This window comes from Acinonyx jubatus, chromosome C2 (genome assembly GCF_027475565.1).
Source record: "Acinonyx jubatus isolate Ajub_Pintada_27869175 chromosome C2, VMU_Ajub_asm_v1.0, whole genome shotgun sequence".
Taxonomy (NCBI): domain Eukaryota; kingdom Metazoa; phylum Chordata; class Mammalia; order Carnivora; family Felidae; genus Acinonyx; species Acinonyx jubatus.
The window spans coordinates 81491775-81635100 of NC_069384.1; the positions used below are offsets into that span (position 1 = coordinate 81491775).

A 143326-nucleotide genomic window follows, 5' to 3' on the forward strand; every position below is an offset into this window, starting at 1 on the left:
CCCCTGGCCCATCTGGCTTCAAGGCTTGGACCTATCGCCCCCTGCCATTGGGTCTCCCTTCCTGGGGCTCCTGTTGGGGCAACTCTGGATCCTGAAGGGACCAAGGCTCTCCTCTGACTTGCAGAGCCCTTCCAGCCAGCCCTGCTTTCCACCCACAGTTCCCAGCCCAGGAGAGGAGCCTCGCTGACAGGCCCCGGCCTCCCCTGGTCCCCTCGGAGCATCAGGCTGGAGCCTTCCCCCCTTAACACCCTCTCTGTCCCTTTAGGTGGTTTCCTGGCTCCCTTCATTAGGTGTGTACATGTTTGTTGACCTTCTCTCAGGTTCTCCTGTACCCATATGTCTGTCTGTCTGTGTATGTCTCTCCTGACACCTGCCTTCCTCTCTCTGCCTCTTCCTGTCCTCTCTGCCTGCCTCCCTTTTGTCTCTTCTATTCATCTCTCTGACTTTCTCTTCCTTTCTATGATTTTGTTTCTGACTTTGAGCATCTGTAAACCTTTTTCTGTGTCTTTCAGTCTGTCTTTGAGTCTGTCTCTCTTTTGGTGACTGTGTCTCTATCTCCTCTTTTTCTCTCTGTCCCTCTCTCTTTCTCCATGTGTCTGTCTCATTCACAGTCCCTGCCTAGGCCTCTAAGCCTCTGTCTCTGCCTCTCTCCCTCTGAGCCTCTCACTCTCCTGGACTCTCAGCAGACCAATGTCAGAGCCAGAGCCTGCCCAGCGCCCCCCACCTCTGGCATCTCTGCTGGGGTCAGTCTTCACTAGTAGCTGCCAGGTGAGAGTGCCCTTGTGTCCCCTTGCCCAGCCCTATGAGCTGGAGTCTCAGCGGACTGCAGCCCATCTTCACTCAGCACCTGCTGAGGGATCCTTTCCCCCCACTCTTCCAAACTTGAACTCAGCACCCCTGCCTCTCCCCTCCAAAGACCCCAAGCCCTGGCTGTGAGCCCAGCACTGCTCTGAATTCGTGGGGGCTCTCTGGCAGGAGCTCCACACCACCCCCCCACACCCCTTGGGAGTTCACAGGCCAGATGAGGTGATCCCACACTCATGCACAGGAAGCCGTGTGGACCATGCAGGGCATAAGAATCTGAGGCCTGGTGTGGGCCACAGACTGGAAAATCCCGAAGGAAAGAGTCTGTGTCAGAGAGGTGAGACTCGTGCTGGCCAGGACTGAGTCAAGTGGAGAGAACGTTCAGATGAGAGGCCTGAACTGGCAAAAGCACGGAGGTGGGAATAACTGAGGGACCCTTGAGGGGCAATAGTGCTGTAAGCATCTAAGAGCAGAGAGAAGATTGAAAACCTGGCAGGTGGAGGGACGCAGAGCTTTCACAATGATATTCACCCCAGGTAAAGAAGAGAGAAAAAGCATTGTAGGGAATGTGGCCAGGCAGGCAGAGAGGCACGGAAGGGCCTGCTGTGTTCAGGGAGCCACTGGCTCTGTGCAGTGGGGAGTGGAGCTGTAAGGGACAAAGAACCGAACGAGGAGGCTGGCATGCCACCCAAGGGGTCTCCCCTCTACCTGCTGGCTACTGGGGAAGGGTTTGGAGCAGGAGAATGACATTGTCAGGTTTTTTTTTAATTTCACCTTTTTTAAAAAATTTATTTTTGAGAGAGACAGACAGAGAAGGGGAGGGGCAGAGAGAGAGGGAGCGAGAGAATCCCAAGCAAGCTCCGTGCTGTCACAAACTGTGAGCCAAAATGAAGTCAGATGCTTAACTGACCGAGCCACTCAGGTGCCCTGTGGTTTTTACTTTTTAACACATCACTGACAGCCGTTTGGAGGATGAACTGGCAGGGAGGGAAAACAAGGGTGGGAGGCCAGCTAGGAGCTACTGCAGTGGTCCTGGCAAAAGCTAAAGAAGGGCCTACCGGGGCTCTGCTCATGGGAATGGGGACAAGAGAATGCTTGGAGGGCACCGGCTGAGGTAGAATTTTGACCCCCAGCCAGAAAGGAGAAGGCAGGGAGGAAGCTAGGGATCTTCCAAGTTTCCAGCAAAGGGGACACAGGGGAGGAGGAGGTATTTAGAGGAAAATACCAAGCACTTTGGGTTTGACATATCTATGGGACTTCCTGGGGGTAGAGCTCTCTCCCCCAGGGCCCCTCTTCAACTCCTGGCAGGTGTGGAGGCCTAGAGAGGGCCCAAGTGGCACAGAGAAGGCCAGGAGCTGGCAATCCCTAGGGCTGAGCAGAAGCTGGGCATGGGTCTGATCTATTTACGGCTGGTTCCAGCTCCTAAGCAAGAAAGGGGTAAGGAAACATTGCCTGGTGACCTCTCTTGACTATTGCTTCCTCAGTGTCTTCTCACCCACGCCCCCTACACACACACACACACACACACACACACACACACACACACGCACACACAATTGGGTCAGCAACACACCAAATGTTTCAGGCCAACCAACAAATATTTTCAAATGCAAATTCCCTTCCCTGGTCCCCACACAACTGCTCTCTGAGCAGCTGGAGGTGTGAGGGGGGAGGGGGGGTGGTGGTGGGGAACAGCAAAAATAAATCCCATTTTCTGCTCCTTTTCAGTGCCGGGCTACAATCCCCTACTAGCTTCCCTCCCTCTCCGAAGATGGGGGATTCGATTGGTCTCAGGTTTGGCTCTGTCTCACGGGGAGGGTGATGGGCAGGGCAGGGACTGAGCTGGGGGGTGGGGGGGTGGAAGTGTTCAGTGACAGGGCTAAGAATAACAGCCTCCATCAGGCCCGGCACCCTCTTCCACTTGCCATGGCTCAGGTTGTTCCGTGTGTGCAGGAGACAGACAGACAGATACGGGGTGTCTGCACAGGGCCGTGTGTGTTTGTGCATGAGACAAGGACCAAAGCTGGGGGTGGGGGGCGGGGGTAGAGCTGACAGGCAAATGGCTCGGACGTGACCAGGAAAGGCTGGAGACAGAGCAGCCCTGTGTGACAGCAAGCCAGCCGAGAGAGGGAGAGAGGGAAAGCACCAGCCAGCATGCTCTGTGTGTGTGTGTTTATGTCAGAGGCTGGAGTGGGTGAGGGGAGCATGCTGTGGTGAGAGAGGCTGTGGTGCGGGGGAGAGAAGACCGGACAGGCAGGGGAAAGCTGGGTCCCAGTGTGCGTTTGAGTGGCCACGGTGGGGGAGTGGCAGGGGAGGGCCTGGCAGTTAAGCCTCTCTCTGCCTGGAACCATGAAGAAGCCACCCACACGGGGCAGTTGAGGTGCTGCCTTCTCCTCTCCGAAGGGCAAATGAAGAGGGAACGTGTGGTGTGTGCTCGCTCATGGGTGTGTCTGAGGGTATGGAGTCTGTATTTCGCGAGGGTGTGTCTTGTACGAGTGTCAGGGTCTGTGTACCTGTATCTCTGCACGACTGTGCGTTAGAATGGGTCTCTGTGTATAGAAATTTGTGTACATGTCCGTTTGTGTGTGTGTGGTCTTTAGAAGTCTTGTGTATGAATGTGTATGTCTGCGCGTGAGCACGTATGTGTATGCACACAAGAGTGTGTGTGTGTGTAGGTATGAGCCGCAGAGGGGTAGGGGTGGGGTCAAGAGCCTGCTGCACTTCCTGCCCTGCCCAGGATGGGGCAGGAAGAACGAGTGCCAGTGTCTGCTGACCACGATGAGTCCACCCGGCCACCTCCACTGTTAGCTGGCAGGGCAGCGATGCCTCAGTTTACCCGAAGCCCGTGTCGGGGGAGGGGCATACATTGGAATTTCTGCATGGGAATCACGAATGCCGTGGGAGGTTCTCAAAACAGACTTACGGTGCCTTCTTTGTCGAGTGGTGCGTCGTGTAGAGTGTGGTGCCCCAGCCTCTCGTCAAAGCAGCCGCCTGGGAGGATGGCCTCTTCCCAGGACTTTCAAGGTCTGGGCCCCCCCGCCTTGCCTTCAGCGGCCAGGAGGGTCCACCTAGCCCAGGTATCCATCCATCTGTAACATCACCTAGACGGGTTCTTTAATTCACGACTTTATGAAGCCAACTAAATGGTTCATTGAGAATGACTAAACTCAACCTTGGAAAGAAAATCATAAACATTTTACTACCTGGCTAAGCCAAGCATGATTACATGTGGAAACTATGGACGCTACTCAGTGGGATTTTGATATTAATTTCCAATTTCCTCTTCACTGAGGAACTGTTGAAAAGCCCGTCTCTGTGCTATCCAGGCGAGAATCCCCATTCCGCACACCGTCCGCGCACACTCCGCTGCTCCCCGCCCTGTCACGCCGTCCCCCTGCCGCGCCACGCTGGCTCTTCTGGAGGTCTGCCTTGACCCGCAGCCTGCAAGGGTGTGCTCGCTCTGGGTTAATTTGAGTGCAAGCTTCATCGGCTATATTAAGGAAAGCTGCTTCAGCTGGCCATTCTCTCTGAAAACAGCGGTAGCCTCTGTCACAAGGGGTCCCTCCCTCTGTGGGCTCCCTGCTGAGCCACTGCTCTCTGTCCTGTTCCTAGGCACGGGATGCCTGCCCACTCGGGCCTGTCCTTTCTGCTCTGCGCACAGGTGCCAGCGTTGCATGGAACAAGTAGCTTCAAGTGGGAAATCACTCTGGGGTGGGGGTGGGGGTGGGGGGGCCAGAACACGGTTTGGAGACAGGCACGCACACCTCAATTTATCTCTCAGCCCTGCCGCTGTGTGACTCTGGGCAAGTTAGTTATCCTGTCTGTGAAAAAGGTATAGTCATACCCTTCTTGAAGATATGAAAAATGAAATAACATATTCATATATAAAGGCCATGCACCTAGAAGGCATTCAGTAAGTGATACTTATCACCATTCTACCAACAGAGGGGATTTGGAGAACATCCACTGTTCACCCAGCTTTGGCTGTACCTCAGATCCCCTGGACAGCTGTTTGAAGTGCAGATCCCTGGGCCCAGGGCCTCTGCCTCGGTAGGTCAGGCCTCAGGCCCTCCATGTGCTCTGGCTTCAGGATGCCAGACAGTTTAAGGAAAAGGCTGGGCTCTGCCCACCTCCCTCCCCCTTGCTTGCATTTCAGAGGCCCTAATGTGCGCCAGCTCCTGGGGACCCCATCGCAGGTGAGGGCCCTATTGAGTTTGACATCGTCCTCACCCGAGAGCACCCTGGCGGCCGCTTTGGTTTTGATTACAGGCGGCCTGGCACCGGGTAGCCGTGGCCTGTTCACCTGAACTGCCGGCACAAGGCACAGATGCTAATTACACGGGTAAGTACTTACAGATTTCCCAGGAACAACAAAGATAATTTGTTTGCTGCATGGCTTGTTAGGAGGGAAGCCGGGCTCTGGTGGCTGGGTGGCTTGTAGATTAGGCCCATGGCCTTTCACCTCCTCCTGCCCTTGCCTGCTGGTTCTCCCAGCTGTGCTGATTAGAAGCAGGAGAAATTAAGATCTCTCCCTCACCCCCCCCCCCCCCGCCCCGCCACAGGCTGGAGGAGGTGGGGGGAGGAAAGAGAGATCTGGCTGCGAGGTTGGCCAGGCTGAGGACATCTAGCAGGAGTCCCGCCTGCCCAGCCTGGAGCACGTGGAGACAGTGCAGACAATGAGCCGGAAGCAGGGCTTTTTCTCTGGGTCTCCCTGCGGACACACACAACATTGCTGCCATTGCTGGTGTGCGATGCCAGCAGGCAGGCCGGGTGGGGGGCAGAGGAGGGATGACAAGGGGTCATGCACAAGGGCTGTGGGAGCTGGGGCAGCTGGAAGAGCTGGACAGGGAACTTCCTGGGGCTCCCACAAATGGTGGCAAGAGGGTGGCTGCCACGGGGAGGGGCACCCCTTGCCCTGGCCTTGACTGTTACGGAGTGGGCGGTACTGGCACTCTATCCAGCTGAGAACAGGGTCGTGCCAGATCTCTGGGTCCGAACGGCATTGTGCACGAGGAATTTCGCCATGGAAATTAGCCAGAGCCCATCTGCCTAAGAGCAGTGCGAGAGGCCCCATGAGAAGCCAGGCATGGGGCGGGAAGTCCTCTCTCTCCTTGCTTCCTTCTGCCTGAGGGAACAAGAAGGATGGGATAATTACTATAATTATTATTAATGTTGGTATCCCTTATGCGTTTATGTGTCTTTATGGTTTTACACACTAATAGTCACTATTTATCAATGGCCTACTATGTGCCAGACAATGAAATGGGTGCTCTGCATATGTGATTAGGCCTATAATATAGAAGCCATTAGCTCCATATTACAGATGAGGAAATTGTTGCTGAGTGAGGTTAAGTACCTTGATCAAGGTCACACAGAAAGACACAGAACAAGGATTTGCACCCAGGGCCCCAAGTCTTCCCCTGGCCTTAGGTGACAAGCATCCCTTGATGGGCTCCTCCCCTTTGGGACACTGGGGTGTGTCAGGACCAGAATGCAGGTCTCTGCCTCCCTAGCACATGGCTTTCTCGGAGAGGCTGGTAAGTGGAACAGACTGGGGACGGAGAATGAGTTATGTGTCCCCTGTCAGGTATGATGATGAGCAGACTTACAGGGGAGTCCACCCTTATTCCGGGAAGGTGGAAACCGCATCAGAAAAACCTTGCTATGTTCCAGTGAGAAGAGCCCACATCCTGGGCCTCACACCCCTCATTTCTCTTAAGCTGCAGGTGACTTTGCAGATAGATGGAAACTCTGTATGGGGGCTGGGAACCTGGTCTCCCCCCAGTACAGAGGCCAGTCTGGGGTGGGCATCGGTATGGGACCTGAGCAGCCAGCAAGCTGTTGGGCGGGGGGGATGAGATCAATAAAACGACCATGCCAACCCTTTGATCACCTGCTCTCCATGGCCCCGGACTTGCTCTCACACTGCATCTATTTATATCTTTTCATTCTGGTTTCACTAAGCATCATGCCTCTATATCCCCTTGAAAAAATGTTAAAAAGCTGCTACTTTGGGAGAATTTGTTCAAAGCAAGTAAATTCTGCCCATGGCCACCCCCTTCTACCTCTCCACTTCTATCCCCGGGCCTAAGACTTCAACCCCTTAGCTGTTGAGAAAGAAACCTCTCCTGACATCATTAGTGTGTCCAAAACAGCCGTTTGCACATATTTGTGTTCCTTCCAATTAAGGTGATTCATTAAACCTCTGGCAGAGCTCATTTTTATTCCTTGATAAGAAATTTCAAATAAATACCTTCAGTCATGGAAAGAATCCTTTGACAGAGCTCATGTCCTAATTTTGGCTGATGGAATGTAGTCCTCAAATCATCAGCTGGGGATGTGCAGGAGAGACCTGGGGGCAGTTCTGCAGACTTTGTGCAAGGGACGTGGGCAGGCCAACTTGACTCTGGTCACTTGGTGGGAAGCAGGGGAGCTCACGCTCTAGCCTGGGGGGCCTGGGGACAGCACCCAGCTCCCAAGGTTTCAGCAGGCCCCGCAGGCCCTGCAGCCCAGAAGCGGAGGCTCCTTTCCCTCGCCTGTTGTGGAGTAGGGTAAGCACCAGCCTCAGCGAACACTGAGTTGCTACCCGGATACAAACCAGCGCTGTATTTTCTGTTCTGAGTGACTGGGGAGGAGTGCCATCATTCCAGGCACCAGGCCTCCACAGAGGAGGCCACGTGGCTACAGAAACACACCTTGACGGAGACTCGGCATGCTGAGTCTATCCTCAACTCTGCAACATGATGATTTGGGCTCCTCAATGCTCCTCTCTGAGCCTTGGTTGTCTTCAAATGGAAGACATTTCTCAGGCACCTACCATGTTACCAGATTTGCACTTCTAAATCTTACCAGCAACCCCAGTTGGCCCCATTTTACAGATGAAGAGATTGCTGCTCAGAGAGACTGACTTGACCAAGGCCATATGACTATAAGGGAAAGATCCAGAATGAATCCAGGACTCTTGGCTCAGGATTTTCTTGAGACCTCAAAGGGCACCAGTAATCAGCATTGCCTGAGCACAAGGTCCTGGCCTGGTGGCTCTCCTGAAAAAACAAACAGGGCTCAGGCCTCCAAGTCTGAGGCCCACTGGGAGCACCCAGAGCTAGAAGGGGAATACCACCCAGACTGTGGGTGGGCAGGCAGTAAATGTTCCGGGCTGCAAAAATCCACCACTACAATTCCAAGAGACACCATTGAACTCTAGTGGAACAGGACTAGAATCTGAATGCCAGGTGCCGAGGAGATAGGACACGGTGGTAGAGTCCTAGATCTATTAGGAAGCATTTGACTACAAGCAACAGAAAATCTAACAATGGTTTAGTCAAATAAGGGGTTGTTTCTCCCAGAAAACAGGAAATTCGAGGTAGGTGGTTGATGGTATTAATTAGCCACTTAAATAGTACTATCAAGGATCCAATTTCTTTCTGTCTTGCCTTTCTGCCACCCTCACTATGTTGGCTTTTTGTCCTCATGCTTGTCTACCCTTATGATATTAATGTGGCTGCTGTAGCTCCACACATTACATCTGCATTCAAGGAAAGAAGGAAGGAGAGATGGTACCAATGGCGTTTCCTCCCATAATCAGGAAATCAGAAACCTTTAGCTTCCCAGTTGAAAGATTTGATAAGCAGGTTGAAATGAAGAAGAAAGGAAGGAAGGAAGGCAGGGAGGGAGGGAGGAAGGAAAGTAAGAAGCAAGGAAGGAGAAAGGAAGGGAGAGACCTGGGGGAAGAAAAGAAGGAAGAAAGGAAGGAAGGAATTCTTCTCAAAGCCTCCCCTTACATCTTTTTGGACAGAATGGAGCCATGTTGTCACTTTTAGCTGAAAAAGAAGCTGGGAAGCAGATTATCTGGCTTTTACCTTCTATGGTGAGAGAAGAGCAAGTAAGAAGGAGATTGAGAAAAGCTATTGGGTTTACCACCAACAGAATCTGCCATACAATTCTCCGTCTTGGCCATGTCATGGCATTCAAAGGATAAATCACACAAGTCTGTCCCAGTCCATGCACCTTTACACATGCTGTTTCCTGGAATTGGGACCCCCCATCCCATTTCTATACCTCTCATATTTGCCTAACAAAGCCCTCAGTGTATTCTGGAACTATACTTTTAGAAGCAATTTGGCAACATGTTTCAAGGGCCATAAAAGTGTTCATAAATTTTGACCCAGTATTTCCACTTCTGAGAATTTATTTGTTCCAAGGAAATAACCCAAGGGGTGGGGGGAACTACATGCTCCAGGCTGTTCTTTGCAACTTTAGAAGTAAGAAACAACCTAAAGATCCACCAATAGGGGAATGGGTAGTTAAATCATATAGTACACTCATGGCATATTGCACAGCCATTAAAAGTGATCGTTATAAATTTCACTTAGTAATATAAAAAAGGACTATGATATAATGTTACGTTAAAAAACAAAACATATAGGAGCGCCCCCCCCCCCCCACTCAGTTGGAAAAGCATGTGACTCTTGATCTTAGGGTCATGAGTTCAAGCCCCACGTTTGGTGTAGAGATTACTTAAAAAATAGATTTTTAAAAAACCTTAAAAAAATACATATAATCAAATACATTATTCAAACTGCATACTTGTCTTAAACAGCCCAGGCTGCCATAACAAAATATCATAGACTGGTTGGCTTGAACAATTGAAATTTATTTCTCACAGTTCTGGAGACTAGAAGTCCAAGAGGTCAAGTTGCTGGCAGGGTCCAGGCAGGGTGAAAGCTCTCTTTGGGTTTCAGATGGCTGTCTCCTCACTGTGTTCTCACAAGGCCTTTCCTAGGTGTGTGCAGAGAGAGACACACAGAGAGAGAGAGAGAGAGAGAGAGAGAGTTCTGGTGTCTCTTCTCCTCCTTATAAGGGCACTAATCCCACCATGTGGCAACACTCTCATGACCTCATCTTATCTCCCAAAGGCTCCATCTCCAAGTAGCACAACATTTGGGGGTTGGGCTTCAACATAAGAATTTTGGTAGCATACAATTCAGTCCATAGCAATACTTACACTTATGTCTGCCTTGTGGACAAAGACTTGAAGGGAATTCACAAAAGTCATTGATTTAGGGTGATGGGATTATGGGTAGTGTTTTTTTCTCTCTGTCATTCAAAATTTCTGTAATGGTCTTATGTAGGTTTTTTTTAAAGTTTATTAATTTTTGAGAGAGAGCACACGCACAAGTGGGGGAGGTGCAGAGAGGGAGAGAGAGAATCCCAAATAGGCTCTGCACTGTCAGCACGGAGCCCAATGTGAGGCTCGAACTCACAAACTGTGAGATCACGACCTGAGCTGGACGCTTAACCAACTGAGACACCCAGACGCCCATGGTGTTATGTAGTTTTTAATATAATGCATGTATTGTGGGGTAGGATAAAAAATGATCCATCTTTTTTGATGTGGCCTCAGCTCACATGCTGCCTTCTCTCGAAAGCCTTCCTGGCTTTTCCCCAAAACACCTTTGCTGAAATTATTTTACTGGACCATGTGCTCTTCTGGAGCAAGGGCCATGAGTAATTCCCCTTTGTTCCTGACTACGATAGACCAAATGGCATAGGCTGAGAATTCAGACAAGGAGCCCAGTGTTAGGAGTTGGAGAAGGGTGGGTGATGTGTGCAGTCAGGAACCAGGCATGGGATTTGAGCAAGAGGAACACCAGCAGGTTCAATCTTGAACTCAAGGGACACAAACTGCTGGGCACTGAATAAATCCAGTCTTTCTAGTAATTTTAGGAGTAGTAGGAGTAGTAATACATATATACATACTCATTGTAAAAAAAAATTAAAATGTTTCAGATAAAGCCCACCTTGCTCTTACACAATCCTACCTCCTTCCCCAAGGATTGTCAGTTTGGTATGCACCCTTCCAGAATATTCTTACTTATGCACATAGTTTCAAAGCAAGTGCCTGTGTTTACATAAATGGAGCCAGATTGTTCTGTGACTTGCTTCTCTCTCATTATGAGACCTTTTCACTTCAGGATGCAGAGGTCTGCTTCATCTGTTTGAACATCAGAAAACCATCACTAACGTGGATATTTAGAAATGTATCTAGCTCTTTCTCTATTAATGAGCATTTGGGCTGTTTCTGATTGTTCACATTTCTGCCACTGCCATCCTGGCCCCTGTGACCGGGCGGGTGTCTTCATGCTCCTGGAGCATCTCTCCAGGCAGAGGTGTGGGATCGCTGTGGTGAAGAGTCTGGACACTGTGCATTTTCACAGGCGCTGCCAGACCACGCTCTATAAACACCCTGACAACTTCCATTCTTACCAACAGCGGAAGAGGTGTTTGTTGCCCTTAAATTGTTGCCAATGGTAGCTATTGAGAATCTTTTTAAAATTGTGCAGATCTGATGGGTGAAAAATGTTAACTCAGTATTGGTTGACTTGCATGTCTTTGATGACTAGAGTGGCTGAGCCTTTTAGACACTTAATTGGCCATCTGCAGTTCCTCCGAGGGGAGCTGTCTGTTACCGACCATCGCTCATTTTTTCTAGGGTGGTTTATCTCTTACTTTATTTGTGGGAATTCATTACATATCCTAAATATGAATCCTTCCATTTTTTCTGTCTTGCAGATGCCTCCTTCCAGTGTGTCACTTGTCTTTTAACAGTATTTATGGTGTCTTTTGTCATTCAGCAGTTTCAGATTGGGACATAATGTTAGCAGTCTTTTCCTTTATGGTTTCTGTGTTTTATGTCTTGCTAAAGAAAGCCTTTCCTACCCCAAGGTTATAAGCAAATTCTCCTATATTTTCTTTTAATAGTTTTATAGCTTTGTTTTTTCACTCTGAGCTCTCTAATCCATCTGGAATTTATTTAGTGAGTAGTATAAAGCAGGAAGCAACTTTCTGCTTTTTCACAAGGATAGCCAATTGTCTCCACAGAATTTATTGAAGAGCGCATCATTTCCCTGCCATTTTTATTTTTTTTAATGTTTATTTCTTTATTTTGAGGGAGAGAGAGAGAGAAAGTGAGCATGAGCAGGGGAGGGGTAGAGAGGGAGAGAGAGAATCCTAAGCAGACTCCGGCTGTCAGCGTGGAGCCCAACATAGGACTCAATCCCACCAACCGTGAGATCATGACCTGAGCTGAAGTCAAGAGGTGGGCACTCACTGACTGAGCCACTCCCTACTGATTTTCAATGCCACTTTACCACACCGGATTCCTCTTTATACAAGAGCCCTTCCTACACTCTGTTCTGTGACCTTGATCCTCATGTCTTGCCCCATGTCAGCACACCACCATTTTAATTCACACAACTTGGTGGTGTTTTATTATCTATAGGGCATGTCGCCTTGTTGTCCTTCTTTTTCAAGTATTTCTTGGCTATTCCAACTGTTATTCTTCTTCCACATTAGTTTTAGAATTGGCTTGTTAAATTTCACACACACACTCACAGGGACAAATCCTGTTGTGATTTTGATTGGCATTATGTTGCATTTATAGAATTATTTGGGCAGAAGTGATATCTTGGGCAGAACAGTATCACATGTTCTCACTCACGGGCTCTGTCTACTTACGGCTGCTTTTCTGTCTCAGGCCTGATTCTGAGCCAACTCCACTGCTTCCTAGCTCTGTGATCTTGGGGGTGCTCAGCCTCTGAGTCCTGGATAAGGCAGGAGTACTACCTCCTGTCCCAGAGCTGATGGAGGACTGACTGAGAGAAAGTGTGTGAAAATACTGGATCTTGAGCATTTTATTTAAGTTGACCAACCCAGGACAGTGAGTTCTTTGGGTGGATGTGTGTGTGTGTGTTTGTTTGTTTGTTTGTTTGTTTGAAGTGGGCTTTACACCCAGCATGGAGCCCGATGCGGGGCCTGAACTCACAACTCTGAGATCAAGAGGAGAGCTGAGAGCTGAGATCAAGAGTCGGAAGCTTCACTGACTGAGCCACCCAGGTCCCCCAACAGGGAGTTCTTTGAGCAGTCCTAAGAGGAAGAGGAGAACACAATGGTTTCATTTCATTAGATTCAGGGGGTTTACAGGGTGGAAGGTCGGCATGGAGAGACAGTCAAAGAATGAACATGTTGAGCAAGCACTGTGTGAGGTACTTTACATATATTACCTCATTTGTCCTCAAAACAAGCTGGTGAGGTAGGTACTATCATCTTCTTTTTATAGCTGAGAAAACGAAGACTCAGACAGTGACCTGTCTGGACTGAGTCAAGGCTCTACTAAGCTGCAACCTCTGTCCTGTCCTGTCCTTCCTGGCCTTAAAGCCAGTGCTGCTAGAGGGTCTGCTGAAATCTAATGAGCATGGGATAGACTTAGCCCCAAGACACACACGTGAGCATTCAGCACTTAGCACCGTGCCTAGCACATATTAGGAGCTTGTTGAATTAGATTGGGGCAAAGTCCAAATGTTATAATGTGAATGCGACGGATAGTACAGTAACTGCTAGACAGAAGAAGAAAAGGATCTGTGGACTGGGGAAATCAGGGAAGGCTTCCAGGTAGAGGTGAGATTGGAACTTGGCCCTGAGATATATAGAGGATACAGACAAACATAAAACAAAACAAAAACAAAAAACAAAAAAAAAACCCAGAGCATTCCAGAATCAGAGCTAGTGTGGCCAATCAGAGCTAATCGAAACCGACTGGCTGGATAGGCAGTGTGAACAGAGAAAGGCATTTGTCGATGACTAAAGGCTTGGTTAGGCTGGGTGGTGTCTCCAGGCTGGAGCAAAGCTGGGAGGCCAGAGGTCATGGACTTGGTATCTTCTAGATGCATCTAGTTCCCCACAGTGTCCTAAGGTGAAGCTTCACTCTCCACAGGCAGCCCTCACGACCTGTTGCCATGGCACCAAAACACACAGACCAGTGTGGGAAGCCAGCTGGGAGGGGCAGGAAGGGGCTGCTTTCCCCATGCACAACGCCTGCCCCACACTGCATGCTGACCCCATCTCTTCACTCTGACTTTGACCCCCTACTCCATGCATCACTGGGTATACATTTGGGCATCTGGGAATGAGCTGTGTTTCCTTAGGGGGGTGCCTCCGCCTCTCTGAACTCAGGATATATAGTTTCCAGGTAGGCACAAATTCTCCTGATCACAGCATGGTCCATTTTGCTGTCACTCAAAACTGCCTCACGGCATAGCCACCATTAACACCTTCACACACTCTGAGAGGAAAAGAGAAATAACCCAGTACATGCCAGGTGCTTTATATACACACTGCCAGGTTGAGTTTAAGGGTTTAAAAAACCAAAGCACATCAGTTCAGGTCCTCTAAGAAGCCAGACCCTGAGGTGGGATTAGATATACATGAGCTTTATTTGTGGAAACATCTGTAAAAAGAAAAAGAGAATCGAGCCAGAGAGGCACAGAGCTGTCAAACCATGACATGGGTCCGACCTCTGTGAGGGACAGAGGGAAGGAAGGACTGTCAGATGAGCAAAGTCTCAGATTACATCATGATTCTAAGGAGGATTCGGCCAAGCCAAGAGAAGTCCCTGAGCTAAAGCCGCCCCCAGAGCAGGCCTGCATCTCTCAGGAATGGGCCTGTCTTAGTGCCCCTGCTGTGCTCAGTGCTCAGTGAAGGGGGAGCAGCCCATGAGAAGTGTGGCCACAGCACCAATGCACAGCACCCGGGCTCCTTGGTCAACTAAACTCCCTGCAGCTGAAGATCCGAGTGGCGCATTTTCATGACTGCCACCCAAAGCAATGTGGCACTACCACTTTCTAGATTCTGACATGACTTAAGCCCAAGAGAGGCTAGACGTCAAGGCAGAAAGAGGAGCTTGGGCAGACCTCACTGTAAGGCTCCTGCACTTACTAGCTGCATGATCACAATCAGGTTTTTCACTCATCTGACTCAACTTTTCTACAAAATAGGGTAACAACAACCTTTTTCGTGGGTTGCTAAGAAGATAATCGAGGGCCTAAAACCCTCTCTTCCCCAGCTCCACTGGAGGAAAACTAGATGCAACTGACTGAATGAGAACCTAGGTCAGAGGCCCAGAGAGGGAAGCTCCTTCCTTTTTCTGAAGGGAGGGTCAAGAGGTCAAAAGACTGAGAAACAAGGATAGAAAGGAAAGCCTCCCTGAGGCCCAGTCAAAGTAGACAGAGAGGTGGTATGGTCATTTGCCAGGAAAAGTACAAATTCTCCTGCACCGTCTGGATACTAAGTGCTTCCTAATCTCATAAAAATGTACAGGTTCTGCAATTATCTCAAAATAATAAGTTTATTCACAAGATGTATCAGTTAAGAATGTGTTCAGCTGCAAATATCAGAAAAGCCAACTAATTCTGTCTCCCCCCCCCCCCCAAATAAATTGTGTCTTAAGCAAGCAGGTCATTTAATTACCTCACATAACAACAGGTTGGAAGGTAGGGGGGCGGTCTGTGGTTTGTTTAGTTCCTCCATAATGCCATGATGCGGGATCCATGTCTCTGTGCTTCTCTTGACCTTTGTCTCATGGTTACAAGATGGGTGTCACAGCTCCAAATATCACACCCTCATAAAATAGTGTCCCAAACAGGAGGAGAAGGAAAGGTGTACAAGGGGCCATTTCTTCTTCTCTCGTTTCTTCTTTTCAAGTAGACAAACTTTTCCAGAAGCCCCCTAAAGACTAGTCCTTTGTGTCTCATTGGTCAGAAGTAGACCACTCCTCAACCAGTCACTGGCAGAGGTATCTCTGGGCACATGTCTCCTTGAACAAGACCAAGGTCTGTTAGCAAAGACTGCAGGGTTATTCCCTCTTGAGGAGGCAACAAGAGCATCTTCCACAGGAAGAATTTCTAGAAACAGAATGAATCTTTCTATCCTTCTGAGCATAGCTGAGGGGTTGCACAATTATATAAACACATATAGTGTAATGGGAACAACGATAAATAATGTACATGACACAGGAGTCAGGCTAAGAAAGGAATCCATTCAATCAATGCAGGGCGGGGGTTCAGGGGTGACTAGAATAGTGGACACAGTCCATTACAGTGGAGCTGACAGACTCTTTGTCCTGAGGGTAGGAACAGGTCAGAGAAACCCTCACAGAATCTACGTCTGAACAGAGCACTGCCAAATGAGTAGGAGTTCCTAGGCAAACTGAGTTGGAGATGAGCAGACGCAACCCATGAAAAGCTATGTGCGTGCAGGTGAACAAATGGTTCAGTATTCCTAAAGGTTAAAGTTGAAGAACGGGCAATGTGTAAGATGAGGCCAGATCACGCAGGGTCCGGGAATGTGGATCATGAGGAATAGTCATTCAGTAGCCACCAAATAGCTTTAAGCAGGAGATTGACTGAAAGAAACATCCTCTTGTAAATGATTAGGACATGACAACATGAAGGGATCTCAAAAACATTTTGCTAAGCAAAGAATGCAAACCATATAATTTCATTTACATGAAGTCTATAGAAGAGTCAACATTCACGTCTGATGAAAGCAATCAGTGGAGTGATGGGCCACAGGACAGGGGCTGACTGAGAAGGATCACAAGGAACTTGAAGGGATGATAGAATTTTTCTGTATCTTTATCGTAGTGGTTACACAGATGTAATGTATTCATTAAAATTTGTCAAACTGTATGCTTAAAATATGTGCATTTTATTGTATGTAAATTATACCTCAACGTTAAAAAAAAAGTATTGGTGGGGTGCCTGGGCGGCTCAGTCGGTTAAGTGTCTGACTGTTTCGGCTCAGGTCATGATCCCACTGCTAGTGAGTTCAAGCCCCGCATCAGGCTCTATGCTGACAGTGAGGACCCTGCTTGGATCCTCTGTCTCCCCTTCTCTCTGCCCTTCCCCTGCACATGTGCCTGCGCACGCTCTCTCTCCCTCTCAAAAATAAATAAACACCTTAATTAATTGATTGATCGATTAAAAGTATTGGTGAAAAGTATCCCGGTGGGTGGATTCTAGGAGGATCTGGGGGTGGGGAGCCCCTGTGAAGGCTGTGGGCACAGTCTAGGAGGAAGACCCTAGGGCCTGCACTGAGGCAGGGAGTGGGAGCGGAGGAGGGGCAGGGCTGAGGGGAGGGACGAGGCTGTTCGAGGCACTGGATTTGAGAGGGGCACAGGAGGGAACGAGAAGACTTCCCTTCTTGTTATTCTGGCTTCTCGCTAGGAAGAAGAGCATTAGTCACTGAGACAGACTCCAAGGGAGTAAGGAGGAGTGAGCCCAGATGTGGAAACACTTGAGCTAGTGATAGGGATGTCTTCGGGACATGGCTATGTGTGGATTTAAATTTCAGGGAAGAGGATGGGCCGGAGACAGTTTGGTTCTCAAACGTATGGAACGTGGTCATCCGAAAGGACCAAACTGCATGCGAAGAGGTGGGAAGAGGCAGGAGGGAGAGAGCCCTGGGGAGTTCCAACATCTAAGTACACTAGTCAGAAGAAAAGGTTCTAGTTCAGAAAACTGTGAAGGACAAGTAAAACACAAGAAAAGGGCTGAGGTAGCAGATATCATCACAGGGCCAGAGGGAGGAAGGTCAAGGAGGAGAGAGTGGTCAGTTGTATTAAATGCCTCAGAAATGTCCAATAGGCTCAGAGAGATGTATGGATAAATCTGAGACCCACACACATGGGTATAAGAGGCAGTGTTCAGACTCCCATTTCCTGACTCTTGAACCAGGGCTTCCTATAGCCTTTGAATCACTGGGCTCCAAAGGAACAAGGAAAATGCAGGAAAATTAGGGCACCTGGCTGGCTCAGTCAGTGGAGCGTGGGACTCTTGAGCTCAGGGTTATGGACTTGAGTCCCACGTTGGGTGTGGAGATTATTAAAAATAAAATGAAAGAAAGAAAGAAAGAAAGAAAGAAAGAAAGAAAGAAAGAAAGAAAGAAAGAAAGAAAGAAAGAAAGAGAAAGAAAGGAAGGAAGGAAGAAAGAAAGGGGGAGGGAGGAAGAAAGAAAAGAAAAGGAAATGCAAGAGAATCTACAAAGGCGCCTCCTCATTTTTTTTTCAGTCAGCACCGCCCATGGAGCCTCCATGTCTAAATTGTGGCTCCCTAGAGCAGTGGAGTACCATGTAGCAGTTTTAAATAAGAAGGGGGACCCGTATGTACTTCTGAAAGACGCCCACATGGCTGACTACATGTTTTGTTAAAGGAAATTATGCATCTGGGAGGATGAACATCAACATGTCACCAAGGTTAATTCCGAATGGTGGGATCACATTTGATTTTTGAAACTGCTTTTAAATGTTTGCCAATCTGTATTTTCCACTTTTTTTTAACATAAAAAAATTTAATCTAGAGTGTAGAGGGTGTTTAGCTGGATCCTGGGGGAGAAGAGAACAGCCCCGTCTCGGCAGTGGGATGTTCAAAAAGGGGTTCATGGGTTCCCACTGTCATAGCCACTATGAAAGGCAAGGGATGAGGTCCCAAGCTCCTCTCAGGGATGCAGGGACACTGGTCAGCCAGGCTGAGTGCAGAAAGTCATCACTGGGGAGGCAAGTCTGAAGACCACAGCAGAGGCCTCGGAGCGCTGGGCCCCCTGCAAGATCCACCCAGACAGTGGGACCTGGGAAGACTACGGGCCCTCACAGAGTACAAAGGCTCCGCCTGCCCCACATGGCCAATCCCAGACATCGCTCTCTGCCTCTGCATATCCTGTTCCACCTGGAATGCCCTTCTGTATCCCCGTTCTTGGCAAACATCTTGCTAACTCCAAAGACCCCGCTCTAGTATGGCGCACAGCATACCGTGCACACACCAGGGTCTTCATGCCTCACAACTGCCACTTCTATGTAGTTGCCCTGATTTCAGGTCTGTGTACCATACTAGCCGGTGTGCCCCCCGGGTCGTCCTCACCCCGACTCTCAGGAAGACCCATCTACCCTGTGAACCCGCAGCTGTCAGGGCCCCAGACAAAAATAGAAATTCTAGAGGGAATGAGGGAGTCTGAGAATGAACAAATGGGTCCTTGCACAGGGAAAACCCTCCACATTAACCAAACACTCCTGGTAAGCGTCCACACCCAAACTCGGGCACCAGCCACCCGATCCAGGTGCTAGTCCCCTCCCCCTGTGGTTACCCCAGTATGTGTCCTGGGGAGCAGGTGCCAACTAGGTATGACACACACACCAAAGCTGCTGGAGAATGGAAGGGCATAGGAGAAAGGTGACCACTGCCTGAGAGAAAGGGAGGAAAAACAGGAACTCAGGCAAGATGCAGAAATTGGCCCTTTCTAAAAGCTTTCCACACCAAGCTTTGGGAGCCAAGATGAAAAGCACAAATACTGAGTTTAAGAACCAAAGGCACTCTCTAAGGAGAATTGGACATTTCCACATAAGGCAACAAAATTAGGAGAAGAGAATGAAACTCTCCTGATGCATAAACCAGCTAAAGGAGGCCCGGAGATTACTTGCTAGTTATGCAGCAAGCTTCCCAGAGGGCTAAAATGAAAATGGCCGTGCCAAAGAAAGTGGAAATCAGGCCAGGTTATGAAGGAGGGGCACATACAAAAAAAAATAACAAAAGCCTGCGCAGATAAAATCAGAAGAGTCGTTCAGAGAAAGAAATGAGATACAACTTGCACAAGGCGGCAAAAGAATGAGAAAAACATTTTCTAACTATAACAGGCCAACGAAAGGGGATAAGGAGATTGCTGGCTCCTTTTGAGTGGGGAGAGAAAGCCTACAAGCAATGACACTAAAAAAGCAGAGGCTTTTATTTTTTTTCTTAGCCTAAAAAGGTCAGCTGTGATCTGAAAACCGAAAGAGGCACCGCATGGGATCATGAGAAGGCAGGAAGCCAAGAGGGAAAGAACTTGTGTATTCACATCCACAGGCCCTGATGACTTACATGCTTAGGTACTTAAGGAATTGGCCCAAGGTGGAGTCAGCTCACTAGCTCTCGCTCTGAGGGGATTTATGGAGAACTGGTGAGGAGCCTGGAGACCGAGGGAAACCCAGGCAGCCTGTCCTTGCCTCTTTTTAAACGTGGGGGAAAGCAGATGTCTCTGGAAGTGCGTGGCCCATCAGCCGAGCTGCTATAATAGAAAACTACTGGGACACGTCGTCAAAAAATCAATCTGCAAACACTAGGTCATAAGGAATTAGGTAATAACCAGCACTGCTTTCCAAAGAACACATTCTGTCAGAGTAATCCAATTTCCTTCCAGGACAGAGTGATGGGCCTGGTAAATCAGGAACGGCAAGAGACACATCATCGTCCTTAACTTAAAGAACACGGCATTTAATTTCATCTTCTATGAGAAACCTCAAAAGAAAACCTGGGGAAATGGGGTCAACAGTTGGGCTTTCTGGGTTTGGACAAATGACAAGAGGTTGAAGGGTTAACCCAAATAGCAGTTCTTTATATTCTATGTAGTGTAGACGGATTAAAATGGGCAGAGGTAGGGGTGGGTGGTAGCAGGCGTTGAAGTACTAGGGGAGGTGAGGGGTGGCGATCAGGGGCGGTGATCATGGTGGAGTTGGTCCCGGTGTTCCCGGAAGTGGTGAGGTGACGGTGGAGGAGTTGAAGGTGATGATGCTGGTGGAGGTGGAAATATGGTCATGGTAGGGGTGGTCGTGGTAATGGATGTAGTGATTGGCCATGGAGATGGAGGTCATGGTTGAAACAGAGATGGAAATGCTAATAGCAGTGGGGGTGGAGGTGGTTGTTATAATGGAGATATTGATAGTGGAGGGGATAGAGGTGACGGTGGTTGTGGTGTTGACAGAGGTGACAGTGGTGGTGGTCATGGAAATAGCAAACAAACCTAGACCAGACGTAGTAAATCTGAGTTTCACAGCCATGCTGTTTTTAGCCTTTAATTGACACCCACAATAGGCTGTTCTTTCCACATCTTTGCTGAAAGAAGCTGGCACAAGACCCTAGGCCATTCTGGGTTCAGCCCCACTCTGACCACCTCACTATTACCCCATTAGTCCTGGGGCAACGAGCCCCCTCTGCCCAGATAGGATGGGTGACCACAGACCCTAAGAGGCCGGTGTGAGGGGAGGATTTCCTCCAGCCCAAAGAGGTGGGCACAGCCTGAGATTCCTGCCCCCTCCCCCTGCAAGGAGAGGAAAGACTTCTAAGGCCAAGTGGAGGCAGGCTGCCCGTGCCCAAGAGCCCCCCCTGCCCAGGAAACTGTGCAAGCTAGGGTCTGGGCGGGACTTTTGCGGGTTCTGACTTTCACACCTTTTTTGAATCTGAGTTCGATTACTGTAGGCCAACGACTAGGGGTTGGGAACAGTGGGCTAAAGACCTCCCTCCACTTTGGTTTCTGCCAGGATGTGGCTGTTCTGTTGACTGGAAATAAAATTTAAAAAACCTCAGGTCTGTGGGGCAGTGTGCCTCTGGAGTCCCGGGGGCTGCAAGAGAGGTGGGTTGCTGGAGTCGGCATAGGCTTCGTGGCGTGTATGGTGCGAGAGGGGGTTGCCAGCAGGGGCTGGACTCCCTGAAAACATTCTCGAGACTGCAAACTTGGCTCCAGATTGAAAAAAAAAATTCTTGCCTACCTCCTTGCTGTCTGTAGGACCCTAACTGGCTGTGTGACCTTGGGAAGGCCCTTGAGCCAATTTGGGATTCATGATGTTCTCTTATATATAAGAGAACTAGCAAGTTGGATGAGATAATCCTTATATTTTCAACTATAGGTCTAGTACCTTAAATGTACTTCACACCTCAGCTCTGTCCCCAAGCCCACCCTGCCCAACCCTCTCAAGGCCCAGCTCAAAGCCACTGCCACTTTTCTTTTTTTAAAGTAAGCTCTCTACTCAAGGTGGGGCTTGAACTCACGACCCCAAGATCAAGAGGCACAGACTCTACTGACCGAACTAGCCAGGTGCCCCTCCAAGTCACTTCTGTCACAAAGCCCACCTGTACCCAGCAGGCACAAGTGACCAACCTCTTCCTCTGTTACACCTTGTAGGTTTTTCCTACCCTCTGTCTTGAACTGTCAGACAGGAGGGTGCCAGGCTCAGTGCCTTCACCAGCTTGTCTGGACCTCATAGGCTTAAACCTCCTTCATCTCCTGTCCCTCTCAGCACCAGCACGCGTCTGGCACACAGGATACTGCAAGCATAAAGGGCAAGTGAATTTTCCACCTGAAGAAACTGAGACCCCAAGTGACCACATGACTGAGACTAGAACCCAGATCTGTCCCCAGCACATTGGCAGACATGACGCCATAGTAAAGAGCTAACGCCACAGTGGTCCTTGCACGGAGTCTCCCAAACTTGCGAATGAACAGACCTCTTAAAAGGGAAGGTAATTCTCACAGATCCCATCTGCAAGCTCCCAGCAGCTCCCAGCAGCTCCCAGCAGCTCCCAGCAGCTCCCAGGCCCATGCTGGTGCACACCAACTGAAGGAACTGAAATCCTAGTCCATGAAAATGTTTAACTTCAGAGCCCTGTCCTTATAATTGCTAAAATATTTTAATACCAGTGGAATCCAAATTTTAAAAGTATTCAGAGAACTTATTCTGAGGATAGATACCCTAGTTTGTGACACACTGTCCTAGCTAACAAACTAATTCCCAGAAAGGTGTGAATGACATATACCCTCTTCACTGTTGCTAGGTCCCAGGGTACTTTGCATTTTACATGTACCTTTGGATCATGTGGCCCAGTAAGGTGAAAAGGCAGTCTTTGGGTCACCCAGAATGGTAGGAGGCTCTCGGAACCCTTTAAAAGCTCTGTCTAGGACAGCAGTTTATGCTAATATGCAGGTTGGTCATGTATATGCAGTGGGGGTGTAGAAGGAGAAAGGGGAAGGGGAGAGTTTCCAGGTTCTGGCTATAGGAAAAGTATGGCATGCTCAGATTCCCCTTCCAAACTGCCACTCCGTGTCCCAGTCAGCCCTGCTGATGAGGGAGTGCCTTTCCCAGCACTGCATGTGGGTCCCTGCCCACACGTACCCCACAACCACACACACACACACACACACACACACACACACATTCTCCCTCCAAGCTGCACTCACATGTGCTCTCACCTCTACAGAGATGAGGCAAAGCCTCTAATCCCCAGAGAGGACCAGGAATCTGTCTAGGAGATGTGCTTTGTTCTGAGACTTACCATGTAACCTTGGGCAAGTACCCTCTCTGACCCTCCATTTCTCCATCTATGATGAGAGATTCAGATTGGATGGTTTCAGCGATCCTTCCAGCCCTGGATGTTCTGTGGTCGTGTGATTTCTCCTCTCCTTACATTGTGAAAGGCCCTGGGGTGATGTGGAAGGGGCAGGAGCTTTTGATTCATATGGATCTGTGTGTAAATTCTAGCTCAAATTCTTTTTAGCTGCGTGATCTTAACCAATGTATTCAGCTTCTCTGAACTTCACCTTCTCATCTTTAAATTAAGGGTAACACTTACTATTACATAGGCTACTTGTAAGCATCAGAGACAAAAACAGTATGCCTGGTCTGCTCTCAATTAATGGTGGTTATTATTATATTAGCTAATGAAAGCCATAAAAAAATCATATGTGGTGGTTGGAAGCATGGACTCTGAAGCCCTGTGGCCTGAGTTCCAATCCCACCTAGCCACTTTAAAAAAAAAAAAAATTTTTTTAATGTTTATTTTTGACAGAGAGAGAGACAGAGTATGAATAGGGGAGGGGCTGAAAGAGAGGGAGACACAGAATCCGAAGGAGGCTCCAAGCTCTGAGCTGTCAGCACAGAGCCCGACGCGGGGCTCAAACTCACAGGCCGTGAGATCATGACCTGAGCTAAAGTTGGAAGTTTAACTGACTGAGCCACCCAAGTGCCCCCCACGTAGCCTCTTTTAGGCTGTGTGACCTTGGATAAGCAACTAAACTCTATGTTTCCATGTCCTCATCTGTACAGTGGGGATCATAATTATACCTATCTCATAGCATTGTTGCAAGTATAAAATTATTTGATAAACTGAAACAGAGCAACGTCTCATACAATAAGCACTCAAAAAAAAAATTATCAGCTATGGTATTATGAACAGGCTGGGGACAGAAGTCCATATGGATCTGGGGAGGGTACCGCCAGCACTTTATATCTACTCCCCCTCCCACCTTTGTTGAGTCTGGAGTCCCATTCTTTTCCCATCATTCACCTCCCCAGCCTGAGGCTCTCCCAGCTTTCATTTCACACCCACAACCCAGTAACCCTCATCTTCCCTGTGCCCTCCCTGGAACCTGCCCTCCTCTGCCCCACGTGGCCTGTTAGCCTTCACCAGTGGGTATCTATCTGGCTGCTGGCCATGAGACCCTAGATACCCAGACCTCGCCCAGAGCTCTGGGGTCCTGATCGACCCGGAGCATAGGAATGTGCACAGAGAAAGCAATTCCGCTGCTTCCCTTACCTAGATCCTGAGAGCATTCATTCACTGGCATTAAGTTCTTCCTCAGGGCTGCCCTAAATTTGCTACTCATTCTTGAGCTCTTCTTCAGGTCTTCACAAATGATGCTTTCTTCTGCTAATGGGCCTGTGGCTGAGCTGTATAGAGTCAGGAAAATAGAAATGAAAACAAAAGTGAAAAACTCTTTTTGTCCCACTAGATTGGCAAATCTGTATATATTCTATGATACCCAGTGGCAGGAATGTGAAAGAATGAGCACCCTCATATTTTGATGGAGGGAGTATGAATTGATATAGCATCTTTGGAGGGAAGTTTAGTACTAACTGTAAGAATTTAAAACAAGCATATTCTTGGGGCACCTGGGTGGCTCAGTCAGTTATGCGTCCTACTTCGGCTCAGGTCATGATCTTGCAGTTTGTGAGTTTGAGCCCCGTGTCGGGCTGTGTGCTGACAGCTCAGAGCCTGGAGCCTCCTTCGGATTCTGTGTCTCCGTCTCTCTCTGCCCCTCCCCCACTTGTGCTCTATCAAAAATATATAAAATGTAAAAAAAAATTAAATTAAAATGAGCATATTCTTGACCCAATGATGCCACTTCTAGGAACTTATCCTATAGAGCTGGCCAAATGCAGGATTAAAGGAGAACAGCATTACAATGTGTGGATCCAGGAAGAGAACATAATTGGGGCTAGTTTTGCAATCTACTAATGGTACTTATGTCGATAACTGTTCCCAAATCACCGGTCTCTGAATAATAAAGCTATAGAAATACTTCTGTTTGCACAAAGATATTCTTATGAGGATAGATGTGCACTATAGAACTGTTGTGGCTGCAAAACTTTGGAGTCAATATAAATGTCCAGAGGGAGGAGACTAGATAAATAATAAGTGGAATATCTATATAAAGGAATACTATACAACTTTTAAAAATTATATAGACATATATATGTGTGTGTATATATATATATATATATATATATATATATATGCATGGAAATATTAGGAGAAAAAATAACACGTTGCAGGACAACATATATGGTTTGATCTCATTTAGGGAAAGAAAAAAAACAAAAACAAAAATCCCCACCCTTTCCCCCTCCTCCCAGCTGGGTGGAGGCTTCCTGCTAAGTTCAGGCTGGCTCAGGACAGGCTGCCCTGGGTCAAAAGCCCAGCCTCTTCCTTCCAGCCAAATGGGTCAGTGCCCCAGGATGGCCACACCTGGGGAAGGAAGCACTGCTGAGGCCCCAGGGTCAGGTCTCTTGCCCCATGGAGCACAATGGAAGCAGCCTCCATTCTAAAGCAGACAGACCTGGGTTCAAATCATGTTCATCAATTACCAGCTGAGTGACCTTAGGCAAGTTTCCTCACCACTCTGAGCCTACATCTCCCCATTTATAAACTGGGATGCTAACACCTGCTGCACTCTGTAATGGGAATTAAATGAGGCAATGTATAGCCGGGTGCAAGACCATCTCAGTAAATGCTGGCCCTCTCCCATCCGCACAAAAGCTTCTTTTACACTGCTTTCAAATTCCTGCAACCCAGCCTCAGCTGTGACCCTGCTCATCAGCACTTCCGTCACCCCCACCCTACTCCTGATCCGGTCTCCATGATGGACTCTTCCCAGGTCCACTTACTCCTCACTCAGTGACAACACTGAGGCCTCCTCCAACAATGAGTTGAATAAGACCAATGAAGACTTCCCTCAGGGTTGAAATATCCTCTCCTACCCTCCCCCAAATGTGTCTCCCGTTCTTCCGACATGTGCCCTAGCTCTCAACCCTCACCGGCATTCAGGACATGACCCTATCAGTCATCTCCCCTTTCACACGGCCATCCCTCCCTGCCACCCCAACCTTATGATTAAGCTCAGGTGGGTGCCACCATAAAACACCCATTTCTCTACCCTGCTCCCCACCCCATCTCCCTGTCTTCTTTAACCACAGTGTCACCTCCTTCTGCCCTCCTGCCATCTATTCGGGGACATTTGTTCAGCCTCCCTCCCCTGGCCCGCCTCATTTTCACCTCTGGGCAACGGTGGAGACAGCCATAGACCCCTGGAAATGTGCTCCTGGCTTTTGCGACTCCGACGCTCTGCACCGGCCAGGATTCTTCTTTCTGCCACACACCTCACCCCTCCTGCAACCCATCTCCCCGCTATCCTCCGGGAGCAACCTGACCGCCAGATTTCCTCTCTTCGCTGAATGATTGAGCTAGGGGAAAAAAAAACGTGACCCGAGTTGCCGGTTTTTCAGAGAAAACTGACGTCCCCAAGTAACTTCCCCCAAAGCCACACAGCGGGTGATCAGTAGAACCGGGTAGTCTTTAATCGTGGAATCAAGTGCTTCCGGAAGTTTCTGGCTCTCCGGAACTTCTTCCCTTCAATTCTACACACTTTCTCGGCCCTAGAAAAGTTCAGCCAGGTGCATATTAGCATAAAAACGTCCCTAATTAGTCTCCATTTCCGCCCGGGTGGGTCAACCCAGCCGCCAGGATCCCAGCCTCTGGCCCGGCACCCCTTCCCAACCTCCCCGGTGCCCAGGAATCTCCGAGCACCTGCCCGGAGAGTGGGCGGGCAGCGAGCGCTGAGGCCCGGCCCCTGCAGCACACTGGGCTGGCCTGGCCCGGCCCGGGACGCCCACCTCCAGCCCCTCGCCCCCCGCTGCCAGGAGCACGCGGCGCGCACCGCCTGAGCGTGGGAGGGGTTGGATTGACCTTGGCAAGAAGCAGCGAAGCCCTCAAAGGCCCCGGCCCCTCGCGGCCGCTCCGGCGCCGGGGCTCCAGTTTCTGCTGCCACCATCTCTGTTTCTCGTCCAGCCAGGGCCCGGGGGAGGGGTGCTGGGAGGAGCCCGGCCCGACCCCCGGCAGCAGCGCTCGGCTGCCGGAGACGAGATCTGATGAGAATGTCTTCCTGCAAATTAAGCCTTCTCGGGACTCTCCATCCGGTGCCGGCAGCAAGCCCGGCGCGCGGGGAGCCAGGCTTGGGGGGCGGCGGAGGGGCCAGCGCGGGCGCAGCAGCGGCCAGGGCTCAGCACCCCACCTTCTGCCCCCTCCCGCCTGCACTCGGGGTCCGAGCGTGGAGCCCACCTACCACAGCTCCCTGAAAGAGGGCAGCTGTGCCTCTCTCCTCTGCCCCGCTCGGGCCACCGAAGGTGTTCAAGCACCCTGTCTCCTACCCTTTACCCGAGGAGAGAAACCCTCCTGGGTTCCGGTCCTGGCTCCAACCCCAAGCTAGCCGTGGTACTCGGACAGTTGTTTCTCCCTTTCCCCAGGCGTAAATCAGGGGCAAGAGCACCCTTTGCCTTCCGCTCTGGTGAGGATTCATGATCCCGCATGCGAAGGACCCGCCACAGTGCCCAGTACAGAGTGAGCCTAGGGTCCTATCGGCTTCGAGCCCTGGAGCTCTGGAGGACTTCCTCCCACCTCCATTGTTTGCACGTTAGCTATCTGCGTTTTTCTGTGCAAGGGAAGCTAAGTAGAAGAGTCTGCAAGGAGTGTGAGAATTTCAGGTGTATTTGGAAAAATAAGAGGTAGAATTTCGGAACACACTGCCATCCTAGAAAAATACTAGACTCCGAGATTTTCTCCAGGAAAACAAAAAGCGATAATGAAAGATCTTCACCTTTCTTTGGCTGTGAACCTATGGACGATAAATCTCATTGTTGTTTAATAACTTACTTTTATCCCCCATTTTACAGAGAGGGAACTGATTCCTCAGGATTACACAAGTGTTTAAACAACGGAGTTCCCAGTTGAACACAGCTCCTCTCATTCCAAGTCCTGTGCTCTTTGCTATTCCATGTCTTTGGACATGACTATTTTGTACTATTTATAGTTTCCGTACTTATCACTTTTTTCCTTAGTATTGGCGAATTAAAAAAAAAAAAGACTCCAACCTGTTTTAACTGTGCTAAAAGGAAGACAAAAAGCAAAGTGGGTGTCTATACTTGCATCTGGGTTCAAAATACGTGACAGGGTGTTGGGGTGGGGTCCGGTGAGCAGAGTGGCAGGGAAGTGGAGATCCCAGGAGCCAGCGTGGCAGGGCATCTAGAGAAGCCGCTGGGGATCCCCTCTGGCTCTAGGAAGAGTTGGTGCCTCAAACCCAGCTCTCCCACTCTTCCCACACTGGGGATCCAGGTCAGTCGCAAGTGCCCAGCCCCAGGCCAGCACAGCCCTGCAGTGGGAAGGATGCTTGGCCCAGAGGTGGCTCAGCACTCCCCTGCTCCCCCTTGGGGATATCTGCCCGGCAGCCAGGGCGGGATGCACCTCTGGGAGGACAGACAGAGAGGCATTCAGGGGTTTAGACGGGGAGAGACAAAGGTGGGGAGGAAGCAATGGAATGAGAGGGAGAGACAGGAACCCAGAGGAGGAACAAGGAAGCTATTCAGAGTTAAGAGAGGGGAGGCCGCCGGGGAGAGAAAAGATGGAGAAAGAGGGGAGAAAAGAGAGACAACAAGCAAAGGGGTGGTGGGCAGAGGGGGAGAGTGAAGGAGTAACAAAGATGGGCAGAAAGGAGACAAAAGAGAGGAGAGAAAAGGAGAAGCAGAGGAGACAGGGAGAGGCGACAAAAAGAGGAGAGGAGAAAGGAAGGAGGCAGGAGGGGAGGGAAGGAGAGGGAGAGGAGACGCTGGCGGGCGGGGGACGGTGAGGCCGCGGGAAGCGCTGGGAGAAGGAGAAGGAGACAGTGAGCTCGACGCGTAGGGCTGCGGGGCCAGTGGGTGGGACCGAGTGCTAAGCCTTTTCTTTCTCTTTTTGGGGTGGGCGGCGGATCTCCGCCGTGATAACCCAGCCAAGCCCCCTGCCCCGCGCCCCAGCGAGGGGCCGCAGCTGTATAAATACCGGGGGTGGGGGAGCGAGGCTGCTGCCCAGGGGTCAGCGACACCGGAGAAGGCTTTGCTGTCATTAGCTAATTGAGCCCCAGATGTTAAGAAAAGGTTACGTCCTCCTCCGGAGAGTTTTTCTTTCTAAACACTTTACACAGACTCCCCGGCCAAAATGGCCGGGAGGGCCGGCCACCCCTACCCCGGCCTCCCCTGGCCCCGCCCCCCAGGGCCCCCGGCCCCCACCCCGACCCCCCCATCCGGCTCCCCGAAGCCGCCAGCCGCGGCTGCTGCCCCTGTAATCCAAGTGGCCTGCCCGGAGGCGCGGCGGGGACCACCGGCGGTGGAGCCAGCCCCCAGCCCGGGCCGCGCCGACTGGGAGGTCAGCCCGGAGGGAGGGCGGCTGGGAGCGGGGGACCCCGGGGAGTGGGGCTCTCAGGCTCTTAATCCCCCTGAAGGTTGCAGATCAAAGACGCTGGTACCGAGGCAAAGGCGGTGCGGGTGGGGGCGGGGGCTGGCTGGGGCCGCAGCCTTCCCCCTGCTCTGCGGGCTGGGGCTCCCTGGCCCAGGACCCCAGGCTGCCAGCTCAGCGGAGGGGGGAGGCTCCGGCTGCCGGTTGAGGACCGCAGGCCTGAGGGAAAGTTGCCCAAGCGCCCCCACAAGGCCTTCATGGAACTTGCCCCTCCCCTGGGGCTGAGGAAGGGTGTTTGTCCAGACCACTCCCAGGGAACAAAACTGTAGAATGCCAGGCACTTGATACATATTATTTCATTTACCCTTCACAAAAATCCAATGGGGTTTTTTAATTGTTGTTATTATTATTAGTTCATAAGTGAGGAAACGGGCTTCTAAAAGGTTAAAGACGCTTGCCCAAGGACACACATGGCTAAAAGTGGCAGAACTAGAACCCCACAGGGCTCAAGGCCTTGCCTTGCTTTTTCCCCTCACTACTCTCCTCCAAACCCCCTACCCTTCCCTCTCCGCTCCCATCCCCTTCCTCTAGCCTCCCAGGCTTCTTCAGCCCCCGAGAAGGGATCCACCCACCTGTGGCCCTGGCAAGCGGGGTGGGGTGGGGGAGCAGCATAGTGCCAAGGGCGTGGCCAGTGTGGCAACAGCTACAGGCTAAATGTGCGGGATGGGGCTGGGCAAGCATGTGCCTGGGTTGAATCTGAGCTGAAGGAATGTTCATGTTGCCCCTGTCCCAGAGGTGGGGCTCCCTGCTCAGAATAGAACCCAGCAAGTCAGAGCTGGAAGGGGCCTTCAAGATGATCTGATCCAACCCTCTTGTTTGATAGATGAAGCTGAGCCCCAGAATAGTGATGCATCCTCGTCAAGGTCACACAGCGAGTTGGCGGCAGAACGGGAATGAGAGCGCAGGCCTTCACTGAGTGCCTGCTTGGTGCCCCACACCCGACTAGCTCTGCACACTTGATCTTGTTTAACCCCGCAACAACACTGCAAGGTGGAGATTATCATGTCTGTTCTCGAGATGAGGAAACTGAGGCTCGTGTCCTAGGTCTCCCAGTGAGAAAGTGGTAGAACTAGCTTTGAACTCAGAACTTCCTCACGATTTCCCTTCCCATGCCCCCCAGACTATCAAGGTTAAGAGTGGAGACTGAGGAATGGGGCGAGACACGTGCTCAACAGCTCTAGAGACACAATAGGAAGGGAACATAGGCTGGGAAACGTCTCATCCTCAGCTTTAGTCTAGACCAGCTCTCCATGACCTTCATAAAGTGGCCCAAATATTGAGGTCCTCCCCAAATTCCATTCTGAGAGGGTAAGTCTGGGGGTGGGGAGGTGGAAACAAGGTGGTTAGTGGCCCTTCACAGTTGTGAGGGTCTGGAGATTCAGGAGAGGTCTTAATCCACAGGCTTCTTTCTGATTTCCTACCTAAGGTTCAGCTGAGAAGATGAACAGGCCCTAAGGCTTAGCTGCCCCACCCCAGAGCCACACCTGGCTTCCGGGGGCAGCGCTACCCCAGCTCCACAGTCAGACTCCAAAAGCTTCATCCTCATACCTCTTCCCCTTCCTAGCCTCCTTCTATGATCCTGACTTACCATTTCTTAGCTTTCTACTGGCTCCATTTCACTCATTTATCCATAAATGCATTCAACAAAAATTTATCAAGTACCTACTATGTGTCACCATTGTGCCGGCCCTGGGGATACACCAGAAAGCAGACTGCTCTTTAGAAGCTTGCAGTCCAGCAGGAAGACAGAATTAACTACACAGATGTGTAAATAAATTTGTAATTACAAATCGGTGTTGTAAAGGAAAGTACTGGGTGCTTTGAGAAGTTATAACAATAACATGCCTGAATGTACGGATGAGATGATTATTAAGACAATAATTACCCCAACAGGGGGGCTGAGGCAACTCCTCATTTGTAATCATGCCCACAATTCTACAGTGGGTCTCCAGTCCTCCCCCAATGGTGACCACCCAGTCTGTCCCAGAGGGTCCAGCTGATGATGTGGGTGGGAGTGGGATGATTAGATGATGGCCCCAGTGTCAACAGTCCCCTCTGCTAGCCAGCTCAGGATTGGGGAGGGCCCAGTCCAGAGCTGGTGAGGAAGCTGGGAGAGAGGCAGGTAATGGCCAAGGCTTGAGTCTGGGAGCACTGGGAGAGGAGGGGGCAGTGTGCCTACTGATGAGTGTGTGAGCCTCCAGCATCATTCCAGGGAAAAATTCCTCCTGCTCTGCCTTTTGACTGGGTCCTCCCGTACACACACTTAAACAGATGCACTCTCCCTGACTCTTTAGGGAAGGGCTGGACCAGCCCACAAAAAGCATAGTAGAGCTGGACAGGTCCTGCCTTGATATCAAACAGCGTTGGGCTCAAATCCCACTTCAGCCAGTTTCTGACTGTGTGACCTCAGGCAAGGCTCTTGGTATCCCTCAGCCTTCGTCCCCTTTGAGGTAACATGAGCCTCTGCCACGGAGGGCTGTGAGGATTTGATAAACTCATGTGCGGAAAGCACTGAATACAGTACCCAGCCCATGGTTCACCATTAATGAGGGACGGCTGTCACTCTGATTATATAACCCGATAATTAATATATAATGGTAATAAAAGAAACCTCACTCATGCCCTCTGGGCTCCCACCTGGTTTCTGAGCCTCTCTGGGAGGTCACTCTCAGTTGGCCTCCCGTGAGAAGGAGTTTTACAAGTCTGTGAAAATTGTCCCAGCAACCCAAGAACCTCTTGAGGTCCAGGCAAGGCACACAGTAGGTATTCAGCATTGACTGGGGTAGGTGGGGAGAGGTGGAGAGGGAAAAGCCTGGGAAACCCCCATGTGTGCCACCGGGGGTGGGCACAGCACCTCTCTGAGCACAAGGCCGGCCATCCCACCACAGTGGGGAGCTCGACATGCTATGCTGTCCTGGCTCTACACTCTTCAGAGGCTGCAGGGACAAGCTGGAGAGGTCTGACTTAGTTGAGCCTTCCCAGCCAGACAGGGAAAGTCATAGCCACAGCCAGCACGCTGGCTCAGCCTCTGCAGGGCACAGAGTGCACCTGGAACCCATTAGGCCTGGCCAGGCCCTTGTTCCCTCTTGGCATAAATAGAGTGAAGAATTTGTTTTGACTACTTCAAATTGTGCAGATTTTAGGGCCTGAGAATTGGAAGTCCCCAATGCCCTGATGGACAAACAGACCAAGAGACAGAGGGCTGAGGCAGCAGGAAGAGAGTCCAGTCCCGTTCCTGTTCCTTGTTACCATCTCTGCTTAGCTGGGCCTCTGATAATGGTAATCACAGCCATGCTCCATGGAGTGCGAGCTGCTTCCTCAAGTGTCCTATCTTCTCAGCAACCATGCAAGATAGAAATTAGAATCCCTGACTTCTAGGTGAGGAGGGCTATTGACTTGCCCCAGGTCACTGAACTAGTAAGTGGCCGCTCTAGATTCTACACCAGGTTTGTCTGACGTCAAGGCCAGTGGAAATCTTTCCAGGGACCACCACGAAGACTACAGTGGGGGATGGGGTAGAGCCCGGGGTCACTGTCAGAGACACAAGGCTCACAGAGCTGAAGTCGCTCAGATCCTCACCCCAGCCAGAGGACAGGAGTCTTAACCTCTGCACTGGGCTCCCTCTCCCAAGTTACCAGCTCTTGACCTCAACTGCCCCAGGGAGTTGTGCCCCCCAGGTCAGGGTTGGGTTGACCTTGGCAGGAGGGAGAGTCTGTGGGCCCTGGGATGCTGCCAAGACCTCGTGAAATGAAAGGGAACCTTGTCCTGCCCCACACAGGGCCCATTCTCTGAGCACTCTTGAGCCCGCCTGGCCTCCATGGACCAAGACCTGATCCCTCTGTGCCAGCTATTCATAGACTCACAGAAGAGCATCCGTCGCCAGGGGCAGGGCCCTTAGAAGTCCCCGAGCCCAGCCCATAAAGTTTACAGTTATGGAAACTGAGGCCCAGGGAAGGGAGGGACTCCGTCAAGGCCACACAGTGAGTTAGTGGCAGAACAAAGACTCAAGCCCCATCTCTGGCTTCCAAGGGCTGAGCCTTTTCTCCAGGATCCTGGACCTCACTCCAAATAGGTAGCCCTGCTTTACTTCCCTCCCTTATAGAGACGTCCACAGCTGTGCTCCCTGACCCCCTCTTCGCTCCCCCAGAAGGACTGGCAATAAATACTTGTTGGATTCTCCATTTGTAACTGTTCAATCTCAATACCCAAGCTAAAAGGGCTGCCTTGTGAGGTAATGAGTGCCCCATCCCTGGGATGGTCAAACAGAGGGTGGATGACCACCTGCCATGGAGGTTGCAGAGTGAGGAACTTGTTGTCTGAGAAATGGTCTCCCTAGACAGCCCGAGCTGACCTGGCTGGTCTCCTCATAGTCGCAGGGTGACCCAAGTGAAGATGAGGCCTTGTAAGAGCAAGAGACCCAGAGGGGCTGGCATCTAGTGGAGGTGACAGATTTGTAAAGGTACTGTCTTTTTTTTTTTTTTTAATGTTTATTCATTTTTGAGAGGGGTGGGTACAGAGAGGGGACAGAGGATCCAAAGCAGGCTCTGCTGACAGCAGAAAGCCCAATGTGGGGCTCAAACTCATGAACCATGAGATCAGATGAGCCAAGTCAGATGTTCAACCGATTGAGCCACCCAGGCGGCCCTGTAAAGGTACTATCTTTACAAGGATACCCATCACCATTCCCTGTCCTCCAACTTCTCATACTTCCTTGACCATGGGGGGGGCCCCGTGGTCAGCAGTGTGGTCCCCACAAGAGCCACCCAGCAAAGTACAGGTCCTCTTGGCCCTCTGATTCCACTGTCCCCTGCATCTTGGGACACAGTCCCTTGAGGCCACATCAGGGTATGAGATTCTAGAGGAAAGCAAGGCCTCCTGGGAAAAGGGAACCCCAGCTAGAGATTTTCAAGGGGGACCAGACCAACCCCCTCCCAACTCCAAGCTGTGCCCTTGACATGGCCCAGCCTAGTGGGTCTGTTCAGACTCAAGAATAGAGACCTGGAGTAGTAGCCTGTACTTGCTTGCACACTCCCTAACCAAACACATCTACACTCTAGAGATTTCCTGAGACCTAGAAAAGGAGGTGAGTCTGGGAGTGGGGAGAAGATGGGTTGGTCAAAGATATTTTCCTGGAAAATAATAATAGAATGTAGCTGCAAAGAAAACATTTTCTAGGAAACAAACACTGTTGCCTTTCAACATTCCCTCAGAAGAACAGAAGATACCTCAAAAGTCAGCCCCTTTTGTTGGCTGAAATATCTCGATGTATCATAATGGGGATCTGGTTGAAACGGGGTGAGGCCCAGGTCCAGCAGGGACCCAAGGGCAGCACAAAGGGGTGCTGAGGGGCTCTTGCGGTAGCCACAGGAATCTGGATGGGACAGACTGGGAGGCAGGAATGGGACGCTGTGAGGTGGTACCTAGAGGGGAAGGCTGAGGAAAGACCATCCTGGACCCCTGCAGGTAGAGGCCCGTGGATGGCAGGACTAGGCGGTTAGGGCAGGGTGGCCGATCTTCAAGTGCACATGGCTGGCCACATTGTACTGGCTGTATCCTCCTTCTGTATCCCAGCCCTTCAGTGATGGCCCACAAGGCACAGGCCCAGAGTTCATGTGTCCCCAGCGGGGCAGCAGCCAAGCGGGGCAACAGCTCAAACACCAGCCATGGCAGGAGGGATGAGGGGGAGCAGAACCACTGACATTTCAAGAGTCTAGGCAAATACTGAGGGGGTGGGTTGGCAAGGGCTTCTATGTTTGGGAGCTGGGGACACCTGATCATTATTAATACTTGAGTAATAAAGGAAAGAGGTGATCCTTTGGAAGACTGGGAGACTTGCAAACACCCAAGAGGCAGACACAAAATCAACAGCCTTTGACTGAGAATCTGCCCCGCCAGACCCTTTACACTACATTGTCTTCTTCATGCTCACCACAGCTCTGCCAGGGAGGTATTATTATGCCCATTTGACAGATGCAGAAACTGAGGATCTGAGAGGTTATGTGCCCCACACAAGGCCAAAGTTATTCAAGGGCAGAGGCTGGACTCTTGGCTATTGTCCTGGCCGCTCATGAGCAACAGGCTTTCCTCTGCCAAGCACTGAGAAGGGCTGTAGCAGCGGTGCCAGGGGACTGAACCAACCCCACACCCTCATACGCTTGAGGTAACTGAGGCCTAGAGAAGTGAAACAACGTGTCTGAAGTCATACAGCTCCTCAGGAGTTGAACCAGGCCAGAATTCAGGGCAATAAAAGTGTTCTAAATTGCTGACCAGAAGGGCATTCCTTCCCCCTCCCCATGCCGCCCCCATCAATCTGTCACAGCCACCCTGGTTCAGCTCCTGTAGTTGTGAAGTTGTTTTCTTAGACTCCTCCCCTGCCACACACACACCTGTTGTTTTGGGGGGCTTGAGGCAGGGCTGTCTGAGCAGGATGCTGCCCCTCATTTCAGCCTTCCCTCCCCCGCAACCCATCGGATGGTCTGTGCCCCCCTCCCCTGCTGCAGCCCCCAAGGGACCCTCGGTCTCTGGTTTTTGTCAGGCCTGAGAGCGGGTGGGATTGATTTATGAGAGGAGCCCCTACCCCCACCTCACCCTGAGCCCTTGGTCCTCCTCCCCCTTCTCCTCCTCTTCCTCTTCCAACTCCTCCTCCCCTGCCTGACTGCCTGCTCAGTTTTCCACAGAGTCAGGATTTCCCTGGGGCCGGGGGCTCCAAGCCAAGAACAACACAAGACCGGTTCCCCCACCTCCCCTGCCCCTCCTATCCCCCTCCAGCTCACTCACCCGCCACAGTGGCCCCTCAGTCGAGAGGAGGGATTGAGAGTAGAGGTCCAGCCCCAGTCTGATCCCAAAGGAGGGGCCAGAAGCTGACGTCCCTCCCATCGTGAGCCACAATTGCCCCCCCTTCCCTTCCTGAGAAGTGCCTTTCTTCTACGGCCCCCGTTGGCGCTTGCACAGAGACTTTGCAAATCCACACTGGGATGTGAGGAGGACAGAATTCTGAGAGCTCAATGAGGTGGGGTGGGGGTGTCTGGAGTGGCGAACAAGACTTGTAACCCACACTCTAAGGGGACAGGTTGGTGAAGACCTGTCCGTATGGGGATCCATACGGAGGGCAAAGCAGAGAGGACTCTGGGATCCTCTCTTGGCTCTGGGAGGTGGAAGGACAGAGAGGCCTCTGAGACCCCCACACTGGAGGTGGGTGGGAATAAGTTCTCCCATTGGTTAGTGGGCTCAGGGAGAAGTGGGGGGGGGGGGGTCCGAAACAGTCTCTCCTTCCCTCTCCATGGAAAGGAACTTGAGTCACAAAGGAAGAGATGGGAACAGAAGGAAGGACAAAGGCAGACTCTTGCATGATGGCAGTAGTGTTGAAGAAGCAGTAAGCCAGACAGACCCCTGGGCTGGGATCAGAGCAGGGAAGGATCAGGGCAGAAAGAGGATGGGGAGGTGCGGGGGTCACTGCTTATTTCCTAGTCCTACTTCCGGCTGGCTCTGAGACTTGATTTTGGCTCTTGAGGAGGTGTAGAGATATGGAGGTATGGGGGTGGGGTGGCTGAGAAACCCTGTTTCCTCCCTAGAAAAAGGCCCAGACACCCAGACCATGGCAGGCAGACACAGAGCTTCTCCCTAGAAAAGAGTTCCAAGACTCACTGCCTTTGGCTAGTGCGAAGAGCCTACTGTCCTGTGCTTTGCAACTCCCTCTCTCAGCCCCAGGCACCTCCCCCTCCCCCCATCAGACTAGGCCTGCATCCCTCGACAGGCTGCATGAACCCGGGTGACCCCTCCAAGGTTGCCCCTTTCACACAGCAGCTCCTTTGATGAGTCTCTGAAGGCTTCGGTTTTCCTCTGCTGCTGCAAGCCCCTGCCTGGCCCCAGAGTGAACCCCCCCAACCCCCCCTCCCCCCCCACCCTCCCCTCATTTCTGACCCATGCCTATCCCTAGCTCTGCCTGGGAAGGAGAGGCATTCCCCAGACTGCCCAGGGCACCCCCTCCCTCCCCACCAGAACATCTCCCTAGTTAGAACAGGGAATGAGAATCCACGTTTTAAGTCACACCTCAAAGGCTCAGCGATGGACTCCTTCCCACCTAGCCCTCTTGCTGAGTTCATCCTTGCATCTCAGGCTTAGCACAACACAGGGGACTCAAAAAGGAAACAGAAAATTTTGAATGAGTACTTGGTAAGATGGGGAGTCACAGAGACTTCTCTGCCTCAGAGGTAGGGCAGGAACAGGGGAAGGATGTAGGAGGATCACAGCTGGGCAGTCCTAGAGAGTGTCGTCGAGGGGTGGACACCTTCCCTCCAGGACAGGCAGATGGGTGGCTGGGGCACCTGACTTCTCCCTCCTATACCACTGCAGGCAGTCCAGGGGAAGACAGGGGGACAGCTGCCCCCTCTACCCATCACAGCTCCGACCTGGTCTCTAGGGAATACACAGGGGGAGTCCTGTCCAGCCCCTCCCCCTCAGCCTGGGCCCAACCTCCTCCACTCCCCAAGCAACCCCCCTCCCCCCAGGCCAAATCTGGCCAATTTGTTCTAAGACTGGGTTCTGGTTTCATAGCCTCATTTGAATGATTTCCAACCAGAATTCCTGCCTCCTTTGCAAAGCTCTGCCCTCCCATCCCCCAGCCTCCCTGCCGCCTGGGCTGCTGCCTCGGCCAAGGCTGGTATGGAAGGAGAAGTGATGACCTGACCACCCCCACCCAATCTGAAATGACACAAGCCATCCCCCCTTCCCCTCTGGGCACTCCTGGCCTCCACACAGCTTGCAACCCCAAAAAGGAGGCTGCCGGCTCAGCTCTGTCTCAGGCCTGAGAATGTGGGAGCTCAGGCTCTGTTGGCAGTCTCCTCTGGGGCCTCAGTCACCCTACCTGTGCCAGGAGCAGATGATGTTCTAGATCTGAGCCCAGAGCCCAGCCCTCCCCACAATAGCCTTTAGTTGCCAAATTAGAGTGAATGCCATACTACTAGCCCTCCCTGCCTGCCCCTGAACACATTCTCTAGCCCCCAGGAATAGGAAACTCTCTGTTTCAGATACCAGAGAAAGGGTGTCAAGGGGAAGCTTCCCCTTAACAGCCGGACTTGTGTGTGTGTGGGGGGGGGGGAATAAATTACAGGCAGCCCCCAGGGTGCTCTTTCATTCTTACCAACAGAGAGATCAGGCAGAGATTCTGTTCCCTGACCTCTTTCTAGTGACTGTATTCTGACCCAGAGTCAGAGCTCCTTGGGGTAGGGGGTCTCTCTTCCTCCAGGCCCTATGCCAAGAAGGTAAGCCGAAGGAAGTTTCTCCCTTTGTTTACAAAAGAGGGGTATGAGGCCCAGAGATATTTAGCAAATTAAGATCACACAGCAGGACTTGAGCCACAGGCTGATGTGTCCACCACCCCACACTGCCAAGTCTGGCTCAGACTGGAGGGCACTCGTCAGCCCTCCTCCCTCCGAGGGGGCAGCTGAGCAACCATCTGCAAACCCCTCCCCTGGGAGGTGATCCTGGAGACGGGTCCAACAATCTGTTCTGCAGTTCAGGTGTGTCATTTCCTGAGCCCTCAGGTGGGGGCTGGGGTTGGGTATGGCCCTGCTGGCACCTGTTCAGCACCTTCATTTCACACATGCAGAACCGGGCTTCCGGTACAGGGCTGCAAGTGCAGCCAGGAGCCCTGGGGCTGAGTTAAACAGAACAGCACCCCAGTCCTCCCCATGCCACGACAGCCTCTTGCCTCCTCTTCTAGACCCTTGTGGGCTCCCTCTCTTCAAGGCCCCCCTCTCAGGTACCACTCTTATCAAGTCTCAGACAGCCTGGGTTCAGATACAGGCTCTAACTTTTACTAGGCATGGGACCTCAGGTAAGTTCTTTCCCTGAGCCTGTTTCCTTATCTGTAAAATAGGGGAATACTGTCTTCCTTACAACGTCAAAGGTTGCTATGAAGAAAACTACATAAAGTCTAGGGGCGCCTGGGCGGTTCAGTAGGTTAAGCATCTGACTTTGGCTCAGGTCATGATCTCGCGATTCGTGAGCCTGAGCCCTGTGTCGGGCTCTGTGCTGTCAGCACAGAGCCCACTTCAGATCCTCTGTCGCTTCTTTTCTGCCCCTCCTCTTCCCACACATGCTCTCTCCCTCAAAATGAAGCATTTAAAAATTGTTTAGAAAATACAGATTAAAAAGTTTATATATATATATATATGTATACACATATATATATATATATATAATTAAAAAGTCTAATACAAGACATAGTCATCCCCTTCTCCTCCCTTCACATATCCTGTGTTTAAGCCTAGTACAAGCCCAGTTTAGGAGGAAAAAGTGTCCCCAGCAGAGTCAAAAGTCCAGCTATTCAATATCATAGATATCTCTGAAATCCAAGGCAAGATTCCCAGCCTCTGTTCTTTCATCTGAAAGCATAAACATGGTGTACATAAAAATGAGACAAGAGAGGTGAAATAAAACAGTGGGAAGGGAAGGGTACAAACCCCAGTTTCTGGCTTCCTTGAATGCCCATGACCCACACTGAGGTCTGATTGTGAGAGAAGGCCCATTCCTGGGTCAGGAAGAACCCTCTCCCCATTTTCCTCCCAGGGCCATTCTAGGGTCTCCATGACTCATCCTCCACAACAAGCAGCTCTTTTTTTGTTAAGCACCAAGCTGGGTGCCCTGCCTGCTGGCGCCTGGCCCAGAAAAAGGAGTCAGGAGCTCTGGGGATGGTCTGGCCTCCTCAGGGGTTCCAAGGCTAGCTCTCACTCCTACCTGCACCCTGATGCTACTTCTTTCTGCTCAAGCCTTGGAAATTTCCAAGGACCTGAACTTGTGGGGACAGGAAACAGGACACGGCTTCTCAAGGTGATTCCCATGAGGCTTTGTTGGTACCTGGAGGCCATGGGGACCCTAGACCTGTGATGTAATCATCCTCCCAAACCCATACTCTCCTAAACAGACACGGAGCAGAGGCTCCTGAGTTTATCTTCCCCCAGAAAAAAAATAAATAAATAAATCTACATACGTTATTACCTCTTAAAAGCACTTTGTTAATGGCCTACTATGTGCCTTACACTCTTTGCATCGTCTTGTTTTATTCTCTCAGTAGCCATGTGAGGTGGAGGTTAATTAGTTCATTTTACAGATAAGGAAACTCAGAAAGGCTAAGTGAGTTGTCTAAGGTCATATAGTTCCCATGTAATAGAGCTGAGGGCTTACAGTTGGATGTCTTCAGAGGTGGATACTGTCTTCAAGCTCAGAAAGGCTTTATTTCCTCCATTCTACCTGAATGCCCCTTCAAAAAATCCCTTCTCTGCCTGAGAATAGATATGGCTGTCCCACCAGCCCCACAGAGCATACCTTCCCACTGACGCTGTGCCCCTAACACTTCCTGTGATGCCTGTTAATTTCCCACTCTGATCACTACTTCCAACCCTGGCATCTGATTGGGTCCTGGGCCTCTAGGGTTAGGCCTGTTAAAGACACAACAGGGGACCGAAGGAGGAGCCCTCACAACCACCACTTGCCTTTTTCCTGCCTGGTTGTTTGAAAGGGGCTTTCCCTGGACATCAAGGCAGAAGAACAGAAAGAGAAACTGAATGGCTGAAATCCATTCCACAATGTCTCTGTACTTGGGGGTGATGGTGGGTAGATGAGGACCAAGCTTTTGTGCCTTGTTAGGGGTGGGGGGTGGGGTAGGACAGGACAGATTCTATATACTACTGTGGAAGAAATGGCCAGGAGAAGGCATAGATATATCTAAAAGAAGGTGTAGGGGCCATAATTTGTGAATTTTCTTACTCTCTTTTATAGCCCTAAATATAGGAATTCCTTCCTTTATCCATCGAACCACCTAAACATCCACTCATCCATCCAACCATCCATTCATCTAATCATCTAATTGTCTATCCATTCATTCACCTTACCATTCATCTGTCTTTCCATTCACCCATTCATTTATCTACTCATCCACCCATTCACCCATTCATCCAGCTGTCTATCTTTTCATCTATGCTTGTGTATCCATTAGTCTTTCCATCTCTCCCGTTTTTCCTTCCTTCCTTCCTTCCTTCCTTCCTTCCTTCCTTCCTTCCTTCCTTCCTTCCTTCCTTCTTGTATTTTGAGAGAGAGAGAGCCTGGGGAGGGGCTGAGATGAAATCGAGAGTTGGATACTTAACCAACTGAGCCATCCAGGCACTCCATCCATCCATCCATCCATCCACCCATCCATCCATGCATTTTCTCATCCATACACCTGCTTGCCTATCCTTTAATCCAGCCATCCATCCATCCATCCACATATCCATTCATTTATTCATTCACCTACCCATCATTCATTCATCCAACTATTCTTCTTTCGTACATATATTCACCTATCTATCCATCATTCCATCTATCCTTCCATTTACTTTTTCATCTACACATTCATGCACCCATCCATTCATCCACTTATCCACATATACACACATGAGTACATGTTTATTTTATTCCACCCATCAATACATTCATCTATTAACCCATTTTTACAGAATTAAATTAAATAATTTAATAAAGTTCTCAGCACAGTGCCTGGCACAGTAAGCATTCGATTATGGTAATCACAGTAGATTTTAAGTTTTATTTAAGAAGCAGAATAGTATGAGAATAAAAAGTATCAGCTCAGGAACAAAACTACCTGGATTCAAATCTTGGCTCTGTCACTTACTAGTACTATGACCTTGGACAAGTTACTTAATTTCTCTTAACCAAGCTTTCCCATCTGTAACACAGAAATGTTAAGAGTACATTTCAATTGAGAGTTAGAAATGTAGAGTTGTCCTGGAGATGAATTACTAAATGTAATACACTTAGAATGGTGCCCCACACATACTACTAAGCTCTCAACACATCACTATTACTATCCATTCATCCCTCAGGCATTATTGAGCCCTTATCTTGTGCCAGACCTGGGCCCATCTTCCTGTGAGACATGCATCATCAAGAAGGAGCATACATCAAGGCAGAGAAGACAAACAGGAACACACTTACAATGTACTATGATAAGGGCTCTCAGAAAGGCATGAAGGATGCTTGCAGGAGCAGTGAGCGGGGCATTCCCTACACACCCACCTCGGCCTCTTCTCTTTACTCTACAACTCTCGAAGGCAATCTTACCTGTTCTCTAAACTTGATCACTGGCCTCCATGCTCAGACCTCACTCCTGAGCTCCAGATCCATATATGCAATGCCTGCCTTACTGGGCATCTCTCCTTGAAAGCTCCAAACTTAATCCACTGTTCTCCTTCAACTATACTGTTCTTCCTGTACTTCCTGAATCTATAAATGGTCCCAAAGTACACCCAAATACCCAGTCCTCAAAATCACCCAGGCTCAGACTTCTATTGTCTCTCCCCTCCCACATCTTGCCAGTCACTAAACATGTTGCTTCTTACCTCTGCAAGATCCCTTACACCTGCCTCCTCGTCACCTCTATAACACCTCCTCCTCACCCCATCTCCATCTAGGACCTTATTACCCTTCACCTACACTGTGGCCTCCTTCCCTGCCTTCCTGCTGTCATCTCTGTGTCCGCCAGTGCATCCTACACCTGTCTCACTCCACTTCCCAAGACACCGTTCTCATGTCACTCAAAATCCATCAGTGACACTTGGAATATTTCTGTCAACCTATTACCTGTCTTTCTCCTCCACTGGATTGTAGGCTTCTTGAGGGCAGCTCACTTACCTCTACTGCCTGAAGCTCAGTGTCTGGCAAAGAGGAAATCTCAACAGGTGTCGTTGAGAGGATGCATTATTTTAGTAAACTAGGAGGTGAGAATGGAAGAAGCTGCAACTGGGGGACCTAAGTAGTATAGAAAAGTCTGTACCAGGTGCTGTCAGAGAATTTTGTTAAAAATTAGCAAAACAAGTGCTCGCTTTGGCAGCACACCTACTAAAACTTAGCAAAACAAGAAAAGGATTGGTCAGAGAGGTCATGGTGGCAATGTCTGTGAGTGAGAATAGTCCAAGTTGGGTACACCCCAGAAGGCCCCCAGGTGGGGAGAAAAAGGGATTTGGGGACCAGAGATTTCAAAACTGGGCAGACAGGAGGAAGTGGTGAGAGACTGGAATATCAGACTTCCAGTCTTGGAGATGGCTCGATGATAATAAGGATCAATGTGTAGCTCAGTGTGTTGTTGAAGGCCAATTGGAAATGAAGAAGATCACTGGAGGGGGCGCCTGGCTGGCTCAGTCAGTAGAGCATGCACTCTCAGGGTAGTGAGTTCAAGCCCCACGTTGGGCATGGAGCCTACTTTAAAAGAAGAGGAAGAAGGAGAATAAGACCACCCAGACCGCCGCCACCACCACCACCACTGGAGGTGAGAGGTCAAGCTAGAGCTGAGAAGAATCTGGTCAGCCAGGCACCCCAAGTCCAAGGAAGAAGGCTGACTGTGAACATGAGGCTCAAAAAAAATGAGGGAGGTGAGGATGAGAAGAAGGTAGTGTAGGGAAGATTTCAATAGTGGAGGTGGTTTCAAAAGTAAGCAGAGAGGACGTTGGAAGCACAGTGCTTGGGAGTGGTGCTGGAGTGGCAGTGCGGGTGGGAGTCGCAGGGTATGTGGGAGGCCGTGGTGTCTGGGGAAAGTCAGCTTCTGTACCCCCACATTCCTGGAGACACACCCTTGCCTGGTCCTCCAGGCCAGTACCTCTCTCACCTGCCCCAAGTTCAGTGCCCAGAGGAGGGAAAGGGGTTCAGGGACAATTGTTTCCTGCCTCTCCTTCTCCCTGTCAGGGCAGGATAAAGTGGGGTAGGGGGTCTTCCCCAGCCCCCAGTAGTCAGGGTCGGGGCAGCCACCTCTAGGCTGATGTCACAGCAGGCCTTCAGCCAGAGCCTGAGTCTGTTTTCATTCCTGCCCCATGAGAAGGGAATAATTAATGAGAAACAGAGAGGGGCAGGGAGGGGAAGTAGAGGGACAGAGCTCTTGCCTGTCAGACCTGTGCCCCCACCCCCAAGCTGGAACCCTATGCATTCCTGGACTGTGCTCCTACTGATGCCTTCAGTGCCTGGGACCCAGCTCTCCTCTCTCCTCTTCCCTCTCTGAAAAAGGAAAGCTTAGGTAGCCATTGCCCATGTGTGCAGAGCCCTCTCCTTGTGGGGAGAGTGTCAATTTGAAGTGACCCAGGAAGGGCCTGGGTGTGCCATAGAGGTGCAGCACTTCTAGGTTCCCCTGGGCCCTCTTCCAAGGTATCCTGCTAGAGTGGGAAGAACCCAGAATAGTGGATAGGTTAGATCCAATTCAGATCTTGGCTTTGCCGTTGACTGGCTCTGGGACCTCAGGCAACCCATGTAATCTTTCTGAGCTCTTCTGTAGAAATGGGGATAGAACACATCACAGGTACTCAGAAATGCCTGTGGACAAATGTGCCTTGAGGCAGGGAAGAGGTAGAGCAGAGGGCTACAGAAGTGGTGACAGATAGGGTGCCAAAGGGACACTGCGGAGCCGTAGAACTGCTGGGACCAGGTGCCCATGACCGGCCCTCTGGGCTATGAGAAGTAAATGGCCGAGCTGGGGATGAATTATGAGGAAGGGAAGGCTTAGTCAATGGCATATGTCTATGACCCTGTTCCTTCCTCATCCTCTGAGTTAGAATGGTCTCCGTGCCCCTAGACTGCCCTGCTCGTACAAGCCCCAAGACTTTTGCACAGACTGTTTCCTTCTCCCTTCCTGCTAACTGCTAATAGCCTCTAAGGCTTAATTTAGGTCCCCTTTTCAAGCACCCTTCTTTGACAGAATTCCCAGCCTGAGTCCCTTCCTTACAGTTCCTGGTGCTTATCTAGCTGCAGCACTTACTGTACCACATTCCGTCAGCTGATTTATCTATCAGTGATCCCCTCTGAGCTGTGTGCACCTCCAAGGAATAGGAGCTATAGCTGGTTCACCTCTGTATCCCCAACTCCATACACTGGGACTGGCATACAGAAGGGTCCAACTGAATAAATGAATGAGTGAGGGAGGGAGTGAATGAAGATATGCTCAGGTTCAGATACCAAAAGTTTAAAAGGACTTGGAGGGCAATGGGGGCCCCAGCTCCCTCTCCTGGGCACCAGATAACTGGTTAAAGGACCCTCAGCCTTGCCCAAGACTAGCTCAGGTCTCTAGAGCTGTGATTTGGTCCCACATCCATTAACATTTGCCTTGACTTGTAATTTTATACATTTCTTGGTATGACTATGTGAGTAACATCCATGTTCCTATTAGACTGAGTTCTTTTAAGCAGTGGCTATCTCTATTTTTGCTCATCACAAATTCCTAGTGCCCAGCAAAGCACCTGGCACATAGACATCCAGTAAACTTCACCTGAAGAATGAGTGAATATTGGGGAGGAGCCCCCCCCCAAGCCAGATCCCAGATCAGTGTGCTAAGGGGATAGATGCAGAAACCACATTCCCTCCACAACTTGCTGGATTCTCTACCTCTTAATGGACTTTTGCACCCTTGTTGCCTTCAAACCACCCAAGCCCCAACAGTCCTATCCCAGGAAGTGGGCCAGGGCCTGGGCTAGGCCTGCAGGAAAATGTCTAGCACCCTGTGCATGGAAAGGGGATGGTGGATTTCCCCCAAGTGCCTTGGTTTATTCAGCTCCTGCTATGCGTCAAGCACTATTCAGCATTTTCCTATCTTTTCCTATAAGTTATTTACACTTCATACTAATAAAAATATTAGCTGCAATTTTTGAGTACTTCCTATGATCTTGGCACATACTTTACATTCATTAACCGACTTAATGTTTGTAACAGTCTCATGAAGTAGGAATGATTACTACACCTTTTTACAGATGAGAGCATTGAGGCACAGAGAAGTCAACCTGCCCAAGGTCACAGACTAAGAAGCTGGGCCTTGACCCCAGGTCTGCCTAGACTCTAAATCTGCAGCCCTTCCCACTGCACTACCCCAGTCCCCCCAGATTTCCAGTTTCTAATCCAGGGTCTGGCCATTCAGGCTTAGATCTAAGGGCTGCTGTCCAGGTCCTTCTCCCTGGAGCCACCCCTGTTGGAGGGAGACACTGCTTGGAGCAGTTTACTTTCCCTACCTGTCCATACTCTGAGTTTAGGTCATTTGGGGCTGCAACTGCCCCTCTGGGGCAGATGGGATAAGAGAGGTGTGCCAGAGTGCCTCTCCCCCAGCCTCAATACTCCCTCCTTCCACTGGCTTCCCTTTTTAAGCACTAACTTGGGAGATCTAATTTTCTGCCCCCAGGAGTGTGTAATTAACTAAGACTGGACAGAATAAGACTGCACTACCTCTCATTCCTTTTCTGTCCCCAGAAAAGACAGACCCCTCCTGAATACCCTCATTCTTTCTCTCCCCTAACCACGCCCCACCCCTCCCTGCTTCACTGCTCAGAGGTCTTGAGGACTCAACCCAACCCCCAGGGAGATACAGGTTAGCTGGCTTAGGCCTCTCAGGTAGGAATGCACCAGAGCAGGGCCTTCAAGGAGGGGTCGGCTTTAGTGCTTTGTGGTCTTTGCATCCCTTCCCCCACCTCTTCTCAGTCACGGAAGCTCTAGCCGCGTGTAGGTTGGGTAGTTGGGACAGAGGGTCTTATAACTGAGGACGTGTGAACCTGAATAAAGGAGGTGACTTAGACACATGGTGTGAGTATGGCTTGGGTAAGTGTAGGGTGTCCCTGTCTGCTGTTTCAGTGGTTAAGGAGAGAGGTGGGCATGCAAGGGAGTACAAATCTGAACACACATGGAGGGAGGTATGTGCGGTGAGCTGCATAGGGCACATCCAACAGAATGCCTTACGTACCCCGGATTTCTGGAGTCAAGACGTCCCTCGACATCCCTAGAAATCTTCGGCCTGGGGTGCACACACCAAGTGCCCTCTCTGTAGGGCTCCTGGCCCCCAGTTCCTCTGGTGGAGCTCCACGTCCACCATCCCGCCCTCCTTGCGGACCCAGTAGGGGGCGATATCTTACCTCTCCGGGTGGAGCCCCCATCCCAGGCTCCCGCTAAGACTATTAAAGTGACGGGTAGGGCGCTGAGGGAGTCAGTCCAGGAGACATGAGCCACGGGCCCTTCCTCACCTCGGAGCCTCAGGAGCAGGAAGTGGACACTTGAGCAGGCGCTTGGAGGGCCCCTCCCCTTTATCTGTACCCTCAGTCCGGGAATGCCGCGCGGGGTGTGCAGGACGCCACTCCGCATCGCGTCCCCTCCCCTGGCCGCCCGAGACACCTCGCGCTGTTGACAGTTCTGGCGCCTGGGTCCAAGGCGACCTGGGGGGTTGGGGGGGCGGGAGGGGAGCGCACCGTCCCCGTCACCCCCCACCCTCGGCAGTCCCCCGCCAGGGAAGGAGGGTTCCGCGGAGGAGCTCGGTGCCCACCCACCTCCCGACCCTCGGGGACGCGGAGGACAGAGCCTGAAGGGGCGCCCCTCCCCCGGACCAGCCACTGCAGCGCGGCGCTCGGCTCCGTGGGGGGAATGCTAAGGAGCGGGCGCGGCGGGAGCAGCGGAGCGCGGGAGCGCGCGGCGGAGGGGCTGGAGCGGGCGGGGAGCCCGCACCGCGAGCCGCCCGCCGCCGGCTCCCCTGCGCCTGCTCTCAGCACGCTGGTCCGCCCGACTCGGAGGGCCTGTTCCCCTGCGCCTGAAGTAGCTACCCCTTGCCTCCCCGTCCGCAGCAGCGCCACCCCCGGACTACCGCCCCCACTGAGAACTCTGCCCTGCCAGGAAATGTCCGGGAGATGTGTGGGGCCCGCGGCGCATGAACCCGGAGATCTACGGGGCTTTGTCCACGCCCCTCCCCCTACCGGGTCCGGCCAAGACTCTGATTTAGGGAATGCGGGTACCTTGGAAACCTGTTCCACGCCCTGCAGAGGTTTACTGCCAGAGTGTCCCTCCTGACACTGGGAAAAACGACTGCACTTGCCTCCCTCCAACTTGTGTGTTTCTGCATCCAAGGGGCCTCTGCGCGCCGCCCCCCCCCCCCCCCAATTTCTCCTTTGACATTTCCAGAAGCTGTTTTCCTAATCCTCTCCCTGGTTCTTGTTATTTATCCTCTGAACCTTTCAAGTGTGCAGGCAGTCTCTGGGTGGGAATCCCAGCCCCAGGACTCACTGGCTCAGCGACTTTGGGCAAGTTACTTAACCTCTCCCTTTCCTCCTCTGTAAAAAAGAGATAAAAATACTTCCTTCCTTGGCTGGTTGTTGTGAGATTAAATAAAGATCCATGTATAAATGGAGCATTTTAGCCCAGTGCCTGGAGCATAGTAAGCGCTCAGTAAAGAGTACCCACACTTCCGGTCTGATGCTTGCTGAAAGGAGCTAGCCTCTGCATCTCAACACCAGTGGTCTCTTGAGCCCTTTGTCCAACGCCACGTGACCTTGGGAGCTGACCAACCCCTTCCACCCTCCACTCCCTCAAAGACAATGGGTGTGAAAGGGCTCTGTCACACCATGCCGACTCCAGCATCTGCCCTGGCCCCGGGAACACCTGGGCCTGAGAAGGCAGGAAGTCAGGGGCAGTTTGCTTTCTACTGTTACCACCCACTTCCAAGAAGTTAGATGCAATAAGGCCAAAGCACAAAAGGGAAGGTGAGCCTGGCTAGGCCCAAAACTGGTCTCCCAATGACTCCAGAGAATTCTGAAGAGGGCTGGCGCTGAGGGACTGTGAACCTGAGGTCATGAGAGAATCCTGCCTCAGGAGGTGCAAAGAGAAGGGGCAAGAGAATCATCTTATTGCCTTTATTCCGCTGTCGGCCCAGCTGGCCCCACTGCAGGGCACAGGGCCAATCTTTTACACACTCACCCATGCTCTCTGTGCAGGTCCGTGCATGCACAGACACACACACACACACACACACACACACACACACACACATATACACACACACACAAACACACTCACATACACACCCAAACTCTGGCTCTGAGAGTCAGTCTCTGGGGGGCAAGGGGCTACTCCTCAGCCTGCCCCTGCCTGCCCTTTTATGACAGCACCAAGGGCGGGGGTGGGGCAGGGCCCTCAGCCCCCAGAACAAGTCCCTGTGCAAACTGGAGGTGCCAGCTGGCTTCAGGATGGGGTGTCACATTTCCCCATTCCCTGGAGTCCCCTCCTCCAGTTCCTGAGGGAGGGACTGCTCTCTGCCTACCTGGGGGGCCAGACCCCTGCCAGGGCTGGGCCCTATAGAACCCAGGCTTATCCTCCACCTGACCCTGCCAGGACCTTCAGCACTGAAGAACAGCGAAGTCTGAGGTGGTGGGTATCCCCCACTGGAGAGCAGGAAGGCCTGGGCCCTGAGGGGCTTGGGGAGGGGTCATCACCCCCTCTCCTAATCCATCTTCAATATGAAGAGGTTTGGGACACACTTCCTGGGGAGGGAGCACAGGCTTGTAGGAGAAGTCCCAGCTTGGGCCTTCCCCAAACTTCCATCTTCTGGGCCACAGCCTAAGGCCAGGCATCCAAAAGTCCAAAAGTCCAGCCGGCTGGTCAGAGTCCCTGCACAGTCCTTGGGGGAGTACCCACCCCGTGGGAGTCAGGTGTCAGACCTGCACGGGCAGTGTCTGGTTCATCTGCAGCCGCATGTCCTGGATACTGCTAAGGATCTTCTTCTGGTGGCCAGCCAAGGTGACCCCAATCCGCAGCAGGTCTCTGCAGATGGACCAAGGGCAGGGTCAGTCCCTCCCCTCCTGCCCACCACTCTGGGCCCTGCACAGGTCCCCCTGCCCTACCCCACCAAATCCGAGGCACACTCACTCTGCGGTCATCTGAGCTACCAGGTCAAAGGATGCAAACCCCGCGCTGACAAAGCTCTCCTTGTACCGCCCCATCTTGATGGCATCTAGCCAGTCACCAACTGTCGTGAAGGTCGTGTAATCCGGGACCGTGCGGTCTAGGAGGGGCTGTGACATGCTGTGGGGAGAAGAGAGAGACTTGGTGAATCCTGATGGCAAGGGAAGCAGGGGTAGGACTGCTGCCTCAAAAGCAGAGTGGGAAAAGAGGCAGAAATACTGACCCAGACTGGGCACTGGCGATGACCTTGAGGCTGGCAGCATTTCGGATGAGTTTGTCCAGGGTGTTGACGATCTGGGAGAATTTGGGCCTGAGGTTCCGGTCCCGTACCCAGCAGTCCAGCATGAGCTGGTGCAGTGCCGTGGGGCAGTCCATGGGTGGGGGCAGCCGGTAATCCTGCTCTACAGCATTGATGACCTGAACAGAGAATAGGGAAACCTGGAGTGAGCTGCCGTTTTGCCCCACAAGGGCTCCCACCCACTTGACCACTCTGGCTGGCCCCACTCACATCCTGGTTGCTCATGTCCCAGTAGGGTCGCTCTCCATAGCTCATGACCTCCCACATGACGATTCCATAGCTCCAGACATCACTAGCAGAGGTGAACTTCCGATAGGCTATGGCCTCTGGGGCAGTCCAGCGGATGGGGATCTTCCCGCCCTGGTGGGGGGGGCACACGCCCTTCACCCTATGACTCGGGGCTGGTCCCCAGCCCCGAGCCCCTGCCTGGTTGGCCCCGCCCCCGGTCTCCCTCCCAGCTGCTTCCTGTACCAGGGAGCTGGTGTAGGTAGGATCAGAAGGATCATCCTCCAGGAAGCGGGAGAGGCCGAAGTCTGAGACTTTGCAGACCAAGTTGCTGTTGACAAGAATGTTGCGGGCAGCCAGGTCTCGGTGCACGTAGTTCATCTCGGACAGGTATTTCATGCCAGCAGCAATGCCCCGCAACATGCCCACCAGCTGGATGACTGTGAACTGTCCGTCGTTGAGCTAGAGGCAACACACAGGCTCAGGTGGGCCCACCACTTCCCTACTGGCCCAGGGCGTGCCCAACTGTGTGTATACAACATCCCAGGAAACCCCAGTGAGGATCCAAATAGCTCCGACCACTCTCATTTTACAAACAAGGTAGCTCAAACGCAGAGAGATTAAGTAAAGCCTGAGGTCACACAGGCAGTAGTGGACAGAGTCAGGATGAGAACTTTGGTCTTTCTGGCTCTGAGGCCCTGGCTGCTTCCCTGCACCATGCCACCTCGGTGAATATTTGCAGACTTGAAGAGGGTAGGGTCTGTCTAACCTTGTGGAAGGGTGTGGTCTGCCCAACCCAGCTCTCTGGGGGAGGGGAGGGAGTTGAGAGAGCTGCCTCTTACCCGGAGGAAGGAGTCCAGGGCACAATTCTCCATGAACTCGGTGAGAATCATGACTGGCCGACTTTTAGTGACCACGCCCTCTAGCCGGATTATGTTGGGGTGGTCAAACTGACCCATGATGGAGGCCTCACTTAGGAAGTCCCGCCGCTGCCTCTCCGTGTAGCCCACCTTCAGCGTCTTGATGGCCACAAACACCTCCCTGCGGCCTGGCTGTTTTAGGCGACCCCGACAGACTTCCCCAAATTCCCCTGCAGGGCAAAGGGCATAAGTAGGAAGTGGCTTCTGGGTTTGGCCCTGTCCCCAGTGCATGCCGGTCCCTCCCCAGGGTAACCCCAGCCTCTCCTCCCCACTGTGCCCCAGGGGGACTCACCAGCTCCAATCACTTCCTCGATCTTGACACAGGACACATCGATTTCCTTGGCAAATTCCCGCACCGCCTCATTAGGGTCCTCGTAGGTAAAAGGGTCAATATAAACCTTCATTCCAGGAGCAACTAGAGGAAAGAAAAGTGGGCATGAGGGACTTTGGGCTAGGGCTGGGGACAGTGAGGGAACTCTTCAGGCTGCACCCTCAGGCCCAGGGTACTGCCCCATGCTCTCACCCTGATGGGAGCACATTTTGCACTCTCCCTACTAAGTCTGCTCCATATTCCTCTCTGCTGGAGTCCCATTTGGGCCCCTCCCCACCATCCCCTCCGTGGGAATCAGTGACCATAAAAGTTAGACACCGAGGAACTTATTCTTCTTTCTCTCTCATCTCTCATCATGTCAAAACCTCTCTCAGATTCATTCTTCCCCTCATTCCCACTGCCCCTGACCTTATCCAGACCTTCAACACTCAGACTCTTGCAATAGTCTCCCAGCTGGGCTCTCTGCCTCTGGACTTTTCCCACCAATCTATCCAGCATACCTGTCTTCCTAAAACAATACTCGCATTGTATTACTCCGAAGCTTGAGAGCCTTTCGGATTACCTATAGTGGAGTCAAGTCCAAACTCCTCTGCCTGCCTTTCACGACCCTCTGACGACTGGCCACAACTACCCAGCCTTGCTCCCTGGCAGCTGTCAAACCAGTCTTCTCACTGCCCCCACAGTCGGGCACTCTCCCCACCCCACCCACTGCCTTCCAGAGGCTCCTCTAGCCAGGAATGCTCTCTCCCACCTGTCTAAACCCTGCTCAACCCGCCTGGCGTAGCTCAGCCCAAGGCCACCTCCTCCAGGAAGGCTTCCTCTTTTCTGAGCTCTTACTGTCCTTGGTAACAGGAACACCCAGCTTAACACTTAATTGTTCTTTCCTTTTTTTCCTGTGTGTACAATTCCTGTCTTTCTCATAGGATTAACTGCCTTTGAGGAAAGGGGTCACTTCTCATTCATCTCTGGGGCTAGCAGGAGTGAGGCAGGGGCTCAGGAAACAGCCCTTGAGTGGAAGCAGGAGGGGCTGTCTGGGATAGAAGTACAATGGACGAAACCCCAGGCAGGGAAAAGGATATCTCCCAGCCCCACAGGGACCAAGGGAATGTTGGGGGCCGGGGGAGGAAACAGGGTGAAGAGACAAACTCACTGTATTGCTGTAGCTTCTCTGTGTACTCCGAATCAGAGCTGTGCCGCTGCTTCCTGGAGGGGGCAGGATGGAGGCGAGGCCTGAGACAAGTCCAAGAACTCCCTTTGTTCAGGGAACCCTCGGGCTCACAAGAGGGGCAGGGTGCACAGGGGACGGCCCGGTGTCTGGTCCCACAGTCAGTGGTAACAGCAGCCACCGGGTCTCCGGGTAAGGGGCTTGGTGGACTTGGTCCCCCAGGGGATCTGCCAGGAAAAAGGCAGGGGACAGTATGAGGACATGGGCGTGAACTAGAGAGGGCCTTGCCAGCAAGGAGAGCCTGGGCCCACCAAGGGCCTCTGTGGCATGGGGGCTCTACGGTGCCAAAGGGAAGCTCTTGCCAGCCCATGGGAGCAACTCGGGCCTGAGAGTACCTGAGGCAGACGACAGCGATGACCACGACAGCCACCACGAAGACAAGTCCAGCTGTGGCAGAACCCACAATGAGGGGAAGTTGCTCCTGGAGCTGCTGGGCACCAGAGCCTGGAGACGAGGAGGGAACTGGTAAGTGGGGGGATGGAAAGTATTAGGTGAGCGGGAGCAGGCACAGTGGGCTACGTACCTCTCTCACTTGTGGTCTCAAACTCAGCAGGACGGCTGTACTGCCCGTAGCCAGCTACGGTGCGGGCACGGACCTGGACCACATAGCGGGCATCAGGCCGCAGCCCATCCAGCTGCACGGAGTTCTTCTGGCTGGTCACCGTAGAGGCAATGCCCTCACTCTGCAACACCAGGAGGAATGAGGCACCTCAGTGGGTCCTGAGGCTCATCAGCCCCCGCCAGCCCTGGGCCTACCTGTGGCTGCCTCAGTACCTGAGACCTGGCTCCCAAGGGCCCCTGACCCTATCTGGGGGTAATCTTCTCACCCCAAGGCATCCTCCTGCCCCTCAGGGCTCTGACCTTCTCAAAGTACTTCATCTCATAGTCCAGGATGACTCCGTTGGGCCGCTCTGGGGGTGCCCAGGACAAGGTCAGGCTGCTGCCTGAGCTGCTGTGCAGATGTAGAGTAGGCACTTCAGATGGGGCTATGGGAAGAGACAGGGCGGGGGCTCACAATGGGCTCCTTGGGCCCTGGCATCCTTCCCAAGGACCCAGTTCCCATGGGACCCCTGGTGGTCCACTGACAAGCAACCTAAGCTCTGTGTGGGAGAAAATGACCCAGGCCCTACCCTCCCGTGTCGCCTCCTCACCAGCCTGGTTGGTGGTGATATTCACAGCCGCATAGCGGGGGGGCAGAGGGCTCTTGCCCGAGACGCCATTGACTGCCTGCACTTCAAAGGTGTAGCGCGTGTGGGCCAGCAGATGGCTGATGTGGACCCGGCGCTCTGTCAGGCCCAGCTGCCGAGGCACAAACTCCACATTGTCATCACAGCGAGAGCAGGTTGAGGCACCCGTGGCCCCAGGGCCCCCACGGCACTTCTTGCAGATGACGTTGTATAGGAGGTCGTCCCGGCCACCCAGGTCCCGGGGTTCGCTCCACTCAAGGATCAGCGAGGTCTCATTCACGTTGGAGATCACACCCCGAGGAGGGGATGGCACCGCTGGAGGGAAAGTGGAGGGAGAGGGCAGTGAGCTTGGGCCACAGCACCACCCTTCCACCCAGAGTTCCTGCATACGACAAGCTGCTTCCCACCTCCTTGCCTTGGTCTCTGCTCTAATAAGCAAAATATCTCTCCTACACTTCTTCGCTGGGAAGACTATAGTTAGCCTTTGAGGCCCAACTTGAGGTGTCACCTCCTCTTGGAAGCCTTCCTTGATTCTTCCTCCTCCTGTCCTCTGCACTCCCATAACACAATTCCTGGGCATCCTTCCAGCCCAGCACTTAACACATTATATGGTCATTATCTGTTCTCACATGTGCTTCTCCCACCAGGTGGCAAGCTCCTATAGGACTGTGACTGTATCTTATTTTCCGCCACATTCCAGGCCGCCTGGCACAATGGCTGGCACCAAAGGCCGCAGCAGGGAGAAGGCAGGACACTAGGCTGCCCAGGGATATGAGGCCAACAGTTAGCATTGGGCCAAGAGAACGGCAGTTCTACACAGCGCAAGGAGCAAGGGACTAGAAGTCCCAGGGACTCCTGATGCCTGGCTAGGAGGTAGTAGGCATTTGTTCAATGTTGGTGGAAAGGCTGAGCCAGCTGACCTGGATTCTGGCTCAGGGCCAGTCACTTCCCAGCTGTGCCATGTTGAGCACAACGTCTAACCTCCCCAAGCCTCAGTTTCCCTGTCTGGAAAATGGATATGCATGGCAACTGTTTAGGCCCCTAGACAGAAGGCCCTGGGCAGGAGAGAGCAAGGCCGGGAGTTCACTCACTGGTACAGGCACTGTCTGCAGAGTCCGAATCTGCACGGTAGAAGTTATTGTGGCACGTGCAGATGCTGGCAGCTGGCGAGGTGGTGCGGCTGTTGGGGGGGCAGGGGAGGCAGGGCCCCTCTCCCTGCTTTGCCTTGTAACTCCCAGGGGGACAGGCTGCGCGGGAGAAGAGGAGGGACATGCTCTTCAGATCCGTGAGAATCTGGCCCTCCCCCAGCACAGGACTTGGCCCCTCTACCTCCTAGACTGTGGGGGCCACACTGGGATTGCCTCACTCCAGTGCAGCTACAAAAGGCCCTTTTGCCCTGTGGAAACCCCACGTCAGCGGATTCCTCCCCGCCCCGGCCCCCCACCCCTACCCTGGGGCCTCATGGGCGAAGACGTCAGGCCGATCACCTGGGCAGCCTGGGCTTGTCGAGGCAGGGAAGAGAGAGAGAAGGAAGAGGAGGGGTGGGGAAGAGACCACTGGCAAGCCGGCAGCACCCTACTCTGCCAGGATGCTCCCGCCCCTCCTTGAAGCTGGAGGAAAATCACTCCTAGGATCCTCGTGGCCAACCCAGAACAGCCCCGCTCACAGGACCAGTCTCTCTCCCCACCCACCAGGAGCCAGACAGCAGCTCCTTTCTGCCTTGGGCACGGGTGGGGGCCGAAGAGGAGTAAGAATAGAAGACGGCAGGCAGGAAGGCTGGGGTCACCGGGAGTTCAGAGGCCCCAAAGCATCCACAAAGGGCATCCCTGGCCCCAAAGTGAGCCCAGGGATGGGTGCCTGAACATCCCTTCGACTCTGCTTCCTCTCCTGCCATCTGTGTTTGGGCCCCTGGACCTGGGCTGTGGGATTCCGCATATCTATGACAGCCATATAATTTATTATTCAAATTGGAATATTTGGGGAGTGAAAAGGGCCGCTAGTAATAATCATGTTATAAGGAGCATGAGCCAGGCCTGCCCCGGACACTCAAAAGCATGTGGCCACTCTATCCCTATATGACTACCTCTGGGGAGGTCATCTAGAATATGGAATGCCCAGAGTTGGGGCTATGCCCTTCTCTGGGGTTTAATCTCCCCTCACTAAGGTGATATTCCACCCAAGCTCTTTTGAGCCAGTGGGGGAGGGGGCAGATGCCAGGCCAGGCTGGTTGCTATGGGAACCAGCATATATTTCCTGTCAGGGACCTGCAGAGTGTTAGCCCCTCTTCAGGCTGTCAGGCTCATCACCCCCACCCCCTTTCTCCACTTAGGAAGAGGAAGTCTGGGGCAGGTTCCCATAGAGAAGTGGAGAGGGGCCGGGCAAGGCACTATTCACCTTGCCATGACAACACCCAACACTGGGTTTTCCAGCCAGGCTGGGCCGCCGGCCCCCTCATACCTAGGGCTGTGCTAAGAGCCAGCTCCCACGCCCGGAGCTATAGGCTGCAAGCACCAGGGCAGAGGGGTTAGAAGACAAAGCCCTTGGCATCTTGTCCTGCATGGTAGAGCATGGACGAGGCTGTGGCCCCAGCTCCCACATTCCCAGCTATGATGCCTTGAGTACAATTGTTCTCTGAGCCTCAGTTTCCATATTAGCAAAATAGGGGAGATAACTGGAATCTACCTTACAGGACTGTGATGACACTCAAATGAGAACCCTTCATGAATGGGTTTTATAGCTGGAAGTCTAGGACACTGTAAGGTCTTAAGAGTCTTGGCAAGCCACCACAGACAAGTCTCCTAACCTCCTCCTGTATGAAATAAGGACAAGAGAATCCCTGTCGCCCATGCATCCCAGGGCTCCTGAGAGCCAAGGCTGACACTTACATGGCACTTGTGCCAGGTGCTGTTCCAAGAGCTTCGCATGCATTGACTTGCTTAAGCCCACTACAAGTCTATAAAGCAATCATCATTATTGTCCCCATCTGGCACATGAAGAAACCAAGGTTCAAAGAGTTAAGTAACTTGCTCAAGGTCTCACAGGTGCTAACTGACAGAGTGAGGACTCAGACTTCAGGGACCGGGCCCCTGACCGCTATGCTATCTATACTGCCTCTCAAGGAAATGAGACCTCAAGGTAAAAGGGACAAGTATGAGGTACCCACAGCCCTTGTCCCCACAGCTCTGGGGATCATCTAGTACTTCCAGGGTGAAGTGTCTACTTGGGGCCAAACAAAGCAGGTATCTCTGCTGGCTTCCTGACTCTCTGACCAGCTGCCTCCTTATCAAGGATTCTCCATGTTTCTCCACCTCTGTCTTGAGTTCTATTCTTTCTCTTATTATTCTGGTATGTCTCCTCATTTTTGCTCATCTCCCCCCTTGCACCACATGCTATGCACCTGATACCCCTCTTCCCTTTCTTCCATCCGCCTCAGACCTGAAGCCAGACCTCCTTGACTGGCAGGTAGGAAGTAGCAGGTAGGAGGCAGTACGTGGCTTTGGCCCAAGTCCTCCCCTCCTCCCCCAGGCCAGTCCCCACTCACGGCGGCACTGGGACTCCTTGGCAGCTGGCTCATGGCCGGTGGCACAGGTGCAGGCTCCCACAGGCACCATCCATTCCCCATCGCCATTGCAGTAGAGCTTGAGTGGCACTGACACCTCCACGGCATTAGCGATGCAGGTGCCAGGGGCGATGACCAGAGAAGTGGGCTCGGCCCCCGTGAGTGTCTCAGGAAAAAGGGCAAAGCCTGCGGTGGTGGATGCACACTTCTTGTAGAAGGCACGCACAGAGATGAGCGACATGCAGGCACCTTGGTCCTGGAAGGCCAAGTAGAAACCGGCCTTGGAGAGCGGCCCAAAGCTTCGCACCTTGGTGTTGACACGGCCAGCATCAAGCCGCGAGAAGCTCTCATCGGGAGCAATGGTGTCCACCTTCACGTAGGGGTTCTCCATCCAGAAGGGGGAGGAAGCCGAGGCCACATCGCTGTCAGCCTCATAGTAGAAGAGGTTGAAGGTCTCTTTACAGGAGCCAGGGATGTTGGGGATGCTGTTGCAGTCACGCACGGTAAACTTGAGCTCCACGTAGACCCGCTGCACGTCTCGCCGCCAGATGAACCCCGTGCGGAGCCAGTTGTTCTGGCTTGACTCTCGCACGTTACAGACCTGGTACGTGCGGATGGGGTTCATGGCCTCATCGTAGCCACTCACCTCTTCCCACTGTGCACAGACCAAGTGAAAAAGACGGAATGAGCACCAACATTTGCCAGGTGCTTACCACATGCCCAGATCTGTATTCACTTCACAGAGATGCTTCTGTGGTGTAGTGGCTGAGCATGCAGACTACATGGGTTCCAATCCCAGTTCTTGTTGTGTGACTATGGGTTAAGTCACTTAACCTCCTTGTACCATCGTTTTCCCATCAGCAACATGGTGAGAATAAGGAATAAGTGAGTTTAAATGAATAAAGAACTTAGAACAGAGCGATTGGTAAGTACTACAGGAGTATTAGCTATAATATTTGTTATCTTTACGCCTCCGTTTCATTGTCTGTAAAATGAGGCTGGGATTGGATGTAAACGAGGTGGCGGGGAATCAAGTCAGTTTAACATATATAATGGATTTGTAACAATGTCCAATACAGGGCAATCACAATCACGTTTAACCTTCACACAACTCCATGAGAAGGTACATCTGTTGTCCTCACTCTCCAGAAGAGGAAGCCAAGACCCTCAAAGGGAGAGACTTGCCCAAGGTCACACAGTTTGGCCTGGTGAATGAGGGCCTGTGGTTCCATCCCACCCCAGCGTTTCAGAGCTTAGTGCAGTTGTGTTGTGTAGGCCACGTAGGGAGGTTTCTGTTTGTTCTTGAAGTTTATTTATTTTTGAGAGAGAGAGGGAGAGCACAAGCAGGGAGGGGCAGAGAGAGAGGGAGACACAGAATCTGAAGCAGGCGCCAGGCTCTGAGCTGTTGGCACAGAGCCTGACGCGGGGCTCGAACTCACGAACTGTGAGACCATGACCTGAGCCGAAGTCGGATGCTTAACCAACTGAGCCACCCAGGTGCCCCTAGGGAGGTTAATGAGGGTATTTTAGAAATGTCAGAACTACAGGAATTTAACAGTGAAGAAATGGAAGCCCAGAAAGGTAAACTGCCTTGCTAAAATCACAAAGCAAGTTAGAGATCTGGAACCAAGGTTTCTGGTCCCCAAGCCAGTGCCCTACCCAGGGACCCAGGAAGGAGGGAGATGGTTGGAGAAGACACACAAAGAGCAGTCATGCAGGGAAGGGATGGGGGTAGGCTAAAGGCAGGCTGAGGGGCGTGAAGAGAATGGGACAAAGGTGGTGTGTATGGGGAGGGGGACACACACAGGCAGGCTGAAGGCTGAGAGGGTGCGAAACACCCATAGGCAAAGAAGGAAGGTGACAGAAGCAGAGGATAGGAATGGCGAAGGAGGTGAACCTGATAGGCAGGGGCAGCCCTTCTCCGGCCCTGGTGAGGCGAGGGGAATGGCGGCTGGAGTAGGGAGTGGCCTAACTGGCAACCAACACTGAGGGGAGATGGTGGGGGAGGCTTACCCCACTTTCTGGATGAGATGTCCATGCCAATTCAGAAGTCACCCATTTTGTGTCCATGAGGGTCTCTGGGGAGCAACAGAAGAACAAAGGTCAGAGGCCACGCTCAGGATGGGGAAAAAGAGGCTGTCCAGGAAAGGCCAGGACACCAGAGAATGATTCTCAGCAGGCACCGCCCCATCCCACCCCCAAGTCCTCTCGGCTACCCTGCCCTGGAGAAGACCCTGCAGCCATCTCCAGAAATGTCACAGCCCCAAAGAAGTCAGGTCGGGTTGGCCAGCGGGAGGCAGGTGTCTGCTGCTGACCCCAGGCAAGAGCTGGGGCCAGTTCACACACCTACAGGGGCTGCTAATCTCCACACAAAGGGGCGGCAGGCCCTTTATCCTGGAACAAAGGACCTTATGCTTCAGACCCTGCTGCTCAGGCCTCCCCTGACTCCATTCCCAACACAAAGGCCCAGTGCCACACATGCCCAGGGGAAGGGGAGGGCAGTGACGGGAGCAGAGCCTGCTCCCACCCAACCTCCCACTCAATCTCCTCTAGGGGATGGGGCAGGAATGCTCTTTGAGGGTGGGGTGAGGGCCAGCAAGACCCAGACCAGCTCCCTGCAAGCTAGTTCAGTTCTTCCTACGATCCTCAGATAAATAAAGGGGCTGTGGGTGCACCTCTTTTACAGGTGAGAACGCTTGAGGCCCAGATAAAGTCTCTATGTGGCCTGAGGCAAAACTGCTAGGACTTGGGGTGAAATGTCACTCAAATGCAGGTCTGACTCCACAACTAACCCCTTAACCAGGGCACTCTGAGTGCAGTGTGAAGGGGAGAACAGGGAAAGGAGGAATAGAGAAAGCCGAGAAAGCTCCTATGTATCCTTTAAATCCCGCTCAAACTGTCACCTCCTCCAGGAAGCCTTCCCTGGACCCCCAAATCAAGGTTAGATGCCTTCCTCTGTGCATCCAGGACCAGGGGCTTTGTCACAGCACCGATCCTGTTCCAAGCTTCCACTTCTTATCTGTCTCCCCCTGCTCAGCCAAAGGGGGGGCCCATTTAGGTTTGCAACATAAACTCACTCCCCTAGGAATCGGGTTCTGGATTCTGGCTCTCTGAGAGGAAAGATGCCAACTCCTTCCTTCTAGCCTGGGAGACAGGGCAGCCAGCAATCCTCCCCTCTGCCCTGAGCTGGAGGGGGCAGGTCAGGGCTGCCCAGGAGGAGAAAGCCCCGAACCCCACAGGTTCCAGGCTTGCGGCCGGCACTGGTTTCCCGCAGTCTGGGTCTGAGCTGAGGATGGTGCGTGAGGCAGCTGTGGCCCCAGACCCTCATGTTAGACACAGGGGGAGTGAGGCTCCCTCATCTTCCACCAGAGGAGGCCGGTCCCTGGAGGGCCTGGCTGCAGGGTGAGCTCTCCCAGCCTCATCGTCGGTGGCCTGATGGGCCCTCTGGCAGACAGACAGACAGACACAGACATTTGGCAGGGGGGTAGGGGAGGGAAGGAGAGATGGGCAGAAGCAGAGGCCCAGAAACAGGCGGGGAGAGAGGCAGTGGAGCAGGGGCCTTGCTGGGGTGGATGGCGAGAGGCTCGGATCTGGATAGAGCCGGCTAGCTAGGACCAGACAGTGGGGTGGCCAGCTGAGGACAGTGAGGTGGAGAGACAGGGAGGCCCAAAGAGAGATAGAGAGGGAGGTTGCCAAGTGGCCTCTTCTCCAGACAGCAGCCCAGAGTATTCCTGTCCCTGGAGCCAGTGGAGCCAAGTGCGCCCCCTCCCCCCTCAGGCCAGCCAGCCAGCCAGCCAGTCCGCCTGCTTGTCTGCCCGCTGCCCGCCACCCGCCCGCCCTAGCAGGCAGGAGCTCCCACCGCTCCCTCGAGTTGCCTCCCTCCTCCCTCTCCCTCACTTCCTTCTGCTCAGCCTGTGCCAAACCCATCTGGAACTGTTTAAACCCAAATATTCAGCCCCCTCCCCCCTCCAGCCAGATTCCTCCACAGTTTAAAACAAGCCCTGTGCTGGCTCTGAGAGGAGGGAGGGGACGGTGGGGAGGGGGAGGGGTGGGGGGAGGGAGGGGTGGAGGGAGGCTCTTCATTTCTGTTTAATTTCTGGGGAGCGGGAGAGGGAGAGGGAGGGGGCGGGGATCAGCCCTTGGCCATCGCTCAGCCTTGGCCATCGCTCAATCTCGGCACATTTTTCCCATTAATGAGGAGAGGACTTGGATTTCGAGTCATGTGTGCCTGAGGAAGGGCTCCGGTCACCCTGGTGGGGAGGGGGCTTACTCTCTGGGGGAGGGGAGGGGCCTGCTCCCCTTCAGCAAGAGGGAGACCCTGAGGTGCCTGTGTCCCAGCCTCAGGAAGGGCATGGAGGAGGCCCCAGAATCCATCTGTCTGTGGCATTGGGAAGGACAGGCCCAACCCAACAGAGCCCACCTTTTCTCTGCTACGTGTGTGCCCTGCGTGCATGTGCATGTACACACGCTGAGGTAAAGGATACGAGATGCACGGGGTAAGGACAAAAGAGGACTGAGTGAGCAGTCGCCAAACTCCCCAGCTGGCGACCGCACCCCCATCCTCCTCTGCCCCCCATGTGGCTGCCGGAGGGAAACCAGAACACGGACAGGGCAGCCATTCTCGGATACGGGGCTCCATCAGGCTGGAAACCCCCACCAGCCCCTCAAAACCGAAAAGGGAAGGGGACAGCAGGCTTGGGGGCGTTCTGAGACTGGGGCTTCAATGCTCAGAAGTGAAGCCGCACCCCTTTCAGGTTTCCACAGGGCCACGGAGCACAGCCACGTGGCGGCAGCTGTGCGGCTCCTGCCTGTGCACAAATACACACACGCACGAACATTACCCAGTCGTCAGTGCCTGGGCTCATTCTCTGCCACTGGGGCCAAAGAATGGCAAGTCAACACATATGGTGGACACAAACACACAAAGCCACAGCCGCCCACAAACATACACGCCGCTTCATACACGGCCTCAGCCTTTTTCAGACACACAGATGCATATGGTGCAAATAGATTAGCCTTCCTTAGGCATTTGCACACAGTGAGTCTTTCCTACACACAGATCTGGCTTGCCTTAGGCAAAAACTCGCTCTTACAGTCTTCATATGTGCAGATTTCCAGAGACATATGCATATACGGAGGGCACGCACACCCAATAGTACATTCTCCTTACACACCCAACTGCACACGACTGCCGGCCACAAGTCACAGTCTTGAGTGTGGTCAAGTGCAACCACAAACACCAGACTCAGTGACATGCTCTTATGCAGTCACACACAACTAGCATCAGCTGCACACGCTGGTGCCCATTTGCACTGAAACAGGCCACAGGAGCCTGCAGACGCAGTACAAATATCAACACCTACCGTTTGTATAGAGCCTCAGAGGTGCATCCTCCATGCACGTGCAGCACACACACACATGCGCGCGCTCACACACTCACTCACACACACACACACACACACACACACACACACACACACACACACTGCAAGCATGTTCTTTCCATGAGAGGAGTCTTCAGGTGGGGTGGAGGTAGGGCTAGGAGAGAGGCAGTGTCTGCTAAGAAAGCGGAGGTGCTAGGCCAGTCTTGGCCAGAGGTGCAGGGAAGAAGCAAGCCCCAGACCTGTTTCCTGGGGCCCTGGCCCAGGCCGAAGCAGTCACTGGTCACGAGGCTGGGGGTGGGGCAGGGACATGAAGATGATTTTGGGTGTGGGTGGGTGTGGCCTCCCCAGGGACAGCCCCTGCCCAAGCAGCAGGCCATTTCCCTGCCAGTACAATGGCACTGACCCCAGCACTGAGCCCTTAGGGAGGGGGTGGCATCATGAAGAGACATAGCCCCAGGAGCTTCAGGCAATACTTCCACACACAAGTTGGGCACCCAGCAAGAGGAGAATATAATGGGCACCCAGACTATGTCTGAAGACCTCGTTGGGTGGCCCTGGTGCAGAGGCACCAGCTGGGAGCCTGCCACTGCCCTGGTGAAGGGCCAAGTATACACAGCTTTATGGAGCTGCCAGACCCCACAGCACCCCAGGTTCCAGGTCATACAGAGCACACTGCTCCGTGTCAGTGAGACCCGGGAAATAAAAAAAAACAAAAAAACAAAAAACCTCCAGAGACAAAAGCATAAAGCCCAAGCTCCAGATCAGGGACTTTGAGGTGACACAGAAGGTCACGCTTCTGGGCTGGGCCAGCACAGTGTGCAGGTGCAAGTGGACAGAGGAGTAGAGTCTGGACAAGAAGGTGCAAAGCCCTGGCTGCAAAGAGAGGGAGAAAACCCCATGCCAGCCCTGAGGTGGTCCCCCTTCTCCTTGCTGGGGTTCCCACCTCAGGCAACCAACCCAAGGGATCTGTCCGGTCTTCTTCCATCCTGTCCCTACCCTTTGTGTCAGTGTGTATATAAGCATGTACCAACCTGCACAATCAGGGTGGTCAGCCTGTGGAGGAAGGGGACTTGGGGGGCTCCTGCTATGGGACCTAGAAGAGCCTAACTCACCCCAGGGCCGCCTCTCCCTTCCCCGCTCATGGCCCCTTGGCCTTCAAATCTGGGATGCAGGGGAGGGGAACATCTCAAAACAGAGAACACATTTTGTTTTCCATTCTTCCCCTCAGATCGTGGGGACTTATAATTAAATAAACCTGAAAGGGAGAAGGGAGGAAAAAGCACAGAGCAAGGAGCCCAGATGCCTCAGTGTTCACCCATGCCCCCCGCCCCAGTCCCCGCCTTGCCAACCAGCCAGCCAGCCAGGATGGATGGACAGCTAGCCCTTCTGTGAGGCCTTTGAGCCCTTCCCTGGGATCCCAGCCACAGCAAGCCTGGCCAGGAGTCTGGGGGCAGGAGGTGATAGGAGATCCAGGGCCAGGGCAGCCCTTGGGGTAGGGGGCCTCTCTCACCCCATCAGGTGCCCAGCTGTACCCAGTCTCTTCTGTCCTGTCCCCCCCCCCCACCTCCCCAGCTACCCAATCCCGACAAACCAGTTTGACTCAGCACAACAGGCAGGGCTACAATTTTCAAACTATGCAGGCCTGGTGATTCAGCCTCTTCATGCTGTTTAATTAGTGTAAGGCCGGGTGGCGGAGGCCTTGCCCACGGCAGCTTAGGCTTTAGCTCCAAGCCGCTGAGGCCACAGAGACGGCGGTGGCAGCAGTTCTGGCTAAAGGGAAGGCAGTGACGAGCAAACTGGTTCCCCCAAATACCTGCCGCTGTCCTTCAGTGGCAGCTCTTAAGTGCCAGCTCATGACAAACAGGGATGGGGTGGGGGGCACCAGAGGCAACTCTACAAGTAAGAAACCACAGAAATGCCAGGACTGTTGACCCCTCTCAGCTGGCACCTTCTCAGGGACCACTGCTGCTGCCTCTGACGGAGGGAGGGGTTCACACACGGCCTCTTGCCACCCGGGGACCAGGCGCACTGCAGTGGCTACTCAGCTAACACAGCCTGGCTGGGAGGGGGGCTGTCCCATCCCCACCTCTCACATCTGGGAATGGTTTCTCTTTTCTCAAAAGGGTTGGCTCTCAGCAGACTTCTCCATCCTATCTGGGGTATTAAGTACCCTAAAGCTCAGACACCCTTCCTCCTCTCATGCCCGTTCTAGGTCTGCTCACCTTCCTGGTCTGTTCACCTTCCGGTTCTTAGTACTGAAGGGAGAATGATCTTGGCTCGGGGCACTGGGAAACATTACTCAAAAGGAGAGTGAGCAACAGGATGGCCCTGTTTCCCTATGACTGAGGGTAAATCTGAGGGCAATTTGTGTTGTGTTTAGGGGGGAGGTAAGCAATCAGAGGGCAAGGGGAGGGGTGTTTCTTTAACCACGGAGAGGGGGCAAGGACCCTGGTTCCATCCTCAGGTAAAACCGATGAGGTCCTTGGATGCAGTCCTGGTGGACCCCAAGTGTGTAGGGAGGCAGAACAACCAGGTGCCAGACAGTACGTAACCAATGGAGCCATGAGGACACAGCACCCACAGCTCAGGACACCGGGCCTAAATATAACTCAGAGAGCCAAAAGGCTCCCCCTAGGCCCTGGGCAAACCAAATCCTGGCAAAGCCAAATGGAAAGCTGGAGCAGAGGCTAGATACCCTGCCCATAAAGCTTAGGAGTAGGGAGGGACCCACCTAACCCTCCCCGCTGGCCATAGCCCAGGACCACCAAGTCTCCCCATCTCACCCTTCCAGCTCTAGACAGGGCTGGGTGGGACGCAGGGACGGCTGTCCCCTACCTAGCTCTCTTCCCATCCCATCCCATCCCTCCCAGAGCTGAAGAGAGATGGAGGTGGGGAGACAACTTTCTCCCCAGACCAACCTTCCTGCCCCCATCACTCCTTCCTCTAAACTCCCTCCAGCAGGTAAGGCACACACCAGTTTCATTTCTGCCCCTCCTCATGGAGCAGATCCTAGAATAATAATAGTTAATCCCCGAATAATAATGGCTGTGTGCTAAGCACCCCACAACACGTTATGGACTCAGTCCATACCCACTCCAGGGATAGTGGGTACTATCACTATCCCATGTCACAGTGAGGGAGGACAGAGGGGTGGGTAGGCACACCTCCGAGTGTGGGTCTGAGCCCTGAAGCATCTCTCTTTCTCTTTGAGTAGTCCCGCACACACACTGAAAACCCTAGGGTCTGAGGTATGGCGAAAGTGAGGGAACAGGTAAAAGCCACACACCAAGGCACTGCTACTTCCTAGGGGCACCCCACATTGGCCTGGCCTCCTAGCCACCACCCACCTAGCCAGGGAGTAGTCCCGGATCCCACTTCACAGCTGAGCGGGGAGGGGAACACGGCTGGGGCAGTGGCCGTGCTGCCCTCTCTTTCCTGTGCTGCTGCTGTTCATCAGTTCTCTGCCTCCTGGTCAGCCCCTCGGCTCTTTGGCTTGGAGGCCCAGATGCCAGCTCCCAGCCACGGCCTGCCTCTGAGGGTCTAGCTGATTGTGAGGGGTGAAAAGGGGGGAAAGGGGGAGGGAAAGAGGAACGGAGGAAGGACTGAGCCTCTTCAGGTAGCCTTTGCGCACCTGACCCAAACCACACCCCCTCCACCCCACTGTCAGCACAAGCACCCACCACACCTGACAACACGGGCCCTGCTCCTGGCACACACAGCCCCTAAGTGTGTGTGTCTGTGTCACCTCTCCTGGGCTAAGACACAGAGACACAGACCTGGGAACTCCAACAGGCTCCCTGGCTCACACCCTTGAGGCAATCAACAACAAAGCCCCACACCGGTTTCTCACGCCTGAGATCCTATCACACACATGTGGGCGCGACCTCACTGTGTCTGCTTGCATTTGCATGTGTCCACCCGTGTGAATCGGTCGGTCAGCACCAGTGGGCTCAGAGCTAAAAGGGGGTGGGGGCTCATAGGAACGTTTTTCCCCTAAAGAAAATCAGAAAGCACCAGAAGATGCCTTTCTTTCGGAACTGTGTTCTTTTTTCCTTCCAACCCTTACGGTTACTGTGAACATACGAACAGACCAACTTACACAGAATTCATATTTTTGTTCCTGTACTAAGAAAGTGACTAGATCTGTTGTTAAAGATACCAAAAATAAGTGCTCCAGTTTCCCCCAAATTTCTGTGGGTTCTTCCCTCCACACTAAGGAAGGTTTTTTTCTTCCCTCATTTAATGGCTCCAACATTTTTGGAAACTCTGTGTGTGTGTGCCTATCCTGTATGACCAGCGTCAGTGGCTCTGTGTTCCCAAGGCTTGTGTCAAGTGGCCTATGTGTGAGCTCTCCCACCAGGGCCAACAGCATCCTGTTCACCCAAATACAGTCAGCTGGAAGTTGGAGCTACCCCCTCAGCATCAGCACCGTCTGGATAGTTCACACAGTCTATTGAGAAACTCAGCCTTTTCCTACCGGCTAATGGGGCAAACCCCAGAACTTCAGGGGTTCAGTGGAGACCCAAGCACTCGGATGTCTTTCTAGAAGGCGGAGAAAGAGCTGCATAGCCGTGTGGATGGCCACTGCACACTGCACCTCGTGTGTAACTGGCGCTCCATAAACCATAAACAATAACAGGCCCCCGCCTCTCCACCCCCGCAGTCATCCCCTGACAAAGGGGTGTACGCACTCACACCTCTCGCTCAACTCCAACGGGTTCCGAAACAACGCCGCCCCCAACCTGGGAGTCCGCTTGGCCCCCACCCGCCACAACCCCGCGGCAGCCTCAGAGGCCCGGCCTCGCCTGGTGGGTCGCCCCCACTTCTTCGCCTCCCGCGGCCGCCGAGGGCCCCTCTTCTCTGCGGCGAGTGCGGAGTTCGCCCACAAGAGCTCGCAGCTGGGCCGTGACTTTCGGGGACGCTCCACCCCAGTCAAGCCGCCTGCGGTCCACAACTCGCCGACCGCGGGCCTCGGAGCCAGCTGGAGCCTCCAAGGCAGCTCCGGGGGCGTCCTCCCCACCCATCCTCCGGCCCCCGGAGCGGCGCGGGTTACGGAGCCTCCTCCGACGTGCGCCCAGCCCTCATCTGACCCACACCGTGGGTCCACTCTGGCCCAAGCGCGGGCGACCCCGGGCGCCGTAAGCCTTGGACGCACCCCCCGACGCCGCTCACCTTCCAGCGCCCGGCAGCCGGCGGGCAGCAGCAGCGGGAGCAGCAGCAGCGGAGGGAGCAGCGGCAGGAGCCCCGGCGGCGGCGGCGGCGGCGGGCGGGCTCGGGCCATGGCCGGGGAGGGCTCCAGGAGCCGAGCCGGGCCGCGCCGGGCCGCGCCGGCGGGGCTGGGGGCACCTGGGGGAGGGTCCGCTCCGCGGGCTCCGAGGAACGCTCGCGTACGGTCCCAGGAGGTCCGGGCAAGAAGAGGGTGCAATCCAGGCGGGCGGCTCCGGGACCGAGGCGGCGGCCCGAGCCCGTAGATGCTGGGGGATGCAGGCAGGTCGGCCCCGCGGCAATCTGGACGGACCGGTCCAGGAGGATCCCGGGCGCTGGAGAGCTCGGAGCCGGAGAACTCCGGGAGGCGGGCCGGGGCAGGAGGGCGCAAGTGGTGGTAGTTAGGGGGTACAGTTATCTGGCGGCCTGCCGCGGGCCCGCCTCGGATTCGGGGCACCGGGTGCGCTCACCGTCCGGGGTCCGAGCAGGGATCTTGCTGCGCCGCTCGCGTACTCACTTCTGCTGTCCCCAGCGCTGGCGCTGCCGCTCTGGTCGAGAGGGGCGGGACCGGCCGCATGCCTGTCAGCGCCGTGGCCCCACCCCTCGCCGCAGGCCGCCCACTCACAGACCGCCAGGCGGGCTGGTTCGGCCTCGAGAGCTCTCTGCTGGAGTTGAGTTGGCGGCGCCTCCATCAGGCCCACCCTCAGCGTCTCCGAGGCCTGGAGGGGGCGGAGCCAAGAAAAAGATGAATTAGATTGGGCGGAGCGATACTGTCAATCAGAGGGAAACCCCGCCTCCTATCTCCCATTGGCCATTAGTAACCGAACCTGAATCTAAAGAGGTGCCAGTCACATACAACGAGCTGAGGGCGCCCCCCTGTGGCCTGTACCTGCCCAGAGACGCCCCCACGTGGCTGTCTTCTCTCCAGGCACGTCCATATCCTAAACTGAGTTGAGGCACTATCAAGGGGACGCCCATCTGCAACACATCCTGCGACCAGGGTCTTCTGCTCATTTATTTATTTATTTATTCATTCATTCAGCAGGGTATTTCGTCGTCCTTTGAGCATAGACTCTATTACTGCTGCTGCTACAGCAACAGATTTTTCATTCTCTTGGAGTTAGTTTACTGATGGAGGCTGGCATGAAGTCATCACAACAGAGTATAACAGGTGTGATTATGGAGGAAGGACAGAGTTGCCACAGCACCTGTGAGGGGAATGGCTACGTCTGGCCCTGAGTAAATGACATTTCATCTGAAAGATGAAAAATGAGTAGTAGGTGAAAGATGTGTGTTTGGGGACAGGATGGGGGTGGGGTGGCTGTTTCAGACACAGGGAACACACTTTGCATGAGATCCCTGTGGCAAGAGAAACTGATATTCACTAAAGGAATCTGAAAGAAGTCCAGAATATCTTGAGTGTAGAGTTAGAGGCTGAGAGGAGCTGAAAGGAGGCTTAGAAGTAGGTGGGGGGGACCAAAAGAGTTGTTTTTAGACTCAAGGCCTTCCTGAGAGCTGGAGCTTGAAGCAGAGGCATTGCCATATCAGATTAGCAGGACTGCCCTGGAAAGAAGGGGAGGAGGCAAGGGTGGAAATAGGGAGATGGAGAGAGGACTGTGCAGTCGTCAGGTAGAAGCAGGTGGTGGCTTGGACTAGGGTGGAGGCTGTGGGGATGGAGAAAAGTGGGCAGGTCTTAGATGTTTTAGGAGGTAGAATTCATGAGATTTGTGACTGAGTGTTTGAGAGAGATGTGGTAGATGGAGAACCCCTGGGTTTCTGGATTGACAATGAACTTCTACCTCCTTTGCTTGACAAACATTTACAAAGTGCAATAAACACTCTGAAATAATAGCTTTTGTTTATTAAGCGGTAGATGTTATTATAACCTCATTTTACAAACAAAATTGACATGTAGAATGGCTTGGGGACTTGCCCCAAGTCATAGTGCGAATAAGTGACAGAGGTAGGATTTGAATCCAGGACTGTATAGCTTTTAGACTCACTCATTCCACTTCATCAGAGACCTAAAGATCACCTAGGTGCTTGTTAAAAACTCAGAATCTTGAGCTACCCATTCCACCTTGGACCTTGGGACTCAATCTCTGGGGTATAGGGCCCAGGAATCTGTATCTTAAATAAGCATTCCAGGTGCTTCTGATGCATGCTGAAGTCTGTGAATATCACCGTGTAGCCTCTCACTGTCCTAGTTGGAGAAACATCCCTTCATGGGCCCTCTGAGTCTTCCCCAGCTACACTAAGATTTCTGGGGGACAGAAAGTAAGGGATCACATACTAGGTGGCCTCAGAAACAAGATGGTCATACTTAATCCTTTGATCATGAAATACCTTAGTTTCAGTCCTGGAAGCTCCATTAGAGCAAATGAAGTCATGGATCTGGTACTTGAAGACATTCCTCTGAGGGAGGTCCATTCTCCCAGCCACAGACATGTGTGGATACATGGGGCTAAGACAGGGGATGCCATGAGACAGAGGCCCAGATTCCACCTCAGATCTGTTCTCAAGCCCTAGGAACTTCCCACAACATCATTCAAGGCTCTAGACCACAGAAGGGATCTTGGAGATCATCTTATACAACTGTTCCATTGTAGAGCTAGAAAGCTTGAGGCTTAGGGATAGGACTGCTTGCCCTACAGTCCCCCCTGCCCTGGGGTGCTGGTTGGCATTGGGAAGGGTAGTGTTTTGGCAGGTGGCCTGAGAGCAATACCTCTCCGCCAAAGGCCTGCTCGTTGTAAGGCAGATCTGTGAGGCCGGCACTCCTGTTTGCTCAGCATCTGTGCCAGGCTAGGCCTCGCCCTGGACAAACACAGCCTGCCGAGCGGCAGGCACCAAGCTCCTTTGTTCTTGGGTTGATAGCAGGGCTAGTAGGGCCCGTCCTCACCGGATGTTGGCACCATGGTTCCCACGGGAATGCTTCCTGATCAAGAGGCCGATAGACTGAAGGGCACCGAGGTACTGGCTACAACAGCCTGGGGCAGGAAGGTGACCACCTGCCAACAGAACGGATGTGAGAGAGGAGCAGGTGGAGGTGTGGGGACTGAACGCCAAGCCGGTTAAGGAAAGCTGGGACACCTTCATCTCTTTGGGAGCAGGTGGGCAGAAGGTCCAAACCATCTTTCCAGGCTGAGGAGGTACCAAAGAACCCAGGGAGCAGGCTCTGACACTTGATTTGGAATGAAGGGAAAATATCCAGACTGAGGTCAAGGTTCTTCTCACTGAGCCCACCATCCTTTGCCCATTTGAGACTTAACATGTAAGCAAGAGTTTGAGCTTTGGGATCAGAGAGACCTGAGTGCAAATTTTGGCATGGTCATTCACCAGCTGGGGTATTCACGATAAGAAGCTGAACCTTTCTGAGTCCTAGTACCCACAGGAATGAAGGTGGGGGGATGACCATACCTCCTTGTCTATTGTGATGCTCTGGCCCGAGGGCCAGGAGCACAGCAGGTGCCTGTTATATATATGGTCCCTATGACAATTAATACCCAGTGCCCAGAACCTCTCTGGAAATCCTGTCTGTTTGGGGACAACTAGAGGAATTGATTTGGGGCTTAATGCCCCCTGCACCTGTGACCAACTTCACATTGTCTTTTAAAAAGATAGTAAATATGTGTTCCTGGGCTTGTGGGCTGGAGATTGTTGCAAGAAAGTCAAAACTGGGAGAAGAGAGCTTGGAGGCAATGAAGGATGGCGGGGTTGATTTGATGAGTGCTTTTTGGGCTCCTGTCAAAGACCAGGGTGGAGGCAAGGAGACCAGCAAGGTGACCACAGGCAAGAGTTGATGATGACCGGGCTGGTTGTAGCTCAGTGATCTGAGCAGCAGCATGGGTGCTTATTTATAGGAAGAGAAGTAAAGACTTGAGGAGGAGCAGTTTGGGTGGGGAGGGGCTGGGGGATGAGGACTGAGGGTATCATTTTGGACTGGCTAAGTTTAGGCCTGTCAGACATCCAACTATGCACATGAAGCAGAGAGCTGGCTTCACGGCTCCCACCTCCTCCACTGACCATCTCCCTTGCCATCTATACAGCCTCAACTGTGGTATCTCTCTGTCCCCTGGAGGCTTGATCTCAGGGCTTTTGCACTGGCTCTTCCTTCTGCCTGGGTGCTCTATTTCTCTGCTTTCTCTCAGAATTAAGATCTCTGCTTAGATGTCACCTCCCTACCCAGTTTGCTTTCTTCCCTCCTCTCCTGCACCATCACTGTCTAGCCCATTGCACTATTTAATTTCCATATACTACTTAGCACTAATTGAGGTTACACTGTTTAGTCATTAGCTTACGTGCGTGTTATCTGTCTCCTTTCTAGACTGTAAGCTTCTTGAGAGCAGGGGCTTGCTTTATTTACCACTGAATCCCTGGCATAAGGCCAGTGCGCTGCATGAAGTGGTCCCTCAATGACAATTTACTGACCGAGTCAGTAAGTATGGCCAATATGTGGTGTTTATGCTGCCATTTTTTCCCCAGCCCATGGCAGGCCCTGCTTATTGATTCTGAACTCTTTCTTCAACGTGATGCAGACAGCCCTGGTCAACCCATCAGGTTTGGCACAGGACGTCAAACCTACCTGCCATCCCTGTGGTGAACAAAAGTCCCCTTCTAGCTACCTGTGTGACTTTGTGAGAGTCTTTTAAAGGTGAGTCTCGGACTTCAGCTTCCTCATGTGATGTCTCCTCCGAGATGTAGAGGAGTCTTTCCACCCCTCTTGGATGGGCGGGGCCTCCAGGCTGGAACCTGCTGCCACGTGCGGACAAGGCGCTCGGTTCCTGTCTTTCCCCTGAGTCACAACCGCTCCTGCGCCTTCCTCTCCCTCTGTTCGCGCCCCCGCCGCCATCCGGTTTTCTCACCAGCCCCAGAAGATGAGGCTACAAGGGACCTTTGATACCTGGCCCAACAAAACCTTCCTTTTCAGATGAGGAAACTGAGATCAGAGAAGGACAGTCACTGGAGCCAGAAATCCAACAAAGACTAGCTGTCCACACCCAGCGTTTGGGCAGCAGCCATCCCTTCCCCGGAACCCTGGCGGGGCCTGGGCACTTGCTGTCAGCACCTCCTCTCCATGATAGGGAGCCGGGGGCCCCACAGCTTCCTTGTACTCAGGCACATTCCCAAGCCCCAGGAGGCGCGCGCGGCCTGGCCTCCCTCCAGGCCCTGGCAGTTGGCGGGAGAAGGATGCCCTGTGGATTCCTGGCTCCTTCCCCCGCTTCCGAGCTGCTTGTTGGAAAGAGGTGAGAAGGGTGCAGGCCTCTTCCTTCACAGTTGCTTTTGGAAATTGCCTCAAGTTGTTTGGACCAGGGCGAGGCTCTAAGCTGTTGCAAAGCCAATTAATACCCTGTTGGCAGTTTCTCGCCTTCGTCCTTGTCCGATGCAACCTGGATCATCGCCTCCACTCTCTTGAAGCTATTCCACAGCCTCTCTGACAAGAGCTCCGTTCTGGCTTCCCTTGAGGAAAGGTGGAGGAAGAAATGGATGAGTATTGACTAAATCTCTCTGTGATCTTACGTGGAGGAGCTTTAAATGTCTCCCAGAGAGGGGACGCTTCGGTTGCCTTTGAGCCTGCCTGCACAAAGCCCTTGTTTGCAAACTGTCTTTTCTCATGGAGCAGCCGCACTTCCTTTTCTAGGAGCTATTTGGGGAAACTCTAATGTTTGAGGGAACAGAGAGCCAGCTCCTGCTCAGGAGGACAGTGAGGACCCAGAGGCATCCAAAAGTGCTAATTAAGGACCAATACCCATAGACATCTGGGGAAAGTTAAAAAAAAAAATGGAAAAGGCTTGGGCTTTCATGTTTAATGAGGAAGGAGGGAATATCAGGGACTAAGGGAAATTTCTGGGAGACAGATTTTGACTTGATATTGAACATTTCAGCTTTCAGCCCACTTATTGAACAGTTACTGTATGCTGTGGGGCACAGACATAAATGGGCGCCAGCCCACTCTGCCCAGGAGAGGGGTCACAGAAGCCTTCCCGAGGAGGCAGGCACCGAGCTGAGACCAGGCTGAGGCCCGGAGAATAAGAAAGATCAGCAAGGCTTCTTGGCCCTAGAAACACAATGGAAGCACCTGGCGAGCTTTTTGTTTTTTGTTTTTTGTTTTCTGTTTTTAAAGAAGGATGCCTACCCCCAGAAAGACTGGTTTGGGGCAGGACCTGAGCACTGATATCTTTGAAAAGCTCCCCAGGTGGGTCTAATGTTGGGGGCAGGTGGGGAGATCATGAAGTATGTGCTGGGGGACAGTCCAGGAGTCACTGGTGACACTGTCAGCAGTAACCACATTGCCCTGTTAGGGAGTCTGGAGCTCAGGTGAGGGAGATGGGAAGCCCCTGGTGGGTTTTAAGGTTCAAGCAGGGGGTTAAGTCAGTCCCATTTGCTTTTTAAAATTATGCCTTTTAGTCTAGCTTTCTCCCACTCCCTTCCCTTACACTCACCTGATGTAGAAAGGTCCCTACAGAGGCCCACTCAGGACCACCAGAATCAATGAGGCCTCTGTCTGGGGCTCTCCTTTCTCCTGCCAGGCCCGGCCTCGGTGCCCAGGCAGTGTGGGTCCTTTGTACCTGCCTCAGGTGGGGAAGGGTCATCAGGATGCCCAGCCCCTTTTCCTTGCTTGTCTTCTCTCCCCAGCACCTGCCCAGGTAGTGGCTCTGGCCAATTCATCCTGGGCTTCTTTCCCAGCCCAGCCAGAAATGGTGCCACATCCACCTTAGGGTTCCAGCAGGTACTATCCAGGCGAGGCATCTTCTCCTCTCTGTTTTCCAAAGCTACCACTCTTGGGTCAGACCTAACGGCCTTTTGCCTCTCAGAAAGCTTTTTTTTTTTTTTTTCAGGCCTTTCCAGGTCTCTGCTGCTGCTCCCAGAACCCTCCGTGTGATGCCCCTCCTACTTCCCTCCAGAAGGAGAACACAGTGAGAGAAAGCAGGGCTTCAGAGCCCATGGCACTTGGCTTAGAAATCTGACACCACCTCTCTTGAGCTTTGTGACCTCGGGCAAGTCACTTCAACTCTTTGATTCTGTTTTTTCACTTGTAAAACTACACAATCTCATGGGACAGTTCTGAGCATTAAATGAGAGAAGTATGTAAAGGCTTGAATGGAGTACCTAGTACCTAGTAGGTCTTCAATAAATGCTAGTACCACTCACTATCATCATCATCATCATCATCATCATCATCATCATTATTGCTAGGACGGAGCCTGAGAGGGTGAGGGTTTCCACCTCCTACAGGGATGCAACCATGACACCAGATAGGTGGGGTCTCAGCCTTCATGCAGCTTCCAGTCAAAGAGATCTACGATGTTACAAAGCACATTTGGGAGGCCAGCAAGGCTGTGCTCAGAAGATGCTATGGCCTCTGTAATATTAACACTGACTTACCAAAGTAAGGGAAGGGAGGAGAAGCAGCAGGGCCAGAAGAGGCGGAAAGAATCACACTGATGTGGGGCACCTGGTTGGCTCAGTCAGTTAAGCGTCGTGGAATCAAGCCCCAGGTCGGGCTCTTCACTGTCAGTGTGGAGCCTGTTTGGGATTCTCTCTCTCCCTGTCTCTGCCCCTCCCCCCTCTCTCAAAATAAATAATTTTTTAAAAATCTTAAAAAAAAAAAAGAATCACACTGATGTGCAGTAAGGAATGAGATACTTCCCCCATATCTTCTCACACAATTGCAGAACCCAACAAGTATGCTGAATTACTCCCAAATGCTGTGATTCCCCAGACTCGATCTGCAGATCCACAGACTTTTGTCAGGCTCATACTACACAGTGTCCCTGGGGGACACCACCTTTGCCTATGGCTCTTTTCCATGTCCCAGATCCCGCCTGTCCACTGGCTCCTGGACATGTCTCCGTTTCGGTGTCAAATCCAACAAGTCCTCAAATCCAGTATGTCCAAAATTATACTCCTCTTCCTTCTTCCCCAGCCCCACCAGTTCCTTCTGGGTCTGTATCTCAGCGAGGGACAGACAGTTCCATCTACCAGGTGCCCACACCCAAAACCAGAATGTCCGTGTAGACTACTGTCCTTCCTTCACACATCCTATTAGTCACCAGTCATGACAGATTTTAGCCACTTAACGTCTCTTTTCACGCTCTCTCGTGGTTCATATCCTCATATCCATATTAACTACTGCCCTGGTGTAAGCTAGTCCTTCCTCTCCTGCCTGTTTGGTGGCAGTTACCTTCCAACTGGCCCCCAAACTTTTGACTACTATGATATTTTGTAAATTGTCATTTGTGATTAAGTGAAGCACCTTCACCAGCCATCTATCCTTGGATAGAGAGTCAGAATGTGGGCTCTGAAATCAAACAGGTTGGGTTTAAGTCCTATCACTCACTAGCAGTGCGAATTTGAGCAAGTTATATAACCTCTCTGAGCCTCAGTTCCTCACCTGGAAAACAGGCATACCTATGCGGTACACGGTGGCTATTTTTGTCTGCCCCCAATATACTCCTTCCTTCTCACTCTTCCTTTGGGTCACCACTCCTCCTCAACTCCACAGAGAAGAACTGCCAATACACAACCTGATCCCTGATCACAGGGGTGGGCATTGGCCCAAATCAGGCCAGTCGGAGCCTTCTCTTGGGAACTGGACTCTTGTGAGAAGTCACAGGGACTGAAGGTAGCTGGTGCTGAGCCAGTAAAGCAGTACCCTCTAGACAAGGTCCACACAGAGCCGTGGCAAGCCCTGGTCCTGTCCCAGTCCATCCCAAATCCTGGCCTGGCTACTCATCTTTTTCTTCAATTCTGTGAACTACCCAATGTCTTCCCAACATATTTTCTCTCTCGCTTTCCCTCCCCACCTCCCTTCTCACCTCTGCTCTTCCTCTCTCTTTTTTTGCTTAAATTAGGGCCTATTTCTGGCCCTATATCCTAAAATCTACACTATAGCACTGTTGCCAGGATGAAATGGGCCATGCCCATCAAGCCCAGTTCCAAGAATGTTAGCTTAGGGTTGTCCTGGAACCAAAGCCTGCTTGGAGGTGAGGCTCAGTGGGGGCCATTCAGGGCACCTTGGGCATTGAGTAGATGGTGAGCCATGTAAGGGCAGAGAATGCCTCTGGCTGCGGACCACTGACCCCCCAGCCTGCGCAGTGTCTGACATCTAGCATCTAGCATCTAGTAAACATCTGCCGACTGTTGATGTTCAGAGTCTACAGATATAGCCACCTGCCATGCTTGCAGAGGGGATCATCCTTGTAAAACCTGGCTGGCCTGTGGTTATTAGAAGTGCCAGAGTCACTGCTCCTACAAGAGCAGTCCTGGCCTCCAGCTCAGAACTGGTCTTTTTAGGAACTGCTCAGGCTTCAGTGTGGTGGCCCTGCAAAGCTGTTATTTTTTTCTCTTCAAGATCAGCTCAGTCCCCCCACTTTGGGAAACTGCTTCTGCCCCAGTCCAATTTGGTGATTCTAGTGAACCCTCCAGTCAGTGTACCCCATGCCATGGTCCCAGGGGAGACCATGGAGGTGCCTTCGTTTCCCAGGCAGCTGTTGTGAATTGGGGCTTGCTGGTTGCCATCCTCCCTAAACATGGAGACAGACTGGTTACTACAAAATGAGACAGAAGAGAAGGACAGAAGAAAAAAGAAGACTTGCCATTGTCACTGAGTTCCTCCATCCAGTCTGCTTCTGGGACCAACCCCTTCCAAGCAAAGGATTGGCTCATTTCTTTTTATTTTATTTTATTTATTTATTTTGAGAGAGAGAGAGAGAGAGAGGGAGGGGCAGAGAGAGAAGGAGAGAAAGAGAATTCCAAGCAGGCTCTGCACTGTGAGTACAGAGCACCCCGTGTGGGGCTCAAACTCATTGACACATAAGATCATGACCTAAGCTGAAATCAAGAGTCAGATGCTTAACCGACTGAGCCACCCAGGCGCCCCTCATTTCTTCATTTAACAAACTTTCACTGAGCTTTTAGTGCATGAAGTAAGATAGTGTCACTGTCCTTGACAGAATAATTACGTTATGGCAGGCATGTATGTGTGCACGTACAAACACGTGCACACACCCACACACTCACTGTGGATCATGGAGGAGACACAAAAGCAAGAGGCCAACATAGGGTGGGGGCAGCTCAACAAAGACTCCCAGAGGAGTCTTGAATGCCACTGGTAGAAGTAATCCTCAGTGGGTCTACTCTTTAAGGTAAGAGGCTAAGCCTCCGAGGCCAATCAGTTGGAAATCCTGTGTGGACTTCTTTCTAAGAGAAGCCTTTGTCATATGAGCATGCTGCTGAGCTGCAGGCCTCCACCTGGGCAGTGGCACAGTGCTGGAAGGGAACCACTGAAGGCTGATGCCCTGAGCTGTCCCCCACCACAGATCTCCCATTGTGTCCTGTCATTTCCTCCGGAAGTTTCAATGTTGGAAGGCGGCCCTGACCTACCTCTTCAGGTTGATCAAATGGCCCAATTATCTATCTAGGATCCCAGCTTGTCTTGAACTGAATGGGTGTAAGGGGTTGGGGGTGGGCTGTCTAGAAAAGAAAGTGCCAGAGGGAGGCCAGCCATCCACAAGCTGTTAGCCGGAGCCGGCTGCCCACAAAGGGTCCCTTTGTTATTGCAGGAGGTGTTGTCACAAGAGCTTGGCCACAACCCATGAAGCACATCCAGGAACTGTTTTCGTGAAAGGGCTGGCAGGGAGCACTGTCTGGTGGCCTGGAACAGACTCTGATCTTGAGGGGACCGGGAGGGGAACACTCCCCAGGCTACCCGGCGCCACCTGTGCCTGGAGCTGGCCGTCCTGTGGGCAGTGACCAGCCAGCATGTCCAGGACTCCACAGTGAAAGCACCAGAGCTTCTCAGGGAAGGGATTCTGGGCTGTGGTCAGCTCCCTCTGGAACCTTCTGAGGGCTCCGACTTCTATCTTAAACCTCGTTACTGCAGCAACAATTGCAGTTCTTCCCCTGTGACTTGCAACACACAGGCTCTCCAGCCACCGGGCAAACCCACACTGACCTCAGCAGAGCACCAGAAATCTGAACAGTCTGGATAGGAAATTGATTTGGTGACTTATAGCTAGGGTGACTGTATAACTTATCTTTCGAACCTAAACACTCCCAAGGAGTGTCAAAGGAGGTGCTATTAATGATTTTACTGGGACAACTGTCGTGAACAGGCAAACCTAGAAGTCTGGGCTTCCTATTTATTCCCTCCAACAAAAGGTGAGGACAAAAGGATAATGCCTTGAAGCATATCGTTGGTGGAGATGGCCAGCAAACCTGTCCAAATTCCTAGTGTGCTTTCTGCTTCTTACCCCATGTTTTGTAACAGGATGTTCTGAATTAATAATGGCACAGATTGCCTTAGCAGCCTCCATCCAGACTTTGCTGAGGACTTCATAGCCAAGAACATAGTCTAGATGCATTCCTGTGTAACTATTCTCCCATTGTTTTTACCACAAGAGGCTATTAAGCACAGAAGCGAAGATAGGCTTGTACATGTGAGATCTGGCGAGGCGAGGGCACAGAGCAATAGAAACTCTGTTACACTGCTAGTGCATACATTGCACAATGAATCTGAAGAGCACAATGCCCTCAGCCCAGTTGGTCCACTCCTGGGTGTATACCCTTGTGAAACTCTCATGTGTGTGCAGAAAGAAAGCCGAGCAAAAAATCCTTACAGCAGTATTGTCTGTCATAGTAAAAAAAAAAATTGAGGGCAACCCAAAGGTCCATCAACTGAGTCATGGATTTTAAAAAGGAATGATAAAAACAGTCTGATTTTAAAATGGGCAGAAGATCTAAATAGACATTTTCCAAAGGAGACATACAGATGGCCAAGGGGTACATGAAAAGGTGGTCAATATCACTAGTGATCAGGAAAATGCAAATCAAAACCATAATGAGGTACCACCTCATACGTGTCAGAATGGCTATTATCAAAAGTGTAAGAGGTAACAGGGGTTGGTGAGAATGTGGAGAAAAGAGAATCATTATGCATTTCTATGGTAGGAATGTAAACTGGTGCAGCCATTATGGAAAACAGTATGGAGATTCCTCAAAAACACTGAAAATGGAACTATCATGTCATCCACCAAGTCATATCATTCTGGATAATTCCAAAGGAAATGAAATCATGATCTCGAAAAGATATATCTGCACCCCTATGTACATAGCATCATCATTTATAATAGCCAAGATAGGAAAACAGCTTAAGTATCCATTGACAAATAAAAGGATAAAGAAAATTCAGTAATATATACAATGGACTATTATTCAGTCACATAAAAGAAAGAAATCCTGCCCTTTGCAACAACATGGATGGACCTTAAGGGTCCCTGCCATTTGCAACAACATGGATGGACCTAAAGTGAGATAAGTCAGACTGGGAAAGACAAATACTACATGATCTCATTTACACGTGGAATCTAAAAAACAGAAAACACAAAGAAAGCAAACTGAGATTCAGAGAACAGATTGGTTATTGTCAGAGGCCAGGGGTGGGGAGATGGGTGAAATGGCTTAGGGTCGTCAAAAGGTACAAACTTCCAGTTATAAGATAAATAAGTCCTAATGATGTCATGTATAGTATGATGGCCTTAGCTAATAATACTGAATCATATATTTGAAAGTTGCTAAACGAGTAGATCTTAAAAGTTCTTGTCACAGAAAAAAATGGTACCTGTGTGTGGTGATGGACATTCATTAGACTTCTTGTAGTGATCATTTCACAGTATATACAAATATCAAATCATTACGTTGACACTATGCACCTGAAACTAATACAAAGATAAATGTCAATTGTAGCTTAGCTTTAAAAAATAAGTTTCAAGGGGCGCCTGGGTGGCTCAGTCAGTTAAGTATCTGACTCTTGATTCTGGCTCAGGTCATGATCTCATGGTTAGTGGGTTCGACGCCCGTCAGTGCCGAACTTTCTTGGGATTCTCACTCTCTCCTCTCTCTCTGCTTCTCCCCCACTTGTGCCTTCTCTCTTTCTCAAAATAAATAAACTTTAAAAAAATTAAAAATAAAAAATAAATTTTAAAAAGTGATGATAATAATAGGTAGGTTAGAGATATATGCATCAGTGTGGATAAATGTGAAAAACAATATTGAGAAAAAAATACACGTGGCAGGAGGATTTCTTTCTTGTGACACTGTGTATAAAAGGTCTAAACATACAGTAGGGGACTGCATGCTGTTTACAAATTCTTGTATAGATGCTAAACAAATATAAAGATGCATGAAAATGATAAACACCAACTCCGGGAGAGCGGTTGTAGGGGAGAGGAAAGGGAGTCAACAGAGGAATCCAGAGGCTTCCACTGTGTAATATTTTTTAGCTGGATGTTGAACAACACTCATCCTTGGCTTTCTTGGGACAGGTCTGCATACCTAACTTCAGGTGCCTCTGACACACAACCTCTCAGTGTACCCATTTCTTTCTCTGTAATGGGGGTACACCTTATAACCACCTCATGGGGTGGCTGTGAAAACCCTTCCATAACCTTTTACAAGGATTTGCTGTGTTCCCTACAAAAAGGTGCCATCTTGGCTCCTTTGGCAACAGCCCTGGAGGCAGGTGCTCCAGAAATGGAGACGAGACTGAGTGTGTGCCCATGACTAGACCCGTGGCCTGGGGTGCAGCCGGGCCTGTGTGGTGTGACCACTTGCAAAGACGCCCTGCCCCTGCCCTAGTGTCCCCTGGCTGGGTACACTGCTCAATAAATCTTTCCTTATTTCCCTTTCTCTCCCTCCTTTCTTCCTGTTCCTCCTCTTGCTCACTCATGGGATGAGAGAGGTGGATGCCATAGTCACACAACTGTTAAGTGGCAAAGCTAGGATTCTGATCCAGGTGTCTCAAAGACGAAGCTCTTCCCAACTAAGCTGGGGGTCCACAATCTTACTTACCTTATTACCACCTGGGGATTTTTAAAAACCACCAGATTCCTGGACCCTCCCGTGGAATCTCCAGAAACCCTGACCACACGGCTCCCTAGGTGATGCTGATTCCCAGCCAGGGCTTCGGGCTCACATATTCCAGTTCCTATGTGCTCTGCCCTTCCCACCTATCCCACCAATCCAAGCGTCCTTGTGCTATGACTGCTCACCAGCCCAGAGACCCTGAGTCCATGAACTTCTTGACAGCATAGTATAAACCTTTCATCCTTATGTCCCCAACATACACAATGGTCTCTGGCATGGTTTTGGAAGAGTGCCCAGAACTCTGCAAGACGGAAGAACTGAGAGCAAGAAGAGGGTTTCAGGGAGGCAGACAGACTTGGCTTGCCCTGCATCTGGTGTCGACTAACAGAAAGGGCCACACAACTATTGAGCGCCCCACTGGACGAAGTGTTCCTGAAGAAGCAGAGGCTGACGCTTCCTAAAGAGCTATTTCCTATGTCCAGATCCCGCTTATCTCACCACCACCAGTAAAGTGGGAATTTCCTCTTCACATTTCTTATTCCTAGAGATCTGGCATTCCCATGCAGGAAGGTAACAGGAGATCATCTACTCCAGCCTCCAGCCAACCTGTATGTACAGAAATGTTCTCAGCAGAAGCTCTGCACTTTCCACGGTGGGACCTTGCCCTTCATTGTGTAGGCAGCCTGCACAGCTTTGATTCTTGAAAATTCCTTCCTTCCTTGGGTCAAAGTTCATGCTCTGCAACCCCTGTCAACTGGCCCTGTTCTGCCTTCTGGAGTGGTTTTATTCTTGTGTTCCACACATAGGGTCTTGTAGGCCACAGGAAGGAGTTTGGATTTTATTTCAAGTGAAATGGGAAACAAATAAAGTGGTATTAAACAGGGTGTGGCAACATGATCTGACTTATGGTTTAACAAAAAAATTTTTTAATGTTTATTTATTTTTGAGAGAGAGAGACTGAGAACGAGCAGAGGAGGGGCAGAGAGAAAGACACAGAATCCGAAGCAGGCTCCAGGCTCCCAGCTGTCAGCACAGAGCCCAACGTGGGGCTCAAACTCACCAATCGCAAGATCATGATCTGAGCTGAAGCTGGACACTTAACCGACTGAGCCACCCAAGCACCCCTGACTTATGGTTTTAAAAGAACATTCTGGCACTGTATGGAGTCTGGTACTGTATGGTACGGGAATAAGAGTAGAACCCACAGGGTGTGTTGGTGATCATTCAGACCAGAGATAATGTGGCTTGGGCAATGGCCTGACAGTGAGGGTGCGTTTGGGATGGGTTTCAGATCCAGAACCCACAGAATTTGCTGATGTCTTAGATGTGGGTATGCAAGCATGAACTTGGCGTAAGAGAATCGGGATCTTTACGTGTCATCTTGTTTTAGGTACCCTTTTTAAAAAAATTAACAAAACTGGGGCAATTGTTGAGTCATTTACGCCTGAGAAGAAAAGAAGAGAAGCTTGGGAAGGAAGGGACAGGTTGGGTTTCCCCGATTTACCCTGCTCTTCTGCCAGGCGCCTATCTGGTCTTCTCCCCCGCCACCCCAGCCTCACCCAGCTCTCACACACAGCCTCTGCAAGGCAGAGGGACCAACAGCAACAGAGGCCAAGCCTGGCCGGATTACCAAAACAGACCTGAGCTTTACTGTTCTAGGGCTCGCAGAACCTTAAACTTTAAGAAGTTCAGCGAATGTCCACTAGAGGGCACTGCAGGGCTGCCCAGAAAAGACAACCCCAGGACGGACTTTCCACTTTCAATTAGCAAAGAAGTACTTACTCTGTATTGAGCACACGTTTAGGCGAAGCCCTGGGTTAAACACTGAGATACGAAGATCAGGGCACAGGTGCTGTCCACTGCCGAGTTGGGGAAGCAGGGACGGGCTCTGGGCCCGCGGAGGTCGGTGAGGTGGTGGTATCCAGGCGGGGGCAGTCTGTGTCTTTTTCCTGTTTCTGTGGACTTAACTGTAAGACATACACTTACATACAACACATTAACAACACACGTACACAACTGCACGCACCCCGCAGTCCCGCGAGGGCTGCAGAGGAGATAGGCTAGAACTCTGAGAATACTGGGGAGTAGAGGAACGGTGAGTTTACAACTCGAGAACACAGCCCTACCGCCCCCAAACAATCCACACATCATTAGCGTCACTGTAAAAAAGCCTGTTAAAACACACACATGCTAACCACATGTGACCCAAGGTTACATGAACTCATCGACACCCACTAACACATTAGCACAGATTTACTGAGCCCTGTGGGTGGGGTGGGGTAATCTTCTGTCAGAGGGTCACAGGGGAGAAGAATGAGAGCCAGCCTTTCAGGAATGCTGACGATGTGCAGACACCATTCCAGGGGCTCGTGTGCTTTCTTTTCTTAATGCCCACAGCCCCATGGCACTGTGGGCAGGGATATATCCCCAGTTTACAGAGGGGGACACCAAGGCTCCGAGAAGTGAGGGGGCTCTCCCAGGATCACATAGCTAACACAGGCAGAGGAGCGGCGATTAAATTCTGCCCTGAAGGAACTCACATTTGGGAGAGATGTTACATAAAAAGATCACAAGAGGGGCCAGCAAAGAGCAACTTCATTTTCTCTTTCTGTCTGCCTCTCATTTCTAAGAACTTAACATGCTTAATGGCAGAGCTTCTCCTGAGACGGAAGGGGAAGCCCTCCTCCAGGCTGCCCCACTCTCAAGTCTGCAGGTGTCCCTGCATTATCCGAGATGCCAGCAGCTCTGTCTCCTGAACCATATGACTGGCCAATATTATGGTGCTGAAGGCTTCAGTCGTGGGGTTGGTGGCAAGCTCCCATGGGACGCTCACAATGAGACCCTTTAGTTCTCCAGCAAGGTCATGCCGTCTGCAGCAGAGAACTATTCATCAACCAGCAAAACAAAACAAACTTCCAGAGGACACCAAGTGACCATGCGGCCAGAACTTCCCATCGTGAGCTGGGTCTGGTCGGACCCTCCACGTTGTAAGGTCCAGCAAGCCCAGCATCAGCCTCTTGTACATGGAAATGGTACCACCGCACTGAGCCTGAGCAGGAACAGAAGGCACGGGCAAGCTGCAGGGCCCCCATCGCTGTTTTCCCAATGCACCTCCCTCAGCTCACACCCAAGGCTATAGGGATTCTGTCCACCCAGCTGAAGGAGGACTAAAAAGCCAGAGCTGGGGTTACAGATGAGCCAGCTTCCTAGGTATGTGCCAACTAAAAATGATGGTAAGTGCACTACAGCCGCTCTTAGGAGTGACCTTTTGGAAAAAAAAAAAAACAAACAAACAGGATGAAAACCCTCCAGTAAATTGACAGAGTTATGGATGGTCCCTCTCATCATTTCCTTTGTGTGGATAGAGAAGTGTCCCGAAGTGAAAATATGTGCAATGCATGGGTGATGGCTAATGGCGTGGCTGGTCAGGGGCCTGGAAGGAAAAAAGATCGGAAGATGAGGATAGCGAGGGCAGGGGTAGAGGATGCAGGTAGACATACGAGAATAGGCAGAAATGTGAAGATCTCTGTGTCACATGTTAAGTCCCACCAGAGAGCATCTACTATGGAAGAGGCATGGAGCAACCTAGTACATGAAATGACCCAACTGATACCATTCAGTCTCTGTCATTAGACACCCCAGTACCGGCACGATGGGCACAGTGGCCACAGTGCAAACATGCAGGTCACACATGGACCCCACAGCCTGATTCTCCTTACCTAAGCCCTATCCAGGTGCTTCTAGGTACGCCATCTAGGTACTTCCTCCCCTGAATGCCAACCTTCCAGGTCAGTGAAATTAGAGAGGCTCATAAGAGTCACCACCAGGGGGCACTGGTTGAGCAGTTACATCCTTGAGCGGGGAAATGACCCACCAAAAGTGGAGAAACTCCAATGTGGGGAGGAATGCGTGTTTCTCTTGTCCTAGTTACAGAGAGTGGAGCCATGGAAATTCCAGGAATTAGGGAGCTGGGGTGAGAAAATCAGCCTCTACCCAGGACGGGCCAAGTGAAGAAGGCTCCTCAAATATCTAAGAGGAATTTAAAGAGCTTGACTAGTGTTGAATCTGGGTAAAGGGAAAGGTATTTCCTCCCCCCCCCATCCTTCCTTCCTTCCTTCCTTCCTTCCTTCCTTCCTTCCTTCCTTCCTTCCTCCCTCCCTCCCTCCCTCCCCACTCCCTCCCTCCCTCCTTCCCTTCCTTCTTTCTTTCTTCCCTCTATTTTGTGGTTTAAGAATATACCATATTATACTAGGATTTTAAGGTTTTCAAAGTACCCCCAGGTAGACTTTTCTCAGTTAAGTCTAGCCTCAAACAACCTTGAGAAGTAGGTATTGCCACTCTCATCTCATTGAGAGGCAGGCTCAGAGACCTTAGTTGACTTGTTTAAGGTGACACAGCTGGCAGAGGCTGGACCTGAACCCACGACCTTTGTAACCTGAATGACTTGGATTCGGACTCATGTCACCACAGTTGGATTTGTGGCCCTAAACAAGAGCCTCAGGCTTTCTCCCTCTGTTAACATTCACAGCACACTGCTGCATGTGGACAGAGGTGGGGGGCCTGGCCTTTAGCCAAGGTGGGGCTCAGCACTGCCCAGCAGCCTGACCATAATCCTCTAAACCCAGTGCCCTTCAACTCTGACTGCACAACAGTGTCTCCCAGGGAGCTTCCAAATGATGTCAGCCCCAGCGCACCCAGGCTGAGCGTGGGGCCCTCAGGAGCACAGCAGGTCAAGGACCCCATCCTCCCGTAACTGAGGGGCAGAGCTGATGATCTGTTCACTTCTGGGTGCTCCCTCGCCAGCACAGAGGGGGGGCTTACATGGCTGGTGCAAGTTTATCCCATGTCTTTCTTCATGAAGCTCCAGGGCAGTTGACTCAGAGAGAAACTGAGGCACGGAGAGCCCCACCCTCACCCCCAGGACGGACAGAGGATCCCATCAAGCCATGGAAGTCGATCAAAGTCTCAGGCTCTTAATCACCGTACTGGAAGCCACTTGGCATAAAGGGGCCTGGGCTCAGGGCTAGACTCTGCCTCTTTATCTATGAGACCTCACATCAGTTAACTTCTCTATAAAATGAAGATAATACCCACTTACCAAGATTGTTTTGAAGGTTCAGTTAAAACCATCTATAGACAGATGCTTTGATAATCTTGAATCCCTAATACAAAATCGTATATTCCTTTTTTAAAAACTTTAAATGGTACTTAGTTTTTGAAACAAGAAATAGATGTATATGGACAAAATTTAAAAAAAATAAAGGACCCCCCCCCCTTCCCTTGTCCCTGGCAACAATTTCCGCCCCTGGGTGGCAACTGCCATTACCAGTTTCTGTGTGGTAGCTAATGTATTCCTAACAGGAGCTCAGTTGAGCCAGGCAATCCCTATGTAGGCCATGAGGCCTCCCAGAATGTGCCAGATTCAGGCTCATCTAATGTTATGGAGCACTTACTACCTGCCAGGCTCTTTGGCACACAGCCTCTCTTTTGATGATCAAACACAACAGAAAAAAACAGTGATAACAAAAACAAAACAGTGATCCCACCAGGGCCCAAATCCAGGTCCTCTGACTCATTTAGAGGAACCACGGGCTCTACAGGCTCTACCATCCCAGAAACCCCGCCCACACTTCCCCCGCCAGCCCTCTCCCCACCCCCCACCCCCCACAAGCCACAGCCCAGCTCACCCAGTCACTGTGGTGATGGAGTGGCCAGTTCTTCATTGTCCTTGGATTGTCTGCACATCCCTTACGTGCCTCGTGTGTGTGAGTATGGCCTGCTTGAGCAAGCCTTTCCTTTCTAAGGAGGCTTGGCAGTCGTCCCCTGAGGAAGGCCTCCCGTGTGATACCTCCTGTGGGCCTCCCAGTGCCCCAGTCAGCGTGAGTCCCATGAGGAAACGTCCCAGCCCCCTTGGCTGGACTGCATGGGCTTCAGCTCAGGCAGCTGGAATCAAGGCCTCTTTCCACACAACCCCCTCCCCACTGCACAATCACTCTGATCCTGTTCTCCCTGGAATCTTCTCCCCTGCCCCACCGGAGGCTGCCACAATCCAGGTGGGAACGCCAGAGGCCACAGGGCCTGGAATGTAGAAGGTTATCCTCAAGCCAACCTCTCATCCAGTACCTGGCTGTCCTCAGTTTTACACAGCAGCCAAAGGACCACCAGAAAGAACTCAGCACTCCTGATCCCTAGGACCTAGGACCTGCTGCCCCCATTGCCCTCTGGGAGCAAGATCTTGGCCTTCTGTGTTGCCTGAGACTGGAGGACAGTCACATGGGGGAATATGTAGGCCCCTGATACTCTTCTGTTCCACATGAGGAAAGGGGGTCTTGAGATAATGGTTTGCATCTGGGAAGGAGTGTCTCATTTAAAACAGATGAACCCTCTTGGAAGTCAGCCTCTCCCTTCTGAGAAGCTCGAGAAGGTTCTCCAGGGTTGTGGCTTGAATGACAGGAAAGGACAGAGATAGGCAGGAAGGCTGGGCCAAGGAGAGGTTGGGAGGAGGCTGTAGGAGAGGGGGAAGGAAGAGAAGGAGGAGGGAGACACCTGGTGGGATGGCTTTTGAAATAGAGAATGAGCAAGTGACAGAGAATGGGAACCCCACAAAAGACTTCCTGGTGGGTCCCCTCTTCTTGAAAGGTCATTCATTAATCAATCAATCAGCATTCACATGGCCCATCCCTCCCACTCAGCTTTCAAGAAAGTTTAGATTTTCATGCTACTAGTTAACTTCCTATCCTATTCCTTTTTTTTTTTTTTTTTAAACCTGACAACGAAGAGAATTTTAGGATTTTGGAATGATCTACCTGAGTGGAATCCCCGCACTCCACCCTGACCCTGACAAACAAAGAATCTGAAAAGACATAAAGGGTGTTGATGAGGGGAAATGAGCTATTCTGTTGGGGTGATTCTGCCTTTTAAAGCAGCGCATCCTTATTTAACCTCGCCTCTTCTCAGTTTCCTCATTTGTACAGCAGGGACAGTTAACAATATAATACCCCACAGGTTTGTTGCCAGGATGAAATGAAACAAAGTATGTACAGTGTTGAGCACGGTGTTCCGATGTACAATAAGCACCCGGTAAATGTTAACTGTTATTGCATAATAGACAAATCACTTCCAAAGCTAAGGAACAGTTTGTCACAGTTTGGTCCCTTTCTGCATCTTGATTCTCACAGCTCCTAATTGTTCACAAGCTAAATTTTCACTCACAGGAAGCATTTCTCATAGAATGTCTTTGACAGCAAGCTCCCCTAGTCAGTAAAAAATGCGATTCAGTTTACAAAATTTCTATTTTTGCCCCACCATTTTTAGAACTATCTTTCTCTATTAACTAAGGAATTGGATCAGATAAGCTGTGAGATCTTTTCCAATGAAAAATTCATGACTCTGCTGCGTAAAGTGAGGAACTCTGTCTATTCAAGTATCGTCAGGGCTGAATATCAACAAAAGCAGATTAATATTTTTGCAGAGAATAATTTGCAAACCGGGAGAGCTGAACCAAAACAGTTAGCATCCAATGATGAATGTCTTGTCAATAATGAGGTCATTTGTATGCAGTGCATAATTCAGAAAGGAAGCAGACTCTTGTAGGCTTGATTTAGCAAACTTTTAAAAATAAAAAAAGAAGAATTAATCCTAAGGAATCAATCAATAATGCAGGGGGGAAAAACGTTAAGATGTTCAGCAATGCATTATTTAGAGACCTAATCAATATATAATCTAAATCTCTCACAATATGAAAATGGTTACGTAAAGTTGGCCCGTCCAAGCATTTGAAATACTATGCAATCTTCATCTGGATGCAGTACAAAGTTGTGGTTCTGGCCACCTGTTCTGGTCTTCGGCTGCCTGAGTTCAAATCCAGGCTCCACCACATATGAGCTGTATGACTTCGACAACTCACTCCGTTTCTGTGTACCTCTTGTTTCCTCACTTGTAAAATGCGGATTAAACTAGTATGTATCTCAAAGAGCTGTTGAAGATTAAATGCAAAGCTCTTAGAACAGTTGCCGGTGAACAGTAAATATTTAACACGTGTAAGCTAGTGAGGGATGTTAATAACACACTGTGGCAGAGACTGCTAACTTAGTATCGAAGCCTTTTCATCTTCGGGGGCTCCTGGCTAGACTACAGTTAGCAGCCTCCTTCTCAGTTCCGTGTAGCTGTGAGGCTCAGTTCAAGCCAACAGAATGAGGGCCCATGTGACGCGTGCCCCTGCCAGGCCTGGCCCGTAGAAACCTCCCACGCACAATCTCTAAGCTTTAACTCGACTGCTGGCTTGACGTAGACCCAGGCAACAGCTTTGGAAGCCATGTTGTGGAGATGGCGGAGGCCAAGATAGATTCTTAAACCACCACTTGGAGGAGAACAGCCTGCAGACCATGAGCATCCATTTTGTACCTCCTGAGAAAGAGAAACATTTTTGATTTGGGGATTCATCAGTTACAGCAGCAGGCATGAACTACCTCTTCTATTAAGTGAAAAAATATGAGAGATGAGTGATACGCCAGACACTGAGATGTCCCCCAATATTTGTTCTTGGTTTCCTTCTTTTTTAATCGAGGAAAACTTAAGTACAGTGAAATGCAAAGATCTCCAATGTGTAACGCGAAAGGTTTTGTGTTTTTTTTTAATGTTTATTTTTGAGAGAGCAAGCGGGGAAGGGGGAGGGGGAGGGGACAGAGGATCCTAAGCAGGCTCTGCGCTGACAACAGCAAGCCCCATGCGGGTCTCGAACTCATGAACCCCAAGATCGCGACCTGAGCTAAAGTTGGACGCTCACCTGACTGAGCCACTCAGGTGCCCCAACACAAAAGGTTCTGGTGAATTTTTACTCCTATGTAACCAATACACTAATCAAAATGTAGACTATGTCTAGGGCGCCTGAGTGGCTCAGTCAGTTAAGCATCTGACTTTGGCTCCGGTCATGATCTCACGGTTGGTGGGTTCTAGCCCCGCGTCGGGCTCTGTGCTGACAGCTCAGAGCCTGGAGCCTGCTTCGGAGTCTGTGTCTCCCTCTGTCTCTGCTCCTCCCCTACTTGCGCTCTGTCTCTTTCTGCCTCTCAAAAATAAATAAATGTTAAAAAAAATGTAGACTATGTCCATCACCCCAGAAAATTTCCTTGTCCCCAACCCCACAAGCAACCACCATTCTCATTTCCATCACAATAAATTAGTTTTGCCCCTTCTTGAACACCATATGAATGGAATCATAAATTATGTACTCATTTGTGTTTTTTTTTCACTCAACAAACATGTTATGAGCTTTATGCATGCTGCTGAATATACCAGTAGTTCATTCAAGTTGTTAAAGAGTATTTCATTGTATGACTATATCGCACTTTGTTTATTCATTTGCCTGTTGATAGACATTTGGATTATTTCTAGGTTTTTGCTATTGTGAAAAAGGCTGCTGCAAACATTCATGTACAAGTACTCTTACCGATTTTTACTGTTCACTTGTCTTGGGGAAAATATCTAGAGGAGGAATAAGTGGGTCTCTTTTTCTATTGCTGCTGTACCAAATTATCACAAACTTACTGGCTTGAAACAACACAAATTCGTTATTTTATAGTTCCGGTGGTCAGAAGGTGGACACAAGTCTCACTGGGCCAAATCAAGGCATCCCTTTCTAGGGGCTCTAGGATTGCCCTGGCAGTTCTGGCACCCGACACAAAATACCACAGACAGGTAGCTTAAGGGACAGAAATCCATTTTCTCAGTTTTGCAGACCAGAAGTCTGAGATCACAGTGCCAGCACGGTCAGGTGCCGAGGAAGATTTTTTTCCTGGCCACTTTCTTTCTGTGTGTTCACAATGGCCAGTAGGAGACAGACAGATAGATAGACGGAGAATCCTGTGGTGCCTCTTCTTTGGGAGCACCAATCCCATCATCAGAGCCTCACTCTTCTGACCTCATGTAACCCTGATCACCTACCAAAGGTGCCGTCTCCAAATCCTACCAAAGGTGCCGTCTCCAAATACCATCACATTGGAGGTTAGGGCTTCAACATATGAATCACAGGAAGACACAGTTCAATCCACAGCAAGGATGAATCTGTCTTTGTACTTATTTCAGCTTCTAGAAGCTACCTGCATCCCTCTGTTCATGGCCCCCTCCCTCCGTCTTCAAAGCCTACAAAATCCAGTAGCCTCACATCCCTGCCCATGTTTAGAATCGTCAGTCTTTTAAATTTTACTCATCCTAATGGGTATGAAGTAATATTGTGGTTTTAACTTGCATTTCTCTGATGACTAAAAATGTTGAATATCTTCTCCTGTGCTTATTGGCCAGAGAATCTTGTTTTGTAGTTTCTCCTCAAGTCTTTTATCAATTTTTAATTGGGTGATTCATCTTATTTTTATTGACTCACAAAAGTTCTTTATCTATTCTGGATACAAGTTCTTTCTTATATACGTGTATTACAAATATTTTCTCCTAGTCTGGGTGTTGACTTTCTTTTCCTTCCCTGTCCTTCCCTTCCCTTTCCTCTCCTGCTCCCCTCCCCTCTCCTCCCCTCTCCTCCCCTGTTTCCCTTCCCTTCCCTTCTCTTCCCTTCCCATTTCTTTTCTTTTCTGCCAGAAGAGTCTAGACAAGCATACTGTCGTTCAAATATTTAAGCAAACTGCAGGTCTACACAAACTGTTCTATTTACATCAGGAGCAGATTGTTCCCCACACCAGGCACAGCAGCTGCTCTGTCTGATGCCCCCTTGCAGAGCAGCCCTGGGCACACTTGGCACAGCCCATGGGGCAGCGGGAGCAGCAGCTCTTGCAGGAAGCTCATTTGCAGGAACCAGTGCAGGTGCAGTGGGGTCCATTTCCAGCCGAGGTGAGGCTGGAGGTGCAAAGCAAGAGACAGAAGAGTCACTCAGGCTGGCTGGAGGCGTGATGGTCTTGACTTCATTTTCTTCACAGTGCCTTTTGAGGAGCAGAGTCTTTAGATCTTGAGAAGTCCAATTTATTATTTTGCCTTTTGGTTTGTACTAAGAAATAGTTGCTTATCCCAATATCACTGGCAGATTGTAATTTCCACAGATAGCTGCAACAATAATTCCTACCTATGTGCTCTTTTACAATATGATCTTGACACTATTTCCATTTTCCTTAAATGTTTGATAGAATTCTCCAGTGAGACTATATGGGCCTGCAGTTTCCTTTGTGAGAAGCTTTTGAAAAATTATTATTAGAAATTCAATTTATTAAACGGGTACAGGAGTATTCAAATTTTCTTTTTCTTAGGTCAGGTTAGGTAAGTTTGAAACGAATTTGTTCACTTCATTCGTTAAATTTATTGGCGTAAGATTGTTCATAACAGTCCTTAATTTTTTTCCCAGGGTCTGAGAATCCCAACTGACTTCCATCTTTTGTTCCTGACATTGGTATTTGTGTGTTCTCTCTCTCTCTCTCTTTTTCTTGACCACTCTTATAAAAAGTTTATCACTTTTATTAATCTTTTCACAGAACTTTTGGCTTTGTTAATTTTCTTCTGGTTTGACTATTGTGTATTTTATTGATCTTTGCCCTTTATTATTTCCTTCCTTCTACTTATTTTGAGTTTAATTTACTCATATATTTCTTATTTCTTAAGCTGGAACCTTAAATCATTGATTTGAAACACTTGTTGCTTTTCTGATATAAGCATTTAAACCTATACACATCTTTTTTTTTTTTAATCTTTATTTTTGAGAGAGAGAGAGAGAGAGAGAGAGAGACAGAGAGCACAAGTGGGGGTGGTGGCAGAGACAGAGGGAGACATAAAATCTGAAGCAGGGTCCAGGCTCTGAGCTGTCAGCACAGAGCCCAATGAGGGCTCAAACTCATGAACTGCGAGATCATGACCTGAGCTGAAATCGGACGCTCAAACAACTGAGCCACCCAGGCACCTCAACATGTCCTTCTAAACAATTTTAAATATTTTCTGATTTATCTTTTGATATCTTCTTTGATCTGTAATTTACTTAGAATTACCTCATTTAAAAACAAGTGAATAAACAACACAAAGCAAAATCAGACGATAAATAGAACAAACTGATGGTTGCAGGACTGAGGGGGTAGGGGATGGGCAAAATGTGTGAAGGGGAGGGGAAGGTACAGGCTTCCAGTTAGAGGATGAATGAGTAAAGGGAATGAAAGGCACAGCATAGGGAATATAGTCAATAATGTTGTAATAGTGTCATATGGTAACGGGTGGGCTACACTTGTGGTGAGCACAACATTGCCTATAGAGACAGCAAATCACTATGTCGTACCCCTGAAACTAGTCTAACACTGTGTGTCAACTCTACTTCAATTAAAAAAGTCTTTTAAAAAAGAATATATAGCTATAATTAAACAAGGTGAATGTCACAAATAAAAATAACAATAAAATATATAAAATAAAAAGAATTACCTTGTTTAATTTCCAAATATTTGGGGATTTTCTAGGTATCTTATTGTTATTGATTTCTAATTTAATTTTCTTATAGTCAAAGAACATACTCCACAAGATTTCAGTCTTCTGAAATGTATTGGGAGTTCTATAGTGCTCCAGCATATGGTCCTTTCCACTGAATGTTCTGTGTGCACTTAAAAGAATGTGCAATTGTTGGGTGTAGAATCCTATAAAGTGGTTTCTATCTAGTTTACCTCCTCTTGTACCTCAGTTTTGCTGGCAACGAATTCTCTCAGCTATCATTTATTTTTAAATGACTTTAGCCTCATTTTTGAGGAGTATATGCACAGAATATACAATTATGGATTGTCAACTTTTTCTTTCAGCCATTTAAAGATGATAGTCCATTGTCTTCTGGCCTCCCTCGTTTTTCATGAGAAGTCAGCCATCGTTCACACATTGCTATCCATAATGTGTGTTTTATCCAGCTATTTTTAAGATTTTCTCTTTCTATTTGGTTTTTAGCAGCTTGGGCCTGGGTATGGTTTTATTTTATTCATCCTGTTTGGGGTTCACTGAACTATAGGTGATGTTTTCACTAAATTTTTGGAAAATTTGACCATTATTCCTTCATATGCTTTTTTCCCCTGCCCCATTCTCTCTTCTCTTTTCTTTCTGAGATCTCTGCTTTAAATATGTTCATTATGAAGAGCAGATTTCATTACATTCATTATGAAGAGCAGCTAGTAATCATAGCCATAACATTCCAGCCAGCAGGAAAAGAAAACAAAGAGAAGTAGAGGCACACTCCTTTGCTTCTGCTCAAATTACCTTGGCCAGTTCCCTGGACAGTTGTGTATCCAAATAAAATTCTCTACCTAGAGAAGGAAGGAATTTTGATTATATTCCCAATGGAGTAACTGATAACCAGGTTCCCACCACTGCCACCATAAACAACTGTGAAACTAGACAAAATAAACTGGCAGTTGGACAGTATATTGGACAATAGGCAGTATGAGACTGTGAACCTTTAGAGAAAGGAAACACATTAGGGTGAATTCCACATTGGCCCTGGCTTTCTTCCTGGGGGTACTTTCTGGGTTACGGTATAGGGAGACAGCCCTCCCAGTGCATAGCACAGTATGTAGCACTCTTGCTGAGCTGAAGAAGCAGAAATTCAGGGATGCTAAATTGGCTAGAATTTTTAGGGCAGGGTAACAAAGATGTGAGAACTGCATGGGGGACAAGGGTGCTAGAAACTCTACTGTGGAGTTCTCCATAGTCCTTGGCTAAAAGCTTGGCTGCCTATGTGCAGGTAGGAGACCAGAAGGCCAAGAAGAAAGGCTGAGAGCCAAATAGGAACACCAAAAGGTGCACAATATTGGGAGATGGGGGAGTAAGGAGCATGCTTTAGAGTAGGAACCACTCCTTGGGACTAAGGACAAAACCCAAACAGACCAAGCCTGAGAGTCAATAAAATCCGCCAGTAATTTAATTGCCTCCCAGAACAAAAAAGACAAGTCTGAAGTCAGTAAATTAAAGAACAAAATTTTCCCGTGTAAAAATCATGCCTAAAGAAGGACTTTGACTATAGATACCTGCACATGGCACTAACAGGAAACAAATGGACTCGAAGCCTACTAACTCTTGGAGTGAACTGCATTGCAAAAAAAAAATCCCCTGTGTGGCCTAAAAAAGCCTGTGATTGTATTAACTCCCAAAGTAACTCCTACCCCTGCCCCCCACTCCCGCAAAGGCACCAGAAGAAAAAGGCTGTGAAATACCCAAGTCCCCCAAAAGGGCATCCTCTCCGATGCCCACTTGGGATGAGGCCATGGAGGAAAACAGACAAGTAATCTTGCCAAAAACTAGTCTGTCCTCTCTGGGGTCAATGCACAAGTAGCTCGCTACCAGATAGACAAGCCAAGGCGCTAACTCCACCACCAGGGACAGGAGTGTTTGTAACTCCTTTGTGGTAGGATTTGATCATTGCTATGAACTAGTGACTATTGGGTGTTTTCCATTCTTCCATTTTCTGAATGGAAGTTCTGATTACTCATTCTATTTCTTTTCAACTAGTGCATTTTGGGTATGTGTGTAATTGGAGGGAGGGAAGGTAACTTTTCTCTTTGGTTAGAGATCACCAGACATAAATGGTTGCATCTGGACCCGGGGGAGAAGACCCTGCAGCACACAGAGACCCTGAACTTTGAGCTGGAGGAGGGCGAGTGTGTTCTGTGGGTAAGATATGGATATTTGGGTGCCTCCCCAGCTGAAGACTTTCACAGCCTCCCTTGAAGCTGGGTGTAGCCATGTGATCTAGTTCTGGATGACAGTATGTGAGCATATGTGATGTGCATGACTTCCAGGTCATGCCCTTAAAAGGAAGGCGAAAACTATGCCTTTGATATATTGTTGTCCCTCTTTCCACTAGCTGGAAGGCATACATGTTGGCAGGAGCTAGAATAGATGTCTTAGACCAAGAGACAGAAGTCACATGTTGAGAACAAGAGCAACAAGATAGAAGGAGCAACCTCTTGACCTTCTCAAGCTGCCCTATCAGACCAGCACTGCCCATCTGGACTTTTATCTGAGCGAGAAACCCCCTCTATTGTCTAAGCCACCATATTTTAGTATCTTTTTGTTACAGTTACCGTACCCACTATTTTAACTCTCATATTCCTCCTCCTCCTGTTGTCTGAGATGGCATTTGGGTGCATGGGAGATGGGGCTTCTAATGTAGTAAAGATAAAGGAGGGGAGCTAAGTTCCTGAGCACAGGGCCTTAGACTGCTCCATTGCTCCTCCAGTTTCCATAACCATGTTTCTTGTTGACTTGGTCACTGGGCAAGCATCTTGCCGACATTTGTTGCTTATATCTATGGCTAAGAAAATCAAGAATTTTCTTAGCTTTCTTGGAGACCAATGGTCCTTTCAATGGATTTTTCTCCTCTTCAGTCCTATGAGTGCTCTGAACCCCCTTGAGGCCTGGCTACAACTCTCATTTGGCTCCCAGCCTGGGTAACTACCTGGGCCTTATATAGCGGGTCAGATCTTCCTTCCCAAGAGTATCCAGGAAATTCTGGACATCTTTCATGCCAATGAGTATCAGGAAAGACTCTGGGTAGCTAACTGCTTGCCTTCTTTGTGCCTAAGTAGGCAGAAAGTTTGCTTCGAGGAAGGTGCCTGGTGAGGGTTCTCTTTCCATAATCCCAAACTAAAACAGGGTCAGAAGCCTCTCTTCTGCTTTTAGTGTTTCCTTCAATCTATCTGTCTGGAACTTTGGGACAGTTGGGACACACGTGTCACCAACTGCTTCTCTTATTCCCACTTTTATCTCCCTCCCACAATCCTTTGGGGTCTATGTGTGACTATTTTTCCTACTTCCTCTTGGTAGTAGTTCTCCCTGTGTAGATGTTTATGATTAAGTCCACCCAGGTTGGTCCTTGATTTTTTTAAAGGGAAAAATTCAGAATAAAACTATTCTTTCTTTCCTCCACAAAGGCTGGTATTTGAGACCCTTGTCTTGCTAAAGGGGTGAAGGAAATCAGGGTTGAGATTCACAGTGTTTTAGGGACCTCTCTGTCCCAAGCAGTTCCTGCCCCTCTTTCTCTGGGCAACAAGCTTCATGGCTCAGCCCTGGAGGAGAGAAGTTGATATAGAGCATGATTTACAGGAAAATAAAGATACATGGGTCTAATATCATTGCTGTTGCATATTTTATCTCAGTTTGTCACTCGTATTTTTGCTTTGTTTATGGTGTATTTCAAGGACAAGCCTTTTTAATATTTATGGTGTCAAATTTGTCAGCTTTCCCTTAATGACTTCTGGGTTTGGTGCCCTGCAGAGGAAATTTTTCTCTGCTCTAAGACTGAACAGAACTTTTAATAGTTGTAAAATATGCCATTGTGCAAACATACAAATGGGCCCTAATTTACGTACAGATGAGTAGTTAGTGCATTTCTACTGTTTAAGCTATCATAAATAATGCAATAAACATCTTTATAAATACATTTTTCCTTCTGCCATTTAAACCATTTTTTTAGGATAGATTCTTATGGGGTTTATGGGTCTTTCTATTGTAAAAGCCAACAACAATTAAACATTTACCTCTTATAAAGCGGCCCAGGCCAACTAAAATGCCAGATTTATTTTCTTTTGCTAGAACTGCAGCTGCTTAGTGTGATTATATTTATATTTCATATTTATTAGAAGCTATGGTAGTTACAAATGAGGTTGATTAATAAAAAATGAGAAAACCAATTATTAGTTAACAAATGCAATCTACTCGATAGACTAAATCTTTTCAAAACCAGGGAGAACATATTAAAGGTGTTTCCTAATTTATAGAGAAGTCCAGAGAAGAAAACAGACCATCTCAAGGATATCCAGTTCATCCCCAGCAATCAGCTTCTAGATTTCACATTATCATGCCTTCTTTGAAACAAATAAACTCATCATGGCCACCCCCACCACATGGCCCCTTGTGAGTGTCCAGCTTCGCGGTGAGCTCAGGTCACTCCCCACACTGCAGTCTGAGCTGTGCTGTAGAGGTTTCACTACCTCAGGCTCACACATGAGAACAAGGAGCTCCAGAGATGTGTTTGTACATGAACAGGAAGGTGAGGTTGAACCTGGTCCCCTATCTTGTGAGATGCAGTACATTTCATCAGTCAAAAAACTAGGTTCTAGAGTCAGATGTTCTGGGTTAAAAAGCCTCTTACTAAATGTTAACCCAGGGTAAGTTTAACTCTCTGAGGTTTAGTTTCTTCCACTATAAAAGGGAGATAATGAGAGCACTTACCTCAAGGATCAAATGAGGTAATCAATAAGAAAGTGTAAATAATAAGATGACATATAAATGGAAAGAGCTATCCATTCATAGCACTAAGGTCTCTAGGCTCGGTGTGCCCACCTAATATAAGCAATATAAGTAATACGGACACTTGTGTGGCTCAGTCGGTTGGCCATCCGACTTGGGCTCTGTTCATGATCTCACTGCTCATGAGTGCGAGCCCCGCGTCAGGCTCTGGGCTAACAGCTCAGAGCTTGGAGCCTGCTTCAGATTCTGTGTCTCCCTCTCTCTCTCTGCCCCTCCCCCGCTCATGCTTTCTTTCTCTCCAAAACAAATAAACATTAAAAAAAAGTTTTTTAATAAAAAAAATAAAAGTAATAGGCAGTAAGAAAATTTCCCTTTAACACTGCCGTTTAAATGCACTCCTAGAGTCTGCCATATGCAAATTTTCTTCAGTGGGACCTTGTCCTATAAGCTCATTCAAGTGAGCACATATTTATTGAGGGTATCGGCTGAGTTTTCCAACAAAGGTGAGCCCCCTGCTGAGCCCCCTGCCAAGCCCAGGGACTGACGACCCCCTCTCCATGGACCCCCTCCCCCCAGGCAGCGTGTGAATAGACGTTCTGAGCCCAAGAGGAGGGGCAACTAATCCAGCTTCCCACAGAGGGAAATCTGTGAACTTCTGCCTGAGTCCTCTTTTTAAAATAAATAACTTCCATGGTTTTGAGCGGCACCTCTTTTTCCTTACGATAGGAGTATGTATTTATTGGAGAAAATTTAGGAAATAGAGATGAGCAAAAAGAAAATTAATATCACTTGTAATCCCATCTCCCAGAAAAAGTATAGGTGGTATGTTGCACCTTTTTTGTGTATGTGTACACATTTGTGTGTTTGTGTAAGACACACACTTTAAAAAAAAAACAGGGGTCACCCCACATAGACTATTCTTTCACTTTACCATATAACCTAGACACCTCTGCATGTTGACACACAGCTCCTTCCACCCTCGCTGCTCATAGCGTGGTCTTGAAGCATACAGCACAGGCTTTGCCTGGGAGCTTGGAGAAATGCGGAATTTCAGGCACCCCCTCAGATCTGCTGACTTAGAATCTGCATTTTAATACACTCTCCCAGGGGGGTTTATCTGTGGGCGCAGTTTGAGGAGCATGGTCTTAAGGCACCATTTTTAGAGTCTCCCATAACTTGGCTAAACCATAATCTCTTTCCTGTCACACTGGTGGGGATTTTTCCCTGTGACAAGCAGCTGGTCCCTGGAAGAACCTGGGCTTCCCAAAGTGGTCCTTGTGCTTCTTCAGATCCTCCCTCCACCACAGTGCTCTTCCTTCACTGGGGTCCCCCCCCCTTCTCCCCACTTCCCAGGTGACACCTTGGTCCCAGCAGACTCCACCCCCAGGAGACTCCTGACAGCTGGGGAGGCGCTACCCTTGCCTGTTCTCCACAGCTAAGTGCACACTGCCCACCTCTGTCATCACCTTCCTCCACCCAGCCGAGGCCTGGAGCTGCAGACTTCTCCCACCCTGCGAAGGTTCGAAGAAGACCCCTTTGACAAATGCCAGCCCAGCTCCTGCAGGAGGTAGCTAGAGCTTGCCAATGCCTCCTCCCTCCTGAAATTCCTTTCATCCCACTATTCCACATTCCCTTCCCACTCCTTTATCCCTCAGCTGGATCTGAGTGCCCTCTCAATTGCTCTCTGCGTCTCCTCTTCACATCCCTACCTCATCTCTCTACCCCACCCCCGTCTGTCCCCCCCCCCCCCGCCCTCATTTGGCCTCTACCCTCTGGTCCAGAAAGCTACCCCCAGGCCCTCCCTTTTCCCCCTCTCCCGCCTCCCCTCTTCCACCACCATCCCACCCCCCCCAACTCTAAAACTCTAAAACAGCCTCCCACCTCCCATCCAGCCCTTCACACCTGCCTTTCCAACTTCCTCAATTCCCGCCTCTCCCCGCCCCCAAATTCCAGCCCAGCCCACGGGAAAGGACAAGCTCCTCTGGTCCCACCCCGCCTGTGTGTGGCCCAAGGTGGAGGGGAGGGGCAGGCGCCCACCCCACTCACCAGGCCCGGGAAGGGTAAATGGAGCCCTGTGCGCCCTCGCTCCGTGGGCGGATGTCAATGGCCAGTGTGTCACTGGGTGAGAAGAGGCCCAAAGACAGCTGTGAGGCAGCCCTGTACTCTAGCCCCAGCCCACCCGCCAAGGCGTGAGCCCAAAGCCACCCATCGGCAGGAAAGAATGAGAGTGAAAAGTAAACTATGCCACCGACGAGCTCGCTGTGCTTTGGGAGTCGGGGGTGGGCGGGTTCCGCAGATCAGACCCACTGTCCCCCCTGCGCTGAGCGTGGGAGGAAGGGCTGTGTGGGTGAGGCCGGACCTCCGAGCTGCACCTGCCGCCAGGCCCACTGCGCGGGTCCCAGGGCGCCCTCAACAGTAAAGCTTTTCTTCCTTTATAAATGAATGATAAGCAGTTAGGGGAAATGTTTCTCAAAATAATACATTTTCACAGATCAAAATATTAAGGATTGGGGCACCTGGGTGGCTCAGTCGGTTAAGTGGTGGACTCTACTTGATATTCACTCAGGTCAGGGTCTCCCTGTGGGGGGATCGAGCCCCCCCTCCCCCCCCCCCCACACACACTGTGGGCTCTGCACTAGCTGAGCCTCAAGCCTGCTTGGGATTCTCTCTCCCCCTCTGTCTCTGCCCCTCCCCTGCTCATGCTGTCTCTCAAAAATAAACAAACATTTAAAAAATATGTTAAGGATTTTTTTTTTTTTTGCAAGAATATTTAGTACTGACAGAGCTCCGGAAGAAATGGAGGCACCAATGCACTGCTGGAGGCTGTGACAGCGAATTGGTCCAACCCTTGGCAAAATGTGGTAAGAGTACTAAACGTCTTTGAGTGCTCATACAATTTGACACTGTAATTCGACCTGTGAAAACGTATCAGAAGGAATAATCCTAAATATTCCCAAAGTGCAGATATTCCTTGTACTGAAAATGAGAAAGCACTTAAGTGAAAGAATATATATGGGATTATTACAAATATATAAAATAAGCAGAGAAAGACGAGAAGGAAATCAATTAAATGGAAGTGTGTGATTTTTTTCCCCTCTATATTTTACTGTTTTATGAACTACCTTGGAGATGCATTGAGATAGAATATTTAGCTATCACTAAGCATTAGAAATGCAGCATTTTTCTTGAGGAAGCCCCTCAGGTACCCTCCTTACTCCCTACCCTCACTCTCACCCCTGTGGTAACCTCTCCATACACTTTTATTACATATGGCTAAATTCTTGAACATGACATAATAATACTGTCTTAAATATTTCAAATTTACACACATGGTAAAGTATTGCACAAATACGTCTGTAACTTGCTGTCCGCAGTCAACATAGTGCTTTTGGGATTTATCCATGTTGACTCATGTTGATAAATTTAGCTCAGATTCATTCAGTAAATGAGTCAATATTTATAAAGAACTTAGAACAGAGCCTGGCATGTGGTGCTACCTAAGTTTTGGGGTCTCTTTGATAAATAAAAATTCATTTTCATGGAAGTATAGTATACTATTGTGTTAATATTATATTGAATTTATTTATCCATTCTCCTACCGATGAAAATTTAGACTGTGCATTTTGTCCCGATTACAAACAGTCCTGCTATGGACATTCTAGTCCGTGTCTTCTGTGCCTGTGTGTGAACTTCTAGGGTGCACACCCAGGACTGGGGCTGCAGGGTTGCAAAGGATGCCTAGCTTCAACATTACTAGTGACTGCCCACTTGCTCTCCAAAGTGATCATACCAGCAACAGATGAATTATTGTGTTCCCAATCCTCATCAAACTTGCTATTGTCAGATTTTTTCCCTCAATTTATTGGGTTTATGATATTATTTCTTTATGGTTTTAATTTGCGTCTCCCTGATTACTATGAAGCTGGGGGTTAGGTATCTGTTTATATGCTTACTGGTCATTTGCATATTTAATTCTGTAAACTTTTAATAACCTTTTCCTATTTTTCTATTGGTTCTTGTAATTTTCTTATTGATTTTTAAAAATTCTTTATATATTTTGGATATTATTCCCTTTTCAGATGGATGTGTTGCAAATACTGTCATTCAGCCTGTGGCCTATCTTAAAAACTTTCTATAGTGTCTTTTAAGGCACAGAAAATATAAGTGCTAATGTAGTCTAATATATCTATTTCTTTATAGTTTGTGCTTTGGGTGACTTGGTTAAAAAAAAAAACCCTTTCTTGGGGCACCTGGGTGGCTCAGTTGGTTGAGTACCTGACTTTGGCTCAGGTCATGATCTCACAGTTCACAAGTTCGAGCCTCACATCAGGCTCGCTGCTGTCAGCGTAGAGCCCACTCTGGATCCTCTGTCTTCCTCCTTCTGTCCCTCCCCTGCTCATGCTCTCTCTCTTCTCTCAAAAATAAATAAACATTAAAAAAAAAAAACCCTTTCTTATTTCAAGGTCCTAAGTCTCTCTATATTTTCTTCTAGAACTTTAAAAATTTTGCTGTTTTATATTTGGCCTTACATCCACCAGATCTGATTCTTCATGAAAGGAGTTACAGAGAGATCTTTCTCATACAGATAACAATTGTCCTAGAACCATTTTTTCCAGTCATTTGAAATGCCAGCTTTGTCATAAATTAAATTTCCCAAAATGTGTTGGTCTCTTTCTAGCTATTTTGTTCCATTGGTCTATTTATCTACCCTTGAGCAATACCACACTCTTAATTACTATAACTTGATAATAAGTCTTGATTTCTATGAGTGTGTATTCTCACATTTTTTCAAGACTATCTTGACCATTTGGGGTCCTTTACATTTCCATATATGTCTTAGAGTTAACTTGTTTTACAAAGTCTTTGTTGGGGTTTGGTTTAAACAATGACCTCAGAGAGTAATTTTGGCATATTGGCATCTTTATGGTATTGGGTCCATATATATATATATATATATATATATATATATATATATATATATGGACCCAATATATATATATATATGGCAAATATCTCCATTTATTTAGGTCTTCTTCAAAATCCTACCATAAAGTTTACATGTTTTCCATATACATCTAACACCTTTTATTATGCTTATTACTAGATACTTTAGGATTCATTTTCATAATTAAGAAAAAACCTTTATTTATTGTTTTAACTGTATATTTTTTCAGTATTTAAGAACTTAAATCAACTTGCAGATTGGGCTCATGGGAAGATTGTCTACTCTATAGCCAGTTTTCTCAGGTTTGATAAAAAGTGTTAGAACCTTTGGAGGAAGGAAAAAGGCAAAATAACTTTTTTTTAGTGCACTTGAGAATTGAAAAAAAATTGTGTGTGCATGCATGTGTATGTGTGAGGGGGATGGAAGGAGGGGAGAGGTATAGAAGGAGAGGTTTATAAAAAATCAAAAAGTGCAGAGCAGAAAACAATGCAATTAAATTCAACTGCCCAGGTTCTCAGGCCCCCAGTAGCTTTTTCCAAAACATATGCTGCTTATAGGCCCTTGTAATATGTTAATGTCCTACAATCCTGTATATGGTTGATGCTCTCTCCAAATCTATCCGATCCATTTTTGACACAAATGGAAGCATAAAATACACAACAGTTCATCATCTTGCTTTTTTCATTGAACAACTTATCTGTAATCTTTCTTGCTCACTGTGAAAATAGCTATACAGTAGTTCAGTTTCAGTTTCATATTGGTGGACATTAAGCTGTTTCCAGGATTCCTCAATAACAACACAGCAATCAATATCCTTAAATATATATATGACCAAAGGCTCCTGTGTCTGACTCTTGATATCGGCTCAGGTCTTGATCCAGGTTTGTGGGATCAAGCCCCACATCAGGCTCTGTGCTGAGCATGGAACCTGCTTAAGATTCTCTTTCTCTCTCCCTCTGCTCCTCTACCCCATTCGTTCTCTCTCTCCCTCTAAAATAAAATTTTGAAAATTCAAAAAATATATATGGCTGTACACATACAGGATTATAACTACAGGATGACAGAGTAATTCATGTGTAATTTCGATAGACTTCACCAAATTTGTTTCTAAAAAAGGCTACAATTTACAATTCCAACAAATGCGTGCGCATGCCTGTTTACATTGCCCTCATTCACACTCACACTTTGTTTTTTTAATGCTTATTTATTTTTGAGAGAGAGACAGAATGCGAGCAGGGGAGCGGCAGAGAGAGAGGGAGACACAGAATCTGAAGCAGGCTCCAGGCTCCAAGCTGTCAGCATATAGCCTGATGCGGGCTCGAAGCCACAAGCCGTGAGACCATGACCGCAGCCAAAGTCTCAGGCTTAACTGACCAAGCCACCCAGATGCCCCACGCTCACACTTTATATTATCAAATTTCTTAATGAAAAACAGCTCATTTTTATTTTCAATTTGCATTTCCTTATTTATGGGTGAAATGGAGCATCTTTTATGTTTCAGCCATTTGTGTATCTTTTTCTGCCATATGTCCATTTTTCTATCTTTTCCTTTATTGATTTATGAGAATTTACAATATATGGCAATGAAATTAGCCATTTATCTGACATATGAGTTGCACTTATTTTCTTCTTCTAACTTGTCATTTATTTTTTATTTTGTATTTGTGTATATTTCTCCACAGATAATTTCTCCACGTATAATTTTGTCTTAATGCCCATTTTTTTTCCCTTTTGGCTTCTGAGTTTTTCCCCTTACCTGGAAACACTTTCTCCATTCCAAGATTTTTATTTTTTAATTCTTTCATCTTCTATTTTATACTTTATATGCATATTTTAATGGAGAAATATACATATATCTTGTTTAATTAGCTTGTCAATTCCATGCAAATCTTTGCTAGGATTTTGATTAAAACAAAAACTTCATAGATTAATTTAGGAAGTTGACATCTTTATGATATTGTATTTTCCTATTAATAAGCATGGTATATATCTCCATATAGAAAACTGGGCTTTTACAATCCATATATATACAACAATGTATATATACATGCAATACTGTCAATGCCCTAACACCCCTGAAGCCATTCCCCTGTCCTGCTTTGCTTCAGCAGAGGGAGGGATTTCTAATTTCTGTAATATCTGATTTCTGAAATAAACTATGTATCACTATTACTAAACAATATAGCTTAGTTTTGCCTTTTGTAAACATCATTCAAATGGAATGAAATTATACCATGCGGGGGTTTTTTTTCATGTTTATTTTTGAGAGAGAAAGTGTGAGCAGGGGAGGGGCAGAGAGAGAGAGGAGGACAAGAGGATCCCAAGTGGGCTCTGTGCTGACCGCAGAGAGCCCAACACCGGGCTAGAACCCATGAACCGCAAGATCATGACCGGAGTCGAAGTTGGATACTTAACTGACTCAGCCACCCACTACCCCTCTTTTATATTCTTTAGTTCCATGATTTCCCTTCCCCTTGGTCTTTTGTTCCTGATTCTTGATGAACTGTTTGAGTCGGCTTGGTTTCTTCCTTTTAAAAGCTCTAATGATTTGGAAGTTTAACATTCTGTTTGTAGTCTTCTGGTCTACAGAAGTCTTCTGGTTCAGGGTCTCAAGAGTCATTTTAAATATTAACCTCACCCCTCTGTTGATCTTTCTACCTCCACCTTTTCCCCTTTCTTTAACTTCCTCAGAAATCTGTGTGATCACTTCTAATCCTTTTTACAAGTAGTGAGTCTCCAGATGGCTGAGTGAAGCTGCCGGGCACATAAATATTCATTTCTCCCTTTTCCCTCAAGGACAACGAAGACCCGAGAGTTGAGGCCAGCGTGGGGGCCAGGGAACAGCAGGAGGAGGATTCTAGCTTTCCTGGGTCGGGCCTGACTCCAACCTGGCTCATTCGAGGACTGCACCATCTTCATTCTCCCAGCCCAGCCCCGGCCGCACACTCCCAGGGCGACACTGCTCCCGGCTCTCCGCAGGCCCCGTCCGACGCTAGGGGGTTGGGACGCCGGGGGATTCGTACCTTCGCCCCCGGCAGAGCAGCGGGACTTCGGAAGGTTCAGAGCTCAGCCACTAGGGGGCATCGGCGCGCTTCCCAGAGGAGACCTTACCAGGAGCGTCAGGGCTGTCACTTGGCGCTGAGTAGTCTGCTTGGACGGGCTCTGCGCCAGGCGCGGGACATGAGGCGGGGGAGCCCAGAGCCCCACCGTCCGGCCGGCATGGGGGAGGGGACAGAGCGCAGGCCACCCGCAGCATCCACCCCGCACCTGCAGACTCGAGGGTCTGGAGGAGGCTGGCAGGGCCAGAGCCGTGGAAGCTCGTCGGTTAGAGACGCAGCCAGAGCACAATGGCGTGCGGACCGTGGGGGATCGCGGGGGTTCCCGGTTCAGTTCAAGACGTAAAATTCTCTCACCTTCACCCCAGCCCAAAGCAGTTCTCCCAACGCTACCCCGTGCCTGAATCCCTACTGTTAGAATCACTCCATTTATTAAGGAAGGCCGGTCAAGGGCACATGTGTTAACCACATGTTACCCAGAGACAACACATTAACCCTTTGGGACACGGTGACACGTTAGCGCAGATTAATTTTGCACCGAGGTAGGATTGGGATGGAGGGATTTCTGGGCCATAGTTGCCATTATTATCTCAAGGACTAAAATACATAATAATTATTTATGACTTGTCCCTTGCCAGGCAGCTGGGAGCTTTGTCCCATCAACTCTTTTAACAAAACGGCATTTGGAGATCACTTGGTTAAGGTGAGATCTGCTGCGTTTCTCCACTGTGAAGTTACTACTTTTCCCTTTGTAATTAATAAATACTGGCAGGTGGGGGGAGATCCTTTGAGACTATGACATGTTCTGTTTCTTCTCAAGTTTCCCTCCTGCTTCTCAGTGCCCTTGGTGGGCCTCTGGGACACCACTCCATGCTGTCACTGATGGTTTGGCACTTGGCTCACAGTCTTCCTTTCACCCCAGTCCTGCCACCATCCCATCCTCAGTAAGTCATGGTGTTGGCCTCCCCTCACCCCTCAACTCCTGTTCTTTGCTTACTGCCTCTCTCCCTGTACCTGGCTTGACACTCAGCCTCCTCCTCTGTTTTCCTCTAACTAGGCTCCTTTCCCTCTCTCCCCACGCCCCTCAGAGGACTCTTCCTCTGCAGTTACATCTCTGCTGACTTCCCAGATCCTTCAAACTCTGCAGATAATACCCCTTACCACTTTCCTGGAAATAACCAAGCCTTGAGCCTGAACTGCTTCAACTTCCTAATCCTTTCTCTATATTCTCCAAACCGCTGCACCTCTATGGTCATCCTCTCCTCCTTCTATCCAATCTCAGCCCAACGAAAGGCCTTTTTGAGGTCAGCTGGAGCTCTGAGAGCAGCCTGGTGGAGTAGAAAGGACAAGGACTTTGGGGTAGATCAGATCTGATTGGGATCTTAGTGCCCCCATTTACTAGCCATACTTTACAACCAAGTTGTTGTGTTTTTTTTTTTTCTTTGAACTTTCTGAGCATCAATTAGCATGTATCGGTGATGTCCAAATACAATTACTAGTGGTTAAGGATTTTAACTTCCTGAAACAAATTCTGACATGTAGTGCTCAATAAATTTATAGGTATTATAGGTATTATAATTATACATTATTCACAGTATGGATCCCTGTTCCTCTAAAAAATGTCTTCATGTATTACCTCTCTTCTCCTGTGTTGTTGTTGTTGTTGTTTCATTTCCCACTCGCCCCAAGACAGAGAGACAGAGTGCAAGTGGGGGAGGGGCAGAGAGAGGGGGAGCCACAGAAGCAGGCTCCAGGCTCTGAGCTGTCAGCACTGAGCCTGATGCGGGGCTTGAACCCATGAACCTTGAGATCATGACCTAAGCCGAAGTTGGACACTTAACTGACTAAGCCACCCAGGCGCCCCTCTTCTGTATTTTCAATCTGTCACTCTCAGCTGGTTTCTTCCCTCAGCTTATAAACAAGGTCAAATCTCTCCCATCTTCAAAAACAAACTAACAAGAACACCTCCATAAAGAAATCCACCAGCTCCCTCAAGTACTCTCACACCTTGTCATGGAGGGAGAACTTCCCAAGCGGGAATTCTTGGCCTAACCAATGCCTGGTTCTTTGAGATTTCTATTTCCTGTGGCAGTCTCTCCTTTGGCTTTTTTGAATCAGAGAATTGGCTTATTTCATCAATTCTGGAAAATTTCCAACCTTTATCTCCTCAGATGTTCCCTCCCCTCCATTCTCTGTCTCCCCTGCTTCCAGATCTCCAATGAAACATGTATCAGGTTTTCTGTATCTTCTCTTATTTATCATCTCTTTTGTATTTTCCATTTTCCTGTCTCACTGTGGTTCATTCTTGATGATTTCTTCTGACTTATCTTCCTTTCCACTATGTTATTAAACCCTTTATTGAGTTCTTAATTGGATTATTGCACTTAAAAATTTTTTTAAGCTTTATTTATTTTTGAGAGAAAGAGAAAGACAGAATGTGAGTGGGGAAGGAACAGAGACACACACACACACAGAATCTGAAGCAGGCTCCAGGCTCTAAGCTGTCAGCACAGAGCCCTATGCGGGGCTCAAACTCTCTGAGATCATGACCTAAGCCAAAGTCAGATGCTCAGCTGACTGAGCCACCCAGGTGCCCCATGATTTTTGCACTTTTTAGTTCTATAATGTCTAATTGATTTTTTTTAAGTCAGCAGTGTGGCTTTAAATTTTTCCATATCCTTATATAAAACTTGAAATTCTGCTTTTATCTCCCTGACACAGTAAGCATTATTCTATTACAGGTTGTACCTAGGAACTCTATCTGAGATCCTGGTGGGTCTATTTCTATGGCTTATGGCTTCTGTTGATTCTGAGACATGTTGTTTTGTCTCACGTGCCTTGTGTGCCTGTGTTCCTTCTGGACATGTTAAATGAAATGATTATTTGAAAATTAATTTGAGACCTAGGATCTTCTTTCGGAGAGGATCTACCTTTCTTTTGCCAGCACCAGAGGGCACTCGGTCCAGGAACAGGGCTTGAGAATATTCTAGAGGGTGGGCTCTCTGTATAAGCAGGGAATGGGCTTGGACTAGGTTTCCACCTTGGTAGACTGTGATCACCAGCTCTGTCCCTCCAGCTCTACATTCTAGAGGAACGACAGTGTCTTCACAGTGTGTCTTCAGGACACTGTGGAATGCAATATTGCCCCTCCTACTCACCCCAGAAGGTTGGCCTGTTAGCTGCCTTTTCCCAGACAAGGAGCAAAAGCTCACCCATTTAGACTCTTACCCCTCCAGGGTAATAGAGTTCTACTCTATTAATTCCTTTTTTCCCCCCTTTAGTTAGGCCTTCAATATTATTGAGAAGATGGTTTGAAGTCTCCTTTAACTGCTATCATTTCTTTAGAGGGAGAGTGGTTTGTCCCTTAGTCAGAGGAAGCAGATGCCAGGGAATTGCTAATGCCCTTGGTACCACTTCTTTCCTGGCTGAGCTTAGATCCTTCCTTTTATTCATGCACAGTTGAACTTTTTATGGGGAGGCATTATAATATGGAGAGCAATTTCCAATTAGCCACTGGAGATGGCCTAGCACATGCTTCTGGGTCCACTAGAGCGCTCTGGGCCCAGCCAGGAGGCCATCTTTATGTCTCCCTGACCATCCATCAGGACATGTGAGCATCACTGATGTAAGTGCTGTGCTTCTGGTGTGTTAATCAAATATGGATTTGATCCCAAGGTCCATATAAGGGGGTGGAAAGGTTCTTCTATGATGTGAGCAGACCTCTTTGATGGGCCACCTGGAAAGAGGCCTGTTCTTAGGTAGGTAACATTTACTCAGATGAAACCTGCTCTGATTCTCCTAACATGGACAGGGTCTTTCCCTGCCTTGTCTCACGTGGCCCACCCTCAGTGTCTGCTGTGGAGTCCACATCACCCTCTGCCTGTGTAACCAAGATTTTACGTACACATCATGCTTGCTCTTTAGTGGTGGTGGTTGTTTTTGTCTGTTTCATTTTGTTTGCTTTGGTTGAAGAGGCTCAAATTACTCCTATTGCTCGGTCCATGCCGCATTATTATTCTTGGTCTGCACAAAGTCCTTTGGTTATTTTATTAATTAATGTGCCTTCTTTTATCCCACTTCCCTACTCTCATTCCCCTCTTTCTACAGGTCATTCTTTTACTGTATTAATGCTCATCTTTATTTGGATGTGTTCTTGCAAAATGTGCATTGCTGATTTACGTGCATATATTTTTTAAGTTTACAGAAAAGCAATTATACAATATATCTTCTTATGTTTCCTCTTGTCTGTGCTTGTACCATTCTGCCCTGTTGCTGTGTGACACCTACCTCAAGACATCTAACCTCGCTGTAACACCCTATCGTGTGCCCTGGCCCCAGTCTCCCAGCAGTGGACACTCAGTTACCTCTAATTACCAGCCACCATATAAATATGCTGCAAGGAACTTCTTTATAAGTGTTCTCTTATGTGTTGGTATGATGATTTCCCTGGGTTGTATATCCAGGAGCAGGATTGTTAGGTCATGGGGCATGCAAACGTAGGACTCGACTCAACCAAATAGAACCAGACTGCTTTCCAGAGTGGCTGTACCTATCTACACTTCCATCAGCGATACATGATTGATATCTATGTCACCAGATCCCCTCCAGCTCAGCATTACCTGGTTTTTGAATGGTTGCCAGCCTAACAGGTGCCTGTGAGATAAACGCTATCTCACAGAGCTTTTAATTTGGGTTTCTCTGATTATCAGTGATTTTGAGCATCTGGTCATATCCTTAGTAGCTTCTCGTGTTTCTCTTCTGTCGTTTGCCTGTCCATGTCCTTTGCCCATTTTTCTATTGAAGTTGCTGGTTTTTTTCCTTACTGATCAGCAGGAAAGGGGAACAGATAGGGAGGGGAAGGGAAAGGAGGAAGATAGACAACCAAACACATTTTTATCTAACAGGGTGGAGCTAGGGTCAGGTAGAAATGAAACTCTTCACTTCAGACAGGATTCTTAGCCTCCAATCATCAACAATCTCTGGTGGATTTTAGCAGAAAGGAGCATTATTAAAGGAATGATTTGGAGGGCTAAGAGCCAAGGCAGAGTCTAGGGCAGGTGGGTGGGGACAGTGCCCACTTCAAGAGAGGCCACTAAGGACCAACCTGGCATTTCCAGCTCCTTGTGGGGAGCTGAACTCGGCCTCATGCATGTCTAGTAGGTGGGACAATTCCTTAGATAGAGGGAGGGGGGTTAGATGCTGGGCAACCACACAGAATAACTGTGTCCACTAAGCTCCTCCTCTGTTCCCTGGACTGTGTGGGCCTGAGGTATGTCTGGAAAAGCAAGAACTTAAACTTTGTTAATAGGGTACAGAGATAGCTGATACCCTAGGGTCCCTGACAAGAGCCATTGTAGGAAGGAGCAATACGGCATCACAGAGAATGTTTGCTACAACAGACAAAGGCATCTCATATGCAAACCCCACTCATCTTCAAACTCTGAGGGCCCAAGTAACTTACTGGTTTTAGAAAAACAGAGAGGCTGGTCCTTGACCTGACCCAAACCCAGCCTACTATAGCCGCAGGTATGTACTTAGAAGATAGGCTGGGTGGAGGACCTAGGAGAGTGGCCTCACAGATCATTAGAGACTTATAGAGCTCAAAGAATCTTCCTGTGAGGTCCCTCTCTCCAGTGAATAAATAGCTGTCTCTGTCTCACATGGCACAAGCATAATTCCCTTGGAAGAACTGGTAGAGATCTTGAATCTAGACCAAGCAAGACCAGAACCCTCCTAGCTCTTGAAGCCATTGTCTGTGGATCCCCAGCCCCAGAGACCCAGCACGGCCAGCAGCAAGAGTGGACTCCCACAATGATGGCGACACCATAGGTCAAGAGAGGACATTCATGAAGGTTGTAGTGTAGCCCAGGTGCTACAGCTTTTCAGGGGCTGCTGAGGACAGCAGCTACAGAAACAATGCCCAGAAAGCAGCATGGCCAGTACATCTGCACCTGACCAGCAACATGGTGACAGAGCAGTAGCCAGAACTGACTCTTGGGCAGCGAGATTCCAGAATCATCCTTAGCATAGGAACTGAAGTCAAATTCTGCAAGATTCTAAGACCTTCTGTGAACAGGTGAAGGCCAAGAGTCATTAAAGTGTAGATACTTATGTTCACCAGACTGGACTTGTAGCCCCAGACTGGTGAAACCTGGTATATTGGTACCACAGTCATAATAACGAACATAGTTGTTATGCTGTGTACGATTCTCATGTATTAGCTTAATGCCTGGGCACAACAGAGGCATGAATGAAAGTACAGGGAGCAAAGTGGTGTTGTCTAGGCACCTTCTTCTGTCCCCTATGAGCACCTACCTGAGAGGTGAACCTACCTGTACAGCCATTGTTGGGCTGTCCTCATGTTCCTGGCAGTATAGAAAAGGCACTCATTCCATGTGAAGAGTCCTGGGCTCTTCTCCTCAGGGCTGGTGTCCTGCCCTACTGGTACCATGTCCTATCAGGAGATGTGAGGGCAGAAGTACTGGGAGCAGGAACCTGTGGAAGAGGTGGAGGGAGCTGTTGCCTTCTTAATAACATCCTTGCTAAGTTCTTCTGTTCTCCAAGGATAAGCAGATGGTGACGGTGGACTGGGAAGAGCCTGAGGAGCTGGTCCTATGCCACACACCGGGGCAAGCAAGTCCCTGTATTTAGCATTCTTCCTGCAGAGACTGTGGTGGCTATAATGAAACATGTGTGGCTAGCACAGCAGCACGTGAAGCGGGGGTGGGCAGCCAAGACCGTGGCCTCTGACATAACCTATTGGTCAGCTACCTGGCCACTGCAACCATGTGTGATGATGTGTCTTCCAGCCACTGGAGACCCTGGGCTTCCCCATTACCTTCCACTGTTACTTGACCTTAAAGGCTTCCGTGCTGGCACTGTCTGCAGTCTCTGACATCATAGTTGCTCCTCCTAGCAAAGGGTAGGTACCAGCTACCACCATGCCCCATGGGCCCCAGCGAAGAGCTCGAGAAGCTCAAGGCAGAGGTCATACCACAGGATGGGGCATCTGGGCTCAGAATTGACCACTGGTAGGCAGACTGAAGTGTCCTGAGGGCCACAGTTTGACTTCCTATCTATCCCATGAGCCTTGTCTTTGTTTACCTGGGGCTTTTAGCTTCTGATGGCTTCAGGATCTGTCAGTCTGTCTGTTTCATGTATACAAGTGGTACTCTGGGCCTCTCTGGCAGGTCAAAAAGCATGTCCCTTGGTCCTCTTTGAAAACACTGTTAACAGGTCAAAATCCCAAACTGCCCTCTGGGAGGCAGAGGCTGGGTAGGTGAGAGAATTCTCTATACTCACCTGAAGAAAGTCTGTATGGAGGGAGAGTCTAGAAACATGCTTGGGCATGAGGGAGCTGATGGCCTTCTTTCTTCTGTATTTTTTAATGTGAAATTTTTACCAAAGCATAACACAAATACAGGAAGTACCCAAATCACAAGGATACAGATCCATAGCTTTCCCCCAAGTCACCTGTATAACCAGCACCTAGACAAAAGAATTTTGCCAGAATTCCTGAAGCCCCCTCATGCTAATCACTATCCTGACTTCTAACAGCGCAGGTTAGTTTTGCCAGTTTGGGGATTATAGGAATAGAATCATATATTACTGAAGGGCTTCTAAGAACAAAATTACCTAATACCCAAAATAGCAAGAGTTTTGCTTTGGGATGATGTAATATGCCATCATCATCCTCACACAAACAATAAACCCTACTTCACAAATAAATGCCTTTTGTAAACATTTTTGTTTTGTTTTGTGTTCCAAAGGGTAGAGGTGGGAATCAATGAAAAGGGGCTGAGTCTCCCCTCTGGGTCAAGTGTAAAACAGAGCAAAGGGAGTTGCCACAGAGGGTATCTGCAAGTATGAACACAGCCGGAGCAGATCTAGACCCTCTGAGTCAGTCAGGAGCAAAGCCCCAGCTCTAGAGCATTCAAGAACTGTAGACAGAGTGTTGGACTTCCCCCAGAGTGTGGGATAGGACCTCAGTAAATTCATATACATTTCAAAAGACAGAGTGACCTCTGCTGACATCTGGGTTCCAAAATAGATTAGCATTTCATTAGAGAAGATATGAAGAACTTGTCATCCCCATAGACATATGGTTATCCCAATTTGACATTAACAGGCTTATTATTCCTGTGTGATGTATACCTGCATGAGTCAGATAACGGGGCTGAGTCAAACGTGGCATGCCTAAGTCTGGAAAAAGAGAGGGGAGGGAGGCTCTAGCCACAGATACCAGAAGGGACCAGAGAATAAAACCTTTGCTGATAGAGATTGCCATTTAGCCACCTGCATGGAAATGTTGCTGTTAGATACAGAAGGCATGGAGAGTGTTTCCAGGACCAGTCTCAGGCAGGAGATAGACCAAATCTTAAAGGAAAAGTGAAAAGTGAAAGTTCTTTGCCCCTAGTAGCAGCAACAGTTAAACCATGAGCAGCGCCCCGCTGAGCCTTCTGGAGAGGCAGGGAGCCCACTCAGGTTGAGAGGACAGGACTCAGCTGTCAGTAGTAACCCCAAATAGCAGAAGGTGGTCCTCAACCTGACCGCAAGTTACAATCACCAGAAAGGAGTTTAATTTTCACCTTTTTATTGTACATAACATTTATCACTTTAACTATTTTTAGGTGCACAGTTCAGTGGCATTAAGTATATTCCCACTGTTGTGCAGCCATCACCACCGTCCTTCTCCAAAACTCTTTCATCTTCCCAAATGGAGAGGCTCTATATTGGTTAAACAGTCTCTCTCCAATTCCCTCTCCCCTGAGCTCCTGGCAACTGCCTTTCTATTTTCTGTCTCTATGAATTTGACCACTCTAGATACCTCATATAAGTGAAATTCTACAGTATTTGTCCTTTTGTGTCTGCAGGGGAGATTTTTAAAACCTGAACCCCAAACCAATTAAATCAGAATACCAGGGTCGGGCCCAAACATTTAAAAAGCTCCCTGGTGATTCTAAAGGGCAGCCTTGAAAACCACTGGGCTAGAAGATCTAAATCAGATTTGCTTTCAGGAATCCCTCCGAATAGCAAACACATCTCAGCACCTGCTGGCTGATGCCTAAAATTCCTTTAGTCATGGGCAAAGCTAAGGATTTTCCTTCTTCAGCTGGAGATGAGGGGCTTTAAATGACTGATTGACATATCACAGTGACTGAAACTCATCTGCTAAAGATTAATCTATCAGTCAACAAATGTAAGTGAGTATTATCAGACACTGTCTCCTTTTGAAAGCCAGGAAGACTCAGAGAGTAGCAGATGATGAGTAACTGTCCACTTGGGAGATGAGAAGAGACAGACACACCAGGGACTCATGGTCACTTGTTGGGGTGATAAAAGTTAGTGTTTACCTTTAACTACCCTTAGGACCAACATATCTGTCTACCTGCCTATTTGCTGGAACAGGGCCACTATGACATATGGTTCCCATCAACTGTATTTTTGCATGATTCTTGAATCTCCTCTTTTTTATTTAACCACACTGACTTCATTTCAAAGGAACTTCACTTACATGGGTCCTAATTGAGGCATGACCAGTGCCTTGTTCAAGGAAGAGCTTCTGCTGCTGCTGGTTTCTTCAGAACTAGAAATACATAGAAAATGGTCAGGTTTAAACAGACAGAGAGACAAGATAGGGATAGGCACAAACATTTATAAAATGACAAAATAACAGGGAAGATCCATACCAAAATCATATCAGTTCCCATGATGAAGGGAGGACGGTATGGGAATGAGAGTGGAAGGGTTTGAATGTTCATTTTTCTAAACTGTGGAAGCAAACATGACAAAATGTTAACCCACTTGTTCTGCGTTGGCATTTTGTTATATTACTTTTTAAAATTTTTTAAATGTTTATTAATTTTTGGGAAAAAGAGAGAGAGAGAGCATGAGTGGGGGGAGGAGCAGAGAGAGGGAGACACAGAATCTGAGGCAGACTCCAGGCTCCCAGCTGTCAGCATGGAACCTGATGCAGGGCTCGAAGTCACAAACTGTGAGATCATGACCTGAGCCCAAGTCAGATGCTTAACCAACTGAGCCACCCAGGTGCCCTGTTATATCACTTTTTAAACTTGCCTTTGTGCTTTTCAGCCTTTACAAGATGTTAATATTAGTGGCTTCATCAGGCTGTCTACGGTCAGCACAGAGCCCACTTTGGATCCTCTATCCCCCTCTCTCTCTGCCCCTCCTCTGTTTATGTACTCTCTCTCTCTCTTTCAAAAATATTAAAAAAATTCAATATTACATATATGCCTATATAAATAATTGTACACATAAATGTACATAAAGAAATGCTTTAATGACTGAGGCTTTTACAAAAATTTCAGGTTGATAATTCTGCCATAAAATTAAATTACTAAAGCCTCATAGAACATTTGAAAAATACAAAAGAGATGGAGACACAAATTAATATTCCCCATAAAACTGGAATGTAGAGATTGCCACATTTTGATGTCTTCATATCCAAGCTGTTTCTCTATGAATTAAATAACTGCATCATTGATTTCAAATTTGCAGATAGTTTCTGATTACAAAAATACCTGCTCACTGTAAAACGCAGGAAAATATAGGTAAGGAGGACAAATTACTTATGTCCTTACTATCTGAATGTGATACCGGTGAAGAAGAGAAGGATGTAACCGGAAAGACTGGAAATAGGACAGAAACATTGTCAATAAGGAGTTGTATTTACCAGGGTCTTTGGTCTCATTCACCTTCTCCTCTGGTCTTTATGGGATAAAGTGACCCCAACATTCAGTCAGATATCACATGGCTGGACCCTAATGCCAGTTTGATCTTGGTTTAAGTGTTATTTCTTTGCTCAATCTGAAGGATTCACTCACTATTATAATAGCCTTAAGTTTTTTTTTTTTGGGGGGGGGTTATTATTTATCACCCTCTACCATTTTTTGGTTTGTTTACTTGTATATTTATTTGTTTCTTATCTCTCTTCTTCATTGTTGTATCCTCAGGACCTGGAAGTGTCAAGTGTCTGACATTATTGTTGAAAGAAAAAAATGAATCAAAGAGCCTTCAGTGGTCCTGCCTGCATAGGATTGTGAAAGTATCTTCCTTTAACTACCATTGGATACTTACCTAAGAAGGCAACCTGGTGAGGCACCTGTTTTTCATCTACACGTCTTCCTGCCACCACCCCCCACCACCACCAACTACCTCCTTACTTGGCAGCAATTCTATGTGCCTGTGATAATCAGAACCACTTGCCACAGCAAATACCACATCCTTCTTTTCTGCTTGTTTGCCTTGTGGAGCCTGAATATACATGTGACTGCCTCAGCTTCCAGTTCAATGAAATCATCAATGTGTCCTTTGGTGGCCATGTTCTTCCCTTTGGTACTAAAAACTTTGAACTCTCAGGATTCAGTGTTGTTAGGATGGGAAAAAATACTTTAGATAGCCATTTACTATTGCAGTAGCCTTAACATTTTTAAAAAGCTTATCATTTATCATTCTTTACCACTTTTCCCATTTTGCATTGAGGAGTGGATGCACATTATCTGTGTTGTTAAGGCTGCAGAGACGCTCCACCTTTTATAGATTTATTGGCCACCTACAGTTTTCCTTGAATGACTAGCCACTTATGACCTTTGCCCCTTTACCTACTGAGGTGTTCATTTTTAACTTTTTGATTTGTAAGAGTTCTTTATATTATAAGGAGTCTAACACTTTGTCACATATAGAGTACAATTTTAAGTTGATTTTTCTTTTGGAATTAATGTTTAACAGTAATTTTAATATAGAATAATTGTAATGTTTAATTTCTTAAGTAGGCTCCATGCCCGATGCAGAGCCCAAAGTGGGGCTTGAACTCACAACCCTGAGGTCAAGACCTCAGCTGAGATCAAGAGTCAGATGCTTAACCGACTGGGCCACCCAGGCACCCCTGTAATGTCTAATGTCTATTAATAAAAAACTTTAAAATTTTTATGGAGTGCCTGGGTGGCTTAGTCAGTTGAGAATCTGACTCTTAATTTCATCTCAGGTCATGATCCCAGGGTCATGGGTCGAGCCCCATGTCAGTCTCTATGCTGAGCATGGAGGCTGCTGATTCTCTCTCTCTCTCTCTCTCTCTCTCTCTCTCTCTCTCTCTCTCCCCTGAGCCCCTTCTCCCCACTCATGCTAACATTAAAAAAAAAAAAACTTAAAAAAATTTAAATATAATTAAGTTCTTCACCTTTTTTAAATGATTCTTGCTCTGGCATTATTTATAGGAATACTTGAACAACTTCAGCATCATAGGAATTCAGCAAGGAATGTTAGTAATAACAGTAAAATTACTAATAATCATTACCATTTATTATTTACTATGTATCAGACACTCTACATACTTTATTCTATTTAATACAATAAACCTATGATATAATTATTATCCCCATTCTACAGGTCAGGAAACTGAGGCTCAAGAAGACAGAGTAACTGCCCATAGTCATGTAACTTACAAGTGTTGGAGCTGAAGTTCAGTCACTTAGTTATGTACAAATTCTGGACTTTGTCAGCAGATGAGTAGACCTGGGTCCCCATCCCAGCTCTGCTATGCTGGCTGTGATACCTGTGTATGTGCCTTCACCCCCTGAGCCTTAATGTCACCTATAAAATTTGTTTAACAATAACCCTCTCATAGAGTTGTTGAGGTATTTAAATGAGGAAAAGGAGATGTCATATGGCTGGCACCAAGTGACAGCCAACAAAAGAAAATCCACCACCACCACCCCTTTGCTGGGGCCCCTTATTACTTTTTTCCCTCCCCTCTCTTTGGGGAGGGGTGGGGCAGGATTGGAGAGGAGAGAAAGGGTAAACTAGCTCCTGCAGTGAGGTGCAGAGGTTGGAAGCCCAAGCCCGGCTCATCTAAGTAAGGAACAGAGCAAGGTGAAGTGCCACCTAAGAGAGATCCCACCCAGGGAGTGGCTCAGATGCTTCCAGCACACACATAGGCCTTTTTGTGTGTGGGAGGCAGGGGTGGAGCTGGATCAGAAAGATCTCACCACAGCTTGGAAGCAGCCACCTCGCTTGTGAGGAGAGCCCTGGGAGGTTGCCTCTCATCTGCCAGCTCTTGTTCTGTTGGCCCCAACATACACACAGAGACCATGGGGACCCTCGAGGGACACTTGCTGCCGGGGATATGCCTCCTCATCTTTTCTCTCCACTACTCAGTGATGGTGTCCTTGGCCCTGCTACGGGGACAGAGGTTTCTCAAACCCCCTCTGACCCCAAAGGAGAAGCGAGGACACAGGTGGTGGCAGCTGGTACCTGTGGAAGGGATGATGAAGGTGGCCATCTCCCTGACTGGCATCATAACCGAGTTCTTCTTCCCCCCAGGAGTAAACCGGATGATGATGGTAGACTGGGAGGACCCTCGGCGGCCATTTGTGTTCTATGACAACTGGTATCACGTCACCATGTATGGGTTTTTCACGCTCAGTGGCGTTGTGGACATCGTGAGCCGGGCGTGTCAGGCGCAGCAGAACGTGAAGCTGGAGCGAGCGGCTGAGGCCCTGGCCTTCTGTGTGCTGGTCCTGCTGATGGCATGTCACCTGGAGAACAAGGGCACCCTGGAGGTCCGCACGCACCTGCTGTTCGTGGCGCCCACCTTCCTGGTTACCCTGGTGCTCACCATGGAAGTCTGGGTCCCTGACCAACCCACGCTCTGGGTGCTGAAGACCTGGATGGGGCTGGTGCTCAGCACATGGATGCTGCAGCTGTGTGTGCTGATGTACGTTCCTCCCTCCGGGCAGCCCTGGAGGGCAGAAAACCCTGGCGACCTCGCCTTCCTCCTCATCTTCTTCTGCTGGCACCTGGGCTTCGGGGCTATCGTGCTGGCCGCTGTCTATGGCCTCTGCAGCCTCTGGCACCATCGCATCTCCTCTTGGAGGGAAGTCCCACGTGCCAAGTACCAGCTGTGTCCCAGAAGCTACAGCAGCGAAGAGCTGGAGAAGCTCGGGACAGAGGCCATGCTGCAGGATGGGGGCATCTAGGTACAGAATCTTTGTGCTATGCCTTTCGTCACGAGAGTTTTGAGGGTACCCACTGTGCGCAGAGCACAGAAATGTGCTGGGATCTACAAGGTGGCTTTCTGTCACAGGAGCCACCTTCCTTGTTCCTAAATAAACCTTTCAGTTCCTGGGATTACTTCACTCTGTCGCTTTGTTCTCTCCAGGTCTGCCTCTTTTCCTGCCTCACTGCCTCACTGCTCCGCTTGGTTCCTGACCGTGGACTTGTGTGGAGTCAGAACAAGGAGGGGGCTTTTCTCTCACAGAGGAAATGAAAATCAGGAAATAGAGGGAGATGGAGGGCCACTGGGGACCCAGGGGGGTTTCATCCGTTGGAGGCAGAGCTAGCTGGCTTAGTGTGTGCCTGCAGCTAGAGTATTTAAATGTGCGAAAGAGAAGGGGTCCATTTTTGCATAATGGTGAAGAACTTCTGTTTCTCTTCATTTTTCTGTTTTCTTTACACTAAGCATGGCAGGATGATGAACTTGTTTCCTTGTTGCTATAGTTATTTTTAATCTACACGGAATGAGGCTACATCTGCCTGCTGAGGGGCAAGTGGGGAAGGGGTGACAGTCAACTTAGCAGGGGCTCAAGTCTGAGAGAAAGGAGGCAGAAGAGCAAGGAAGTCCCAAAGGAAACAAGGATGACCGAAATATAATTTTAAGGGGTTCAGGTTTTGCTGGGATGTAAAACTCCATTGTTCCTACTCTTTCAGTAACGTCTGTGATGCAAGTATATGCGTGTCTTGTGTGAGTGATTCTGGAGCCAGACCAAAGAGAAGGCTCAGATGTCAGTTGGTAGGAGCAGAAGGGGAAGAATGGCTATGAGATGTGGGGTGCAAACCGTCTTCAGTGGTTCTGAAGATGCAGAACTCGGAGCTGAGAGGAAACGGGAAATGTCAGCAGAAATTTCTAGCCAGTCATTGAGCTTCTCCCAGAATGAGGAGAGAAGGTGCTGGTAAATCCATACACTCAGTAAGACATATGAAAGCAAATTTTATAAAAACGCTTATCCCTGGGTACAACTAGATATCCACTGCTTCTGCTAGCACGAGCCTGCGTATGTGAGACAGATAAATCCAGCATCTGGAAATGTGAAGAGGCAGGAAGAAGAGATGGGGTGCTGGCCGTAGATGTGGAGAAAGGACCAGAGAGAAAAGCTCCCTCTCATGAAGCAGCTACAGCGACACCACCTCTTGTGCAGTTAGAAATGCTGTCCTCAGAGACTAAAAAGCTGTAAGAAGCATAGAGAGGTGTTTGCATTTGCAAGATGGAAGACAGGCTGCACATTGTCATCTGAAATGTCACCGGACACTCCCTAAAGAAATAGTGTGTGGGAGCATGGAAAATAGGCTCCAGAAACTCCAGGATGAGAGCTTGAGGCAGGGAAGGGAGCCAGGGGAGGGTCTGGCAACTCACCCTGGCAGGGTTTGGAGGGGAGGAACACTCTGGATCTAGAGGAAGAGAAATGTGTCCTGCAGCAGCTGGAACCAGGCCAGCCTCAGGTTCCATCCCAGCAAAGCAGGAACCAACCTAAGGAGAGGCCAGCGCCTTTCCTTCTGTCCCCACCCTAAAAATCCCAGAAGCAGAGCCAAATTTACCCTGAAGCTAAGATAATAAAGCTTAAGCTTCAGAGCCCCTCACTTTACATCTCCAAACATCAAGCCCTGGGAGGGGCCACAGCAAGGTGTTGATATGATCACTAAAAAATTGCAAAAGTAAGGTATTTCTGTATTCTTCTTCTTTAAAAAAAAATGTTTATTTTTGAGAGAGAGGCAGAGAGACAGAGTACAAGCAGGGCAGGGGCAGGGGCAGGGAGAAGGAGACACAGAATCCAAAGCAGGCTCTGAGCTGGACCAACACGGGGCTTGAACTAGATGTTTAACTGACTGAGCCACCCAGGCACCCCTGTATTCTTCTTTTCTAAAGAGGGACCTCCAACTAGTATAAGCTGTAGGCTCCACAAAACCTAGCTTTGCTTCCACCCTGAAGATTTCACATTTACTTTCAAGATGCCTTATAATAAACATCTCTTTGCCCTTTAGTAGGACATTCCTTAGCTGAGGGTAATGGTAAGACTCTATCTCCTTTAACTTGGAAACAAGAAGCTTAAAATGCTAATGACCTCACCAACTAATTGAAAACCACCTGCTAAAGCATAATCCATCAGTCAACAAATCCCTCAGTCACCTGTGATCAGATGTTTGGCCTGATTTAATAAAGAGGAATTCGACATCTAGAAGACTGGTGCCTGAGGGAGAGGCGGGCAGTGATTTACAGAGGTGGGTCCTGCTTATCTTCATTCGTGCTGGGAGGTGGCACGGGTTGTCCTGCACATTTGGCCCTTACCCAGTGTATTAGTCAGTGTTCTTCAGAGAAACAGAACCAATGGGATATGGATAGATCAAAATTTTTTAAGAATTGGCCTATGAGATTGTGAGGGTTAGCAAGTCCAAAACAGACAGGGCAGGCCAGCAGCCCAGACACCAGAGGAAGAGTTAATGTTGCCTTCTTGCTTAACACACCTCAGTCTTATCTTTTAAGACCTTCAACTGATTGGATGAGACCCACCCATATTATGGAGGGCAATCTGCTTATTCAAAAATTATTATTATTCAAAAAAAGATTATTCAAAATCTACCGATTTATGGGTTTTTTTTTTAATTTTCATTTATTTATTTTGAGAGAGAGAGAGAAAGAGAGTGTGTGTGTGCATGTGAGCAGGGGAGGGACAGAGAGAGATGGGGAGAGAGAATCCCAAGCAGGCTCCATGCTGTCAGTGCAGAGCCTGATGTGGGGCTTGAACCCACAAACCCTGAGATGATGACCTGAGCTGAGATCAAGAATTTGTCGCTTAAATGACGGAGCCACCCAGGTGCCCCTCAAAGTCTACTGATTTAAATGTTAATCAGATCCTGAGGTGCCTGAGTGGCTCCGTCAGTTAAGCATCCGACTTTGACTCAGGTTGTGATCTCACGGCTTGTGAGTTTGGGCCCTACATCAGGCTCTGTGCTGACAGCTGGGAGTCTAGAGCCTGCTTCAGATTGTGTCTCCCTCTCTCTCTGCTCCTCCCATGTTTTCACACACACACACACACACACACACACACTCTATCTCTCAAAAATGAACATTAAAAAATAATAATATAATAAAAGTTAATCAGATCTAAAAAATACTGGCACAAAGCCACATCTAAACCAGTGTCTGAACAAATAACTGAGTGCTGTGGCCTAGTCAAACTGACACATAAAATTAACCATCATGCTCAGCATATTGGAACATGGCCACCTAAACATAATTTATGTCAACTATGTTTGTTGTTACTTTAGAGACCTTCCAAAATAATAATAGTAACTTCATTTTATTTTTTTTTACTTTTTAAAAGTTTTTACTTATTTTGAGAGAGAGAAAGAGTGTGTGTGTGTGTGTGTGTGTGTGTGTGTGCGCGTGCACGCACAGAGAAGGGAAAGAGAGAGAGAAAATCCCAAGCAGGCTCCAAGCTGTCAGTGCATAGCTGGACATAGGGCTCCATCTCAGGAACAGTGAGATTAGAACCTGAGCTGAAATCAAGAGTTGGATGCTTAAAGGACTGAGCCACCCAGGCACGCCAATAGTAACTTCATTTTATTTTATTTTTTTTATTTTTTTAATGTTTATTTTTGAGACACAGAGAGAGAAAGAGCATGAGCGGGGGAGGGGCAGAGGAAGAGAGAGAGAGACGGACAGACAGAATCCGAAGCAGACTCCAGGCTCCAAGCTGAGCCATTAGCACAGAGCCCAATGCGGGGCTTGAACCCACAAACTGTGAGATCATGACCTGAGCCAAAGTAGGACACTCAGTCGACTGAGCCACCCAGGTACCCTGTAACTTGATTTTAAAAGGACTTCACCATTATAGGTTCTGACTGCAGTATGACTATGACTATATAGTGCTAAATGGCCTTCTTCCCTTCCCTGTTTCCTCTAGGGAAAGATAGTGGTGTGTGTGTACAAGTGACTCTTATTTTTAAAAATTCAAATAATGTTTAGAGAGGTTTTTTAATTTTATATGTTATACATTTTAGACATCTTACAATATAGCAAAAAAGCATTTTAAAGTATTTTGAAATCTACCATGATTCCCCCACCCAGAATTAATTACTGCCTGGGAAGACTAAAAGGTCAGGAAGTTATTTCAATCAGAGTAAATGATAAGATTTATATATCAGAGATGAGACCTTTCTTGGTGATGATGACTGATGTGCCTGATGATTCAGGTGTGGATGACTAAAGAGACGTGGAGGTGAAGGTCACTGAAGATGAAGAAATCCAGAGCTGGAAGTCTAGTGTCGTGGGAAGGAACTGAGCAAGGATCATGCCAGGCCCAGGAAGATGGCAGTCTTGGGCTGGAGAATGCCAGAGCCCCAGTCCTCAGTGAATTTAGTGGGGGTGGGGATGGGGAGGAACTTAAGGCACCCAGGAGGGCAGAAGACAGAAAGTGTGGTTAGCATGAGCTGCAAAGGAGGAAGCAATCAGGATTAGGCAGAAATGGTACCACCTACCCCACAGAGGTGTTGTGAGAAGTGAGGTCCTGCATATGCAACACTTAATTCAGAGCATGGGGTGTGGGTTCAATAAATCTTAGTTTGAGAGACTGAGTATACAAATGGGCAATGGCCAGACTACATATAAAAATAAAAATCTCGGGGATGCCTGGGTGGTTCAGTCGGTTAAGGGTCTGCTGACTCTTCATTTTGGTTCAGGTTACAGTCTTGCTGTTTGTGAGTTTCAGCCCCACATCAGGCTCTGCACTGATAGTATAGAGCCTGCTTGGGATTCTCTCTCTCTCTCTCTCTCTCTCTCTCTCTCTCTCTCTCATTCTTTCTCTCTCTCTGCCCCTCTCTGCTTCTCTCTCTCTCTCAAAATAAATAAGTTTAAAAAATTATAAATAGTTAGATGATAGAGATAGATAGATAGATAGATAGATAGATAGATAGATAGATAGATAAATCTATCTCTGACCTACAATCTACAGTAACGAGCCCAGGAAGCCAGCCTGCTACCTATAAGTCACACTGAAGAAAGTCAGTTAGCTATCCCTAGTAACCAGTCCAGGAAGACCCCAAATGGGCAGGATTTGATTAATAACTAACAGCTTCCCTAAATTTTGCCCTGTTTCCAACATAGGACCAATCAGAGAAAGGCAAATATGCACCCCTAACCAAGCACAAAGGATACCCCACTTCTAATTAGCCTGACTTCAGCTTCCCCATGCCAAGAGCCTCCAATCAGGCATACCTGAAGCCTCCCCTTTTTTCCACTGTGAAGCTTTCCCATTTACTCTGCCTGACAGAAAACAACTGATGGCAGCTGACTCCCTCGCTACAGCAAACTCTGAATGGATAGCCTCTGCTTGGTCTTCATTTATTTCCACATGTTCAGTTCTTTCATGCAAGCAGTTACTTGATTTTTATTGAACATCTACTACACACCAGCCTCCATGCTAGGCCCTGGGCATAATGAAGTGACACAGATGCCAGGGTCTCTGCCTCCAGGCTGATTATGACTCAGTGGGAGAAGAAAAGCAAATAAATAAACAGCAAGCTAAGCACAGTCTGAAAAAGGATGTAATGAAAGACAGTTAAGCCAGACTTGGGGATCAGGGAATGCTTCCAAGAAAAGTGGTGTTTCCACAAGAACCTGAAGACGAGTGTGGCCAGGGGAAGAGGGGTTGGGCAAATACTCAGGAGAGGTGGAAAAAGCCAAGGAAAGTCCTCCGGTCATTGCACAGACACTGAAGGAAGTGAACAAAAGTGGGATGTTTGGACCTCGGTGTCTAAGCCTGGAATGGCAAGAGGGCAGACAAGAATCTGATTCCTTCTAGGTCCCATGAAGGAATTTGGTGTTTGTCCTGAAGCCAGTGGTAATGATCATATTTCCATTTTGGATACGTCACTCAGGCTCAATGTGGAATGAGGTGTTGGGGGCGGTGGTTGGCAAACCTGGAAGCAGGGAGACCAGCTAGGAGACTGATAGGCCACGGTGCTGGATGAGAAGAGAAGAGCTCATTTAGAAGGTTCCTGACCTGGACGTCATGGCTGGAGGTCAGAAAGCCAAAGCTTGGACTGCTGAGGAGGAAAGGAAATGCAGTCACTGAGAAAACGAAAATCGGGACCAGGGGCTGCAGAAGAGTGGAATTCTGATTGGAGAAATGCAGCCTGAGGTGTTGTTCTGGAAGTAGGTGTGTGTATGAGCCTGGAGCTCCACCCTGGATGGGGGGAGAGAGAAATCCGGGAGTCATAAATGAGCACTGAGCTCATCCAGGGAGAGGGTGAAGGCAAGTGGGCTTGGAACACAACTCTCAGAGGCACCGTGTCTAACTGGGAAAAAGAAGAGACACACTTATAAAGCAGACCAAGAAAGAGCACCCAGGGAGGGAGGAGGAAGCCCCTGAACTTGTTGTAACACAGAAACCAAATACTGATATTGTTCCCAAAAAGGGAGTCACCAACAAAACCTTGTTTCTTATCCCCGGTTCCTCCTTCCTTTCCCTCCCTCCCAGAGAAGGAAGGCCTGCAGGACATTGGGAGGGAACATACCCTTCCAAGACTAGTGGAACTGGTCCTGCATTGCCCCACAGTGTTGCCCAAGCTTTATCAAATGCTGATGTCAGTATGGGTCATAAAGAAAACTGGATGATGAAAGAAGAAGAAGAAATAAATATGCTTCAGACAAAGATTTGCCCCCAAATTATGCCCAGCCAAGGATGGTACCAATATCTTGGTGAGGTGAGTCTGGAAGTTAATTCTGGGACAGCAGTGAGCACTGTCCCTTGATGATTGTACATTACAGAGTTAACTATTTCCTCCATTGGCCCTGGTTACTGAGTGCCTACCACACAGCAGACTGAAACTGAAATCAAATTTCCTCTCTCCTCACTAGGCTGTGAGTGCAAAAGGGACCACAGCAAGGATAATGATCCCTATTTCAAGGACCCTCTAACCTCTTAAAGTCTCACCCAGATATCCCTCTGAGTCCCCATAGATCTCTACCTTTTCCTCTCCGTCTCAATATTCCTCTCTTTCCTTCTCTCATTAGCTGCCCGTCCCACTCCCTTTCTCCTCCACACTCCCCTTCTCTCTCACCCCCCACTACCTACAGCTCAGTTCTGCCCGCAGGCTTCAGCATGACCAGAGATTACCCCTCCTCCTGCCTCACTCCCTGCGGTGTCCGGTGTCCTCCGGAAGGAGGAAGAGGCCGGGACATGTTCTTCTCTACTTGGCAACTCTTGGAGGACAGAGCAGAGCCTCCCTCAACCTGGAGAACACCTTCTCCCTGCCCTGTGCATCTACCCCCGTGGCCCTAGCGAAAACATTTCCTTAACTTCTCCCAGGATGCGGTTCCCGAGCACTAGCAACCTCTGTGTGACAGCATCCTCACGATTCAACCAGTCCTGGTGTCCTAGGACAGAATCTAGGGCTGTTTGCTTAATTTGTTTGGTTTGGTTTTGTTTTGTTGCTCTGATTGTGTTCCCATGTACAAAAGAAAGAATACAAACAATACGCTTGATTTTTTTAAATACCAAAATGAAAAGTTTGCCAAGGGCACAAGACTAGCCAGTAAACTGTGAGGAACACAAAGAGCCCAGCTCTCCCAGGCTGTCCCCGGCACCCTCTCATGAAAGGGCTTCTGGCCTGAGACTGGCCAGGGAGCCAGCGCCCCACAGCCCTAAGTGCGTCCGTCATACCTCCTCCCTCCTAGGGGACCCCCAGCTCTGCCCAGGCTAGGGACTGTGGGAGCTGAGCCTGGAAGCAGGATTCCCCAGCCTGCGCGCCCCAGGGAGGAGCGCGCCGCCCACACCCTCGCCCACACCTTCTGTTCCAGCTGGCAGCCTGGGAGAGGGCCCGGAGCATGGGAGGATGTGGCGGACCCACCCCTCCCGGGTCACCTGTGTCCTCCGCACCTGGCACAGCATCAGATTGGGCACTTCGCCTAGGCTGTGCCGCGGAAGGTGTCTCGCGCACGTCCCACGTGGGTGACCAGGCAAGGCCCCAGCACAGCAGAGCGTCCTTCTCCCACAACCACAGCCCCGCTGCAGGCGAGGGCCGAGTGGCCCTCGGTACTCAAAGGTTCACACACCTGAAGTGAGGGAGATGGATAAATCACCGACTGATCAACTGACTGATTGATTCACCCACTCACACATGCCAAAAGTATTTCTCTAGCACGTTCTAAGCACTTGAAAGGAATCCGTGGACAAAACGAAGATATCTGTGCTGCAGACCTGGGATGGGAGGTGGTCGGGTAGAAATGAGCAGTGACCTCATAAGATCATGTATTAATGTTTAGTCCTAGGTAACCTAAATCATCTCTTCCTACACACTGTTAAAAACAAAACTTCTTTGACAGATTGCTCTTTTCATTTAACAGTCAGTCCCTGGTAGGGTGGTTGACCTGTCAGTCAGAAGAAAACACACACATCTGAAAGTCAAATGATAGGGAAACATGAAGGTCCCTAAATGGTAACAAGGTTTAATGCTCCAACAACACCGCCCAGTATGTCCAATTAACAGGGAAGCATGAGACAATGACAATAGCTCGCTCTGTATTTAATGAGAGAACAAAGTTGGGGGGGGGGGGCGGGTAATTTGACACTAGGTGCTCATTTAAGCAGCATTCCACACAAGGACTATGTTTACACACACAGGATTTACATGCAGGCAATACAAACTGTGGTTTACCTGTAGGCACAGTCAAGTTCAGAAATTTCTATCAACAGTCCTACCAAACTCAGGGCCCTCTTTTTATAACATACTTTGCAGCCCCCCTTTATGATTCTGAAATGAAATTCAGAGATAATATAATCAGCCTGTATACATCATCACAAAAACTACATATAAATATATAGATATATATAATTAGAATATCTGTTGGTGTCTCCCTGCCCAAAGACCCTCATGAACACAGCCGTGGTTGAACAAGTTTTCATTTATTGCTCACTGCAAGGAGGGAGAGTATGTGCCTTTCACATGGTAGAAAGGACTTTTAGGATTTAGGTTTGTGTTAGGTGATTTGGGGGAAGATTCATGGAAGCAGAGCTTTGCTTTGGATTGGATGCTATCACGAAGCAGCAATCGTTCTATAACGGGGCGTTTTAATAAATGTTACCGAGAAGGAGGGCAGACTAGAGCGAGGCTAAAACTATCATTGTAAAGGAGAAGCCAGGACCAGGAGATGTTTGGTCACTTCTGTGCTTTGGACCATGTTAATCTTTTGTCTGTGTTCAGACACCATTGCAGAGCGCAATTATTTTAATCTAGATCCACAAAGGTCACAGAGTGGCCTTGCCAAATACTGGTGTTCTGTGAAATTGCTTATGTGCAACAGGAGAACCCAATAAATGTGCTCAGTGAGTGCCATACTGGCTTCTGAGTATGAGGGACAGATTTTCTCTTTCTCATATCCTAGCTGAACTACAGAGGAGAGACAAAAACAACCGATAATAAAATAATATACATTTCTATATGTAAATACCGTGGCACAACTATACTAGAATGCATAATAGAGTCAGATGAGTGTACCTCCTTATTTGAGCCAGTCTAGATTTAAAAGTAAAAATATTAGAAGGGTTTCCTTCCAGAGGCACCTCGGTGGCTCAGTAAGTTAAGCAGCCAACTGTTGATTCTGGCTCAGGTCATGATCTCAGGCGGGTGAGATCGAGCTCTGCAATGAGTGTGGAGCCTACTTGGGATTCTCTCTCTCCCTCTCTTCCTGCCCCTCCTCCTCTCCCATGAGCACACACTCTCTCTCAAAATAAATAAATAAACATTTTAAAAGAGTGTTTTCTTGGGGCACCTGGGTGGCTCAGTCAGTTAAGTGTCTGACTTCGGCTCAGGTCATGACCTCACATTCATGGGTTTGAGCCCCAGGTTGGGTTCTGTGCTGACAGATCAGAGCCTGGCGCCTGCTTTGGATTCTGTGTCTCCCCCTTTCTGCCCCTCCCCCGCTTGTGCTCTGTCTCTCTCTGTCTCTCAAAAACAAATAAATGTTAAACAAATTTTTAAGGGTTTTCTTACAATAAATACAGAAGAATTAGAGTTCCAGTTAAAATCAGAATTAAAATTAGAATTAAGATAAATAATAGCATGCCACACTCATTTGTTTATGACAAGAGAAAAAAAGGATTAATTAACCCTAATGGAAACAGAAATAACATGTTAAGTAAATTATAGGCTGTCAAAAATGAAAATACAAGAACAATATTCTCATAACAGCGTTGACCTTGTTTGCATGAACAGTGATTAAAAAAAAAAATTCCTTCTGCATGACATGGAACAAAGTAGTGATGAAATATCTCAGAGACCATATCTCCTGTCTTGAAATTTCAATATTCCTTCAAGGCATGCCTTCTAGTACTTCAAAAGACCCTGGTGACCATACACAATAAGCTCCAAGATCTTGCATATTTTAATATAATGAGATTTGTTCCAGGCCCCTGACCAGCATCGGTTCCCAAACCTCAGTCTCCAACTGAGGCAGACTAAAGAGATAACAACACTTACCCTACAAGGTGGGTGCTGTAAGAATGTTTGGGACGTGCACAATTCACAGTGCTCTCAAAGCTAGCTTTGGCATCGTTTCAGTCTGTGCAAGCAAGCAGGCGCCTGTGCGCACACGCACACAGACAGAGAGAGAGGATGTATACTTGCTCGAGTCTCTATGACTGCAAGGAACGTGCTTGATTGAATGTGCGGGGTCATGTTTGTAGGAGAATCCCAGGCAAGGCTATTGCAAGCTGTAGACAACGTGGGCCAATGCTGGGGGGTCATGCGGACTGGAGAGGACAGGTTGAACATAACTGAATTGGGACTTGCTCAGATGGATATATGCAGAGTTGTATATAACATATATAACACGCTTCCAGGGGTGCTTGGGTGGCTCAGTTGGCTAAGCATCCGATTTTGGCTCAGGTCATGATCTCGTGGATTGTGAATTCAAGTCCCGCGTCAGGCTCTGTGCTGACAGCTTGGAGCCTGGAGCCTGCTTCTGATTCTGTGTCTCCCTCTCTCTCTGGTCCTCCCATGTTTTCACACACACACACACACACACACACACACACACACACACTCTCTCTCTCTCTCTCTCTCTCTCTCTCTCTGAAAAATAGATAAACATTTAAAAAAAAATTTTATAACATGCTTCCATATATTTACCTTTGTGCCTTCTTTTCTTGGGGGGCGGGGGTGGATAGTACAGACCTTCTGGAAAATAGTTTCCTTGTTCATACCACAAAAAATGCATCCCTACATCATTTTACATGGTTGAGTTTTCTACCCCATTTATTTCACTGTGGCCTGGGGTTATTTTGTTTCAAGTGGAGAATAGAGGCTGAACTGGAAAAGAATACAAGACATCTTAGAGAAGTTAGGGCTTCAAAGGTGGAACACTGTATCAGAGTAGCAGTGAAAAATCATAGAAAACAGCAAGATATCCAAAGTCAGTAAAATTATGCACAATTTTCACAAAATATTTTTCTTTGCAGCAGTGTTAAACATCTGGCGTTAATTTTTTTAAAGGCCTGCAAACTCATTGCCAACAAATTTAGCTGAGGCTCAATCTGAGGCACATACAATGACATTGGAAAAGGAAATTGTTTCTTTCTATGGAATTATTTTTAAGGGTTTTGAACACTGTCAACACCTTTGTAGCCATTGTCAGTAACTCTGAAAATATATTTCCACTGTGGCCGTTTTAATCCCTTAACCTTATCCATGTGAGTAGAGAGCTTCCTTATCCCACCAGGGCCCTCACCCACTAGGAACGGAAATGAACTTGCCTGATCTCATTACACAGATGATCCTGAACAGCGTTCATCATCTCATCGATTTTCTTAGAACAGTATCATCAGAATTAGTGGAATAAAACATCATGTCAACTGGACTTTTTCCCATTGTTATTCTAATAACCTATCGTTCCCTGGGTAACTTGAGTTTCTTCTACTATGGGTTGCCTATTTTGCAAGCATTTATATTCCTTTGAAAGAAAACAGCAACAACTTTCCCTTCTACTCAAAGATGTTTTTTTGTGGCGCCTGGGTGGCGCAGTCGGTTAAGCGTCCGACTTCAGCCAGGTCACGATCTCGCGGTCCAGGAGTTCGAGCCCCGCGTCAGGCTCTGGGCTGATGGCTCAGAGCCTAGAGCCTGTTTCTGATTCTGTGTCTCCCTCTCTCTCTGCCCCTCCCCCGTTCATGCTCTGTCTCTCTCTGTCCCAAAAATAAATAAAACGTTTGAAAAAAAAAGATGTTTTTTACCATTCAGTGAAAATTCTAATTTTCCAACTTTGTCTTCAAATCTCTGATGAATGATATACTGCCAAGGTAATAAATGTGTTTCTTTGTAAAATCTTCACTTTATCTTGAGAGGTAGCTGTTTACCTAAAAAGTACCGCAAAGGGGCACCTGGGTGGCTCAGTCAGTTAAGTGTCTGACTCTTAAAATATGAACATTAAGGTCATGATCTCACAGTTTGTGGATTCGAGTCTGGCATCAGGCTCTGAGCTGTCAGCACAGAGCCCACTTCAGATCCTCTGTCCCCTTCTCTCTCTACCCCTCCCCAACATGTGGTCGGTCTGTCTGTCTGTCTGTCTCTCTCAGAAATAAAGAAAGAAAGAAACAACAATAACAAAAAGAACTGCAGAGATGGCATGTTGGCAACTGTCCACATGCTGGCAGATATAAAACCAGATTTTCAACATTCAGTTGAATGTTGTTGATTGTTTTCCTTTATATCTGACATTTTGTCACACAGGTTAAATCAGCATGTTACTATGTAAACGTAGAATCACCATGAAGAGGACAGTTAACATGCCGCAGATTTGGTGACTCCAGTAATACAGGAGGATTGGCTGTCAACAACTTTTCAAAACGGTAAACTCAGTAAAATTTTAAACACAACACAATGCAATCTTTCCTTGATATAGGCAGCTGTTGCTTCCTAGGAAATTTGGTACTCATTAAACCTTGCTTTAAAAAAAAGCAAAAACAAAAACAGAAGACAAAAACAAATACTTCGTGTTCATCTGTAAAATAGAATTCACTCTGGGCTCCAGTATTTATAAGCAGATTTTTCATCTACATAATTCCAGGTTCTGTTAGATTCTAGAATTGAATCATTATAAACAGGTTTTTCACTTACATTTGAAAGTCCTTGGGGCGCCTGGGTGGCTCTGCATCTGACTCCTGATTTCGGCTCAGGTCATGATCTCAAGGTTCGTGAGTTTGAGCCTCGTGTCAGGCTCAGGCTCGGAGCTGATAGTACTGAGCCTGCTTGGGGTCCTCTCTCTCCCTGTCTATCTGCCCCTCCCCTGCTCACATGTTCTCTCTCTCTCAAAATAAATAAATAAACTTAAAAAAAAAAAAAGTCCTGTGGGACACAGGAGAAATCCTTTGTCATGCTAATCTGGCTCCACTAAATGCCAGCAGTAACCCCTTCATTATGACCAAAAATAAATAAATAAATAAATACTCAAATTTTCCAAATACCCCTGGCAGCATTATCATTCTGCAGAGAGCCACTAATTTTTACACAGATAAAATCACACATCTGTGGTTTGCAATCTAAGTTACACGTGATCTATAAAAATATATGGTCATATAAACATGATCAGGGCTGTTTTAAGCACTTTGTGAGGCTCAGGCCATTTCTTTGGAGGCCCTCGCTTACTTATATCAAACATATTAAAATGTGTCCTCATCCTACAGTTAATGCTAGCAGACCAGAACAGTTAATGCTAACACTTAGAATGTGTGCCAGGCACCATTCTAAGTATTTAACAACAACCCTCTAAAGTAGGCACAGTAATCGTATCTATTTTACAGATAAGGGACAGGCACAGAGCGATTCAGTGGCTTGCCCAAAACTAAACAGCCAGTAAGTGCTAAAGCCAACATACAACACTAGGCACTCTGATGTCACATATCGTGGCCTACATAGCTTTTCATAGTTTATATTGAAGAATAAGTTATCACTTATGAGTTAGTCTAGTTGCAGATGACTTAACCTTTGTCATTTTCAGTTGTGGAGTTTTTGCTTTGTATTTTGAGCCAATCGGTTAATTTGAAGTCTCAAACGTTATTGTGAGGCCCTTGAAAGGCCCCAGATGCCCAATACCAAGACTGCACCGGCTAAAGCCTACAATAGTACCTTCCATGAAATTAGGGGACCCACACAGGTACTCAACTTCTCTTTCCTGTTTTTTAGTGTGTGTGTGTGTACCCATGCACTGAAAACAATGACAGTGGCTAGCTTCTACAGCACTGTTGCACGTCCAACTGTCATCTCTAAGCTTAGCACCCGTTCTGTAAGGTAAGTGTTGTCTCAATTTATAGATGAGCAAACTGGTATCCACATGACTGACTTGCCCCATGTTCCCCAGAAATGACAGTTGGTCCTTAGGGCTCCAAAGCCTCTGCCCCTCCCCTGTCCCTGGTGAACTATTTTGGTCCCTTGGGGCTTTCCTCTCTCTTTGCCTGAAACCCCTTCCCCAGTAAGGGAACCTCAGTAGGTTTCCAGTTGTACTGCCACACAGTTCCCATCTGCAAAAGATCACAGCCACTGGTTCTTTCCCTACAGCTACTGTCATCCCATTCCAGAACCTGATTAAGCCCTCAGACTCTTGTTAGAGCACCATCAACTGCAGAGGTTGTTCTGGCTGGGGAACTCCAGAGGACAATTTTCTGAATGCCAGACCCTACTTTCTCTTCTTTTCCTGGGCACTAAAATCACCCATCACTTCTCTTGACTATGCTCTCTTAGAGATCCCTGCCCCCCCCCCACCACCACACACACAACCTCAGAGACCATGACTGCACCAAGTTGCCCCTCTCTTGGCTACGTGGGCCCTAGAAGATGCAAAGCTTAGGGTCAGGGTGGGGAAATGTTACCCCCTGGTTCCCCTCTCTTGAGACAGACAGGCTCCATGGGCCCTTTACCTAGAGGTCTCAGAGAATGAGGCTGAAACAGCCAAATTTTACTGGGCATGTGGTAAAGTAGAGAAAACTCAAGGAAGGGAGTGGAGACACAGGCAGAGAGAAGCAAACAAGAGAGCCAGAGACAGGGAGCATGCATGTGCACAAAAAAAGAAATTTGGTCCCTGCCCTTCCAGTCCCCAAACCCTCCTGAGGCCTCCCACCGTTCCAGTCTTTAGGCTTCATGAGATCTGCCAGTACCCTTCCAATAAATTCCTTTCTTGCAACCGATGGACAGACTTTGCCTGCCTTACCTATTGAGGCGCATTACAGCCCCGGGGGCTAAAACCTGAAGAGGAGCTAAAAGAACCAGCTCATTAGTTCCAGTGGCACTTCCCACCCCCGCCTCCCTGGCAGGTTGTGGCACTAAAGGCAGTTTTCTGAGAGCCTATCACCTGTTGACCTCTGAGTCATTACCACTTACCCCATGGCCGTACCTGGGGTGCTGAGCTCTGCCTCACAGCCCCACCAGGATGCCCCAAGTCTAGCCCCACTGTGGACCCCAGTTCACTTTCTTCTAAGTAAGCCCTGGCCATTGAAAGGCTGGACCTGCTCCCTGAGGTCCTCCTTCTCAAGCTGGCTTTGCCAATTCCAGACTCTGAAGACTCAGCAGTGACACCAATGACTCAAAGCCTGCCTGCCCCATCCCCCCACTGGATGGTCCCTCTCAGTTCAGAGGCTTATCTATTTACCTGAGCTTGCTGGACCCACACAGTGGAGCATCACACAGCTGGTTAAGTGATGGTCACCTGATGATCTAGAAATATATGCACAAATTTACATCATGGAGAGTAGATATGTAGATATGCTTGTAACCAGACACGTCTTCATAGGAAGCAGCCTAGTAGGCATCATGGCTGATTTTTCTTTCTGGTTTGTTTGTGTTTTTTTGTTTTTTTTTTGCTTAAACATTGTTCTGGTTTATACTATTCACTACAACATGGATGAATCTCACAGAAACAAACATAAAAGGAACCAGACACTAAAGAGCAGATACTATATATCTCCATATATATATCTTCATATATATATATATATGAATATCTATATATCTTCATATATAGATGTTAGAGCACCATCTAATACATATATATATATATATGAAATTCAAAAACAAGGATCCAATCTATAAGGGTAGGACTCAGGATAGTGGAAATTTCCATGTTGACTGGGAAGGGAGTGAGGGGGACCTCTGGAGTGCTGGAGATGTTCTCTCTTTCTTGATCTGGGGGGTGGTCACATGGATCTATACATGTGTAAAAATCTGTCAAGCAGTACCCTTAAGATTAGAGTGCTTAATTGCATGTAAATTATACCTCAATTAAAAAGTACAAAAACATTTATTATGAGTTCCTCCCTTCCCCTAGGGTAGTCCCTGGTTGGGTATACTCCCCACCATGCTGATCTGTCTTCCTGAATTTCTGGGCTCCTTTTCCCCTTTCTAGTGCCTAGAGATTTTGGAGCTGAGAGCTACCAAATGGAATTAAGATACTCCTAACTGAGAGACCAGGTTCTATGTTCCATGTGCCAGTTATCAAATCATTCCCTCTCCAAGTCTATTGCCCTGTGATAATGGAGCTGGACCCTAAAGTATTTCTCCCTTGCAGCTATCAAATGCTAAGCTTTCTCAGTGGTGGGTACCGGAAGGAGGCTGGAGGGGGAAGGGGCCAGGCTTCCAAGTTCCAGTATTCTCCCCTGGGCAGCCTCCCACAGCTCCTGGTCCGCCTACACGCATGGTTTTTGTAGCAGCCAGCACATCTGCACGGCCAGCTCCACCCCACCCCAGCCCCACACCCCTGGGAACTGTTTCTCAGTGAGTCCTGCTTGCACTGCACCTCACCACACCTGACCTCAGCCAGTGAGTCCTGGCTACGCCTTTCCTCCATGAGGTCAGGGTCTCAGCCCTGCAGAGGGAGGCCCTCTTGCAGATCTGCTCTGTCCCAGATCTGGAGGTACGGGCTGCTCCCTATATCTGCTTACCCGATTTTCATTTGAGTTTTCTCCAGCAATTACTAGCCAATCTTCCTTTATCCCAATCCTCTCTTACAGTCAATAATTTTTTATAGTGAACTTGCCCTGTTCAAGTTACTGTGTGGTTACCATCTTTTGATTGGACCCTGACTGATTCATTTCCCCTCTGGGGTTTGGGGTGTGGAGTTGGCAAATAGAATTAGCAATTGTCTGAGTAGTAATGCACTGAGGGAAAAGGCTCTGCTATGAAACTGCTGTGCGATCCTGGTGTCTTAGTCTGTTCAGGCTGCTGTAACAAAATACATTACACTAATGGGCCTGAACAGCAAACAACTATTTCTCACCATTCTGGAGGCTAGAAGTCTGAGACCAGGATGCCAGAAAGTTCAGGTTTTTGGTGAGTGCCTTCTTTCTGGTTTGCAGATGGCTTCCTCATTGTGTCCTCACATGGCAGAGAAACAGATCATCTCTCTGTGTCTCTTCCTGTAAGCGCACTAATCCCATCCATGAGGTCCACCCTCCTGACTAATCACCCTGCAAAGGCCTCACCTCCAAATACCACCACGTTGGGGGTTAGGATTTCAAAATACGAATTTTAGAGAGGAATGCAAACATTTAGTCCACAACATTGGGAAGTCACTTTTCCTCTCTGGCCTCAGTTTCTCCTTGGGTGAAATGGGGAATGTGTCCACTATCCTCTCCTAACTTCAAAGAGATATTATGAGAACAAAGTAAAAGCACTATGAGCTTCTTGGTGAAAAAGTGCTACTAAAATTCCTAGAGCTATTTGTCGTCACTTTGACCATAAAAACAGCTCAACCTAGGCACCCACCAGCCCAGTATCACTGCCTACTGAAGTGGCATAAAATTGACTGTCCTGTAAATTGGGGCCTCTGCATTCACTGCCACCCCTCCCACTACTGGAATGGAGGAAATAGATGGAGGAATGCAAGAAGGCCTGGAGGGGCTTTTGGAGGTGGCAGGACCTCTGTAAGATTCAAGGCAAGGACAGATTTTAATACCCGCACCCTATCTACACTCTCAGACTAAACTGATCCTAGAGGTTCACTTAGCATCAAATTTGTTACACTGTTCCACAGTGCTGAAATCTGATGCTTTTTGGTAGAACCTCTGTTCTGCACAACTGCAGGGGTGCCATACAGGTCATAATTTTGCAAATTGCACTCCCTGCTGTGGTGCAGTGTACAACCTGTGCAGCCATACACAGTATGCCTGCTCAGTTGAGTGAATCTGAGGCCCTAAACATAAGTCCCCTATGAGCCATCTTCTCCAAGGTTCTGAAGGGAAGACCCTTCAAGCAAATGTATGAGAACTTGAGCTAAGCCTTCAGCAGCTACAGAACAACCATACTGATTTCTACCTGACTGTCCATTGCCACCCAAAGGACAGCATACCTTCCCTGGTTTCCTTTCCTGCCTGTAGTTCTTCTACTAGTACCACAATCTTCAGGCTTACAAAATTTGTTATCTATTAGTGCAATGTATCACATACCCTTACTGCAGAACAGGAACCCAACTTATGGCAAAGGCAGTGTGACGTGGACATATTTTTGTAGGATCTACTGATCTTTCTGTATTCTTCAGCACCTGAAACAAACAACCTAAGACAACATTGGAATGGCCCTTTAAAGCCTTGCTTTTGGCACCAGCTTGAAGACAACACCCTGTGGGGTTGAGGTACACCCTCTGAGATGACAGATAGCCACTGGCCAATGGGTGATACATAGTGTTGTTTCCTCATTAACTATTGCGCACTGGCCCAGGAACCAAGAGACAGAAGTAGGATTGACCCCTCCCTCCATTCAGTCCAGTGGCCCACTTTCAGATTTTGTGCTTCCTGCACCTACAGCCTTATGCTCTATTGTGTTAGAAGGCCTGGCTCCTGGGGTGCCTGGGTGACTCAGTTGGTTAAGCATCCAACTCTTGATTTCAGCACCGGTCATGATCTCACGGCCGTGAGATGGAACACCACTTTGGGCTCCACGCTGGGCATGGAGCTTGCTTAAGATTCTCTCTCTACCTCTCCCTTTCCCACTCACTTTCTCCCTGGACCTCCTGGAATCCCATGCCAGTGAACCAATAAGCAGATTACTTGTAGGAGTGACAATCGATGCTGACTGCCACAATGAGCTAGGGCTGTTATCTGATGGGAGCAGGAAGGACTATGACTGAAACTCAGAGGCTCTATGTTCCAGTAATGGTGAGCCAGCAATGACTACAACTGCTGCCCAAACAGGGGGAAGGTTGCTAAGGCTCAGATCCCTTGGGGTAAAGGACTAAGTCTTCCCACCAGGCAGCCAACCCACACCTATCAAAGTGCTGGCTGATGGACATGGAAACATGTAATGGTGATGGGAGAAGACGATGATAAATGCCAGTTTCAGCTATGGGACTGGCAGCACCAGTGGGGACCATAGCTTGTTCTACTAACCTTCTTGTGTTACATTCTTGCAGAGAGTGTAGCTGACCACCTTCTTGATGGGGACTCTATGCTGGACTGGACATGATGGAAGGCAAGAACAGATATGAGTGATACAAGGAGCTCTCTTGTGCACCATTTCAAATCCTCTTGGCCACATCTCTTACTCCAGCCGCTGCTTTGACAATCAGTTTTGCACAGACCTCAACCAGTTCCTTTTCTGTGCAACCTTACAGTGCCTTGCCTTGGGCCCAGTGCCACATACAACCAGTTCTATCCTCAATGCTGTTGGCACTTATATATGCGCAGCCCAAAATGCAGGGGGATTTAAGGCTTATATGGTCTATTTTTAGAGTCTAGGGCTTAGATCAATGGGGGTGGAAGCCAAGGATAAATTATTCCCCTTTCAACCCCAAGCAGACATCTCTGAGATGCATTTATGAGGCTTATCAGAAAGTGTTCTAGTTTGAGCATCAGTCACACATAGCAGCAGACAACAAACACATCTTTCCTTTCCTGTTTCATTTTCTTATGCTTCACTCTTACTCTCTGAGATCATATTCCCCCAAAAAATACCCACACTAAAGCCTTTATCTCAATCTCTACTGTGTGTGGGGGTGGGAGGGGAGGGAACCAAGATAAGATGCACCACCACACCTAATAAGTGCAAAGGAGACTGCTCTGATGGTGTCACTGGGCAGCCATGTGTCCAGTTCTGTCACTATGGAAGGAGGGAGCAAGTTTTGGCTAGCAGTCTCAGCAGGAAAGATAATGGAAATATTTGACAGGTGCTCCATCCAAAGAGATAAAAATAATACATTTTCAACACTTAACGGAATAGGTAGTAAAGCATTGTCCTAAGAGAAGAGGACATTTCCTTGGCCATGACAGCACAGTGGGGAGAGATGAGATGTCAAGAGTCAGATGGCTGGAATGTGACAACACTTAGTGGACAGGAAGGAAAGGAAGAAAAGATGAGAAGCTTAGGTAAGGGTGGGGGATGATGGGCAAAACCAGGGGGTAAGCTTCCTACCACAAACCAATCGTGGCTGTAAGTAAATTTTGGAGCTGAGACCAAATTTGGACATAAATACCATCAATACAAGAATCCTAACTTGCCTCCCTTCCCTGTCAAAACACTTCCCTCTCTTGACTCGGGGTCTCTGCTTTCTTTTTGTCTCAGAAGAAGCTGTTTCTTTTTGTTTAGATTCATCCCTCCCTGTCTCACACTCTCACTTTTTGGACTTGCTTCAAATATCTCCTCTCCTTCCTCTCTGCATTTTCATGGATTCTTTCTCCTTGTCTGGATTTCCCTCATTCTCTTTGCTTTTCCCTTTCCCCCAGACTTCAAGAAAATAGTCCATATGCCTTGTCTTCACATCCTCACCACCCACCCTTAACTCATCCCCACCTAGCATCAGCCCCTGTTCCCAATAGAGACTGTTCTAAGATCAGCAAGGATTCCCAGTTGCTGGTCTAAGGGCTTTTTGTTTGTCTTGATCCTACCGGACTGTCTGCACTACTTGTTGCTCTGTACCACTCCCACACTCTAAAAACTCATTTCTTCCTGTGTCTTCTTGACCCTTCCTCCTATAAATATGGGTTCTCTCAAAGTCCAACCTTCTCGCTGTACATATTCTCTCAAGACAATCTTGTCTACCCACATTGCTTCAACTTTTCTTTTTATCAAGATATTCCACAGATATCCATCTCTACTATCATATTGCAGACCCACATTCCCAACAGCTGTCTGGGCACTTTCACACAGGAAACCAATGAACATTTCAGACTCAACTAGTTCTTGCCAGAGAATGACTTTTTTTTCTTTCTTTTTTTTGCTATACGGAGTTGTGAACTATACATATTTATTTTATATTCATCCTATAATGATAAGAAAAGCAAAGTTCAACACACACACACACACACACATACATACACACACACACACACACACACCTTGAGATTCTGAGCAAGAGTGGGCAAGCAACATTCTGGATTCCCATTATCTGATTTTGTTCTCCACCCTTCTTCTATCACGTATTTCTTGACCATTCTGGCACTTGCCAATAACTAAAGCCATAATGTCAATCATGCATTCCAGTTTCTGCCCTCATCTTCTATCTTTCTAGCTCACTCCCTCATTACCCAAACTGCAGCAGTGCTTTGCCCCACAAGGACCTCAGATACATTGCTCCCACCACCTTTCCTAGTCCTTCGACCCCCAGATGTCTCCTCTTCCCTCCTTGCCAAATTTAAATTCCTCATCCAATTATTATAATTGCTCTACTTATCACAATATTAATTCCTTTGCCCCCCTTTCACTTCTTGTCACACTCTTGGAAAAACTACAAGCCAGGTTAAGCCCAGCCCTCCACCTACTCCACACCTGCCCTCATACACTTGAACATGGCTGGAGAAAAAGAAACACATAATTTTCACTCTAAATTTGTGACCAT

The 143326-nt window shown here is 49.0% G+C and overlaps 2 protein-coding genes and 1 long non-coding RNA gene across 3 annotated transcripts; 1 reads left to right on the forward strand and 2 right to left on the reverse strand.

Moving 5' to 3' along the window:
- Window positions 1-40438: 40438 nt before the first annotated feature.
- Window positions 40439-68935, reverse strand: EPHB3 (EPH receptor B3). The gene is made up of 16 exons (XM_027061278.2): window positions 68356-68935; window positions 59813-59877; window positions 57782-58454; window positions 55332-55487; window positions 54205-54555; window positions 53915-54039; window positions 53577-53736; window positions 53389-53497; window positions 52979-53031; window positions 51790-51912; window positions 51420-51667; window positions 50824-51039; window positions 50563-50712; window positions 50278-50471; window positions 50019-50174; window positions 40439-49913 (listed from the first exon to the last, which is right to left on the reverse strand). Exons 1-16 carry the CDS (start codon window positions 68462-68464, stop codon window positions 49805-49807), a joined length of 2997 nt encoding a protein of 998 aa, XP_026917079.2. The 5' UTR covers window positions 68465-68935; the 3' UTR covers window positions 40439-49804.
- Window positions 68936-88370: 19435 nt separating this feature from the next.
- On the reverse strand, window positions 88371-117709 carry LOC113599863 (uncharacterized). Its single transcript, XR_008297780.1, has 3 exons — window positions 116963-117709; window positions 113781-113943; window positions 88371-90657 (listed from the first exon to the last, which is right to left on the reverse strand). It is a non-coding gene; the product is annotated as an uncharacterized LOC113599863 (long non-coding RNA).
- A 2741-nt stretch (window positions 117710-120450) lies between these two features.
- On the forward strand, window positions 120451-121596 carry LOC128315057 (transmembrane epididymal protein 1A-like). Its single transcript, XM_053220392.1, has one exon. It carries the CDS (start codon window positions 120555-120557, stop codon window positions 121440-121442), a length of 888 nt encoding a protein of 295 aa, XP_053076367.1. The 5' UTR covers window positions 120451-120554; the 3' UTR covers window positions 121443-121596.
- Window positions 121597-143326: the final 21730 nt, after the last annotated feature.

Coding starts and splice junctions, on each gene's coding strand:
- LOC128315057 (XM_053220392.1), top strand. CDS start 120,555: ATGGGGACCCTCGAGGGACACTTGCTGCCGGGGATATGCCTCCTCATC.
- EPHB3 (XM_027061278.2), bottom strand. CDS start 68,464: ATGGCCCGAGCCCGCCCGCCGCCGCCGCCGCCGCCGGGGCTCCTGCCG. Junction 51,913..52,978: donor AGAGAAGCTACAGCAATACA/GTGAGTTTGTCT, acceptor TCTTTCCTCTAG/TTGCTCCTGGAATGAAGGTT. Junction 50,713..50,823: donor CTACCTACACCAGCTCCCTG/GTACAGGAAGCA, acceptor CCCCCCCACCAG/GGCGGGAAGATCCCCATCCG.